Genomic DNA, 139,421 nt, shown 5'->3' with positions numbered 1-139,421 from the left:
TCCGTACTGCTAAAGGTCTGTGTTATTGCTCTTTTGAAATTTAAGGTAATTTCCAATTGAGCCGACATGCAGCATTTACTGTGAATGTGGTCTACGCGACAACAGGAACATTGCCTTTAAATTTCAATGGCGCTATAGAGTGGATCTCAAGTGCACATTACTGGGCAACCCGTCAGAGAGCATCGTTATGGTCCTTCAGATTCATACACATTGTTCAAAGGTAAACGACTCTGACAGATGAAAATGCACATAATTTCCTTACTTAGTCCTATTCAATTATCACCAAAATTATCAAATGATCAATAAATAGCCTAATGCATGTCTGGATACTACTGAATGGATTTATTCCAGACACAGATTTATATTGTAATGACCTGGCTAGATCATAAATGAACAAATGTCCGGACAGAGGATTGTGTTTACGAATTCCCAGTTTATTAACCAAACTCAACACAGGCTACAGTTTGGCCGTAGCCCACCCCAAATAAACCAAGGAAAACAGTATCAAACAACGGTGACCCATCTCTTGTTAAGACCAGACATAAAGAGAGAGAACAATGGCTAAGCATGGTCTTAAACTTGCAGTGCCACCCCCCCCCCCCCCTCCCCTCACCCCCCCACCGCACCACCAACCACAAGGATGCCCCGAATCGGAACACTCCAGGCATTCACGTGGTTGGCAGATAGCAGGTTGACTGACGTGTCGGACCCTGCACCCAGTACACAACCTTCCCTAACCTCTCCAGGATGCTGCAGGGCCCCACCAAGTAGCTGTCCAGCTTGGGGCATCTGCCTTTCCCAGACCAGCTTCCCAGCCACAAAGTGCCTGCCCCAGATGTACATGTTATAGTTCCTCTTCTGCCTCACACCTGCATTCACCAGCTGCTCTCTGTCGAAGATGTGGGCATATCTATCTATACCCAGGGGCCGATCAAACACCATCTCTGCAGGGGTGCGGATTTCTCGCCCCAGCATGAGGAGGGCAGGCATGCAGTAGGTGGAATCTTGGACAGCAGAGCGGCATGCCATGAGGACCTTGGGCAGGTACTTGTCCCAGTCACGCTGGTGTTTGGTAGAGACGATGGAAAGCTGCTGTCCAAGCGTTTTGTTGAATCGCTCCACAAGGCCATCACTTTGAGGATGGAGAGAAGTAGTGCGGGTCTTTGGTTGCGAGTGAGAGAGCTGCCACGGCGCTGCCACCTCTTCCCACGGTGTGGGCACTCCACTGTCCAAGTGAAGGCCTTGTCCCTCAGGGGAGCAGTGACGCTTGAGAAGCCCCGTACAAACCTCCTGTAGTACGAGGCCAGGCCCAGGAAGCTCTTCAGCTGTTGCTGGATGGTGGGGGTGGGCCCGTCTCGGACAGCTCCCACTTTGTCCTCTATGGTGCTGATACCCTCCTCCCCACATAATGGCCACAAGAAGTGAAATGGCACTTCTTGTGGGTAGAGCTTCAGGCCTGCGGCAGCCAGCCTCTCCTGCGCATGCCCCCCCCCCCCCCCCCCCCCCCCCCCGTTTCTGCTGCTCGGGGTCAAGACCAACACAGTTCCTCCCCCTTATCTCCCTCACTGCAGACAGTGTCCTCTCCCATCTGGGCTAGCGGAGGGATGTGTTATGGAGGTAGCTGGGGGAATGTAACACACAGCCGTAGGTGACAAAGGGGCTTGGGAAAAGTCCCACACAGATGTAGGGAGGGGGGGGGGGCAGCCATGAGTCTCTGCTGCTTTAACTGTTGGCGTAAGGGAGTTGTTGGGTTGTGTGAATGTGACATTGGGGGGGGGGGGGGGGGGGGGCATGGTGCCTGCCGGCCTTCCCTGGAAGCTCAGTGTGCCCCCATTTAGGTCTAACTGGCAGTCTAAGAAAGTCCAACCCCAGGATACAAGGGTCCTTTTTTCTCAGAGCTCTTCACTCTCTTTCATACACATGCATTGAGTGATTGTGTAGAGGTGTGTGTGTCGATACGCCATTTCCAATCACAACTTGTGGACTTGGTGTGTTTACGGACATATTCAATCACTCCCTATCCCAGTCTGCTGTCCCCACATGCTTCAAGATGGCCACCATTGTTCCTGTACCCAAGAAGACGAAGATAACTGAACTAAATGACTATCGCCTCATAGCAGTCACTTCTGTGATCATTAACAGCTTTGAGAGACTAGTCATGGTTCATATCACCTCTACTTTACCGGCTACGCTAGACCCACTACAGTTTGCATATCGCCCCAACAGGTCCACAGCCCCCTCCTGTACTCCCTGTTTACCAACGACTGCATGGCCATGCACGCCTCCAACTCAATCATCAAGTTTGCAGACGACACAACAGTAGTGGGCTTGATTACCAACAACAACGAGACAGTCTACAGGGAGGAGGTGAGGGCACTCGGAGTGTGGTGTAGGGAAAATAACCTCTCACTCATCATCAACAAAACACAGGAGATGATCGTGGACTTTAGGAAACAGCAGAGGGAGCACCCCCCTATTCACATCGAAAGGGCAGCAGTGGAGAAGGTGGAAAGTGTTCCTTGGCGTTCACATCACAGACAAACTGAAATGTTCCACCCACACAGACAGTGTTGTGAAGATGCCTCAGGAGGCTGAAGAAATTTGGCTTTTCACCCAAAACCTTGACAAACTCTTACAGATGCACAATCGAGAGCATCCTGTCGGGCTGTATCACAGCCTGGCATGGCAACTGCACCGCCCTCAACCGCAAGGCTCTCCAAAGGGTGGTGCGGTCTGCACAACGCATCACCGGGGGCAAACTACCTGCCCTCCATGACACTAACAGCATCCGATGTCCCAGGAAGGCCAAAAAGATAATCAAGGACAACAACCATCTGAATCACTGCCTGTTCACACCGCTACCATCCAGAAGGTGAGGTCAGTACAGGTGCATCAAAGTTGGGACAGAGAGGCTGAAAAACAGCTTCTATCTCAAGGCCATCAGACTGTTAAACAGCCACCACTAACATTGAGTGGCTGCTGCCAACATACTGACTCAACTCCAGCCACTTTAATATTAGAAAAATTGATGTAAAAAAATGTATCACTAGCCACTTTAACTAAACAATGCCACTTAATATAATGTTTACATACCCTACATTGCTCATCTCATATGTACAGTGGGGCAAAAAAGTATTTAGTCAGCCACCAATTGTGCAAGTTCTCCCACTTAAAAAGATGAGAGAGGCCTGTAATTTGCATCATAGGTACACTTCAACTATGACAGACAAAATGAGAGAACAAATCCAGAAAATCACATTGTAGGATTTTTTATGAATTTATTTGCAAATTATGGTGGAAATAAGTATTTGGACACCTACAAACCAGCAAGATTTCTGGCTCTCACAGACCTGTAACTTCTTCTTTAATAAGAGGCTCCTCTGTCCTCCACTCGTTACCTGTATTCATGGCACCTGTTTGAACTTGTTATCACTATAAAATACACCTGTCCACAACCTCAAACAGTCACACTCCAAACTCCACTATGGTCAAGACCAAAGAGCTGTCAAAGGACACCAGAAACAAAATTGTAGACCTGCACCAGGCTGGGAAGACTGAATCTGCAATAGGTAAGCAGTTTGGTTTGAAGAAATCAACTGTGGGAGCAATTATTAGGAAATTGGAAGACATACAAGACCACTGATAATCTCCCTCGATCTGGAGCTCCACGCAAGATCTCACCCCGTGGGGTCAAAAGGATCATAAGAACAGTGAGCAAAAATCCCAGAACCACCCGGGGGGACCTAGTGAATGACCTGCAGAGAGCTGGGACCAAAATAACAAAGCCTACCATCAGTAACACACTACGCCGCCAGGGACTCAAATCCTGCAGTGCCAGACGTGTGCACCTGCTTAAGCCAGTACATGTCCAGGCCCATCTGAAGTTTGCTAGAGAGCATTTGGATGATCCAGAAGAAGATTGGTAGAATGTCATATGGTCAGATGAAACCAAAATATAACTTTTTGGTAAAAACTCAACTCGTCGTGTTTGGAGGACAAAGAATGCTGGGTTGCATCCAAAGAACACCATACCTACTGTGAAGCATGAGGGTGGAAACATCATGCTTTGGTGCTGTTTTTCTGCAATGCAAAGGGACCAGGACGACTGATCCGTGTAAAGGAAAGAATGAATGGGGCCATGTATTGTGAGATTTTGAGTGAAAACCTCCTTCCATCAGCAAGGGCATTGAAGATGAAACGTGGCTGGGTCTTTCAGCATGACAATGATCCCAAACACACCGCCCGGGCAATGAAGGAGTGGCTTCATAAGAAGCATTTCAAGGTCCTGGAGTGGCCTAACCAGTCTCCAGATCTCAACCCCATAGAAAATCTTTGGAGGGAGTTGCCCAGCAACAGCCCCAAAACATCACTGCTCTAGAGGAGATCTGCATGGAGGAATGGGCCAAAATACCAAAACAGTGTGTGAAACCCTTGTGAAGACTTACAGAAAACGCTTGACCTCTGTCATTGCCAACAAAGGGTATATAACAAAGTATTGAGATAAACTTTTGTTATTGCCCAAATACTTATTTTCCACCATAATTTGCAAGTATATTAATTAAAAATCCTACAATGTGATTTTCTGGATTTTCTTCTTCTAATTTTGTCAGTCATAGTTTAAGTGTACCTATGATGAAAATTACAGGCCTCTCTCATCTTTTTAAGTGGGAGAACTTGCACAATTGGTGGCTGACTAAATACTTTTTTGCCTAACTGTATATACTGTACTCTATACCATCTACTGCATCTTGCCATCTTTATGTAATACATGTTTCACTAGCCACTTTAAACAATGCCACTTGTATATGTTTACATACCCTACATTACTCATCTCATATGTATATACTGTACTCGATACTGTCAGGATTTGGCCAGGGTTGTTCCGGTTTTGGTCACTAGATGCCCCCATTGTGCTTTTTTGACCCTTTTGTTTTCCCTTGTTCCCAGTTATTATTTGCACCTGTGCCTCGTTTCCCTTGATTGTATTTAAACCCTTAGTTTTCCTCAGTTCTTTGCTCTGTGTTTGAATGTTAGCACCCAGCCCCAGTGATGCTGTGAACATTTGTTTGCGCCAGTTGGATGCTCTTGTGGTACTCTGTTTTTATTTATTTATTTATTTATTTATTTATTTATTTATTATCTTTTGAGGCTTTTTTCTGCTGTACCTACCACCTTGTGGATTTACCTTTTTGACTTGGAGGATTACCTTTGTTCTCTTGGAATTACTTTTGACGTTGTGGATTTATATTTTTGCCTGAAGAACTTTCCTTTTACTTTATTAAAACACCGTCTCAAGTACTGCTGTGTCTGCCTCATCTTCTGGGTTCTGCCGACTTCGTGGCTCAGTTTGCTAAGTGAATGTTTCTCACACCGGAGACCCGGGTTCGTAACCGGGTACTGACAGATACCATCTACTGCATCTTGCCTAAGCTGTTCTGTACCATCACTCATTCATATATCTTTATGTACATATTCTTCATCCCTTTACACGTGTGTGTGTGTGTGTGTATAAGGTAGTTGTTATGAAATTGTTAAGTTAGATTACTCGTTGGTTATTACTGCATTGTCGGATCTAGAAGCACAAGCATTTCGCTACACTCGCATTAACATCTCCTAACCATGTGTATGTGACATGATTTGACATTTAATTTTGTCTGGCTTAGCATTCCAAATAAAGTAAAATATCATTGAGTAGGCAGTGCCATTAGTAAGTAAGTAAACTGTGGTAGGACCATAGAGTTAATCAATGTGATTTTCCGTAAATAGACAAGTATTTACCTCTCCGTGGGTGCAGTATCTTACCTATTTTTGCAAACGTTCTATTGAAATTATTTGTGGTAAGGGATCTGGGATCCAGATTACAGATTTAAGAATAAACTAGATATTAAAAACATTAACACTTTAGTTTTTATCCCCTTGATTTCTAACCCCTTGATGTTATTGTTGGATCTCATTTTAATAGCTAGCATTTCAATAGCCATAATAAATAGATATGGAGACAACAGACAACCTCTTCTTTAAAGCTCAATACTTTCAGAGAAGTAACCATTATTTAGTATTTTACATCTTTGGTTGCTGTGCAGGGTAGTAAGTTGGTCGTTGAAGATATCCCTCTAGTGGTGTGGGGACTGTGCTTTGGCAAAGTGGGTGAGGTTATATCCTGCCTGGTTGGCCCTGTCCGGGGGTATCATCGGATGGGGCCACAGTGTCTCTCAACCCCTCCTATCTCAGCCTCCAGTAATTATGCTGCAATAGTTTGTGTCGGCTAGGGTCAGTCCGTTATATCTGGAGTATTTCCCCTGTCTTATCCTGTCCATGTTTCTTCCTAGGTTTTGGCCTTTCCATGGAGTTTTTCCTAGCCACCGTGCTTCTACATCTGCATTGCTTGCTGTTTTACATAGGCTGATGTAAAAAAGTCTTTATAAATATATTTGATTGATGATTTATTCTGCACAGCCACCACCCACACAGGATGATGCACAGTCCTGCCCTCTACTGTCAGAGTCATTATTCCCTTCCCTTTCATGGGTGCCAGCTCACCTGTGACTGTGCGGAGCTACACAGTTGTGGGCTCACACTGAGTCCAACCTGGCACAATATCCGGCCTCACTATGGCTACCGTGGACCCAGTGTCCACCAGGGCAGGGCAGGGCACCCCCTCCACAGTAACAGGCACATGACAAAAGTCCCCAACAGAGGTCCGGCCCACCATAACAACAGGCTGCCTCTGTTTGCACTCGTCTGCTTCTGGGGGAAGTGGAGCCTTGCTCCCCCGTCTGCCGGTGGGCTCCTCCTGGCGATGGTGGTGGATGGGAAAGAGAGCCAGGGGTCTGCACTGCTCATTCTACGTGGACCCCGAGTCGTTTCCCTGAGCTCTGGGGAACATGGGGCAATTCCGTCGCAGATGGCCTGGCTGGCCACACACCCAGCAGACCATGGGAGCAGGGTGTGTGTTGCTTGCCACATGAAGCGACACAGCACGAATGAGTTCAGTCATTTCAGCCACCCATGCAGGCTTTCCGGCTCTGGGCTGCTCTGCGCCACAGCCCGCACAATGGGTGTGTCTCCATGCACCCCCAACGAAACCCCAGCTGAAGCCCCAGCCCACACGAGCTCCCTCTCCAAAGCAATCTCCAAGGCTTTCTGCAATGACTCAGGAAGAGCCAGCTGGGTCTGTATGTGCAGTTTCGTAGGACAGAGCGCCTGTATGAACTGGTCCCGAAAAGCCATCACACGACATAACACAACACTAAACAATACATTAACTGCACTATAATGGTGACAAACGGTGCCCACAAACTGTTAGTCCCATCATTAGTCCTAACACCTTACCACTGCTAAACCTGGCTATCAGCAGAGCCTTGTCTGGTTCATTCAGCCTCATTTACTGCCTTTTAAAAATACATAGCTGATATGGCTAACCGGGTGAAACAAATGTGGTTTCTACTGACAATTGAGATGTACAATTGAGATGTACATGTTCAGGTTAGTTATCATTGTTTTAGTTCACAATGGAGCCCCTAGTTCCACTCTTCATGCCCCTGATAACTCCTTTGTCCCACCTCCCACACATGCGGTGACCTCACCCATTACTACCAGCATGTCCAGAGATACAACCTCTCTCATCATCACCCAGTGCCTGGGCTTACCTCCGCTGTACCCGCACCCCACCATACCCCTGTCTGCGCATTATGCCCTGAATATATTCTACCATGCCCAGAAACCTGCTCCTCTTATTCTCTGTCCCCAATGCTCTAGGCGACCAGTTTTGATAGCCTTTAGCCGCACCCTCATACTACTCCTTCTCTGTTCCGCGGGTGATGTGGAGGTAAACCGAGGCCCTGCATGTCCCCAGGTACCCTCATTTGTTGACTTCTGTGATCGAAAAAGCCTTGGTCTCATGCATGTCAACATCAGAAGCCTCCTCCCTAAGTTTGTTTTACTCACTGCTTTAGCACACACTGCTAACCCTGATGTCCTTGCTGTGTCTGAATCCTGGCTCAGGAAGGCCACCAAAAATTCAGAGATTTCCATACCCAACTATAACATCTTCCGTCAAGATAGAACTGCCAAAGGGGGAGGAGTTGCAGTTTACTGCAGAGATAGCCTGCAAAGTAATGTCATACTTTCCAGGTCCATACCCAAACAGTTCGAACTACTAATTTTGAAAATTACTCTCTCCAGAAATAAGTCTCTCACGGTTGCCGCCTGCTTACCGACCCCCCTCAGCTCCCAGCTGTGCCCTGGACACCATTTGTGAATTGATCGCCCCCCATCTAGCTTCAGAGTTTGTTCTGTTAGGTGACCTAAACTGGGATATGCTTAACACCCCGCCAGTCCTACAATCTAAGCTAGATGCCCTCAATCTCACACAAATCATCAAGGAACCCACCAGGTACAACCCTAACTCTGTAAACAAGGGCACCCTCATAGACGTCATCCTGACCAACTGGCCCTCCAAATACACCTCCGCTGTCTTCAACCAGGATCTCAGCGATCACTGCCTCATTGCCTGTATCCGCTACGGAGCCGCAGTCAAACGACCACCCCTCATCACTGTCAAACGCTCCCTAAAACACTTCTGTGAGCAGGCCTTTCTAATCGACCTGGCCGGGTATCCTGGAAGGACATCGACCTCATCCCGTCAGTTGAGGATGCCTGGTCATTCTTTAAAAGTAACTTCCTCACCATTTTAGAAAAGCATGCTCCGTTCAAAAAATGCAGAACTAAGAACAGATACAGCCCTTGGTTCACCCCAGACCTGACTGCCCTCGACCAGCACAAAAACATCCTGTGGCGGACTGCAATAGCATCGAATAGTCCCCGTGATATGCAACTGTTCAGGGAAGTCCGGAACCAATACACGCAGTCAGTCAGGAAAGCTAAGGCCAGCTTCTTCAGGCAGAAGTTTGCATCCTGTAGCTCCAACTCCAAAAAGTTCTGGGACACCGTGAAGTCCATGGAGAACAAGAGCACCTCCTCCCAGCTGCCCACTGCACTGAGGCTAGGTAACACGGTCACCACTGATAAATCCATGATTATCGAAAACTTCAATAAGCATTTCTCAACGGCTGGCCATGCCTTCCGCCTGGCTACTTCAACCTCGGCCAAGAGCTCCTCCCCCCCCGCAGCTCCTCGCCCAAGCCTCTCCAGGTTCTCCTTTAACCAAATCCAGATAGCAGATGTTCTGAAAGAGCTGCAAAACCTGGACCCGTACAAATCAGCTGGGCTTGACAATCTGGACCCTCTATTTCTGAAACTATCTGCCACCATTGTCGCAACCCCTATTACCAGCCTGTTCAACCTCTCTTTCATATCGTCTGAGATCCCCAAGGATTGGAAAGCTGCCGCAGTCATCCCCCTCTTCAAAGGGGGAGACACCCTGGACCCAAACTGTTACAGACCTATATCCATCCTGCCCTGCCTATCTAAGGTCTTCGAAAGCCAAGTCAACAAACAGGTCACTGACCATCTCGAATCCCACCGCACCTTCTCCGCTGTGCAATCTGGTTTCCGAGCCGGTCATGGGTGCACCTCAGCCACACTCAAGGTACTCAACGATATCATAACCGCCATCGATAAAAGACAGTACTGTGTAGCCGTCTTCATCGACCTTGCCAAGGCTTTCGACTCTGTCAATCACTATATTCTTATCGGCAGACTCAGGAGCCTCGGTTTTTCGGATGACTGCCTTGCCTGGTTCACCAATTACTTTGCAGACAGAGTTCAGTGCGTCAAATCGGAGGGCATGCTGTCTGGTCCTCTGGCATTCTCTATGGGGGTGCCACAGGGTTCAATTCTCGGGCCGACTCTTTTCTCTGTGTATATCAATGATTTTGCTCTTGCTGCGGGAGATTCCCTGATCCACCTCTACGCAGACGACACCATTCTATATACTTTCGGCCCGTCTTTGGACACTGTGCTATCTAACCTCCAAACAAGCTTCAATGCCATACAACACTCCTTCCGTGGCCTCCAACTGCTCTTAAACGCTAGTAAAACCAAATGCATGCTTTTCAACCGGTCGCTGCCTGCACCCGCATGCCCGACTAGCATCACCACCCTGGATGGTTCCGACCTAGAATATGTGGACGTCTATAAGTACCTAGGTGTCTGGCTAGACTGCAAACTCTCCTTCCAGACTCATATCAAACATCTCCAATCCAAAATCAAATCAAGAGTCGGCTTTCTATTCCGCAACAAAGCCTCCTTCACTCACGCCGCCAAGCTTACCCTAGTAAAACTGACTATCCTACCGATCCTCGACTTCGGCGATGTCATCTACAAAATGGCTTCCAACACTCTACTCAGCAAACTGGATGCAGTCTATCACAGTACCATCCGTTTTGTCACTAAAGCACCTTATACCACCCACCACTGCGACTTGTATGCTCTAGTCGGCTGGCCCTCGCTACATATTCGTCGCCAGACCCACTGGCTCCAGGTCATCTACAAGTCCATGCTAGGTAAAGCTCCGCCTTATCTCAGCTCACTGGTCACGATGGCAACACCCATCCGTAGCACGCGCTCCAGCAGGTGTATCTCACTGATCATCCCTAAAGCCAACACCTCATTTGGCCGCCTTTCGTTCCAGTACTCTGCTGCGTGTGACTGGAACGAATTGCAAAAATCGCTGAAGTTGGAGACTTTTATCTCCCTCACCAACTTCAAACATCAGCTATCTGAGCAGCTAACCGATCGCTGCAGCTGTACATAGTCTATTGGTAAATAGCCCACCCTTTTTCACCTACCTCATCCCCATACTGTTTTTATTTATTTACTTTTCTGCTCTTTTGCACACCAATATCTCTACCTGTACATGACCATCTGATCATTCATCACTCCAGTGTTAATCTGCAAAATTGTAATTATTTGCCTACCTCCTCATGCCTTTTGCACACATTGTATATAGACTCCCCCTTTGGTTTCTACTGTGTTATTGACTTGTTAATTGTTTACTCCATGTGTAACTCTTTGTTGTCTGCTCACACTGCTATGCTCTATCTTGGCCAGGTCGCAGTTGCAAATGAGAACGTGTTCTCAACTAGCCTACCTGGTTAAATAAAGGTGAAATAAAAAAATAAAAAATAAAACATGGCATAAGGGGACGACAAGCGGACAAAAGGCAATCTGTAATTTCGATTAAGACATTAATGAGCTAGCGACGATGGACGTACTCAATATAACTATTTGTTCAGCACTTTTGAAATGTATAGTGACAGAATTCAGAACATGGGCCGTTCTTACAGTGCATTCCCTGTACACCAAGTCAGAACCATAGGATAAATAAAGGGGGCATATAAGCAGACAATGAAAGCTCTTACAATATTCAATAATTACATTTCTCTAAAACGGGTTATGCGCACCACAAGTTGGAACAGTAGGGGAAATTATTTGGGTGAGGCACATTGAAGTCCTTTTGGGTCTTTGAGTGTCAAAAAAGATACACATCAAAAAACAGTATTTTACGCATTAAATAAGCTTTTAGTTTGACATGTCAAATAACACAATTCTATTATAGAATGTTGTGTGTGCTGAATTTGGCCATAATCATCCCCTGCCTCCTCCTTCACTTTCGGGTTCCCTCATAGCATTTTCAACCCCCCTTCTCCATGTAACGTTTGCTAGCCACGGTAGTCAGCTAGCTAGCTGGCTAACTTTTATCTAAGTTTTTACTTCTGACACCAATGTAAGGACCTGGCTAGATAATAAATGAACAAATGTCCAGACAGAGGATTGCGTTTACGAATTCCCGGTTTATTACTCAACTCAGGCTACGGTGTTGCCGTAGCCGACCCCAAATAAACCAAGGAAAACAGTATCAAATTACGCTGTGCCTTGGTCTCCTTCAAACAACGCACGTTACAGTCAAACATTTCATACAGTCCGTGTACCAGGTTAACATTGGTTTTTTTCAGTACATTCCTCATCAAAATAATTTACGTGTTCAACCAAAACTCAGACAATAGAAACTTCAGAATTTGTATTTGTGTGCCCTTTAAGGTGCAACCTTTCTAACATGTGAAAAACCCACTAAAACCAAATAAAAAAATGCAACACAATAAATCAAATACGGTATTAACATCACTAACAAATATTCAGAATGTCTTTGATTGTCTCCAACCCCCCTCCAGGTGTCGGCCATCTTCCCCGTTATCCCCTGTATTTATACCTATGTTCTCTGTTTGTCTGTTGCCAGTTCGTCTTGTTTGTCAAGTCAACCAGCTTGTCCGTTCCTGTCCTGACTGAGCCTGCCTGTCGACCTGTACCTTTGCCCCACCTCTGGTTTACTGACCTGTCTATTGCCTGCCCCTGTTGGATTATTAACCATTGTTAAAATTCAATGTTGTCTGCATCTGGGTCTTACCTAGACCCTTACCTTACCTTAATATTACCTTACCTTACCTTAATATGTAATGTGCCAAATCTATAAAATACATCAGCCAATTCCTAAGGGAAAAGACACATTTCGGTGGGAGTTAAAATAGTTCACAATACTAGAGCCTCTTTCTGCCCACAACCTCAATCCATCGCAGTTGTAGCCTTGTTTTATCATGCAATATTTAACACTCATGTTATTGATTATGATCATGGTCATAGCTCTATCACAATTGCCGATCAGTTGCTATTAGAATGCATTAGATGTAGGTAACAGGCCCTTTTGATTAGTCTACAGTTCATAAAACAAACACTTGCCATTCTTGACAAGCATATACAGTATTCAGTTCATATCCATATTATTCATATTTAATTCAGTGATTGAAATTACAACACCATTCTCAGTAGCCTATTCTATCAGACACTATTCATGTTGAATAAATTTGCCTTTCAATTTGAACCAAGCAAGCTGCTAAAACATTCAGTTTACATCAAAAACAAACACTGGCTTCTGTATCTAGCTAAGAAAAGCATGGCAATAGTTGAATTACATTTAGAAACCCAGATTTTAGTCAGTAACATAGACCCAATGCTATTGAAATGACAAGTAATCCCGCAAACAACCCAATTCTAATGGTTTGTAGTCTTAACATCTGGCACACAACGACACAATTACCAGAAATTTGCCTTAAAGTTCGTCCAAGTGTTTCTTTGCAAATATTTCACATGCCCAATGTGGTTTTAGTAGTCAACGAGTTGAATCGACATTCATTGATTTGGAAACAGATCTGGTGAGGTCAATAAAAGCAGATTATATTTTCCCTTGAGACATAATGAAATTCCTTTATTACACCACATTTTCTCCGCAATGACTATTCCTTTGATAGAAACCTTAATTTGTTTTTTTTTACGTTGTTACAAGTTACATCTACGTTACTTGTTAATTCTCCCTAACTCTTACAGCGGGAAAAAAAACATATATGGGCTGTTTTATTTAAATGTATTACCCCGACGGAGGAAATCCAAATGATCCATAAAGGGACCAACCCAGAATACGTGTTTCATTATTACTTCATCAAATCTCCAGTAATCAAATATATTCACATTCAATTTGTATTTTTTCTTATCTTCACAGAATCCATATATAACATTAGAAATCTTAGGTACTCACATCAACCACTTGGTGTGCATTTCCTACGACTCTCCATTGCCACAAAGCAGCTCTGCGAACATACTCCCAGGGGAACCTAAGAACCCGTCCGGTCTTCAAGGACTCTCTAGCCTCTCAGAAAAGCATATAATTACCGCTACCTCCCAAACATATAAAATTAACATCCCGCGCTCAATAACACCCCGGGCTATTCTATGATGGGCAGTGATGGACGGAACCCCAAGATAACGTTATATATCCAAACCTATTAGCCAAATTTAACTCAGTTTATTATACACATTTCAATATCTCAAACTTCAGATTAACACATTTCCACAACTCTCATATCACAATTCACACAGCACTGTTCCCAAAACACATTTAATCAAAGTTGTTTTCTATAATATTTTTTATAACCTGCACAAATATTATCTCAGGGTTAGTTCCTGGAATAACGCAACTCATACATTTACATCTTACAATACTAACCCATGGTTTTGCAATGAATCACGGCAATACCATGTAGGACTCCGAATAATTTCTTACTTTAGGATAATATGATCACAACTTCCTATTTATTATGACAATTCAAATCAGGACCTCTTAAACCTGAAAACGGCAGTACCTTCAGGACTCTGCATCTCTTATTTCTAAAATGGGGTTTGTTTAAAACAATTACAGGTGCACCTTACTGTCTTATACTATATCATTGTAATGCATTCCCCTAATATTTCTTTAGGGCTTTTGAGTCCACACAGATCTTTAGCCCACACAGGACTTTCTCTTTTAGGCCTTAACTAGTCTAGGTATACATCTGGTACACACAGCATTGGATGTCATCCGGCCTACAGGTTCTAGTTATACATCCGGTACACACAGCTTTGGATGTTCACGTTAATAAATGATCTTAACTAGTTCACACAGGTTTGGATGCTAACGGTAAATTATCTTAACTAGTTCACACAAATTCTAGTCTTCATCCGATACACACAGATTTGGATGTCCCTTGGAACTCAATTTTCTCTAAAAAAATATGATAATTGTTTCCAAGAAATGTCAGTCTCACCCTATTTATCGGTCTCTGTTCGAAATGATGTATCCATTCCGCTGACCCTCCCAGCCAGGCGGGGATCCGATCTGCTCCGTCTAGTGGAGTATGGCTTCCACGGCTGCATCTAAAGCAACTCCATGCACGGTTAACCTGGATTTCCCCGGGAACTATGAGCAAAACTAAGATTGTCATTCCCTTATTGTCGCCAAATATTGTCGTAGAATATTTCTGATTCAAAGGAGAGAAACTTTTAGATTTCTTCAAACAATCATACTTTAATAGCGATGAATTGGTCGATACCACACTGAAGTGTGATGTCGAGAGCAAGCAACAGACAGCAAGATGTACATTGTGCCAGGGTTCTGTCTCTAGGTCATGTAAACAAGCAGTATCTTCTAAGTGTCACACCACTTAGTCAGTCAATGGAATGCAGGCTGTAGGTTCTATCACCAAGCCATCATAAATCAATTACTAGCGCCAAGCTCCAGATGCCCTACTCAGTCCCACAGACACAGATGAGACTGTACTGAAAAACCTTATTTGATGCATAAACAGTATTAAAACATAATCTTGTCATTTTTCTACAATAATTGTATTCTGAGAAATTCTACAGATCCATTACAATACTCTTTTGTCCAAGTACTCGGCACACCCCTAACAGGAACATTTCCTTGAAAAGGTGCATTGCGGATAAAGCGTGATCATGGTCTATAGAGAGAGTCTAATGGACCAATGGATTTGTTTCCCTGTGGGTCCTGCTTTTTATTTTACATCCATCAACACTAAACATAACAATTACATTTTAGAAAAAACAATGGCAACACTAGCTATTCTCTCATGGAATTTGAAAGGAATTAATAGTCCTATCAAATGTTCCAGCTGTCTTGATATTCCAGCAAAAAACAAGGATTGGTACAAACTGGCTGCTTTTTCATCAGCCTAAAAAAACTGTGTGTATTCATAATAATACATAAAAAACTCAATCACCATCCTCTTAAGGATCAGACCCTTTTTAGCAATTTCCGCCTAAAATGACATACCCAAATCTAGCTGCCTGTAGCTCAGCTCTGATATGCATATTCTTAATACCATTTTAAAGGAAACACTTTGAAGTTTGTGGAAATGTGAAATTCATGTAGGAGAATAACACATTAGATCTGGTAAAATATAATTTAAAAGAAATCAAATCAAATCAAATCAAATTTATTTATATAGCCCTTCGTACATCAGCTGATATCTCAAAGTGCTGTACAGAAACCCAGCCTAAAACCCCAAACAGCAAGCAATGCAGGTGGAGAAGCACGGTACTAAATCATCTTTGAAATGCAAGAGAAAGGGCATACATTCAGATAGGAGTCCAGGTGTAATTTCGATTTTGGCAAAAGATGTCAGCAGTGGGTGTGCAAAGTTTCAGACTGATCCAGTGAAGAATTACATCACAACACAGTATTTGGAATGAAGTCTGCCAGGAGTTTGCCCAGATGTGCGGAATTGGTCAATTGATACATTATCAAGTACATAACTACAGAGAACATACAAAATGCTATGGTAATACAAAATGTAAGTTTACACACTCCCAGGAATTTCAGACATGATTGATAAAAAGCTCAGTTGTCCTGAGTCTGCACAACTCTGCCAGGACCTAGGATCAAGGGAGACACTCAAATAATCATGGCCTCTAAACCTTCAAGCTGCATACTGGACCCTATTCCAACTGAACTACTGAAAGAGCTGCTTCCTGTGCTTGGCTCTCCTATGTTGAATAAACGGCTCTCTATCCACTGGATGTGTACCAAACTCACTAAAAGTGGCAGTAATAAAGCCTCTCTTGAAAAAGCAAAACCTTGACCCAGAAAATATTTTTTTTAAACTATTGGCTTATATCAAATCTCCCATTCCTCCCAAAAATTGTAGAAAAAGCTATTGTGCAGCAACTCACTGCCTTCCTGAAGACAAACAGTGTATACGAAATGCTTCAGTCTGGTTTTAGACCCCATCATAGCACTGAGACTGCACTTGTGAAGGTAGTAAATTACCTTTTAATGGCGTCAGACCGAGGCTCTGCATCTTTCCTCGTGCTCCTAGACCTTAGTGCTGCTTTTGATACCATCGATCACCACATTCTTTTGGAGAGATAGGAAACCCGAATTGGTCTACACGGACAAGTTCTGGCCTGGTTTAGATCTTATCTGTCGGAAAGATATCAGTTTGTCTCTGTGAATGGTTTGTCCTCTGACAAATCAACTGTAAATTTCAGCTGGAGGCAGGGCTTTCTCCTATAGAGCTCCATTTTAATGGAATGGTCTGCCTACCCATGTGAGAGACGCAGACTCGGTCTCAACCTTTAAAAGCGAAGACCAAGAAGGCAGAATCACTTTCCTTAAATAATTCCATAATAGAAAGAAAATTGCCTTTATTAATGTGTGTGCTCCAAATTCAAATGATCCTAAATTGTTTTATTCTCTGAACTGGATATTGTTAATTCCAACTGGTTATTGGGATATGAACGCATTTCTGGACATGCGGGACAAATCTAATAAGACCAACTACAATCCACAGGCAACCAAGGTTCTCCAACATATACTCTCCAATTGCTACATTTGCATCTGGGATGAATAAATCACAATTAAAGAAGATATCAGTATTGGAAAAGTTATTAATGACGTAAGAGCCTTCTCAACAAACACACATTTCAAACCAGGTAGAGTATACTTTCTACAAAGTCAAGACACAACTAAATCTACTGATAAGACAGAGGAGATTTTGCCATCCACTGAGTTAGACTGAAACACCGTAATGATAAATTAGCAGATATTGCAACTATTGAATTGGAATCAAGTGAATTTGCATTTGTATTTATTAAGGATCCCCTGACAGCAGCTACTCTTCCTGGGGACCAGCAACATTAAGACAGTTATATAGAATACCAAATATTACATTTCACAACACTTTTCACAACACATTGTGTTCCCTCAGGCCACTACTCTACTATCACTTCTACAATACAAAATCTATGTGTACATGTGTGTAGTGCGTGTCTTATCATGTGTATGTATGTCTGTGCCTGTATGTGTCTCTTCACCGTCCATGCTGCTCCATGAGGTGTATTTGTGTCTGAATTCTTCCCATCTGATTCTACTACATTTGTTACCTGATGTGGAATAGAGTTCCCTGTAGCCATGGCTCTATGTAGTACTGTGCGACTCCCAGTGTGCTCTTGACTTTGGGATTGTGAAGACTTTTTGTGGCATGTCTTGTGGGGTATGCATTGGTGTCCGAGCTGTGTGCTAGTAGTTTAAACAGACACCTCAAAGCATTCAGCATGTCAACACTTCTTACAAAAACAAGTAGTGATGAAGTCAATCCCTCACCACTTTGAACCATGAGAGATTTACATGCATATTATTAATAACGTTAGCTCTCTGTGTACATTTAAGTGCCAGCCGTGCTGCCCGGTTCTGAGCTAATTGTAATTTGAGGTCCCTCTTTGTGGCACCTGACCACATGACTGAACAGTAGTCCAGGTGCGACAAAACTAGAGCCTGTAGGACCTGCCTTGTTGATAGTGTTAAAAAGGCAGAGGAGTGCTTTATTATGGACAGCCTTCTCCCCATCTTAGCTACTGTATCAACATGTTTTTACCATGACAGGGTTACTTCAAGCAGTCACCTCAACTTGCTCAATTTCCAAATAACGTATTACAAGATTTAGATTTTGCCCCAAATACAATGGTTTTAGTTTTTGAAAAATTAAGGACTAACTTATTCCTTGCCACCATTCTGAAACTAACTGCAGCTCTTTGTTAAGTGTTGCAGTGATTTCGCTGTAGTAGCTGACGTGTATAGTGTTGAGTCATCCGCATACATAGGCACACCGGCTTTACTCAAGGCCAGTGGCATGTCATTAGTAAAGAATGAAAAAAGGAAAGGACCTCGAAAGCTGCCCTGATGAATTCCTGATTTCTCCTGGATTTTTTTAAAGAGGCTTCCATTAAATAACACCCCCTGTGTTCTGTTAGACAGGTAACTCTTTATCCACAATATAGCAGGTGTAAAACCATAACACATGTTTTTCCAGCAGCAGACTAGGATTGATAATGTCAAAAGTAGCACTGAAGTCTAAGAAAACAGCTCCCACAATTGTCTTATCATCTATTTCTCTCAACCAATCATCAGTCATATGTGTAAGTGCCATGCTTGTTGAATGTCCTTCCCTATAAGCATGCTGAAAGTATGTTGTCAATTTGTTTACAGTAAAATAGCATTGTACATGGTCAAACACACTTTTCCCCAAAAGTTTACTAAGGGCTGATTTGTTGGCTATTTGAGGCAGTAAAGGGGGCTTTACTCTTCTTGAGTAGCGGAATTACTTTTCCTTCCCAACAGGCCTGAGTGCACATACTTTCTAGTAGGCTTAGATTGAAGATATGGCAAATAGGATTGGCAATATCATCTGCTATTATCCTCAGTAAATTTCCATCCAAGTTGTCAGAACCCGGTGGCTTGTCATGGTTGATAGACAAATAATTTTTCACCTCTTCCACCCTCAATTTACAGAATTCAAAATTACAACGCTTGTCTTTCATAATTTGATCCGTTATACTTGAATGTGTAGTGTCAGCGTTTGTTGCTGGCATGTCATGCCTTAGTTTGCTTGCTAATCTTGCTAATGAAAAAAATAATTAAAGTAATTGGCAATAGTGGGTTTTGTGATGAATGAGCCATCTGATTCAATTAATTACTATCAGAACCCAAATTAGTCAACCAAAGATTCTCCCGTTTTTATAAAGAATTGTACATCTCTGATTGTAAATCCACACCAAGCCAGACGAGTCGTTTTTAAAAGAAATACGTACTCCTCCTCTCAACTGAGGAAGCCTGCTTGCTGGGAGCTCAAATCTCTCTCCATAACCTCAAAAAGGGCATTGGATAACATGAATAAAGGCATTTCATCTGGTTGGAAGGGTATTGCTCCTGAGCTTTATTTAAAATTTTCAAACAAATTAGGTCCACTGTTACTTGAAATTATTAACACAGCCATTCACAACGGTTCATTTGGAAGGAATGTAAATGCAACACTAATTTCGCTTTTATAAAAGAAAAAAAGGTAAGGATGCAACCCAGTGTTCTCACGATCGCCCCCCTAGCGTTGATAAACAAACTTGTTTTATTTATTATGTCGTCCCGTACCGAAACGTTTATTTATTTTTATAACCTTTATTTAACTAGGCAAGTCAGTTAAGAACAAATACTTATTTAAAATGATGGCCTACCCCGGCCAAACCCGGACGACGCTGGGCCAATTGTGCGCTGTCCTATGGGACTCCCAATCACGGCCAGATGTGATACAGCCTGGCAACTTACTTTGTCAAGTTGAATCATCCATGCCAAAGCCGGTTTGTTAAACTATTACACCAATATCTCTCAACTCTATGGATCACATCATCTCATTATACACTGACAATATCTTACTTTATCTAGACAAATATATCTCAATCCCTCCCAAATGCTTTGAAAATCTTAGACAAATTTAGCTCCATCTCAAGTTATAAAATAAACCTACTGCTTCTCAATACACTGATGGAGGACTCCATATCTACTTATGGAATCACAATCGTTTCCCATTTTAAATATTTGGGAGTAGATATATTTCCTTCCTTATATACAACCAGAAACTTTAACAGAACGCTGAATTCGATAGACCTCAGTAGACGGACTAACATCCCAGTTGTTTTAATACTAGAACCGATTGGCCTTTCAGCCTATAAGTACCCATCAGAGAATGTTGAGAACGTTGTCGGGCGTCCCATTTACCATACACATCGGATGCAAATCAAACCGCAAGGTGTGCAAACATAAGCACCAAGGCTTGATAAATAAGAATTTGTTCTTAACTGACTTGCCTAGTTAAATAAAGTAAAAATAAATAAAAAATAAAACATTGTGCTTAAACAATTGTAAAGCATGACTTGTATGAAGAAATATTTGTGGAAATATATTATTGTAAAAATAAAACAATAGTTATTTGTTTAGATAGTCAATTATATATTTTGTATAATTCTACAAGGTCCTATTAAACATGTAGGCCTAAAGCCAATTTTCAACACATCCTGGCCAATGACGTATCAACATTCTAACAGTCTAATAAATACATTTCATACATGCTATGGGAAGAACAATACTTTTGTTGTGTTTATAAAGGTCTTAGGTAACATTAGAAAACAAAAAAAATATTATTTCAAATAACATAGCATGTATTAGTTTGTTACTCTATAGCTATAAGTACATTTAAAAAAAAAAAAACTAGTTCAAGAAGTCCATTATAATTTCATTTTGCCAGGTCTAAAGAAACATGTGGAAATAAGAAAAAGTGTTTAAAAGATAACAGAATAGCGAATTTTACATTTATTATGTTGGTCTGCTTAGTAGCCACACAAGCGGTCATGCTCTAAACGCATGGACAGCGCAGATACTCTTGAGAACTATTTGACAAAGGTAAGTGTCATAGAAACTGCAGAATATGCTCTCTCTCATACTATATGGAAATCAAATAGTTACCTGCATGTGACTGAAGGAGGATTTTGATCAAGTGCATTACAAGATGCACCCCTCTCTTCATGTGCAATTTGACAACTGATAATACTGTCAGTCAGACTATTGCCAATTTAATCTTGTCCATAGGCAAACTCTTATGTGTGGAATTAGTTTTGGTATAGCGTAGGTGTAGTTTCGATGAGCCGGCTGCACAGGCTGAATGGCATCTTTTGTTTCCCCTTGCTCATCAACTTCGATAACACGAGTCAAGGATATGTTTTGCATTATTCTAAAGGACTACTGCAACACGTGCCATGTTTTAATTGAAAACAGGTGAAAAGGCTCCACATAATTTTTTTTTGCTCAACTGTCAGAATTTTGAAATCACAATGTAAAATACAAAAATGTAGGAAAAGTCAGGGAAGGAGCAGGACGTTATTTGGGAGGTGATTTAAAAAAAATGTAATGTACGAAATCAAACGTCAGTGGTCTATGATGGTTCTAGTGTTAGTCGGCAGAATATCTATTGTCAAAATAAATATATATTGCCACGGCTGAATTTCTGTAGGTCAATGCTTCTCTTGTCACCCCCTTCTGGCTATTGTGTGGTTTCGGAATGTATATGGCAAGGTAAGCGATCCCGGATAAAATGAACAAACAGAGGTGGTCACTGATATATCCCTTAACTATTCTTTGGTTCCATTATTGCTCACACAATCTCTATTTGTCACAACATTTTGAAACAGTGTATACTGAGCAAAAATCTAAACATAACAATTTACAGTTCATATAAGATAAATCTGTCAATTGAAATTAATTAATTAGGCCCTAATCTATGGATTTCACATGACTGGGCAGGAGCGCAGCCATGGGTGGGCCTGGGAGGGCATAGGCCCACTTGGAAGCCAGGTTCAACCACTGTGTAGCCAGGCCCAGCCAACTAGAATGTTTTTTTTTCCCACAAAAGATTTATTACAGACAGAATAACTGCTCAGCACACCACCCTCCCGCTTCTGATGATGCCGCAGGTGAAGAAGCCGGATGTGGAGGTCCTGGGCTGGTGTGGTTACACGTGGTCTGCGGTTGTGAGGCCGGTTGGACGTACTGCCATATTATCTAAAATGATGTTGGAGTCGGTTTATGATAGAGAAATGAACATTAAATTATCTGGAAACAGGTATGGTGGACGTTCCTGCAGTCAGCATGCCAATTGCACGTGGCATTGTGTTGCGTGACAAAACTGCACATTTTAGAGTGGTCTTTTATTGTCCCCTGCACAAGGTGCGCCTGTGTAGTGATGTTTAATCAGCTTCTTTATGGATTATCTCGACAAAGGATCAAATAGGTCACTAACAGGGATGTAAACAGATCAGTGCACATTAGAGAGAAATAATTTGGACAAAGCATATGGACAATTTCTGTGATATTTTATTTCAGCTCATGAAAAATGGGAACAGCACTTTACATCTTGCAATCCTAATTCTGTTCAGTGTAACTGGGAATCAAAACGTCATGCCCATACTCCAATATTTCACAATAATACCTTGTGACCTTTTTGCATTGGTCCATGGTCCAAATGTGGAATCTGTACCCTTGCCGATATCATGGACAGTAATGCTTTGAGAATATTCTAAGATTTGAAAATACACATTACCAGGCAACTCATTTTTTCCTAATTACAATTTAGTTCAACTATGCTAGCCTATGGAGTCCCTTGGGAAACCCAACTACCGAACCATCTAATAATGGGATTTATGAATAAATTATCTGGGCTGCCGAAAGGACTGATCTCAGTGTAGCCTAGTGGTTAGAGCATTGGACTAGTAACTGAAAGGTTGCAAGTTCAAATCCCCGAGCTGACAAGGTACAAAATCTGTCGTTCTGCCCTTGAACAGGCAGTTAACCCACTGTTCCTAGGCCGTCATTGAAAATAAGAATTTGTTCTTAACTGACTTGCCTAGTAAAATAAAGGTAAAAAAAAAAATCATATAGTGCATATCGGGAAAGTATTCAGACACCTTGACCTTTCCACATTTTGCTTCATACAGCCTTATTCTAAAATGGATTAAAACAAATCTCTCATCAATTCACCCATAATGACAAAGCGCAAACAGGTTTTAAGAAATGTTTGCAAATTTATTACAAACACAAAACAAATATACCTTATTTACATAAGGTATTTAGACCCTTTTATATGAGACTCGAAGTTGAGCTCAGGTGCATCCTGTTTCAATTGATCATCCTTGAGATGTTTCTAGAATTTGATTGGATTCCACCAATGGTAAATTCAATTGATTGGACATGATTTGGAAAGGTATACACACACACCTGTCTATATAAGGTCCCAAAGTTGACAGTGCATGTCAGAGCAAAAACCAAGCCATGAGGTCGAAGGAATTGTCCGTAGAGCTCAGAGACAGGATGTGTCAAGGCAGAGATCTGGGGAAGGGTACCAAAGAAATGTCTGCATCATTGAAATTTCCCAAGAACACAGTGGCCTCCATCATTCTTAATTGGAAGATGTTAAGAACCACTAAGACTATTCCTAAAGCTGGCCGCCCGGGCCAAACTGAGCAATCGGGGGAGAAGGGCCTTGGTCAGGGATGTGACCAAGAACCTGACAGAGCTCAAGAGTTCCTCTGTGGAGTTGATTGTCCTTCTGAAAGGTTCTCCCATCTCTGCAACAGTCCACCAAACAGACCTTTATGGTATAGTGGCCAGATGGAAACCACTCCTCAGTAAAAGGCACATGACAGCTTGCTTGGAGTCTGCCAAAAGGTACCTAAATGACTCTCCGACCATGAGAAACAAGATTCTCTGGTCTGATGAAACCAAGATTGAACTCTTTGGTCTGAATGTCAAGCGTCACGTCTGGAGGAAAGCTGGCACCATCCCTATGGTGATTCATGGTGATGTTTTTCAGTGGCAGGGACTGGGAGACTAGTCAGGATCGAGGGAAAGATGAACGGAGCAAAGTACAGAGATCCTTGATGAAAACCTGCTCCAGAGCGCTCAGGACCTCTGACTAGGGCGAAGGTTCAACTTCCAACAGGACAACGACCCTAACCACACAGCCAAGACAATGTAGGAGTGGCTTGTTATTGAATGTCCTTGAGTGGCCCAGCCAGAGCCCGGACTTGAATCCAATTGAATCTCTCTGGAGAGACCTGAAAATATCTGTGCATCGACGCTCCCCATCCAACCTGACAGAGCTCGAGAGGATCTGCAGAGAAGAATGGGAGAAATTCCCCAAATACAGGTGTGCCAAGCTTGTAGGGTCATACCCAAGAACACTCAAGGCTGTAATCGCTGCCAAAGGTGCTTCAACAAAAGTACGGTAGGGTAGGGTCTGAATATACTTATGTAAATGTCATATCAGTTTCTATTTTTAATACATTTGCAAAAATGTCTAAAAACCTGTTTTTGCTTCGTCATTATGGGGTATTGTGTGTAGATTGATGAGGGGAAACAAAATACTTAATCCATGTCAGAATAAGGCTGGAACGTAACATAATATGGAAAAACTCAAGGGGTCTGAATAATTTCCAAATGCACTGTATAAACAACTTTTGGAAAGCTCATATTCTGAGCGAGCCATTAAAAAAGTATTGTCCACATATCTAAGTGAATTTGAACAAAAAATATGACCTCGGCATCCTGCAATCCGAAACCATCAATTTAGAGATTTTAAGTGTGTTCACAGACTGTATTTAACACAAAGGAAACGTTTTACGATGAAACAGGCCCCAACTCACAACCGTGTCCCCTAAATCAGGTAGACACATTCTTTCATATGATGTGGGAGTGCAGTTAAATGCAACTGGGACAAAGTTACAAAATGTATGTGCGTGATTTTAAATATTCAATGCTTTGCATATACTATATTACTTAACGATGATAGGTCCTTGGATCTCTCAATAAATCAGAGATGATCACTGCTGGCATGTAGCACTACCGCAAAAAAAAAAGATCTTGGCTCCTAAATGGCAATCACCTCTCTCTCCAAATTCCTCAGAAGATACAGTTAATATTAGAAGTTATACCATTAGAATGATCTACAGTGATAATGAATGGTGCTAATTAAGAAACAATTGAGTCCTGGACAAATACACTTGACTCTAAAGAATAACCTCAGCTAAAACCCAACACATCCAAATAAACAATCTATAAAGTCCAAACATACAAACAGTATTACTTATTTTATTTTTTACATACTAAATGTATTGTTACTTGTTGGCTCTGTGTTATAATCATGGCGATTAATACTTTGCATTTGTGTTGCTTTTATTTTTATTTTCTTATTTTTGATTGGCAGCCCACGACTGGATGCAAGTTAACTATTCAATAATATTAATATACAGTGGGGAGAACAAGTATTTGATACACTGCCGATTTTGCAGGTTTTCCTATTTACAAAGCATGTAGAGGTCTGTAATTTTTTATCATAGGTACACTTCAAATGTGAGAGACAGTATCTAAAACAAAAATCCAGAAAATCACATTGTATGATTTTTAAGTAATTCATTTGCATTTTATTGCATGACATAAGTATTTGATCACCTACCAACCAGTAAGAATTCCGGATCTCACAGACCTGTTAGTTTTTCTTTAAGAAGCCCTCCTGTTCTCCTGTTTGAACTTGTGACCTGTATAAAAAGACACCTGTCCACACACTGAATCAAACAGACTCCAACCTCTCCACAATGGCCAAGACCAGAGAGCTGTGTAAGGACATCAGGGCCAAAATTGTAGACCTGCACAAGGCTCCCCACTGTATGTATTGTGCATGTAGCCCCCCCACCCCCCCCAAGAAAGAAAAATGAATAAAGATTTGGTCACACAAAAAAACAAAGCAGAAAATGTAAACATATGGCTTCCCCAAGATGATGAAAACTTGAGCGGTGATGTTCAAACAATGTTCTCTCCATCGGCGTACATTCATGATCAGAACCAAAGTTCCCAGAGTGCCCCATGATCCTTGGGTATTTTTTTTTTTTTTTACCTTTATTTTGATTAGGGAGTCATTGCTGAAACCAAGGTTTCTTTTCCAGATGAGCCTTGTATAGCACAATACACATCAAAATACACAAAACACATTAAACTACTCATTCATATATATCCATTTAAAATACACAACACACGAAAAGCAAAACACAACCAGAAAAAACAGACATTGTTCAGGAAAAAAGGTCCCCTAACAACTCAAAGGAATGTCTGAGCCCAGGTCCGGTAGCCCCTACATCTTTAGGTTAACAATTAGGTAAGGTATGGAATAAGTTTGAGCTTGGTCCTGAAGTCATTGGGAAGGGTGGCAGGTTGCCAGGTTACTTTCCAGAACATGCCCTCCAGCTTTTGGCTTGTGTCAGTCAGACAACAAATGGACGAAAGATGAAGGGAACAGGCCTTTCTTGTTTGGCTGGCCCTCAACGTATCCATGCTGTGAGGACAAAATAACAAAATATTGATGGGTTGCACAAAAAAATCTACCGTTGACCCATCTACACCCCATTTGTATGTTTGTTAGTTCAGGTTGTCTGCTTTTGTGACTACTGGGGGGAGATTCCATTGGAAAACCAGATGGCCTATTGAGTATCCAGAGGAAGAGGAAGCTGTTTATCCTATAGCCCTCCTATATAGGGTTTCTGGCATAGTTATATCAGAGCTCTAGAAGATAAAGAATACAATTGACATTATATCCTGTCAGACCTGGGTTCTAATACTGTTTCAAATATTCTCAATTACTTTCACATTTGAAAAGACAAGTAGTTGAATATTGGAATGTATTTGGAAATACACACGGAAAGCATTTGAAAATACAAGACACTGACTCAAATACAGTCCCATGCTTTTAACCCATTTATTTGCTTTTACAAATAACCATTCAAAAACTCGAATAAAAGTATTTATTTGTTTTCGGGCTGTGTATTTGGAAATACTAAAATATACAGAAAAAAGTATTTTGAATAACAGATACTCAAATACACCTGTATTTGAACCCAGGTCTGTATCCTGTATGAAAGGGGATCTTTGGGTTGGACTAGACATTCTATACTTGTCTTTCCATCTTACTTTTGTTTTCTTTCTTAACTATTCAATCCACATTGCAGAAGTTCAGCTTTAGCTTTAAACTATGCATATGTCGGCTCAATCTGAAATTACTTTAACATTTTTATTGCGGAATCTGTAACTCTTCTGTAAAAAAAAAGAAAAAGTATGTGAACACCCCTTGAAATTAGTGGACACCCTTTCAGCTATTTCAGCCACACCCATTGCTGATAGGTGTATAAAATCAAGCACACAACCATGCAACCTCCATAGATAAACATTGTCAGTTGAATAGCCCGTACTGAAGAGTTAATTGACTTTCAACGTGGTTCCGTCATAGGATGCCACCTTTCCAACAAGTTATTTCCTCACATTTCTGCCCTGCTAAAGCTGCCCCGGTCAACTGTAAGTGCTGTTATTGTGAAGTGGAAACGTCGAGGAGCAACAATGGCTCAGCCGCGAAGTGATAGGCCACACAAGCTCACAGAACGGGACCGCTCTGTGCTGAAACGCGTTGCGCTTAAAAATCATCTGTCCTCGGTTGCAGCACTCATTACCGAGTTCCAAACTGCCTCTGGAAGCAATGTCAGCACAATAACTGTTACTCAGGAGCTTCATGAATGGGTTTTCATGGCCTAGCAGCTGCGCACAAGCCTAAGATCACCATCCACAATGCCAAACGTCAGCTGGAGTGGTGTAAAGCTTGCCACCATTGGACTCTAGAGCGTTTTATGGAGTGATAAATCACGCTTCATCAACTGGCAGTCCGACGGACTAATTTGGGTTTGGTGGATGCCAGGAGAACGCTACCTGCCCAAATGCATAGTGTCAACTGTAAATTTTGGTGGAGTCGGGCTAGGCCCCTAGTTCCAGTGAAGGGAAATCTTAACGCTACAGCATACAATGACATTCTAGCCGATTCTGTGCTTCCAACTTTGTGGCAACAGTTTGGGGAAGGCCCTTTCCTGTTTCAGCATAATGCCCCCGTACAAAAAAGCGAGGTCTATACAGAAATGTTTTTTCAAGATCAATGTGGAATAAAATAACTGGCCTGCACAGAGCCCTGACCACAACCCCATCGAACACCTTTGGGATGAATTGGAATGACGACTGTGAACCAGGCCTAATTGCCCAACATCAGCGCCCAACTAATGCTCTTTTGGCTGAATGAAAGCAAGTCCCAGCAGCAATGATCCAACATCTAGTGGAAAGCCTTCCCAGAAGAGTGGGAGCTGTTACAGCAGCAAAGGGGGGACAAACTCCATATTACTACCCATGATTTTGGAATGAGATGTTCAGGTGTCCACATACTCTTGGCCATGTAGTGTATTTCTTCGCCAGCGCAATCTGTAGGATATTGTCGAGGGTCAAAACCTAATCTGGAAGGCATTATGAGGGCCTTGTTGGATGTTTTGTCGACGACTCATTGATGCAGATATGAAGACTGAAACAAGGTCAACGGAGAGGAATCTGGCCGAACCAATTCCAGCTGTCCCGCTGTCCGTCTGCGAACTATTCCCCTTGTTTCGCAAACTGACAAGCATCTCTTTTGGATGTCCATCTCCTTACTCAATCAGTAAATGATTCTGTCAATTATCAAACAGATACAATAGCTGACAGGAAAGGGAAACTTGTGATTTGAACAGGGATTTCTGTCACAATTCACAAGGATTTACTGTAAATCACTTGACTTTTTACAGACAGAAGAAATATGATACTGGAGGTAACAACAGTAAAAGTCTGAGGGCCCAGTGTTTTTGTACAAATGTGACGGAGTGTTACAGTTTGGAAACAAGATTGACCCCCCTGGCTCTCTAATGGTGCATGTTGGATTGTAAAACCTTGGGATTATTTACACAACAGAAACAGAAGAGCAGACCCAATCCTGTGGCTTTACACGACTGACCAGACTGGATAACACAGAATGTACGAGTCCCTTCCTAAACACTGATCACTAATTGGTTTACCCCTTCAATGAATGGTTAAGGTCAGCGCTAATTGCAAACAGCTGAGTTAACTGTGTCTGTTTTTCTTAATATATATTTTGTATATTGTTTATGTTTGATGTATTTATGCAGGGCTCATCTGTAATAGAGACCCTAGTCTCAGTATGACTTCCCTGTCAAAATAAAGGTATAGGTTGTACATTTTGTTTACTATTTCAATTAAGCTGTTGCCCCAAAACTTTGAACCTACACACTGAAGAAGGCCTACTGCCAAAATATGTGTCTGAGGGCAACTTCTACCTGTAACTGAGAGGTACCTACCCACCAATCAGCATCGTCCTCTCCAAGCACAACCAATACCTCGCCCTCGTTGAAAGTGAGCTCATCATGGTGGTCACCCACACAGCCATAGATGGCTTGGACCCGCATCACTTTTGGCTTGGGCTGGAAAACAAGCAGATAGAGACAACAGCACTAGTGAGTGAAAACACCACACCAGTAAGGAAATACAAACATTACACCATCCCTAAGGGTGACTAAGCCAAACCTGTGCTTAACCAAAAATAAAATATTTGTTGTGAGGGGGAAAACACCCAGTAGAGAAAAATAGGTGTATGCCCCACAGTAATGATTCAGGGAAAATGTCAAAATGTTCAGATTTTTCTGTCATTAGAGTAAGTAAAGATATCAGACTGAGCATCTAATCCTGGTGTGGTGACTAAGACTTAGAGTTGCCAACTACTTGCCGGAGCCTTTGCGTCACAGCAGATAGAGCTATTGCCAACTTAAATATAGTCTGCTATGCCTTGACCTCCACTAAATGGAAATACCAACCAAATCAAACAATTGTTGATGAAAATTAAACTTTGGCGCGGGGGGATTCATGAAAATGAATTGTTGTCCTCCCTAACAAAAATAATGTAAGGAAAAGAGTCAACCTGCCCCCTCTCACCAGTGCTCTCCTGGGCATGGGGTGTGGGGGATCGCCTTGGTGGGAGGAGGCCCCATTGGACTGCAGGCTGATGGAGCGGGGGGCCATGGGGGAGTTTAGAGGAGGGTGTCTGCTGCTGGGCTGAGGCATCTGATAGACAAAGTGGGACTTTTTGCTCTTTCCATCTGCGCGGAATCCTAGGGGGCACAAAGGGGAGAGCGATCAATAAAGACACTCGCCCGTTATGTCTGTGAAATAAATGTGGTTGATTTCTATGTAGAGAGCATACTATGGAGAATGATCATGTGTAGTTTTACAACTACCAACCACTTCAAGAAATAGGTGTTACCCAATGTTGCTCCTGAAAAGGATGTGCTTTCATATGTGTGATACAAAAATAAGTAAAATAGATTCAATCTGTAAAATATAGATAGAATAATTTACCTCTCTCTGGCAGTTCAGATAGGGAGTTGAGGGCAGTCACAGAGTATTTTGGAGACCCTGAGCTGAAATGGACAGGGAAAGACAATGTATACAGTAGTTGGCACAGTGTTATGACAGAATAAATTGATGTATCTGGTGACAGTTCCTGAATGTAGTTTACGATGGCTCAATCAGTAAGGCTGGTCTGAATGGCTTGCTCCATTTAATTTCATACAGCATTACGACCAGGACTTTCCTGAATTGGATCCTTTGTTCCTACCCCCTAGGGGAATTGAACTTATTCCAGAGGCTGCTCCTCTGGAATAAGGTATTCAGAGTGGACTTTTAGTCCAACTCAGGAGGTGTGCACACCATCCACCTCTTCCGAGTATATTACTCACAAATTTTTTCGGTCTCTGGATAATAAAGTAGACGAGATCAGGGCGAGGATCTCCTTCCAGAGACACAAGGGATTGTAACATACTCTGTTTCATGGAAACATGGCTCTCTCGGGATATACTGTCCCAGTCAATATACCTAGCTGGGTTCTCAGTACATCTCACTGACAGGAATAAAGAACTCTCCTCCGGGAAGAAGAAAGTATGTTTCATTTAACTACTCATTGAGTGATTGTGATAACATACAGAAACTCAAGTCCTTTTGATCACCTAGAAAACCTCAATAAAATACCGACCACATTACCTCCGAAGAGAATTATCTTAACACAGTCACAACTGTGTATATTCCCCCTCAATCCGATACCACAACGGCCCTCAAAGATCTACACTGGACTTTTATGCAAACTGGAAACCACATATCCTGAGGCCGCATTTATTGTAGCTGGGGATTTTAAAGGAAATTTGAGGGAAATGCTAGCGAAGATCTACCAACACATTGACTGTAGTACTCGCTCTGGAAAAACATTGGACCACTGCTACACACCTTTTTGAAATGCCTACCAGGCCCTCCCCCGCCCTCCCTTCGGCAAATCTGATCCGACTCCATTTTGCTCCTCCCTTCCTATAGGCAGAAACTCAAAGAGGATGTACATGTGCTAAGGTCTATTCAATGCTGGTCTGACCAATCGGAATCCATGCTTCAAGATTGTTTTGGTCACGAGGAATGGGATATGTTCCGGGTAGCCTGAGAATAACAGACAAATACACGGATACGGTGACATAGTTTATCAGGAAGTGTATAGGAGATGTTGTACCCACTGTGACTATTAAAACCTACCCAAACCAGAAACCGTGGATAAATGTCAGCATTCGCGCAAAACTGAAAGTGCAAACCACTGCATTTAATCATGGCAAGGTGGCTAGGAATATGGCCGAATACAAAAAGTGTAGTTATTCCCGCCGTAATGCAATAAAACAGGCAAAACGTCAGTACAGAGAGACAAAGGGGAGTCGCAATTCAACAGCTCAGACAAGAGACGTATGTGGAGGGCCGACAGACAATTACGGACTACAAAGGGAAAACCAGCCATGTCGCAGACACCGACATCTTGCTTCCAGACAAGCTAAACATCTTCTTCACCGGCTTTGAGAATAACATAGTGCCACCGACGCGACCCGCTACCAAGGACCGTGGGCTCTCCCTCTTCGTGGTCGACATGAGTAAGACATTTAAGCGTATTAACCCTCGCAATGCTGCCGACAGCATCCCGAGCCACATCCTCAGAGCATGCTCAGACCAGCTGGCTGGAGTGTTTACGGACATATTCAATCTCTCCCAGTCTGCTGTCCCCACTTGCTTCAAGATGTCCACCATTGTTCCTGTACCCAAGAAAGCAAAGGTAACTGAACTAAATGACTATTGCCCCATAGCACTCACTTTAATCACATCACCTCAACCTTATCTGACACCAAAGACCCACTTCTGCATACCGCCCCAATAGATCCACAGACGATGTAATCGCCATCGCTCTACACACTGCCATATCCCATCTGGACAAGGGGAATACCTATGTAAGAATTCTGTTCACTGACTATAGCTCAGCACTTAACACAATAGTACACTCCAAGCTCAACATTAAGCTCGGGGGCCTGGGTCTGAACTCCACCCTGTGCAACTGGGTCCTGGACTTCCTGATGGGCCGCCCCCAGGCTGTGAAGGTAGGAAACAACACCTCCATTTCACTGATCCTCAACACAGGGGCCCCACAAGGGTGGGTGCTCAGCCCCCTCCTGTACTCCCTGTTCACCCATGACTGCATGGCCACTCACACCTCCAACTCAATCATCAAGTTTGTTGGCCTGATTACCATCAATGACGAGACAGCCTACAGGGAGTTGGTGAGGGCCCTGGGAGAGTGGTGCCAGGAAAATAACCACTCACTCAAAGTCAACATAACAAAGAAGCTGATCGTGGAGTTCAGGAAACAACAGAGGGAGCACCACACCCCTATCCACATCAACGGGACCGCAGTGGAGAAGATGGAAAACTTCAAGTTCCTTGGCATACACATCACTGACGATTTGAAATGGTCCACCCACACAGACAGTGTGCTAAAGAAGGTGCAACAACGCCTCTTCAACCTCAGGAGGCTGAAGACATTTGTCTTGGCCCCTAAACACTCAAAAATGTTAACAGATTCACAATTGAGAGTATCCTGTCAGGCTGTATCAACGCCTGGGACGGCAACTGCATCGCCCGCAAGCGCAGGGCTCTCCAGAGGGTGGTGCGGTCTGCCCAACGTATCACCGGGGGAAAACTACCTGCAATCCCAGGACATCTACAGCACCCAATGTCACAGGAAGGCCAAAAAGATCATCAAAGACACCAATCACCCGAGCCACGGCCTGTTCACCCCACTATCATCCAGAAGGCGAGGTCAGTACAGGTGCATCAAAGCTGGGACAGAGACTGAAAACAGCTTCTATCTCAAGGCAATCAAACTGTTAAATAACCATTGCTAGCTGGCTTCCACCCAGTTACGCAACCCTGCACCTTTGAGGCTGCAGCCCTATATAGAATTGGAATCACTGGCCACTTTAATAATGTTTACATACTGCTTTACTCATCTCATTTGTACAGTCGTGACCAAAAGTTTTGAGAATGACACAAATATTCATTTTCTCAAAGTCTGCTGCCTCAGTTTGTATGATGGCAATTTGCATATACTCCAGAATGTTATGAAGAGTGATCAGATGAATTGGAATTAATTGCAAAGTCCCTCTTTGCCATGTAAATGAACTGAATTCCCCCAAAACATTTCCACTGCATTTCAGCCCTGCCACAAAAGGACCAGTTGACATCCTGTCAGTGATTCTCTCGTTAACACAGGTATGGGTGTTGACGAGGACAAGGCTGGAAATAACTCAGTCATGCTGATTGAGTTTGAATAATAGACCTGAAGCTTCAAAAGGAGGTTGGTGCTTGGAATCATTATTCGTCCTCTGTCAGCCATGGTTGCCTGCAAGGAAACACATGCCGTCATCATTGCTTTGCACAAAAAGGGCTTCCCAGGCAAGGATATTGCTGCCAGTAAGATTGCACCTAAATCAACCATGGACTGGGGTATCCGGTTGTTTGGGGCATCCGGAAAAAAGCTTGTCCGGAGAAGACAAGGTGAGCGCTACCATCAGACATATGTCATGCCAACAGTAAAGCATCCTGAAACCATTCATGTGTGGGGTTGCTTCTCAGCCAAGGGAGTGGGCTCACTCACAATTTTGCCTAAGAACACAGCCATGAATAAAGAACGGTACCAACACATCCCCCGAGAGCAACTTCTCCCAACCATCCAGGAACAGTTTGGTGACGAACAATGCCTTTTCCAGCATGATGGAGCACCTTGCCAATAAAGCAAAAGTGATAACTAAGTGGCTCGGGGAACAAAACATCGATATTTTGGGTGCATGGCCAGGAAACTCCCCAGACCTTAATCCCATTGAGAACTTGTGGTCAATGCTCAAGAGGCGGGTGGACAAACAAAAACCCACAAATTCTGACAAACTCCAAGCACTGATTATGCAAGAATGGGCTGCCATCATGTGGCCCAGAAGTTAATTGACAGCATGCCAGGGCGTATTGCAGAGGTCTTGAAAAATAAGGGTCAACACTGCAAATATTGACTCTGCATCAACTTCATGTAATTGTAAATTGCCTTTGACACTTATGAAATGCTTGTAATTATACTTCAGTATTCCATAGTAACATCTGACAAAAATATCTAAAGAAACTGAAGCAGCAAACTTTGTGGAAATTAATATTTGTGTCATTCTCAAAACTTTTGGCAATGACTGTACAGTACCAGTCAAAAGTTTGGACACTTAATTTTTTTACTATTTTCTACATTGTTGTCACGACTTCTGCCGAAGTCGAAGCCTCTCCTTGTTCGGCAGTGCTCGGCGGTCGACGTCACCGGTCTTCTAGCCATAATTTATCAATTCTTCATTTTCCATTGGTTTTGTCTTGTCTTCCTACACAGCTGGTTTCAATCCCATTCATTACCTGTTGTGTATTTAACCCTCTGTTTCATGTATTTGTCAGAGATTGTTTGTTTGTTCAGTGTTGTGCTGTTTGTATTGGAGCGCGACGGGTCCTCGTACCCACGTTGTCTTATTGTTATTTAGTGTTGGAGTTAGGTTTCATTTATTGTTATTAAACAACTCCATTTCATTCAGTTTGATTCTCCTGCACCTGACTTCCCTGCCACCTGAACACACAACTCTGACAATTGTAGAATAATAGTAAAGACATCAAAACTATGAAATAAAGAACGGAATCATGTAGTAACCAAAAAAGTGTTAAACATATCAAAATATATTTTATATTTGAGATTCTTCAAAGTAGCCACCCTTTGCCTTGATGACAGCTTTGCACATTATTTATTTAACCTTTATTTAACTAGGCAAGTCAGAAAAAAAATGTTATTTATAATGACGGACTACTCTGTAAATGCTTCACAGAGTTCAAGTAATAGACACATCTCAACATCAACAATTCAGAGGAGACTGTGTAAATCAGGCCTCGTGGTCGAATTGCTGCAAAGAAACCACTACCAAAGGACTCAAATCAGAAGAAGAGACTTGCTTGGGCCAAGAAACACGAGCAATGGACATTAGACCAGTGTAAATCGGTCCTTCTTTCTGATGAGTCCAAATTTTAGATTTATGGTTCAAACAGCCGTGTCTTTGTGAGACGCAGAGTAGACGAAAGGATGATCTACGCATGTGTGGTTCGCATGGTGAAGCATGGAGGTGGTGGTGTGGGATTGCTTTGCTGGTGACAAAGTCAGTGATTTATTTAGAATTCAAGGTACATATAACCAGCATGGCTACCATGGCATTCTGCAGCAATATGGCATCCCACCTGGTTTGCGCTTAGTGGAACTATCATTTGTTTTTCAACAGGACAAGGAACCAACACACCTTCAGGCTGTGTAAGGACTATTTGACCAAGAAGGACAGTAATGGAGTGCTGCATCAGATGATCTGGCCTCCACAATGACCCGACCTTAACCCAATCGAGATGGTTTGGGATGAGTTGGACCGCAGAGTGAAGGAAAAGCAGCCAACAAGTGCTCAACATATGTGGGAACTCCTTCAAGACTGTTGGAAAAGCATTCCAGGTGAAGCTGGTTGAGAGAAGACCAAGAGTGTGCAAAGCTGTCATCAAGGCAAAGGGTGGCTACTTTAAAGAAACTAAGATATAAAATATATTTGGATTTGTTTAACACTTCTTTGGTTACTACATGATTACATATGAGTTATTTCATAGTTGTGATGTCTTCACTATTATTCTACAATGTAGAAAATCATTAAAAAATAAAAAATAAAGAAAAACCCTTGAATGAGTAGGTGTCCAAACTTTTGACTGGTACTGTATATACTTTATTCTATTTTACTGTATTTTAGTCAATGCCACTCTGACATTGCTCAATCTAATATATATACAGTGGGGCAAAAAAGCCACCAATTGTGCAAGTTCTCCCACTTAAAAAGATGAGAGAGGCTTGTAATTTTCATCATAGGTACACTTCAACTATGACAGACAAAATGAGAAAAAAAATCTAGAAAATCACATTGTAGGATTTTTTATGAATTTATTGGCAAATCTCTGTACTTTGCTCCCTTCATCTTTCCCTCGATCCTGACTAGTCTCCTAGTCCCTGCAGCTGAAAATCATCCCCAAAGCATGATGCTGCCATGATCATGCTTCACCGTAGGGATGGTGCCAGTTTTCCTCCAGATGTGACGCTTGGCATTCTGGCCAAAGAGTTCAATCTTGATTTCATCAGACCAGAGAATCTTGTTTCTCATGATCTGAGTCCTTTGGGTGCTTTTTTTGACAAACTCCAAGAGGGCTGTCATGCACCTTTTACTGAGGAGTGGCTTCCATCTCACCACTCTACCATAAAGATCTGATTGGTGGAGTGGTGCAGAGATGGTTGTCCTTCTGGTTCTCCCATCTCCACAGAGGAACTCTTGAGGTCTGTCATCGGGTTCTGGGTCACCTCCCTGGCCAAGGCCCTTCTCGGCCAATTGCTCAGTTCAGCCGGGCAGCCAGCTCTAGGAAGAGTCTTATTCCACTTAAGAATGATGGAGGCCACTGTATTCTTGGGGACCTTTAAGAGTAAAATTCAAGTATCATGTAGTAGCCTAAACTTATCGCTGTTTCATTGAACTAGGTGAATGGAATATGAATGACAGTCATCCAATATGATGTAATAGAAACAAGGCCATTCTCAATGATCCTCCCTCATCTTAAACGGCACTGATTGCCACTGAATTCTATAATTACGCCCCCAAAGGTTCTTCAAACATAGGAGGTCCTGTACCGGCAAGAAATTAAATCTACTTTTACCCCTGGTCTATATCTGCACAAAATATCTAAATGAAGTTGACATACTCACACATACTTCTGAAAGGATGACTCTGGACCACTGTAGCCTGTTGAATTTGATGGTACCCCATAATCTATAGAGAGGATTAACAGATCACATTTAACAGTAAGTCAGAGCCCACCATTCTGTCTCCACGGGTCCCTGCCCCAGAGATTTAAAAAAAGAGGTCAACGGACATAATGCCTAAAATAAATGAAATCTTACAAGACTATTTCCAGTGAGTGCAGGTTTTTTCCCTATTATTAAGTGCTTTTTAGCACCGTACACCCAAAGAGACTTCCTATCATTCAGAATACTGCATACTGTTTACACAAGACGGAAGGTATTTTTTGGTATTTTATTAGGATCCCCATTAGCTGTTGCAAAAGCAGCAGCTCTTCCTGGGGTCCACACAAAACATAATACAGAACATCATTAGACAAGAACAGAACTACATACATTTTTAAGAAGGCACACGTAGCCTACATATAAATGCATACACACAAATTATCTAGGTCAAATAGGGGAGAAGCGTTGTGCACAAGGTGTTGCATTATCTGTTTTTTGAAACCAGGTTTGCTGTTTATTTGAGCAATATGAGATGGAAGTTCCATGCAATAAGGGCTCTATATAATACTGTACATTTTCTTGAATTTGTTCTGGATTTGGGGACTATGAAAAGACCCCTGGCATATGTTTGGCATGTCTGGTGGGATAAGTGTGTGTGTCAGAGCTGTGTGTAAGTTGACTACGCAAATAATTTGGGATTTTCAACAAGAAGAAGTGATGCAGTCCGTCTCTCCTCAACTCTCAGCCAAGAGAGACTGGCATGCATAGTATTAATATTAGCCCTCTGGTTAGAATGAAGAGCAAAAGGTGCTGCTGTGATGTGACGTACCTGTGTGGCTCTGTCGGGAGGAATGGGGGCTGTGGGGCACTTGGGGGGTGGGCTCTGAGTAGGTGCGCTTGTGGCGGATAACCAAAGGCGGAGGGGGGGTCCTCTTCTTGCTGCTACTGCTGCTACTTGTGGTGGGGATGATGACATCACCCCAGCCCACTGGTGGGCTAACCGGGGGAGGAGGAGGTGGGACATTTGGAGCTGGAAAACACAAGTTATAATAACATGGTTTTAGCATTGGCAATCCATAAAAGACAGAGGATGTGATGAAGAGCAGATTGATGCAGAAACCATCTGGAATAGAAGTGAAGTAAACTAATACGTACACTATTTATCCAGCACACAAATTGAGTTTGATGAACAAATCAGCACCAAAAATGATTTATTCGACCCTCCGTTGAATTTTGAAGCCCGGATTTATTTAATTATTGCCCACCCCAGGTCGAGATAAATTTTTTTGTGTTTTATTTTCACAGGGAGTCCCATTGAGACCAATGCCTCTAATTCCCAAGGAAGCCCTTCAGATACACAATTTATACCAGCGTTACTTAAAGTATGGGTTGTCGCGGACCTGTTAATGGTGGGTCGCGACGTAAATGTATAATTCTTTCATTAATTACTGGAACTGATTTGGCCAAGTGCAACTGCGAACTCGGTTCAGTGTGCTCTCTGCTTAGCAGCGGTCCCGGCTCAGCTTGGCAGCTGCGTGAGTGGGAGAGATAGAGGGAGATGCCTGTGTTCTTCGCGGTTTAGCAGATCTTTTTTCTGCAGTTTTCTAGAAGATCAGCGATGTCGTTCATGCCACTGACTTGTTATTCCCACTCGCCCTCACTCACCGCTGTCACGAAATGGACTCATGCTAGCCACAAGTTCTGACTGAACTCAATGGTCATGAAACGCAAATACAGTGATGACTTTTTGTCTCTTTCTTACAAACTTTGAGAAATAATGAGGAGCGCCCAAAATGTGTTTTGTGTGGGGAAGTGCTTAGTAATGAGTCTCACAACTAACAAATTAACTAACATGACGGTAAACCCAGGGAGTTCTTTAAGAACAGGGCAGAATGCTTCAGGAAACAGTGCTTTGACAGTGGAAGAGTAAGTCAACTAGCAAGGCATTGTTGTTATTTTATAACAGGTGATGATAAGTAGAAATACGGGAGTACTATCTCTCATAGGAGTAGATGTGAGTTTCCCTTTCAAACAATCCCCTGACCTTGTAACATTACACAGCTAATAGCTAACGTTAGCCAAAGCAAGCTAACTAGCTACTGATAGTGCAACCCTAAGAAACAGTACAGATGAAGATCAAAAGTGATCAGGCCTACTGTACATTTTACTGTATAAATTATTGTTTAAAACAAGTCTAGGTTGGAACTGTTGCAAGTAATAATTTTTTATTCTGAACTGGAATAACCTGATTGAAGTAAGCTGCTTTTTGACGCAAACACTCACACAGTTCTGGGTTGCTCATCAGCAGCAGGAAGCAGACTCCTGCCTGTCTGAGAAAGCAGTAATGTTCTGATCCAGTTTGGCACCACATACCACATGCAAGTCAGGGTTCTCAAGTACAGAAACAGTGTCAATGCTGAGCATGACCTCAGTGTTGCACTGTGAAAAACAGCCCAGAAAAGACATGCTTGTTGAAAACTTCAACCAGCCACACACTTCTCATTAGGACTGTGCGTTATATGTATGTGTTCTCTGGTCTACATCTGTGTGATGTGATGAATCAGTTTATTCCAATTCAGAATAAAACATGTATTTTAACAGCAACAGTTCCAACCTAGACTTTCTATCAACAATAATTTATACAGTAAGATGTACAGTAGGCCTGATTATTTTATATCTGTACTGTTACTTAGGGTTGCACGATCAAAAAGCCTGTGTGTGTGTTCAGTTGTACATCTGTGTGATGTGATCAATCTGTTTATTCCAGTTCAGAATGAAATTATTTATTGTATTTTAACAGCAACAGTTCCAACCTAGACAGGTACGTAAAAGTGTTTTTAATGGGGAAAAATAAACATGAAAATATGTATTTAATAATTTGTTTTTGTCTATATTTTTTTTAGGCATAAGGGCAATGAAATGTATCGATATTTACGAATAGTTGCATATTTTCCTAAACTTAGGTGCCAGGAAAACACAGAATTTCTCATTTGGGACGCAGGCTGAAACAGTTTAAGAACCCCTGATTTATACAATTTACAATTACGTCATAATAAAACAGGATCTACAAGCCATTCCTCAGCAAAGAAGTCTTTAAATCAACAATTTGAACTGCCCCAGAGGTACCAGAACATCAAGTTGCAGGGAACTCTGTAGATCATTCCATACATGGGGTGCAAAGATACACCTACTAAGGGCATTTCTTTATTTTTTACTATTTTCTACATTGTATAATAATAGTGAAGACAACAAAACTATAAAATAACACATATGGAATCATGTAGTAACCAAAAAACTGGTTTAATATTTATTTTATATTTCAGATTCTTCAAAGTAGCCACCCTTTGCCTTGATGAAAGCTTTGCACACTTGGCATTCTCCCAACCAGCTTCATGAGCTAGTCACCTGGAGTGCATTTCAATTTAAGGTCAGTCAATCCAAAAAATGTCAAGAACAAGTTTCTTCAAAGTAGCCACTCTTTACCTTGCTAACATTTTTGCAAACTTGGCATTCTCTCAACCAGCTTCACCTGGAATGCTTGTCTAACAATCTTGAAGAATTCCCCACATATGCTGAGCACTTGTTGGCTGCTTTTCCTTCACTCTGCAGTCCAACTCATCCCAAACCATCTCAATTGGGTTGAGGTCAGGTGTTTGTGGAGGCCAGGTCATCTGATGCAGCACTCCATCACTGTCCTTCTTGGTCAAATAGCCCTTACACAGCCTGGTGTGTTGGGTCCTTGTCCTGTTGAAAAACAAATGATAGTCCCAATGAGTGCAAACCTGATGGGATGGCATATTGCTGCAGAATGCTATGGTAGCCTTGCTGGTTAAGTGTGCCTTGAATTCTAAATAAATCAGTGTCACCAGCTAAGCACCCCCACACCATCATACCTCCTCTACCAGGCTTCACGGTGCGAACCACACATGCAGAGATCATCCGTTCACCTACTTTGCGTCTTACGAAGACATGGCGGTTGGAACCAAACACCTCCAATTTGGACTCATCAGACCAAAAGGACAGAGTTCCACTGGTCTAATGTCCATTGCTCATGTTTCTTGGCCCTAGCAAGCTCCTTCTTCTTATTGGTGTCCTTTAGTAGTGGTTTCTTTGCAGCAATTCAGCCATGAAGGCCTGATTCAACCGTCTCCTCTGAACAGTTGATGTTGAGATTTGTCTGCTACTTGAACTCATGAAGCATTTATTTGTGCTGCAATTTCAGAGGCTGGTAACTCTAATGAACTTATCCTCTGCAGCAGAGGTAACTCTGGGTCTTCCTTTCCTGTGGTGAGAGAGCCATTTTCATCATAGCGCTTGATGGTATTTGCAACTGCACTTGAAATTTTCCGGATTGACTCACCTTCATGTCTTAAAGTAATAATGGGCTGTCATTTCTCTTTGCTTATTTGAGCTGTTCTTGACATAATATGGGCTTGGTATTTTACCAAATAGGGCGGTCTTCGGTATATCACCCCTACTTGTTACAACACAACTGATTGCCTCAAACGCATTAATAAGGAAAGAAATTCCACAAATGAACTTTTAACAAGGCACACCCGTTACTGGAAATGCATTCCAGGTGACTAGCTCATGAAGCTGGTTGTGAGAATGCCAAGAGTGTGCAAAGCTGTCATCAAGGGTGGCGTCTGAAAATCCTCAAATATAAAATATATTTTGATTTGTTTAACAATGTTATGGTTACTACATGATTCCATGTGTTATTTCATAGTTTTGATGTCTTCAATATTATTCTACAATGTAGAAAATACTAAAAATAAGAAAACCCCTTGAATGAGTAGGTGTCCAAACTTTTGAATGGTACTGTACGTACTCATGTAAACATGTCTGTATTTTTGACCCAGTGGGTGAATAAACTTGGTTTGAGCTTTATTAGTCGTCTGTGAGTTTTACTCTGTTTATTTAGAACCTAACAGTTGGCGCTGCGAGCAGGGTTCACCACTATTTACAGTCGAACTGGAGAGTCCAAATCAGTGGAGCAGGAGCCGGCACAATTCGTTTTTTTTAACAAGGTAGGCACAGTTCCTATACCTGTTACCACTCATTCTGACATCCTGGGCGGGATTTGAATCGTAGGCTGAACAATTATAAAATACGGACCTAGAAAAGCCTGAGTTAATTTAGTAAGCCCACTGTAAATACTACCGGTAGACCTGGGGGTTTAGCCACCTGATGGTTAGACTAGGCACTGCGGGCCTAGGAGGGTAGGCACTGCGGGCACTGCATGCCTAGGAGGGTTTAGCAACCGGAAGGTTAGGGTAGGCACTGCGTGTTCAGGAGGGTTTAGCCCCCTACTAGGTTAGATTTGAGCACTGTGGGCACAGCATATTCAGGAGGGACCAGAGGACATTTCTCCAAAAGTACGATCTTCGTCCCCATGTGCAGTTGCAAACCGTAGTCTGGCTTTTTTATGGCAGATTTGGAGCAGTGGCTTCTTCCTTGCTGAGCGCCAGGTTATGTTGATATAGGACTCATTTTACTATGGATTTTTGATAGTTTTGTACCTGTTTCCTCCAGCATCTTCACAAGGTCCTTTGCTGTTGTTCTGGGATTGATTTGCACTTTTCGCACCAAATTACGTTCATCTCTAGGAGACAGAACGCGTCTCCTTCGTGAGTAGTATGACGGCTGCATGGTCCCATGGTGTTTATACTTGCGTACTATTGTCTGTACAGATTAACGTTTTACCTTCGGGCATTTGGAAATTGCTCCCAAGGATGAACCAGACTTGTGGAGGTCTACAATGTTTTTTTCTGAGGTCTTGCCTGATTTATTTTGATTTTCCCATGATGTCAAGCAAAGAGGCACTGAGTTTGAAGGTAGGCCTTGAAATACATCCACAGGTACACCTCAAATTGTGTCATTTAGCCTATCAGAAGCTTCTAAAGCCATGACATCATTTTCTGGAATTTTCCAAGCTGTTTAAAGGCACAGTCAACTTAGTGTATGTAAACTTCTGACCCATTGGAATTGTGATACAGTGAAGTAATCTGTCTATAAAGAATTATTGGAAAAATTACTTGTGTCATGCGCACAGTAGATCTCCTAACCAACCTGCCAAAACTATAGTTTGTTAACAAGAAATTTGTGGAGAGGTTGAAAACTAGTTTAATGACTCCAACCTAAGTGTATGTAAACTTTTGAATTTCAACTGTATATATGAGAATATCTGTGCTTAAAGATGAAACATTGTCAGTGAGTGGAAATGTGGAGAGTAAAAGGAGCTTCCAGATAAGTAAGGCCTGGCCATGTGTGTGTTTTTACCCTACTTTTTACCACACACACCAGCACACACAACCCACCGGTTATTAATATTTGTTAGTGGTGTTAATTCCGTGTATGATTTATTGTGTGGGGTCTTTTTAATAGAGTTGTAGTAGGTTCTTAATGGCTGAGAAAGGATGCACCTTTAAAGGGCACACAAATGACATTTTCTGAAGTATCTATTGTTTGAATGTTGGTTGCACCCATGTAAATTCTACTGAGAAACCCAATGTAAACCGGGTACGCAGACTGATTGAAATGTTTCAAATGTTTTTAAATGGTTTCTGAAGTACAGGCAAAGAAAAGGGAAAGAAAATACTTAATGGAGTGACCTTTGTTCTGACTTTCTGGTTAGGCCTGATCAACCTCGCTAGAAATTAGAGACACTGGGTGAGATTTAAGTATAATATGAAGAAGTGTATTGCTGTTGTTGGTTTTCATTGTTTTATTATGTCTGTTTCAATACAAACCTCACCAGATTAGGTATGCTGTATGGTCAGGGTTTCTCCCTAAGGGTTAGCCCTTTAACTCCCTGACTCTAACTCTCCGGTGATGTCGCCAATATGATAAGGGAGTAGAAGCCAATTTGTAAAATTGTTTCAACAGTGTGTTGGTATGCTCTTTGACATTAGTCTTGGGAAGATAATAATTTGTCATACGGTAAATAGTTCGGATTTTCTGAATCAGAAATACCTTAAACTGTTGGTTTGGTCTGTCCTGTCTCGAAGTTATGGCGATAGGGACTACCAATGGTATCTATATGCATGGAAGGAATAATCCGACGAGAACAGTGTGAGCTTCACCCCCGCCCTAACCGGCTGAAGTAATGGCGAGTAATGGCGAAAATGGCATTCATCCTGTCCTGCACCACTTCTCCTGAAACCTGAGTCCGCGTGACAGGAATGAGGCATGAAAATGGACCAGACAGAATTGACTGTACAGAATGGTGATTCGTCTGCTTGGGAAAATCTGAAATCGGGACATTATCAAGGGCTATCCACTTTGACAGGCATGAGTTACATATTTGCCTTGGGAGGATAAACTGCAACCCTATCTGAAGAAAAAAAAGATGAGGGCAGGGAAGGAGAGGGGTGGTCAAGTGTACCCGTACATTGATTTAGGGTTGCCCTAAACTGTTTATATGGGGTATCAGGTTGATTTTGGAGGTCTACACACTGGGAAGTTTATTGTAATTTAGATTCAAATGCATTTAGATACAGATCTGTCATTAACATCGCGACAGTAAAACAGGGAGAAACGGGGGCCTTAATGAGAAAAGTTAATCCTGGTTATATAAGTAGTACATACCGACCATATACAGTGCCTTGCGAAAGTATTCGGCCCCCTTGAACTTTGCGACCTTTTGCCACATTTCAGGCTTCAAACATAAAGATATAAAACTGTATTTTTTGGTGAAGAATCAACAACAAGTGGGACACAATCATGAAGTGGAACGACATTTATTGGATATTTCAAACTTTTTTAACAAATCGAAAACTGAAAAATTGGGCGTGCAAAATTATTCAGCCCCCTTAAGTTAATACTTTGTAGCGCCACCTTTTGCTGCGATTACAGCTGTAAGTCGCTTGGGGTATGTCTCTATCAGTTTTGCACATTGAGAGACTGAAATTTTTTCCCATTCTTCCTTGCAAAACAGCTCGAGCTCAGTGAGGTTGGATGGAGAGCATTTGTGAACAGCAGTTTTCAGTTCTTTCCACAGATTCTCGATTGGATTCAGGTCTGGACTTTGACTTGGCCATTCTAACACCTGGATATGTTTATTTTTGAACCATTCCATTGTAGATTTTGCTTTATGTTTTGGATCATTGTCTTGTTGGAAGACAAATCTCCGTCCCAGTCTCAGGTCTTTTGCAGACTCCATCAGGTTTTCTTCCAGAATGGTCCTGTATTTGGCTCCATCCATCTTCCCATCAATTTGAACCATCTTCCCTGTCCCTGCTGAAGAAAAGCAGGCCCAAACCATGATGATGCCACCACCATGTTTGACAGTGGGGATGTGTGTTCAGGGTGATGAGCTGTGTTGCTTTTACACCAAACATAACTTTTTGCATTGTTGCCAAAAAGTTCCATTTTGGTTTCATCTGACCAGAGCACCTTCTTCCACATGTTTGGTGTGTCTCCCAGGTGGCTTGTGGCCAACTTTAAACAACACTTTTTATGGATATCTTTAAGAAATGGCTTTCTTCTTGCCACTCTTCCATAAAGGCCAGATTTGTGCAATATACGACTGATTGTTGTCCTATGGACAGAGTCTCCCACCTCAGCTGTAGATCTCTGCAGTTCATCCAGAGTGATCATGGGCCTCTTGGCTGCATCTCTGATCAGTCTTCTCCTTGTATGAGCTGAAAGTTTAGAGGGACGGCCAGGTCTTGGTAGATTTGCAGTGGTCTGATACTCCTTCCATTTCAATATTATCGCTTGCACAGTGCTCCTTGGGATGTTTAAAGCTTGGGAAATCTTTTTGTATCCAAATCCAGCTTTAAACTTCTTCACAACAGTATCTCGGACCTGCCTGGTGTGTTCCTTGTTCTTCATGATGCTCTCTGCGCTTTTAACGGACCTCTGAGACTATCACAGTGCAGGTGCATTTATACGGAGACTTGATTACACACAGGTGGATTGTATTTATCATCATTAGTCATTTAGGTCAACATTGGATCATTCAGAGATCCTCACTGAACTTCTGGAGAGAGTTTGCTGCACTGAAAGTAAAGGGGCTGAATAATTTTGCACACCCAATTTTTCAGTTTTTGATTTGTTAAAAAGGTTTGAAATATCCAATAAATGTCGTTCCACTTCATGATTGTGTCCCACTTGTTGTTGATTCTTCACAAAAAATACAGTTTTATATCTTTATGTTTGAAGCCTGAAATGTGGCAAAAGGTTGCAAAGTTCAAGGGGGCCGAATACTTTCGCAAGGCACTGTATATATATATATATATATATATATATATATATATATATATATATATATATATATATATATATATGGTATATAGTCCCCTCTTTGTAAATGTACATTCTAACCGTGTCGGTGTGTGCTCAGTTGAGGGTCTTGAATTCGAGTGAATTAGATGATAGCTCGGGCTAACCATGATGGAACATTGATAGTAGGGGTTTCGTTTTACCATGTCATCAAAATCCTAATGTTAAAGCGCATCAATACATATGGCATGCTGGATGATACAGTACAATTAATGAAGTATGAAGCTCATAGTCTGTGTCTTGCTTTGACACCTGAGGAGGATGAAGGACACTGGCATGGAGACTAGCATACCATTGGCATAGAACAGAACGGATGGATGGTTCTTGCCCCCAACCTCATTTGAATCAAGGGTGGTGTGAAATGATTAAACATGTATTTTCACTCTTCCCTGTTCAAGTCAATATGTTTTCTAGGTGTTGTGGAACATGTGCGTGATCACTGTTCGAGATGAGCGATTGTTGGATATTGACTAATTGACTTGAGCATGTTCTAGTGTGTTTATAACTATGGTGGACTAGCAGTAGTGACTAACGTGTTATGGGTTAGATGGAATGATTTATGTGTAAATGTATTTGAAGCCGGGGCTAAGTACATACGGGGCATGTGTGTGAGACTGTTGATAAGGGTGTTAGTTGCAGAGTCTGACAGGACCGACATCAGTGTATTCTGTGGGGTCCCAAAAACCAAGGCGTTAACGTTATTGGGAAAGCGGAATGGAATGTGACTGGGGAGGAGATCTGGGTGGCTCATAAATTAAGGAAAGTGGTATTAGAGTCTCTGGGGAACAATACCACTCCACTGTGTATAGTGATGTCAGGGGATAGCTTGTAGGAGAGGAAGGACTGCTAAATGTGCACAATATAGAGACTACTATGAAGTAAATTGAACGTCACACATACCCAGATCAGAAACCTTCACACATACCCAGATCCAGAAACCGTGGATAGATGTCAGCATTTGCACAAAACTGAAAGCAGAATCCACTGCATTTAACCGTGGCAAGGTGACTGGGAATATTGCCGAATATAGACACTTGTTATTCCCGCCGTAAGGCAAATAAACAGGCAAAACGTCCGTATAGAGACAAAGTGGAGTCGCAATTCAACGGCTCAGACGCGAGACGAAAATGGCAAGGTCAACAGACAATCACGGACTACAAAGGGAAAACCAGCCACATCGCAGACAAAAACATCTTGCTTCAGGACAAGCTAAACACCTTCTTCACCCGCTTTGAGGATAACACAGTGCCCCCAACATGGCCTGCTACCAAGGACTGTGGGCTCTCCTTCTCAGTGGCCGACATGAGTAAGACATTTAAGCATTGTTAACCATTGCAAGGCTGCCGGCCCAGACAGCATCCCCAGTCGCATCCACAGAGCATGGCAGACCAGCTGGCTGGGGTGTTTACGGACATATTCAATCTCTCCCTATCCCAGTCTGCTGTCCCCACTTGCTTCAAGATGTCCACCATTGTTCCTGTACCCAAGAAAGCAAAGGTAACTGAACTAAATGACTATCGCGCCGTAGCACTCACTTCAGTCATCATTAATTGCTTTGAGAGGCTAGTCACCTCATCATATCACCTCTACCTTACCTGACACCCTAGACCCACTTCAATTTGTTTACCACCCCAATAGATCCACAGACGATGCAATTGCCATCGCACTGCACACTGCCCTATCCCATCTGGACAAGAGAAATACCTATGTAAGAATGCAGTTCATTGACTATAGCTCAGCATTCAACACCATAATACCCTCCAAGCTCATCATTAAGCTCGGAGCCCTCAGTCTGAACCCTGTGCTGTACAACTGGGTCCTGGACTTCCTGACGAGCACCCCCGAGGTGGTGAATGTAGGAAACAACACCTCCACTTCACTGATCCTCAACACAGGGGCCCCATAAGGGTGGGTTCTCAGCCCCCTCCTGTACTCCCTGTTCACCCATGACTGCGTGGCCACTCACGCCTCCAACTCAATCATCAAGTTTGCAGACGACACAACAGTAGTAGGCCTGATTTCCAACAATGATGAGAGCCTACAGGGAGAAGGTGTGAGGTGTGGGAGAGTGGTGGCAGGAAAATAACCTCTCACTCAACATCAACAAAACAAAGGAGCTGATCCTGGACATCAGGAAACAGCAGAGGGAGCACACACCCCTGTCCACATTGATGGGACCGCAGTGGAGCAGGTGGAAAGCTAAAGTTCCTCGGCATACACATCACTGACTATCTGAAATGGTCCACCCACACAGACAGTGTGGTGAAGAAGGCACAACAGCGCCTCTTCAACCTCAGAAGGCTGAAGAAATTTGGCTTGTTCCCTAAGACCCTTACAGATGCACCATTGTGAGCATCCTGTCGGGCTGTATCACCGCCTGGTATGGCAACTGCACCGCCCGCAACCACAAGGCTCTCCAGAGGGTGGTGTGGGCAAACCATCTGCCCTCCAGGACACCGACAGCTCCCGATGTCACTGGAAGGCCAAAAAGATCATCAAGGACAACAACACCTGAGCCACTGCCTGTTCACCCCACTATAAGGTGCATCAAAGCTGGTACAGATAGACTGAAAAACAGCTTCTATCTCAAGGCTATCAGACTGTTAACTTCTTTGGGATAGGGGGCAGCATTTTCACTTTTGGATGAATAGCGTGCCCAGAGTGAACGGCCTCCTACTCAGTCCCAGATGCTAATATATGCATAGTATTATTAGTATTGGATAGAAAACACTCCGATGTTTCTAAAACTGTTTGAATTATGTCTGTGATTATAACAGAACTCATATGGCAGGCAAAAACCTGAGAAAAAATCCAAACAGGAAGTGGGAAATCTGAGGTTTGTCGTTTTTGAACACACCCCTATCGAATACGCAATGTTATATTGGTTATGTTGCACTTCCTAAGGCTTCCACTAGATGTCAACCGTCTTTAGAACATTGTTTCCGGCTTCTACTGTGATATGGGACCGTGATGAGAGCTCTTTGAGTCAGTGGTCTGCCTGCCGACGGCCTTGTTCTCAGTCACAAGCTTTCACTTGAGAGGTAGCTATTGTTCCATTGCTTTTCTACAGAAAATGGAATTCTCAGGTTGGAACATCATTGAACTTTTATGATAAAAACATCCTAAAGATTGATTCTATACTTAGTTTGACAAGTTTCTTTGACCTGTAATATAACTTTTTGAGCATTTCGTCCGAATGGACCAGATCTCTCATTTGGATTTGTATACCAAATGCCCTAACAAAAGAAGCTACTGGACATAAATGGACATAAATGATGGACATTATCGAACAAAACAAGCATTTATTGTGGAACTGCGATTCCTGGGAGTGCATTCTGATGAAGATCATCAAAGGTAAGTGAATATTTACAATGCTATTTATGACTAATTGACTACCCAACATGGCGGATATTTCTCTGGCTGATTTGGGCTCTGAGCGCCGTTCTCAGATTATGCTTTTTCCGTAAAGTTTTTTTGAAATCTGACACAGCGGTTGCATTAAGGAGAAGTGTATCTATATTTCCATGTCTAACAATTGTATTTTCATCGACATTTATAATGAGTATTTCTTTGAATTCATGTGGCTCTCTGCTATATCACTGCATGTTTTGTAACTACTGAACGTAACACGCCAATGTAAAATACGATTTTTGGATATAAATATGAACTTTACCGAACAAAACATACATGTATTGTGTAACATGAAGTCCTATGAGGCATCACTAAGCTGCTTCCACCCGGTAACGTAACCCTGCACCTTAGAGGCTGCTGCCCCATATAAATAGGCTTGAAATCACTGCCCACTTTAATAATGTTTACATATTTGTGCTTTACTCATCGCATATGTATCTACTTTATTCTATTCTACTGTATTTAGTCTATGCCACTCCGACATTGCTCATCCTAATATATATATTGTTGTGAATTGTCAGATATTACTGCGCTGCTGGAGCTTGAAACACAATCATTTTGCTACACCCAAAATAACATCTGCTAAACATGTGTATGTGCCAAATACAAATTGATCATGGTGGGAGTAGTAAAGATAGTGTTTTTTATTTTATTTACCTTTAAACTGGGAGTCACATTGAGATTAAAAATCCAATTTTACAGAGAGCCCTGTATACATTACAATAAAATGGAAATAATATAACATACATGTATATAAAACAATAACATTCAGCACACAATAAACCAAAATAAACATATTTAATAAAAGCAATCACATTCAACTATATAGAGGTCCTCAAACAATAATTTTAACTGCCCGAGAGGCACCAGTACATCTAACTGCAGTGATTAGGGGCAAATCAACTGTGGAGACTGAATGGATCTCTAGTGTTATCCATTCCTGAGAACAGGTTTGGTAACTTATGATCTTAACTTAATGAGGGAGTTTCTGTAAGATTGCTTTGTAAATAAATAAAAGAGAATGCAGCTCTCTTCTTACGTAGAGGTCCATCCCACATTTGTATACAGATTACAATGAGTCCTAAAATTGTTGCCTGTGATAAAACGTATTGCGGAATGGTAGACTGCAGCCAAGGGTAGCCAAACAGAGGTTGTGCCGCATGCATGTAAACAATATCAACAAAATCCAATACAGGGAGAAGCGTTGTTTGAACAATCTTTCTCCTATTTTCAATACTGAGGCATGATTTATTTTGATATAAAAAACAATCTTGGATCTTAGCTTCTTAGTCAGATTTTCTATATGCGTTACGAAGGACAACTTGTCATCAATCCAGACACCCAGGTACATATATTGAGAAACCAGCTCAATCTGGGCTCCATTTGTAGTGCAAATATGGAGGTCCTCAGGGTCAACATTTCGTGACCTAGAGAACCACATGAGCTTGGTTTTACTTGTATTGAACACTTGTACTTAAGTCATGCTGAAGTTCACGAATGGCCTGCTGCACTGAGATGGCACAGGAATACAACACTGTGTCATCTGCATAGAGATGAATGTTACAAGTATTAACACAGCTTCTTATGTCATTAATATACAAAGGTGAACAATAATGGACCCAAAATCAAACCCTTGAGGAACACCTTTGTGAATCTCAAGAAATTAAGATTTAACCCCTTCTGTCAAGATGGCCTGAGATCTGTCGCTAAGATAATTCTGAAACCATAAACAGGTTGTATATCCCAGGCCTATTCTTGATAACTTCTTCAGTTAAACAGAATGATCAACTGTGTCGAACACCTTTGACAGGTCAATATACAAGCTCAGCTCTTTTTAGCATCCAAGGCATTGACAAGATCATTTAAAACTACCGTGGTTGCTGTGGTAGTACTATGCCCAGGCCTAAACCCTGGTTTACATTAAAAATACAATTATCAGAAAAAAAGGACCAAAGTTGTACATTAACCAAATTTTCAAGAATCTTAACTAAACGAGGTAGTCTTGAAATGGGGCGTTGTCAAGATAATTTATGGAGTGGCGTCATGAAATTAATAACTTCCTAGTAACAGATGACGTTCACATTCTGACTCTGAAACTCACTTAGATAATACATTTGATGATACAGTGGTAGCAATACAAGGTTATAACATTTAGAGAAAATACAGAAATGCCAGTGGTGGTGTTGCTGTTTATATTCAGAATCACATTCCTGTAAAGCTTACAGAGGATCTCATGTGAAATACTGTTGAAGTAATATGGCTACAGGTTCATCTGCCTCACCTAAAGCCCATTCTTGTGGGAAGCTGCTATAGATCACCACGTGCTAACAGTCAGTATCTGGATAACATGTGAAATGCTTGATAAAGTATGTGATATCAACAGAATGATATTTTCTGGGTGATTTAAATATTGACTGGCTTTCATCAAGCTACCCACTCAAGAAAAATGTTCAAACTAACCAGTGCCTACAACCTGGTTCAGGTTACCAGTCAACCTACCAGGGTAATTACAAATAGCACAGGAATTAAATCATCAACATATACTGATCACATCTTTACTAATGCTGCAGAACTGTGCTTGAAAGCAGTATCCAGATCTACCATTTGTAGTGATCACAATATAGTAGCCATATCTAGGAAAACCAAAGTACCAAAGGCTGGGCCTAATATCGTGTATAAGAGGTCATACAAGAAGTGATTCCTATGTTGTTGGTCTGTGGTGTGTAATATAGAGACCCCAGACACTGCACTGACACATTTATGAAATGACTTATCTCAGTTGCGAAAAAGAATGCATCCATAAAAGAAAAATACTGTAAAAACTGTTAATGCCCCGTGGATTGATGAGGAATTGTGTTAGTATAATTTAATTATGCCAATGTGCTTTCATCAATTGAAAGCCCTTCATCTATTTTATGAGAATTTGTAAGATTTCTTGTTTGCATAAAATAGACGCAGACCAGTCTTTAAATAATAGGTAATAGAATTTATTCTCGGAGCGCGCTACCACTCAAACACATGCATCAGTTTAAATACAGATCATGACGTCATTTCACTGCCTTAACCAAACCCCCTCCTCGACAGGACAAAGTAAGGTGAAAAGTTCATTCTAACTTACTAACACACTCCCAGATAACTTTTGACCCCTCAACATTATCGATCACCACTGAACTGACAGTTTTAATTAACAGAAACCCTAGGAATGCACTCACTGCCTAATCTAAAAACCCCAGAGCTAAGTTTCAGGTTGGGTCACCCATAGGCTAACGACCTTATGTGTTTACACAGTCCACAACCCATTTGTTCCTGCCCAGTTGGAATGGTGTTCTTTAACATTTTATTACTCCTTTCTCCTGTCACACAATTTCTTCTTATGAACTCATATTGTCTATTAAACATAATATAACAGAGTATAAGTTTACTTACAGTTCCATTTAAAATGATTTGTTCAGTCATATTAATCAAATTTCCTAACAATTAAAAAAAAGAAATTGTACACCAATCGTACTACACCGGCTCTGACGCTCGTCAGATGTGGCAGGGTTTGCAAATTATTACAGACTACAAATGGAAAAACAGCCGCGAGCTGCCCAGTGACACGAGCCTACCAGACAAGCTAAATTACTTCTATGCTCACTTCAAGGCAAGCAACAGTGATGCATGCATGAGAGCCTCGACTGTGTCTTCACTGACATTATCAACTGAGTCAGACTGAGTCTGTAATACCCACATATTTCAAGCAGACCACCATAGTCCCTGTGCACAAGAACACCAAGATAATCTGCCTAAATGACTACCGATCCGTAGTACTCACATCTGTAGCCATGAAGTGCTATGAAAGGCTGGTCATGGCTCACATCAACACCATTATCCCAGAAACCCTAGACCCACTCCAATTTGCATAAAGCCCCAACAGAGCCAGATGATGCAATCTCTATTGCACTCCACACTGCCCTTTCCTACCTGGACAAAAATAACACCTATGTGAGGATGCTATTGGTTGACAACAGCTCAGTGTTCAACACCATAGACTAAGCTAAGGACCCTGGGACTAAACATCTCCCTCTGAAATGTGATACTGGACTTCCAGATGGGTCACCCCCAGGTAACAACACATCCGCCACACTGATCCTCCACACAGGGGCCCATCAGGGGTGCATGCTCAGTCCCCTCCTGTACTCCCTGTTCACTCATGACTGCATGACCAGGCATGACTTCAACAACATTATTAAGTTTGCGTCGTGTGGTGCCAGGAAAACAACCTCTCCCTCAGCGCAATCAAGACAAAGGGGATGATTGTGGACTACAGGAAAAGGAGGACCGAGCACGCCCCCATTCTCATCGATGAGGAAGTAGTTGAGCAGGTTGAGAGCTTCAAGTTCCTTGGTGTCCACATCATCAACCATCTATCATGGGCCAAACACACCAAGACAGTCGTGAAGAGGGCACGACCAAAGCCTATTCACTCTCAGGAGACTGAAATGATTTGGCATGGATCCTCAGATCCTCAAAAAGTTATACAGCTGCACCATTGAGAGCATCCTGACTTGTTGCACCACTGCCTGGTATAGCAACTGCTAGGCCTACGACCGCAAGGCACTACAGAGGGTAGTGCGTACTGCCCAGTACACCTCAGGGGCCAAGTTTACTGCCATCCAGGTCCTCTATACCAGGCAGTGTCAGAGGAAGGCCCTAGAAATTGTCCAATACTCCAGCCACCCAATTCATAGACTGTTATCTCTGCTACCGCATAGCAAGTAGAACCAGAACTCAAAGTCTAGGTCCAAAAGGCTTCTTAACAGCTTTTACCCCCAAGCCTTAAGACTCCTGAACAGCTAATCAAATGGCTACCCAGACTATTTGCATTAACCCCCCTCCCCTTCACGCTGCTGTTACTCTGTTTTTATATCTACGCATAGTCACTTTAACTCTACCTACATGTACATACAGTTGAAGTCGGAAGTTTACATACACTTCAGTTGGAGTCATTAAAACTCTTTTTCCACCATTCCACAAATTTCTTGTGAACAATAGTTTTGGAAAGTAGGTTAGGACATCTACTTTGTGATTGACACAAGTAATTTGTCCAACAATTGTTTACAGATTATCTAATTGTATCTCAATTCCAGTGGGTCAGAAGTTTCCATACACTAAGTTCACTGTGCCTTTAAACAGCTTGGAAAATTCCAGAAAATGATGTCATGGCTTTAGAAGCTTCTGATAGCCTAATTGACATAATGTGAGTCAATTGGAGGTGTACCTGTGGATATATGTCAAAGCCTACCTTCAAACTCAGTGCCTCTTTGCATGACACCATGGGAAAATCAAAAGAAATCAGCCAAGACCTCAGAAAACAATTGTAGACCTCCACAAGTCTGGTTCATCTTTGGGAGCAATTTCCAAACACCTGAAGGTACCACGTTCATCTGTACAAACAATATAACACAAATATAAACACCATGGGACCACGCAGCCGTCATACCGCTCAGGAAGGAGATGAGTTCTGTCTCCTAGAGATGAAGGTACTTTGGTGCGAAAAGTGAAAATGAATCCCAGAACAACAGCAAAGGACCTTGTGAAGATGCTGGAGTAAACAGGTACAAATGTATCTACTGTATGTCCACAGCAAAACGAGACCTATATCAACATAACCTGAAAGGCCGCTCAGCAAGGAAGAAGCCACTGCTCCAAAACCGCCATAAAAAAGCCTGACTACGGTTTGCAACTGCAGATGGGGACTAAGATCGTACTTTTTGGAGAAATGTCCTCAGGTCTGATAAAACAAAAATAGAACTGTTTGGCCCTAATGACCATCATTATGTTTAGAGGAAAAAGGGGGAGGCTTGCAAGCCAAAGAACGCCATCCCAACCGTGAAGCACGGGGGTGGCAGCATCATGTTGTGGAGGTGCTTTGCTGCAGGAGGGACTGGTGCACTTAACAAAATAGATGGCATCATGAGGTAGGAAAATTATGTGGATATATTGAAGCAACATCTCAAAACATCAAGTTAAAGCTTGGTCGCAAATGGGTCTTCCAAATGGACAATGACCCCAAGCATACTTCCAAAGTTGTGGCAAAATGGTTTAAGGACAACAAAGTCAAGGTATTGGAGTGGCCATCACAAAGGCTTGACCTCAGTCCTATAGAACATTTGAGGGCAGAACTGAAAAGTGTGTGCGAACAAGGAGACCTACAAACCTGACTCAGTTACACCAGCACTGTCTGGAGGAATGGGCCAAAATTCACCCAACTTATTGTGGGAAGCTTGTGGAAGGCTTCCCGAAATGTTTGGCCCATGTTAAATAATTTAAAGGCAATGCTACCAAACACTAATTGAGTGTATGTAAACTTCTGACCCACTGGGAATGTGATGAAAGAAATAAAAGCTGAAATAAATCACTCTCTACTATTATTCTGACGTTTCACATTCTTTAAAAAAAGTGGTGATCCTATTTGACCTAAGACAGCGAATGTTTAGTAGGATTAAATGTCAGGAATTGTTCATGCAAAAGGAATGGCAAATAAGTCTGGCTGAACAACCAATTGGTAAACGTACTGCAAATTGAGAAATCATGTGACTAAACTGAATAAAATGAAGAAATTACACTATGAAAGAAAAAATAAATGACAAAGACTGATAGTAAAAAGCTTTGGAGCAGCTTCAATGAAATTTTGGGGGAAAAAGCCAACTCAGCTACATCATTCATTGAATCAGATGGCATATTCGTCATAAAACCAACTGACATCGCCAACCACTCATGATTTTTTCATTGTCAAGATTAGTAAACTTAGGCATGACATGCCAGCAACAACCCCTGACACTACACAACCAAGTATATCTGACCAAAGTATGAAAGAAAAGCATTGTAATTTTGAATTCCGTAAAGTGAATGTGGAAGAGGTGAAAAAATAATGTCTATCAACAATGGCAAGCCACCAGGGTCTAAGAAATTGGATGGAAAATTACTGAGGATAATAACGGACGATACTGCCACTCCTATTTGCCATAACTTTCATTTAAGCCTACTAGAATGTGTCTGCCCTCGGGACTGGAGGGAAGCCCTCTTTACTGGCTCAAATAGCCAACTAATCAGCCTGTTACTAACCCTTTGTAAAGTTTTGTAAAAAATTGTGTTTGACCAGATACAATGCTATTTTACAGTAAACAATTTGACGAAACTTTCAGCATGATTATAGGAAAGGACATTCAACAAGCAGATAATCTGATTGTGGGGGCTGTTTTTTCTTTACATCAGTGCAGCATTGGACATTATCGATAGTAGTCGGCTGCTGGAAAAATGCCCTGTTATATTGTGGATAAAGAGTTACCAGTCTAACAGAACACAGAGTGTGTTCTTTAATGGAAGATTCACCAACATAAAAAAAAAGGTAAGCAGGAATTCCCCAGGGTAGCTGTCTAGGCCCCTTACCTTTTTCAATCTTTACTAACGACATGATAAATTTGATTAGGAAAGGCACACACCTGTATGTATAAGGTCCCACAGTTGACAGTGCATATCAGAGCAAAAACCAAGCCATGAGGTTGAAGGAATTGTCCGTAGAGCTCAGAGACAGGATTATGTCAAGGCACAGATCTGCAGCATTCAAGGTCCCCAAGAACACAGTGGCCTCCATCATTCTTAAATGGAAGAAGTTTGGAAACACCAAGACTCTTCCTAGAGCTGGATGCCCGGCCAAACTGAGCAATTGGGGGAGATGGTGGCCAGATGGTCACTCTGACAGAGCTCCAGAGTTCCTCTGTGGAGACGGGATAAGGACAATCATCTCTACAGCACTCCTCCAATCAGGCATTTATGGTAGAATGGCGAGACAAAAGCCACTCCTCCATAAAAAGGCACATGACAGCCCGCTTGGAGTTTGCCAAAAAGCACCTAAAGGACTCTCAGATCATGAGAAACAATATTCTCTGGTCTGATGAAATGAAGATTGCACTCTATGGCCTGAATGCCAAGTATCCCGTCTGGAAGAAACCAGGCACCGCTCATTACGTGCCCAATACCATCACTACAGTGAAGGATGGTGGTGGCAGCTTCATGCTGTGGGGATGTTTCTCAGAGGTAGAGACTGGGAGACTAGTCAGGATCGAGGGAAAGAGGAATGGAGCAAAGTACAGAGAGATCCTTGATGAAAACCTGCTCCAGAGTACTCAGGACCTCAGAATGTGGCGAAGGTTCACCTTCCAACAGGACAATGACCCTAAGCACACAGTCAAGACCACACAAGAGTGGCTTTGTGACAAGTCTCTGAATGTCCTTGAGTGGCCCAACCATAGCCACTCGAACATCTCTGGAAAGACCTGAAAATAGCTGTGCAGCGACGCGACACTCCTCATCAAACCTGACAGAGCTTGAGAGGATCTGCAGAGAAGAATGGGAGAATCTCCCCAAATACTGTCATGCTAAGCTTGTAGCATCATACCCAAGAAGACTCGAGGCTTTAATCACCGCCAAAGGTGCTTGAGTAAAGTACTGAGTAAGGGGTCTGAATACTTATGTAAATGTGAAATGTAATGTTTTTTATTTTGCAAAAATGTCTAAAAACCTATTTTCCCATTGTCATTATGGGGCTGTAATCACTGTGTAGATTGATGAGTAAAAAACATGTTAATACATTTTAGAATATGGCTGTAACATAAAATATGGAAAATGTCAAGGGGTCTGAATACTTTCTGAATAAATCCAATCAAACTTTATCACATGCCCCATGAATACAACAATTGTAGACCTTACCGTGAAATGCTTACTTACAAGCCCAACAGTGCAGTTCAAGAAATGCTAATAAAATATTTACCAAACAAATTAAAGCAAAAAAAAATAATTATAATAATAAAAAAATAATAAAACAAGTAAACTAAATATGAAAATAAATAATCAAAAGTAACACAATACCATAACGAGTCTATATACAGGGGGTACTGGTACCGAGTCAGTGTGCAGGGGTACAGATTAGTTGAGGTAATTTGTACATGTAGGTAGGGGTGAAGTGACTATGCATAGATAATAAACAGCGAGTAGCAGCAGTGTACTAAACAAATGGAGGGGTGGGGGTGTGGGGTCAATGCAATAGTCCGGTGGCCATTCGACTAAATGTTCAGCAGTCTTATGGCTTGGGGGTAGAAGCTGTTAAGGAGCCTTTTAGTCCTAGACATGGCGCTCCGGTACCACTTGCCGTGCGGTAGCAGAGAAAACAGTCTAATGACTTGGGTGACTGGAGTCTCTGACAATTTTCTGGGCTTTTCTCTGACACCGCCTATTATATAGGTCTTGGATGACAGGAAGCTTGGCCCTAGTGATGTACTGGGCCGTACACACTACCCTCTTTAGCATCTTACGGGCAGAGGAAGCGCTCCACTATAGCCCCGTTGATGTAAATGGGGGCCTGTTAGACCCACCTTTTCCTGTAGTCCACGATCAGCTCCTTTGTCTTCCTCACATTGAGCGAGAGGTTGTTGTCCTGGCACCACACTGCCAGTTCTCTAACCTCCTCCCTATAGTCTCATTGTTGTCGATGATCAACTGTTGTGTTGTCAGCATACTTAATAATGGTGTTGGACTTGTGTTTGGCCACACAGTCGTGGGTGAACAGGGGGTACAGGAGGGGACTAAGTACACACCCCTGAGGGGCTACAGTGTTGAGGATCAGCGTGGCAGACAGGCTGTTGCCTACCCTTACTACCTGGTGGCAGACCGCCAGGAAGTCTAGGATGTAGTAGCAGAAGGTGTTTAGTTTAGTGATGAGCTTTGTGGGCACTATGGTGTTGAACGCTGAGCTGTAGTTAATGAACAGCATTTTCATATAGGTGTTCCTTTTGTCCAGGAGGGAAAGGGCAATGTGGAGTCCGATTGAGATTGCGTCATCTGTGCATCTGTTGGGGTCTAATTATGGTCATATTTGCCAAATGGAGGGCAGGGGAGAGCTTTGTATGCATCTCTGTGTGTGGACTAAAGGTGGTCTAGAGTTTTCTTTTTTTAAGTTGCCCATGTGACATGCTGGTAAAAATGTTGTAAAACCTCTTGAGACTCTAGGGGCATTTCATTTTTGGATAAAAAAACGTTCCCGTTTTAAACAAGATATTATATCCTTATATATCCTTAAGAGGTTATATCCTTCCTGTTTGGCCCTGTCCGGGGGTGTCCTCGGATGGGGCCACAGTGTCTCCTGACCCCTCCTGTCTCAGCCTCCAGTATTTATGCTGCAGTAGTTTATGTGTCGGGGGGCTGGGGTCAGTTTGTTATATCTGGAGTACTTCTCCTGTCCTATTCGGTGTCCTGTGTGAATCTAAGTGTGCGTTCTCTAATTCTCTCCTTCTCTCTTTCTTTCTCTCTCTCGGAGGACCTGAGCCCTAGGACCATGCCCCAGGACTACCTGACATGATGACTCCTTGCTGTCCCCAGTCCACCTGGCCATGCTGCTGTTCCAGTTTCAACTGACCTGAGCCCTAGGACCATGCCCCAGGACTACCTGACATGATGACTCCTTGCTGTCCCCAGTCTACCTGGCCATGCTGCTGCTCCAGTTTCAACTTCCACCTGACTGTGCTGCTGCTCTAGTTTCAACTGTTCTGCCTTATTATTATTCGACCATGCTGGTCATTTATGAACATTGAACATCTTGACCATGTTCTGTTATAATCTCCACCCGGCACAGCCAGAAGAGGACTGGCCACCCCACATAGCCTGGTTCCTCTCTAGGTTTCTTCCTAGGTATTGGCCTTTCTAGGGAGTTTTTCCTAGCCACCGTGCTTCTCCACCTGCATTGCTTGCTGTTTGGGGTTTTAGGCTGGGTTTCTGTACAGCACTTTGAGATATCAGCTGATGTACGAAGGGCTATATAAATAAATTTGATTTGATTTGATTTGATATTTTGTCACGAAAAGATGCTCGACTATGCATATAACTGACAGCTTTGGAAATAAAACATTCTTCGTTTCCAAAACTGCAAAGATATGATCTGTGAGTGCCACAGAACTGATGCTACAGGCGAAACCAAGATGAAACTTCAAACAGGAAGTGAGCAAAATTTGAGGGGCTGTTTTCCATTGTCTCTTATATGGCTGTGAATGCGCCAGGAACGAGCCTACACTTTCTGCCGTTTCCCCAAGGTGTCTGCAGCATTGTGACGTATTTTTCAGTTTTTGATTTGTTAAAAAAGTTTGAAATATCCAATAAATGTTGTTCCACTTCATGATTGTGTCCCACTTGTTGTTGATTCTTCACAAAAAAAATACAGTTTTATATCTTTATGTTTGAAGCCTGAAATGTGGCAAAAGGTCGCAAAGTTCAAGGGGGCCGAATACTTTCGCAAGGCACTGTATGTGAAAAACACCTTGAGGATTTATTCTAAACAACGTTTGCCATGTTTCAGTCAATATTATGGAGTTAATTTGGAAAAAGGTTCAGCGTTTTGATGACTGAATTTTCGTTTTTTTTTGGTAGCCAAATGTGATGAACAAAACGGAGCGATTTCTCCTACACAAAGAATCTTTTTGGAAAAACTGAACATTTCCTATCTAACTGAGAGTCTCCTCATTGAAAACATCCGAAGTTCTTCAAAGGTAAATTACTTTATTTGAATGCTTTTCCTGTTTTTGTGAAAATGTTGCCCGCTAAATGCTACGCTAGCTATCAATACTGTTACACAAATGCTTGTTTTGCTATGGTTGAAAAGCATATTTTGAAAATCTGAGATGACAGTGTTGTTAACAAAAGGCTAAGCTTGAGAGCTAGCATATTTATTTCATTTCATTTGCGATTTTCATGAATAGTTAACGTTGCGTTATGGTAATGACCTTGAGGCTGTATTCACGATCCCGGATCCGGGATGGCTAGTATCAATATTTAATATTAGACATCGCGCATCAGCTGTTATTGACAAATAGACACACCCCCACCCCTTGTCTTCCCAGACGTAGCATCTCTGTTCTGCAGGAGCATGGAAAATCCTGCCAACTCAATATTATCCGTGTCGTCATTCAGCCACGACATAAGATATTACAGTTCTTAATGTCCCATTGGTAGGATAATCGTAATCGTAGGTCATCAATTTTATTTTCCAATGATTGCATGTAAGCAAGTATAACACAAGGCAGTGGGAGTTTACTTGCTCGACTACGGATTCTCAGAAGGCAGCCCGGTCTGCGTACTCTTTTCTTCATATATGCTCCAGACATAGTGTGCTACAGTAGAAACTATTTGTATTTTTTATATTTGTATTTATGGATCCCCATTAGCTGCTGCCAAAGCAGCAGCTACTCTTCCTGGGATCCAGCAAAATTAAGGCAATTTATACTATTTTAATTACAATACATTCACAACACACTGTGTGCCGTCAGGACCCTACTCCACCACTACAACATATCTACAGTACTAAATCCATGTGTACAGTGAGGGGGAAAAAGTATTTGATCCCCTGCTGATTTTGTACGTTTGCCCACTGACAAAGACATGATCAGTCTATAATTTTAATGGTAGGTTTATTTGAACAGTGAGAGACAGAATAACAAAGAAATCCAGAAAAACGCATGTAAAAAATGTTATAAATTGATTTGTATTTTAATGAGGGAAATAAGTATTTGACCCCTCTGCAAAACATGACTTAGTACTTAGTGGCAAAACCCTTGTTGGCAATAACAGAGGTCAGATGTTTCTTGTAGTTGGCCATCAGGTTTGCACACATCTCAGGAGGGATTTTGTCCCACTCCTCTTTGCAGATCTTCTCCAAGTCATTAAGGTTTCGAGGCTGACGTTTAGCAACTCGAACCTTCAGCTCCCTCCACAGATTTTCTATGGGATTAAGGTTTGGAGACTGGCTATGTCATGTCTTGTCATATTATGTCTTGTTCCTGTTCTTTCTCTTCACTCTGTCTCCCTCTGCTGGTCGTATTAGGCTACCTTCTCTTTCTCTCCTCCTCCAGCTGTTCCTCATCTCCTCTAACTACCTCGTTCACCCTTTTCCCACCTGTTCCCTTTTTCCCTCTGATTAGGTCTCTATTTCTCTCTCTGTTCCTGCTTCTTTCTTTGTCAGATTCTCGTTTGAGTTTCTCATGCCAGAACCAAACTATCGTCTTGTTTGCTTCACCCTTGTCCCATCCTGTCGGAATCTGCCTGTTCTTCTGATGCTACGTGTGATCAGGTACCTCTGTCCGCTACGACCCGCGCCTACCCAGAGAGACCAGCAGTCTGTCGCCGCAACCCAGCTATTCTCCTCTGCTGCTAAGAAGGGGACTCTTTTGTAAATATCAGAAGGACTTTCTGTTTCATTTGTCGCCCTCTCTGAGGGTTGTCTATTTTGCCATTTTCTACATCTGAAGAGGATCTATGTCTTCCCTGTGTTTTTACATTAAAGGACTCTGTTTTTGTTAAATCGCTTTTGGGTCCTCACTCAAGTGCACAACAGGCTAGGCCACTCCAGGGCCTTAATGTGCTTCTTCTTGAGCCACTCCTTTGAAGAGACCTCTTGTGCCATGTCTTGTGGGGTATGCATGGTTGTCCGAGCTGTGTGCTAGTAGTTTAGACAGACAGCATTCAACATGACAATACCTCTCATAAAAAAACTAGCGATGAAGTCACTCTCTCCTCCACTAACAGCCAGGAGAGATTGGCATGTTAATATTAGCTCTCTGTGTACATTCAGGGGCCATCCGTGCTGCCCTGTTCTGAGCCAATTGCAATTTTCCTAAGTCCTTATTAATGTGTAAAGTGAGCAAGTTGAGATGACTGAACTGTCATGGTCAAAACATATTGATGCAGTAGTAGCTAAAATGGGGAGAAGTCTGTCTATAATAAAGCGATGCTCTGCCTTCTTAACAACACTATCAACAAGGCAGGTCCTACAGGCCCTAGTTATAATTACAAGATTTAGTTGAGGTTTAGGGTCTAGTGAATGTTTTGTTCCAAATACAATGCTTAAGAAATGTTTAGGTTTAACTTTTTCCTTGCCACCCACTCTGAAACCTTGTTGAGTGTTGCAGTCATTTCAGTCACTGTAGTAGCTGACGTGTATAGTGTTGACTCATCAACATACATACACACTCTGGCTTTATTCAAAGTCAGTGGCATGTCGTTAGTGCAAATTGAAAAAGCAAGGGGCCTAAGCAGCTACCCTGGGGAATTGCTGATTCTAACTGGATTATGTTGAAGAGGCTTCCATTAAAGAACACACTGTGTTCTGTTAGACAAGTAACTATTTATACACAATATAGCAGGGGGTGTAAATCCATAACACATACGTTTTTCCAGCAGCAGACTATAATCGATAATGTCAAAAGCTGCACTGAAGTCTAACAAGACAGCCCCCACAATCGTTTTATCATCAATTTCTCTCAGCCAATCAGTCATTTGTGTAAGTGCTGTGCTTGTTGAGTGTCTGTCCCTATAAGCATGCTGAAAATATGTTGTCAATTTGTTTACTGTGAAATAGCATTGTGATAACAAAAAAACCTCCAGAAGTTTACTAACAGGTTGATTAAAGACACATTCTTCAGTAAAAAGGTCCCCTAACAACCATCTGAAATGCCCTAGAGGCACCAATTCTTCCAATTTTAAAGTGTATTGTAGATCATTTCTCACATTAAGGCGCAATAAATTTAAAGGCTGATTTACCTCACAGGCTGACTACACCGCTCACGTCGCGTGCACTGCAAAATACATTTATTGTGCCAATGAGTGCCAAAGCCCGTTCTATTTGTGTCGCATATGGCGCTGCAAGTCCCGCCTCTCCCATCTCCACATTGGATTATAGAAGCAGGTACCCATGTACCATATCCTCATTGGTTGTACCCTCGTGGGCGACTGAAAGACGAACGAGGTCAGTGGCAGTAAAGCACCTAATTTATGAAAGTTGCCAATCACAATATTAAGTCAAGAGAAGAAAAAGCCTGGAAAGAGGAGAGATGACTAGAAACAATTTTGTTGACCGTTTTATGTGTGGATTGTCGGAATAGAGGACCTTATGCATTTCAGGTAAAATAACAACTCAATGTTTATATCCCAGGACAAATTAGCTAGTAACAGCAAGCTAGCTAAAAAGGACAAACTAGTTAGCAAGTGCAAGCTAGCTAGCTAAATTGCCATAAATGTATAATGCTTTTCGACCGGTCCCAAATTAATATAATTGGTTCAGAGCTCGTTTTGATATGTTAACCTGCGTGGTGTGATCACGTTTGGTGTGGGGGGACAAAATACAAAAATGCACGATGGCGCACACGCACAGCCAGTTTGGGTTCCGTGTAAGGCTTGGTAACAGGCTGATTGGTCGGCTATTTTAGCCAGTAGCCTTAAATTGAAGATGTGGCAAATAGGAGTGGCAATATCATCTGCTATTATCCCCAGTAATTTTCCATCCAGATTGTCAAACCCCGGTTGATTGTCATTGTTGATAGACCATTTTTTCACCTATTCCACACTGACTTCACGGAATTCAAAAGTACAATTCAGTCTGATATACAGTGTGTGTTGCTGGCATGTCATCCCTAAGTTTGCTTTTCTTGCCAATGAAAAAGTAATTAAAAGTAGTTAGCAATATCAGTGGGCTTTGTGATGAATGAGCCATCTGATTCAATGATTGAAGGAGCCGAGTTGGCTTTTTCCCCAAAAATTTAATTTAAGGTGACCCAAAGCGTTTTACTATCATTATTTATATAATGTACAGTGGTTCCTCCTTTAAAAGTTGTGAGCTGGCACTGCGGGACTTAGAGGCACCCTAAAACATTTGGTATGAATATCTATGAACCTCAGTTATCATAGTTGTTGTATCAAATTCAAGTCTGAAAGGCATTAATGAAGCCTATGGATAAAGTAGAATATAATAACTTTATTGTGCCAAGGAAGCAAGTCCAAAATACACACGTACTATAGTTATTACCACGCATGAGATTCCCACATTGTAGCCTGTACATTGAGTATATTCACTGATCATGTACCTTGGAAAATAAAGGTGCGGTTCAGGTATGAATCTCTGAGACATTATTTTTCAGTCATATCAAACTCCATTATTTGAATGATGCCGTGTCTGCATGTATGTATTACAATTATACACTTCAACAGTGTTTACACCACTCCTGCTCCTGGGACATCAATGATTACAACCTATGCAATAGACTAGAAGCATGATTGATTTGTAATTCATATATACAGAAAAAAAACAATCCAAATCTAACTCCATTCATCTGCATTAATCTGAGGACAGAGGATAATATTTCAATGAGATACTTAATTTCAACAAGTGGAGAATGTGAAACGCTTTATTGAAAGAAGTTCATTATCCAGGTGTTATAAGTACAGAAATGCATTATAATTTTATAAATACAAGTTCAATCTGTACTTCAATGCACATATGGTGTGCATTATAAAACGAGGAAGAAAGACGAGGTGGGGAGAGAGGTGTAAAAGACAAAGGGAAAGAGGTAAGAACAGCAGCAGACAGCATATGATTCATGAATTACAGTACTACCCTAATATTCACTCAGTTCATCACAATTGCGGTGTCTCCTAAGGAGCCTTGGGCCCCCAGTTGGCCCGAAGGTTATCGTCAGAGCGGGTGAAATGGCGATGACAGGACTGGCTTCCTCTCGCACATCAAAACATACCTGCAGACGAGACAGCATGATTAAGCCTTCTTTTAAAAAATTCTAACATGGTCAGTCATCTTAAATCAGGAGGTGAAATGCAAAACTGACCTTGAATCATTAACTCTGGGACATCTACATCTCTGTCTGTATATTAATGGAAAGAATCTCTTTAATAATACTTCTTGTTGACCCGACCAAGTGACATCTCACCTATGATCATGCTGTGCCCTCTGTGTCAGCCAGTTCAGATGCGGGAGGGGTTCACCAAAACAGCTGATATAACTTAGAGGATTTAGGGAGAAGGGGGAGTGGTATGAAGTGAAGACGAGACTTATTGTGTGTGTGGTCTCACCTGGTGTCCACACTAAGTGGCTACAGAGTACTTTATGCTGAAAAACAGACACATGACTTGGCAGCAACAGATAGTCCAGTGAAAATGGCTGTGTTTATGTGGTGTAAATCTGAAAATTAGCAGCTGACATCTTAAGGTTTTTTTAATGAATGCATGTGAGACAGTCAGAGATAGAGAAAAAGAACACAGAACAGTTTAATTACCTCTGGTTATGGACACTTTTGCCAGCAATAAAGCTTCCACAGCTTGTTCCTCGAACAGTGAACACCTGGCCATATCTACATTTTCGACCCCTTGGTCAGCTCGCTCTCTGAAAGTGAAGAAAACAGATATTTTTTTATAGATGTAAAAACAATAACTCAGATATGACCGTTCAATCTAAAGCAGCAGATGCCATTTTTAGGATACGTCAATACAGCCCAGTGCTGCTTACCTGAGATGCCATCTTCGTTAGGCGTCCGCTTTGACTTCCTTTGTGTCGGAAAAAAGTTGCTTTCAGAACAATTATTTTGGATTGAAAATAAAAAAAGTTTTTGCTCTTGACAAAGAGACACAAATATACCTACATAGCATATAACAATTTGCCTGTGAATTACCACACCTTCATAAAAATGTGCTGCTGTATGCAGAATTCTTGACGCACAACCGAAGATGCTGCCATATCCTACCAGCATGCCCACAAGCGAGCCACTTAGGAGCAGAATGATGATGTGTGGAAGAGGGAAAGGAATGAGATTGGAACAGCAATGTGTTGCAAGTTAGGGAGGAGGGCTAATAGCTGAACAATAGACTATTCAACCTTTACTAAAGAATAGTCTAATGGCCAAGCTAGTTGTGAAAACCCCCACTCCTATCACAGACCAGATTTGCCCTAATGACCAAGGGGTAGCTAGCAACTCAATGTAATGACTTTAAAATAAGTTACCTTAGACGTTATGTTGGCTGACAATTTGTTAGCTACGCTGTCCTTACGAACCACATAGCATATCATTACAGAAGTATGTACCGGTATGTTATCTAGCTATCCTAACACTAGTAGTTATACATCAAACTTGACAGTATATTAACTATAGTCTACCTACCCAATATTTATTGACTTGATTATTCTCATCATTCTTAGTTTAGCTAAATGGTATAGTCATTGTGCTTTCTCAATGGACATTCGGGTGCGTTTGTAAATTCGCTCTGGCTATCTATAGGCTGGACAATAGAACGAGTCAAAGGCTGAAAAACGGCTTCAGAACGTTGGCTAATTTGGAACACTAGCGCGAGTCCATAGAAAATTAATGGAATCGAATGTTCGCAGAGCCTGTTTTGACTGGAGTGATGCTTAGGATTCTATAAAAAATATACCCTTTTTATTTTACGAATACAATATGTTCGTTGGACGAAACTGTAAAAAAACTACTTGTGAGGAAAGTAAACATCCGCACCTTGATGATGTCAACTGTGCTTATGTCTGCGTAATGAAAAAGTAGGGAAAAAATAAAAACGTGGACTATTTCTGGACTAGCGATTGATGACAAACGAGTTCGCTGCCCAGACTTACATAATTACAAAGAGGATATTCTCCTGATTAATATGGTTCCCGTGTAATAGTTTTGCTTCCGTCCCTCTCCTCGCCCCTAATTGGGCTCGAACCAGGGACCCTTTGCACACATAGACAACAGCCACCCTCGAAGCATCGCTCCACAAGAACAGCAGCCCATGCAAAGCAAGGTGAACAACTACTTCCAGGTCTCAGAGCGAGTGACGTCACCGACTGAAACGCTATTAGCGCGCACCCAGCTAACTAGCTAGCCATTTCACACCGGTTACACCCGACCGCAAGCAGCTGGGAAATATGGTCATATTATGAAACTGGGCTCCACGGTAGATGCAATTAACTCGTTTTTATCAGAAAATAACGTTAAAAATTGTGTCCAGCCTACTATCCACATGGATTTCAGAGCACTCTCGTCTGAGTGTACCAGAGCACAGAACAATTACTTTGCGAGCGCTCAACACCCTTTGAATATGGCCGGTGTCAGTAAACGTCGAAAAAAAACATAATTAAATTGTTTCCAGCAGCACATTTACAGTCACCAACGCTCTGGTTAACACGAAAACTCTTACCAGTTCTGCTATGGCGATTAAAATGGTCAGGGTAGGCTAATTTCTGTCTGGAAGTAGCTAGCCAATGTTAGCAATGGCTTGACTGCCATTGTAAGGCCAGAAGGCTCAAATCAACCATACTCCTCGGCCCGAAGATCCAGTGTGCGCTCCGAGAGCGAAACGGTCTGAATTTACAAACCGGCTATGAATGGAAACACCATCATATTAATCAAATTAATTAAGCCAAATTTCTTAAAATCAATCCCATATACTATGTTATTACAAAAAAGGTTTTAAATTCTCTGGTAATGCCAATATGGAATACTATCAAATGCTTCTCAAAGATGCCCTCTGGTGGTCAAACTAGCAATAACTTGCAGTAACAGAAGAAATGGCTGACAATTAAATGACGTGCCACAGAATGCTGCAGTAGCACGCAGGGTGTGCCGTAGTATGACAACTTTTAAAGGAGGATCCACTGTAGTTTATTTTTTTAGTTTAGTCACATGATTTATTAAATTTGCAGTATGTTTGCCAATCAGTTGGGCTGCCAGACTTTATTACCATAACTTTTGCCTCATCCCAATCAAACATACAATTTTTCAAATCCCCTTGGACTGATGAGGAATTAACCGTTTTTACCATCATTATCTTAATGGGTGCGTGCTTATTAGTAACTGGAATAACTAGTTTCATAAATGCGTCAAGTGCAGCATCTGGTTGCTCCTCATTAGAGACCACAGAGACCATATTCTTTACATCATCAACATATACAAACTTCTTGTATGACCTCTTATACACTATATTAGGCCCAGCCTTTGGAACCCCTAACTATAATGACAAAGTAATAAGGCACTTACTTTGATGGGAACGCACACGTTCAAAGTTATCATTAGTAATGAATAGCCAGTCGAAAATTGTGCCAGGGAGGAAACTTTTTGTTTTCTCTTTTGTGGAAGAGAGATGTTATGAAGAGAAGTTTTTCCGGCTCAGTAATGCATCAAACGTAAAATTGTCCACGACAGTGAAATGGGCTACTTCTATGTGAATTAATTACGAGGTGGAACACACCTAAATTCAAATTGTTAGAAATAGTTGAAACATAGCCTATAAATGATTAGCGGGCAGCGTGCCTCGGAGGGCAGCGTGGGTTTAACTGTCCTGTTGGGTAATAATCACATTTTGTAACAGTGAGTGTATTCTGACATCATGCGCATAAAGATATTCATGCTGGGGCGAACATTAGAGCTATTTCAAACACACAGGTGAAAAGGTTAAAGAACGTGAAACCTGAATATAAACCGCACCCACTGAATTATAAAAAAATATGTATTTTGTACATAAATAAGCCGCACATGTCTATAAGCCGCAGGTGCCTACCGGTACATTGAAACAAATTAACTTTACACAGCCTTTAAACGAAACACGGCGTTGTAACAAAAATCGGCTTTAACGAAACACGGCTTGTAACAAAAATAAATAGGCTTTAACGAAACACGGCTAGTAACAAAAATTAAAACAGGAGCCTACCAAGAAAGTCATTGGTCAATATCTTCCTCCTCCTGTGCACTGAAACCACTGAAGTCATCTCCTTCGGTGTCGGAGTTGAATAGCCTCAGAATTGCTTCATCCGATGTTGGATCGTTTTCATTGTCGCTCTCATCACTTTCATCCGGAGGCAAATACCTCGCTGAGCTCATGCTGCCCCTTCAACACGGAGCAGTCCAGCCTTTCGAAACCCGTTGATGATAGTGGATTTTTTGACAATGCTCCACGCTGTCAGGACCCACTGGCAGACTTGATCATAAGATGCTCTTCGCCTGCGGCCCGTTTTAGTGAAGGATTTCTCCCCACTTGTCATCCAAGCCTCCCACTGAACAAGGAGCGCCACCTTAAATGCACGATTTACACTGATGTCGAGTGGCTGCAAATACTTTGGGCCATCTGCTTTTCTTCCCTCTGAAAGTTTTTGTTGTATTTTTGCACTGAGTCAGTTCCTCACGCTGCTGTTTCCAACGTCTTATCATCGACTCATTAAGGCCAAGCTCCCATGCAGCAGCTCTATTTCCTTTTCCAACAGCCAGATCGATCACCTTCAACTTGAAAGCTGCATCATATGCATTTCTCCGTGTCTTTGCCATGATGAGGGTGACAAAATTACTACCGTAATCAGAATGATGGGAAGTTTGAGCGCGCTCAATTTACATCACATTATGTGATGGTTCTCAGTTTTTTGGCGGCATGAATCTTGTGAAAGCGGGAAAAATCCATAAATTAGCCGCGTCATTGTATAAACCGCGAGGTTCAAAGTGTGGGAATAAAGTAGCGGCTTATAGTCCGGAAATTACGGTACTTCCCACAATTTTGTCAAGTTGGCTGGATGTCCTTTAGGTGGTTGACCATTCGTGATACACACAGGAAACTGTTGAGCATGAGAAACCCAGCAGCGTTGCAGTTCTTGACACAAACTGGTGCACCTAGCACCTATTGCCATACCCTGTTTAAAGGCACTTTCACCCTCTGAATGTCTCTCAATTGTCTCAAGGCTTAACCCATCTCCTCCCCTTCATCTACACCGATTGAAGTGGATTTAACAAGTGACATCAATAAGGTATCATAACTTTCGCCTGGATTCACCTTGTCAGTCCTTGTCATGGAAAGAGCAGGTGTCCTTAATGTTTGGTATACTCCATCTATAGCCTACAGAAATGTGATCAGTTATACAGTTCATAAAAAAAGATTCTCTGGTAAAAGGCTGACATTGGTAAGTTGAAACACAAAGTAACAATAGCCTATGAATAAAGGGACTGCATGTCAATCTATTTATTACTAGGCTCTCACCAAGTCACATGCACAATTATGAGTTCTGTTATTTATGTTTTACATTTATTTAACTAGGCAAGACAGTTAAGAACAAATTCTTATTTACAATGACGGCCTACCCCGGCCAAACCTGGACGATGCTTGGCCAATTGTGTGCCACCCTATGGGACTCCCAATCACGGCCGGATGTGATACAGCCTGGATTCAAACCAGGGACTGTAGTGACATCTCTTGCACTGAGATGCAGTGCCTTAGACTGCTGTGCCACCACTGCAGTGCCTATTTCAATCACCATTTATTCATTGAAATCAGTGCTGCCATGTTAGTAATCTTTACATTTGTGGGAGAGCAACAATTCCAGACAAAATAACCAACTTTTTTTTTTTTTTACAAACTCCAAGGTCCTCTGATAATAGTGTTTTCCAAGACATTACAGAGTGCTGGTGCTGCTCGCAGTTAGAGCAAGAAAACAAGAACTGATTTGATAAATTGATGCTTAAAACAAAGCACTGCGCACATATTTCATATGAATGTCCTACATTGAAAAGTTTTGGGAAATGGCAAGTTCACGTTCTCATCCATAAATGCATCTAAAATGCAAGTGCACTGTTCAAAAGCTCACGTCAGCAGTATGGGGGGCCTTTTCATAAGGAGGGACGTCTACTGTGGATCGCTAAAATAATGATTATTATCACAATTTCTCAATATAAATGGCCTATTATGTGGACACACGTTTGGCAGCAAGCACGAGACATCGGTGTAGCTTTTTATCGTCTAAAAACCTCCAGGCTTCCGTCATACTGGTAAATCAGTACAGTCGTCTGGACACTTTTCTCCCTATGCTGATCAGTCACAATCAGTGTTCTTTTCATATCGAGAAAATGCAACTAGTAGCCTATTAACAGTTAGACTTTACATATTGGTGCCAATCACTAGTAGCTTAATACTCCTCCAATCGATGGAAAGATTTGGTGTGATGCTGACAAGTTTGAGGGGATTGGCCAAAACAAGCCGTAATGCCTTGCTGAAGGCAATTCCTACCCAACATATAGGGTTGGAGTCTACTTTTCAATTAAACATCCTAGGCCTAGTTTAATTACTGATAATTTGATTCTAAAGATGTTAGATAATTTTTTAATTGACAAAGATATTTACAGACAGCTTTAAATAGCCAGCTGTGTGTATTTGCTGAACAATATAATGCTTTGCTGAGGTGCTTCAGGGGGATATCATCCCCATGGGTGGAGCCAGCATCGCGTATGACTGCGCCGGGACCTTCGAAGCCAGGGGTGCAAAACTGTTTGCCAATTTGACTGGACTTCCCAGGGTCCGCAAAGCCCATTCTCTATGGGCCGCTGACTCGCACTAGGCCTTCCAATCCCTCTCGGGGAGGGATTTGTCAATAGAGGTGGCCCCTCAGCCATGGAGAGGGGACTAGGCTATTGGAAGGTCGTCTAGGGGTCAGCGGGGTGGAGAATGAGAAGTTGAGTGGCGGAGGCATCTCCAAATCATTGTGCATCTTCGCAAGACACAGATCTTCGCAAGTGCATCTTTGCAAGCCCCATGTAGTCTACTGCAAGAAGACAACTCGGGCCTCTCCACATTTCCCGAACCAGAGCATAGTTAATGCAACTCCTAAAGCATATGAAACACTCCTCCCTTCCTCCGATCAGGGAGTAAGTAAGCTAGAGTCAGTAAGCTAAGCCTCAAAACTTGTCTGTTTAGTAGGATTTTGGGACAGAAAAAGCAGTCCCAGAAGTAAAGCTAATTGTTTTGCAGAATCCATAGCAGATGCAGTTGAAGTCGGAAGTTTACATACACTTAGGTTAATGACCCTTAGGTCATTAAAACTCGTTTTTCAACCACTCCACACATTTCTTGTTAACTATAGTTTTGGCAAATCGGTTAGGACATCTACTTTGTGCATGACAAGTCATTTTTCCAACAATTGATTACAGATACACTGTTCACTGTGCCTTTAAACAGCTTGGAAAATTCCAGAAAATGATGTCATGATTTAGAAGCTTCTGATAGCTAAATTGACATAATTTGAGTCAATTGGAGGTGGATGTATTTCAAGGCCTACCTTCAAACTCTGTGCCTCTTTGCTTGACATCATGGGGAAATTAAAAGAAAATCAGCCAAGACCTCAGAAAACAATTGGAGACCTACACAAGTGTGGTTCATCCTTGGGAGCAATTTCCATACACCTGAAGGTACCACGTTCATCTGTACAAACAATAGTACGCAAGTATAAACACCATGGGACAACGCAGCCGTCCTACCGCTCAGGAAGGAGACACGTTCTGTCTCCTAGAGATGAACGTACTTTGGTGCGAAAAGTGCAAATCAATCCCAGAACAGCAGCAAAGGACCTTGTGAAGATGCTGGAGGAAACAGGTACAAAACTATCTATATCCACAGTAAAAGGAATCCTATATCAAAATAACCTGAAAGGCCATTGAGCAAGGAAGAAGTCACTGCTCCAAAACCTCCATAAAAAAAGCCAGACTACGGTTTGCAACAAAGATCGTACGTTTTGGAGAATGTCCTCAGGTCTGATAAAACAAAAATATAACTGTTTGGCCATAATGACCATTGTTATGTTTGGAGGAAAAAAGGGGAGGCTTGCAAGCCGAAGAACACCATCCCAAACATGAAGCACGGGGGTGGCAGCATCATGTTGTGGGGGTGCTTTGCTGCAGGAGGGACTGGTGCACCTTACAAAATAAATGGCATCATGAGGCAGGAAAATTATGTGGATATATTGAAGCAACATCTCAAGACATCAGTCAGGAAGTTAAAGCTTGGTCGAAAATGGATCTTCCAAATAGCCTCAAGCATACTTCCAAAGTTGTGGCAAAATGGCTTAAGGACAACAAAGTCAAGGTATTGGAGTGGCCATCACAAAGCCCTGACCTCAATCCTTGTGGGAAAAAGCGTACGCGAGCAAGGAGGCCAACAAACCTGACTCAGTTACACCAGCTCTGTCATGAGGAATGGGCCAAAATTCACACAACTTATTGTGCGATGCTTGTGAAAGGCTGCCCGAAGCAGCATGTTACCAAATACTAATTGAGTGTATGTAAACCCACTGTGAATGTGATGAAAGAAATAAAAGCTGAAATAAATAATTCTCTACTATTATTCTGACAATTCACATTCTTAAAGTAAAGTGGTGATCCTAACTGACCGAAGACAGGGAATTTTTACTAGGATGAAATGTCAGGAATTGTGAAAAACTGTGTTTAAAACTATTTGGCTAAGGTGTATGTAAACTTCTGACTTCAACTGTACTTAAAGGTTGATACAACACAGTTCTCACACACCCTAGTAAAGGTTGAGTAAACACGGTTCTCACCCTCCCTGGTAAAATGCACACAGGTAGAATCCACTGGGAAAGCAGTCAGAGTTCATTGAAAGCCATCCCAGCTCTATTAATGCATTTATCTCATCAAAGATACATGCATACATAATGATGAATATGGCATAGATATAATCCGGTTCTAAATCCTAGAAAACTACAGTCTAGGTTGAAGAAGAGAAGACGGCGTGGGACTCACCTTTGACTCTAGAAGGGAGAGACGGGGCAGGTGAGGAGAGTGGAGCGTGCAGGGGGCTGTCAAGGCTGCGCGTGTGAGAGCTGGGACTGGCATACACCTCCCGCTTCTGATTGTGGGCCAGTGCTAGCCTGCGACCCACACTGAAGAGTCCACCTCCTCCTCGGTCCAGGGTGGAGGAGCTGGCGTGGGTCTGGTACAGATTGAAGGGCCGAGAAGAGAGGCCCTTCTTTACTGGACCTGTCTATGTAAGTAACAAACAAAAAACACTCTCGGTCTCGCTCTCTAAAAACTCAGCAGTCATAACAGACAGTAGAAATAAACTGCTACAAATAATCTTTCTGACTAACTAACACCTCAGAATCAGGATCGCAGCAGACACCATACAGTTGTGAAGGACTGGGTTGTATTGATTAGGGCATGCAAGTGAAAACATTTTAAAACATTTAATACCGAGAAAGTGTTAATTTATCAAATAGTTGCTCCCTGTTTTACTCCGTTTTTTTCTCCATTTGATACCAAATGAACACGACCATAATATTGCTGACCTTGTCATCCAGGTCATCATCACTCTCATCCAGATCATCCTGACGCAGCTGCCACTCATATTCCACGTGCATGTTGAACTGGTTACTCTGGGACTGGTTGATCTAGTACACAACACACAACAGGAGAATTGCCACGTGTCAATCATCATATATCATACTATATAGAAACGCAGCCACTGCATACTATATATAAATATATATCACATTGGTGATAGCATGAAGTTGGACTGGAACCTTCACTGCCTCTGCACTAAGAAATTTATAATTTTTTTGTCTATGCTATTGAAATCAATCGATCAATACAAAATAAATCAAGATTCCGTTGGTGTCCACAGACTAAGGAGAAAAAATATATATTGAAAAGGAGGTGCTGCCGGCTATGAATAACGAGTGAATTGGTTTAGTTAATTACTTAAAGCCCCTAGTCCTTGAACAGTGTAGCTGTGAGTCAGCTGTAGTCAGGGTGGACTCACCAGCTCCTCACAGTGCGTGTTTTTTAATCTGCTAGCAATATCCAGCCCAGTCTCACCCACCTCATTCTCTGAAAGAGAAACAACAAAGAGCACAGCTGGGATCATCATCAAGCATTAATGGCTGGCACAACAACCATATGAAGCCTTCATTGTCATGTGGCACAACACAACAATGAAATACATTACAACTCCTTTTTACCTCAAATTGGTCCTTTTGGAAGTTTTTCTTGGTAAGCCATTCTCATGATTTTTGTCAGTTGTTGTTGAGCACCCCTCCTTTCTTTTGTTTGCTGAAGGCCCACCTGACCGCTTACCTATTTATTGGCATTTTGACGGACTATCTGGCCTGATGCCGCTCACAATTTCTGACTAACCATAAAGGAGGATCTACCACTATTGTTGGAATATACTTTAATTAATGAAGAATGACTTAGTTTGCTGAAATCAGAGAAAATACTGCAGAACACTCAGAACCTTCATCCTTTACGGATTAATAAGCACAAAACATCCTCCTACCGGACTCCCTGTTCAATGACTTGGCAAAAGTATTGAGCTCCTAGACATACTATTGACTTAGAAACACATACAGAGGTGTTTACGGATTCACAAAGCCCTAGCTTTTGTGCAAATGAAAACATGTCTTGAATAAATGCTCTTTGGATTTGATGCTGCTCTTCATTGAGAAACCCAAGGCAGAAAAATAAAGAATCTCCATTGACCTCTCGAAATGAAAATCCAACAAAAAGTGGATATAGAGACTTAACACACTCCAATGAGATATCCATATCAAATCACATTTTATTTGTCACATGCAGGTAGACCTTACCATGAAATGCTTAATTACAAGCCCTTAAACAACAATGCAGTTCAAGAAATTGAGTAAATAAAATATTTTCTAAGTAAACTAAAGTAAAATATAAAATAAAAAGTAACACAATAAGATTACATAACAATAACGAGGCTATACACGGGGTCAACGTAAATAGTCCGATGGCAATTTTATTAATTGTTCAGCAGTCTTATGGCTTGGGTGTAGAAGCTGTTAAGGAGCCTTTTGGACAGGGTGATCTGGTACCACTTGCCGTACAGTAGCAGAGAGAACAGTCTATGACTTGGGTGACTGGAATCTGACAATTTTATGGGCCTTCCTCTGACACCGCCTAGTATATAGGTCCTGGATGGCAGGAAGCTTGGGCACAGTGATGTATTGGGTCGTATGAACTACCCTCTGTGGCGCCTTATGGTCGGATGCCAAGCAGTTGCCATACCAGGCGGTGATGCAACCGGTCAGGAGGCTCTTGATGGTGCAGCTGTAGAACCTTTTGAGGATCTGGGGACCCATGCCAAATCTTCACGACGGTCTTGGTGTATTTGGACCATGATAGATTGTTGGTGATGTGGACACAAAGGAACTTTAAAATCTTAACATCGATCGGGCTGTAGTGGAGCGGGTTAATGGGGGCATGATTGACCCTCCTTTTCCTGTAGTCCAAGACCATCTCCTTTGTCTTGCTCACACTGAGGGAGAGGTTGTAGTCCTGGCACCACACTGCCAGGTCTCTGACCTCCTCCCTATAGGCTGTCTTATCGTTGTTGGTGATCAGGACTACCACTTCTTGCATCGTGAGTGTGGAAGATGTGTTGTTGCCGACCCCTACTACCTGGGGGAGGTCCGTCAGAAAGTCCAGGATCCAGTTGCAAAGGGAAGTGTTTAATCCCATGGTCCTTAGCTTAGTGATGAGCTTTGTGGGCACTATGGTGTTGAACGCTGAGCTGTAATAAATGAAAAGCATTCTCACATTGGTGACCCGTTTCGCACGCGGGTGACTACTTTAAAGGAGAGCCGTTTGAACGAAAACTATTTTTCATCAAAATGTTTTTTTTGGGGCAGAAATGCATTCTGGAACATGTGCCTTAATAACAAACGTGTATGCCATCTGTAAATACGAATAAAATTGTTAAATTACGAGCATAGTTGGTTTAGCCACAGAAAAAGTCAGCAACCTTTTCACTACCCATGATTGGCTGAGATGATGAGTGGGCTGGACATGCCGAGAGATGAGTTTGGATTGGTCTGCCATATAGCACACTTCTGTCTATTTGAGTTGGTCAGTTTGTGTCGGTAATCCTGTTTAACGCAGCTTTTTTAAATGTATTGCGTAGTAAAATTGAACAAATAGACTCAACTATGCAAGTATCCATTTCAATAGAATATCACTGCAACAACTGTTTCAGAGCACTCTCGTCTGAGCGTGCCAGAGGGCAGAATAACTGATGAATTTATAAAAACACTCTTCACCGGTTGAATATGGCCTGTGTCAGTAAATGTCGGTAAAAAAGCATAACTAAATTGTTACCAGAGGCACAGTTACGGTCACCAACGCTCTAGATAACATGAAAACAGCTCTGCTAGGGCAAGTAAGATGGTCAGAGTTTGGGTGGGGGTTAAAGCTTAAGCATTGCACACGATCAGTGTGACTTGACACAACGGGCCAAGCAAGCTGTACATACAAAAACGGAAACGACACAGGACGTCTTATTTAATGAAAGTGTTTGCAGTCTGCTGTGAAGCATTCATCCATGTATACTGGTAAGAGTCCAGCTACAGATTCAGATATTATACATTTCTAATTTTGTCAGAAAGTTGTTTTCATTGCTAGCTGGTGTAAAATGGCTGGCTCGCTAGCTAACATTACGTTTATGACCTGTGTGTAGTAATGTTGAGACACAGGGCCTCAAGCTTCATGATGAGCTTGGAGGGTACTATTATGTTGAATGCTGAGAAATGAACAGCATTCTTACATAGGTATTCCTCTTGTCCAGATGGGATAAGGCAGTGTGCAGTGTGATGGTGATTGCATCATCTGTGGACCTATTGGGGCGGTATGCAAACTGAAGTGGGTCTAGGGTGGCAGGTAAGATGGAGGTGATATGATCCTTGACTAGTCTCTCAAAGTACTTCATGATGACAGAAGTGATTGCTACAGGGCGATAGTCATTTAGTTCAGTTATCTTTGCCTTCTCTGGTACAGTAACAGTGGTGGCCATCTTGTACCATGTGGGGACAGCAGACTGGGATAGGGAGTGATTGAATATGTCCGTAAACACACCATCCAGCTGGTCTGCGCATGCTCTGAGGAAGCAGCTAGGGATACTGTCTGGGCCAGCAGCCTTGCAAGGGTTAACACGTTTAAATGTCTTACTCACGTCAGCCACGGAGAAAGAGAGAGGGGAACCGCAGTCCTTGGTAGCGAGCCGCGTCGGTGTCACTGTATTATCCTCAAAGCGGGCAAAGGTTTTTAGTGTGTCTGGGAGCAAGACGTCAGTGTCCATGATGTGGCTGGTTTTCTTTTTGTAGTCCGTAATTGCCTGTAGACCCTGCCACATACGTCTCGTGTCTGGGCAGTTGAATTGCGACTCCATTTTGTCCCTATACCAGCATTTCGCTAGATTGATTGCCTTGCGGGGGGAATAAATATACTGTTTATATTCGGCCATATTCCCCGACCTCTTTCCATGGTTGAATACGGTGGTTCGCACATTCAATATTGCGTAAATGCCGCCGTCTATCAACGGTTTCTGGTTGGGCTAGGTTTAAATAGTCACAGTGGGTACATCCTCTCCAATGCACTTCCTAATAAACTCACTCACGAGTCAGCGTATAAATTGATTGTTATTGTCTGAGGCTTTCCGAAAAAATTTGCGGTCCAAACAATCTTGAAGGGTGGATTCCGATTGGTCAGACAGGCATTGAATGGTTCTAGTCACGGGTACATCCTGTTTGAGTTTCTGCCTATAGGACTGTATGGGCAAGATAGAGTCGTGGTCGGATTTGCCGAAGGGGGGGCGGGGGAGGGCCTTGTATGCATCGCAGAAGTTAGAGTAGCAGAGGTCCAGTGTCCAGTGTTTTCCTCGAGCGGGAGGTACAGTCAATGTGCTGGTAGAATTTAGGAAGCCTTGTTCTCAAAATAGCTTTGTTAAAATTCCCAGCCACAATAAATGCAGCCTCGGGATATATGGTTTCCAGTTTACATAGATTCCAGTGAAGTTCTTCCAGGCTAACATTGAGGTGTCTGCTTGGGGAGTGGGGAGGGGGTATACACGGCTGTGACTATAATCGAAGAAAACATTTTGGGGAGATAATGCGGTCGGCATTTGATTGTAAGGAATTCTAGGTCTTTGGTTTGGATAGGTTTTAATCGTCACAGCGGGAGGTATATACTTCCAGATTAACTCAGTCACCGTGTCAGTGCAAACGTCAATGTTATTCTCAGAGGCAACCCGTAACATATCCCATTCCACGTTATCAAAACAAGCATCAATTCTGATTCGTCAGACCAGCGTTGACCAGCCCTTACCATGGGTTTCTGCCTATAGGAGCAGGATGGAGGCGTGAACTGATTTGCCGAAGGGAGGGCCTTGAAGCCATTCCGGAAGGGAGAGTAGCAATGGTCAAGAGATTTTGATGCACGAGTGGTGCAGGAAATGTGTTGATAACTCTTCGGTAACGTTTTCCTAAGATTTGTTTTATTAAAGTCCCCAGCTACAATAAATGCGGCCTTAGGATATGCTGTATGGTATCGGCTTGAGGGGGAATATCCACAGAGAAAAGGAACTCAAGTCTTTTTGTTCACCGGACTAAGAATACCTCACAATCAAATGCCAACCACATTACATCTTTAGAGAATTCTCTTCGGTCATCGTCAGGATGGGGCCTTCGAAGGGCCTTCCTGTACATAACCGCAATCACGCCATGAGCAGATAATCATGAAACATACCTCCCCCTTTCTTTTTTCCAAAGGATTCTTTATTCCTGTCTGCGCAATATACTGAGAACCCAGCTGGCTGAATGGACGGGGACATTATATCCGGAGAGAGAGACATGATTCCATGAAACAGAGTACAGTCGTGGCCAAAAGTTTTGAGAACGACACAAATATTGATTTTCACAAAGTCTGCTGCCTCAGTTTTTATGATGGCAATTTGCATACACTCTAGAATGTTATGAAGACTGATCAGATGAATTGCAAAGTCCCTTTTTGCCATGCAAATGAACTGAATCCCCCCCCCAAAAATCCCAAATTCCCCTGCCACAAAAGGACCATCTGACATGTCAATGATTCTCTCGTTAACACAGGTGTGAGTGTTGCCAAGGACAATGCTGTAGATCACTCGGTCATGCTGATTGAGTTCGAATAACAGACTGGAAACTTCAAAAGGAGGGTGGTGCTTGGAATCATTGTTCTTCCTCTGTCAAACATGGTTTCCTGCAAGGAAACACGTGCCGTCATCATTGCTTTGCGCAAAAAGGGCTTCACAGGCAAGGATATTGCTGCCAGTAAGATTGCACCTAAATCAACCATTTATCGGATCATCAAGAACTTCAAGGAGAGTGGTTCAACTGTTGTGAAGATGGCTTCAGGGCGCCCAAGAAAGTCCAGCAAGCGCCAGGACCGTCTCCTAAAGTTGATTCAGCTACGGGATCGGGGCACCACCACTACAGCGCTTGCTCAGGAATGGCAGCAGGCAGGTGTGAGTGCATCTGCACACACAGTGAGGCAAATACTTTTTGAGGATGGCCTGGTGTCAAGAAGGGCAGCAAAGAAGCCACTTCTCTCCAGGAAAAACATCAGGGACAGACTGATATTCTTCAAAAGGTACAGGGATTGGACTGCTGAGCACTGGGGTAAAGTCATTTTCTCTGATGAATCCCTTTCCAATTGTTTGGGGCATCCGGAAAAAAGCTTGTCTGGAGAAGACAAGGTGAGCGCTACCATCAGTCCTGTGTCCAACAGTAAAGCATCCTGAAACCATTCATGTTGCTTCTCAGCGAAGGGAGTGAGCTTGCTCACAATTTTTCCTAAGAACACAGCCATGAATAAAGAATGGTACCAACACATCCTCCGAGAGCAACTTCTCCCAACCATCCAGGAAAAGTTTGGTGATGACCAATTTTTTTTTTTACCTTTATTTTACTAGGCAAGTCAGTTAAGAACAAATTCTTATTTTCAATGACGGCCTAGGAACAGTGGGTTAACTGCCTGTTCAGGGGCAGAACGACAGATTTTGTACCTTGTCAGCTCGGGGATTTGAACTTGCAACCTTTCAGTTACTAGTCCAATGCTCTAACCACTAGGCTACCCTGCCACCCCAATGCCTTTTCCAGCATGATGGAGCACCTTTCCATAAGGCAAAAGTGATAACTAAGTGGCTCGGGGAACAAAACATCGATATTTTGGGTCCATGGCCAGGAAACTCCCCAGACCTTAATCCCATTGAGAACTTGTGGTCAATTTTCAAGAGGCGGGTGGACAAACAAAATCCCACAAATTCTGACAAACTAGTTAAATTGACAGCATGCCAGGGCGGATTGCAGACGTCTTGAAAAAGAAGGGTCTACACTGCAAATATTGACTCTTTGCATTAACTTCATGTAATTGTCAATAAAAGCCTTTAACACTTATGAAATGCTTGTAATTATACTTCAGTATTCCATAGTAACATCTGACAAAAATATCTAAAGACACTGAGGCAGCAGACTTTGTGAAAATGTATATTTGTGTCATTCTCAAAACTTTTGGACACGACTATATGTCTCTTGAAGGAGATTCTCACCTTGAGCTTGTCTAGTTTCTTGTCCAGGACCTGAACATTAGCGAGCAATATACTGGTAAGCGTTGGATGGGATGCACGCCTCCTGAATCAGTCTTGGAGCAGTCTCTGGGATAAGTGGAATTGCCTTGGGGGGTACGAACAAAGGGTCCAATTCAAGAAAGTCGTATTTCTTGTAGATTTCTGGGGAGTTACAGCCGCTCTCATCTCCAAAAGTTCTTTCTTGCTGTAAGTAATAGTGCAAAGGACGTTCTGAGCTAATAATGTGAGAAATAACACGCAAAATACTGCAAAGTTGCTTAGGAGCCATGAACAGGGCGACTATGTCTATCAGTGCCATTTTGTTAGGTTTGGCCCTCTCAAGTCTCGTAGATCAATGCACTGCTCTCTTTTAGTTTACAAGGCCATCTTGTGCAAACTTCTGCCATACCTTACTCCATTGTTAAATACAGATATACGAGTCACCAGTCCCGATCACAGGGATGGCGAACGCTGGAGATCCCTTCGATTCCACTGAAGGTAGATCTGCATTCAGTTTTTTTGCACCTTACATGTGGAATGATCTCCAAATGCCTTTAGGGCATTTCAGACAGGGCATTTCATAGATAAGGAATTTCAGACAGTACATTTCAGACACAGCCCAACATTAAAGATCCTTCAAAGTCAACTCTGATTTATCTTGTTTTAACAAATTTCTTCCCAAGATATTAGTGACCATTGACCAGTGTGTCAGAGAGCCTTGTGTCATCACAAAGAGGAACTTTAAAAACTTCAGTGAACATTATCTTTCTTTTATGACCCGGATTGTATTTCATCTATCTCTGAACCAGATTTAGCATTCAGCCTTTTTGCAGATGTTTTCTATGCTATTGTGGATAATTAGGTAGATTGAATGCATGGTACTCTCCGGAATTATCAGAAGTCATTCATAAAAGAGATGATGCTTGGGTCAAAGCCAGGAACACAGGATTAGGTCTGGACTAGCAAGCGTTTAAGGAATTGAGGAATCATTGTGTAAGAAATCAGAAAGGCTAAATCTGATTATGTAACCGCTCTTTCGGATTGTAATGGGAACCCGGCAAAATTCTGGAAAACTGTCAAATCCCTAAAGGGTTCTACTTCCTCCTCTCTGCCACAAGACAAAAAAATGCTATCATTGATGTATTTAATCACCAATTTATTTCAGCTCTCTCTCTCTCTCTTTGAAATAACTTCTAAGTCTATTCACAATGATACCGGGCAGGATTTTGATAGGGGAAACTTGCTGAATGATAAGATACATTTTTCAAAAAGCTTTTCTTTTAGGCTATTTACAGAATAAAAAAGTCCTGGATGCTTTGCTAGCAATAGACAACAAGAAATCCACAGAAATCCAATTGGGTCCATGTTTGCTGAAGTGTGCAGCGCCCATTCATTGTGGGCTCAATAACCTAGATTTATCAGCTCGTGCTGCAACTTCATAAGGGCAGGGAGAGTAGTGATCTTAATTCCAGAACCATTTCAAGGCTTCCTAGTCTAGCTAAGATTCGTGAATCCTTGGTAAATGAACAACTTTTCTCTTTTCTATCTGAGAAATGTATTTTGAATGTAGAACAATCATGGTTTAGGTATTAGGCATAGCACTATTACAGCAATCACTTTAGTTTCTAATAATCTTGTCAATGCTTTAGACACTAAAATTAAATGTGCTGCTTTGTTGGTGAACCTGTCAAAATCTTTTGATTCTGTTTAACATTTGATTAAATAAGTTGTCATTCATTTCAATGAAACATGGTGAAGCCCCAAAATTGCCCTCGCTAGAAGCATGTGTTTCAGACATAAGGAAGTGGATGGCTGCAAACTTTCTACTATTAAACTCGGACAAAACAGAGATGCTTGTTCTAGGTCCCAAGAAACAAAGAGATCTTCTGTTGAATCTGACAATTAATCTTAATGGTTGTACAGTCGTCTCAAATAAAACTGTGAAGGACCTCGGCGTTACTCTGGACCCTGATCTCTCTTTTGAAGAACATATCAAGACCATTTCGAGGACAGCTTTTTTCCATCTACGTAACATTGCAAAAATCAGAAACTTTCTGTCCAAAAATGATGCAGAAAAATTAATCCATGCTTTTGTCACTTCTAGGTTAGACTACTGCAATGCTCTATTTTCCGGCTACCCGGATAAAGCACTAAATAAACTTCAGTTAGTGCTAAATACGGCTGCTAGAATCCTGACTAGAACCAAAAAATTTGATCATATTACTCCAGTGCTAGCCTCTCTACACTGGCTTCCTGTCAAAGCAAGGGCTGATTTCAAGGTTTTACTGCTAACCTACAAAGCATTACATGGGCTTGCTCCTACCTATCTCTCTGATTTGGTCCTGCCGTACATACCTATACGTACGCTACGGTCACAAGACGCAGGCCTCCTAATTGTCCCTAGAATTTCTAAGCAAACAGCTGGAGGCAGGGCTTTCTCCTATAGAGCTCCATTTTTATGGAACGGTCTGCCTACCCATGTCAGAGACGCAAACTCGGTCTCAACCTTTAAGTCTTTACTGAAGACTCATCTCTTCAGTGGGTCATATGATTGAGTGTAGTCTGGCCCAGGAGTGGGAAGGTGAACGGAAAGGCTCTGGAGCAACGAACCGCCCTTGCTGTCTCTGCCTGGCCGGTTCCCCTCTTTCCACTGGGATTCTCTGCCTCTAACCCTATTACAGGGGCTGAGTCACTGGCTTGCTGGGGCTCTCTCATGCCGTCCCTGGAGGGGGTGCGTCACCTGAGTGGGTTGATTCACTGTTGTGGTCATCCTGTCTGGGTTGGCGCCCCCCCCCCCCCTTGGGTTGTGCCGTGGCGGAGATCTTTGTGGGCTATACTCAGCCTTGTCTCAGGATGGTAGGTTGGTGGTTGAAGATATCCCTCTAGTGGTGTGGGGGCTGTGCTTTGGCAAAGTGGGTGGGGTTATATCCTTCCTGTTTGGCCCTGTCCGGGGGTGTCCTCGGATGGGGCCACAGTGTCTCCTGACCCCTCCTGTCTCAGCCTCCAGTATTTATGCTGCAGTAGTTTATGTGTCGGGGGGCTGGGGTCAGTTTGTTATATCTGGAGTACTTCTCCTGTCCTATTTGGTGTCCTGTGTGAATCTAAGTGTGCGTTCTCTAATTCTCTCCTTCTCTCTTTCTTTCTCTCTCTCGGAGGACCTGAGCCCTAGGACCATGCCCCAGGACTACCTGACATGATGACTCCTTGCTGTCCCCAGTCCACCTGGCCATGCTGCTGTTCCAGTTTCAACTGACCTGAGCCCTAGGACCATGCCCCAGGACTACCTGACATGATGACTCCTTGCTGTCCCCAGTCTACCTGGCCATGCTGCTGCTCCAGTTTCAACTTCCACCTGACTGTGCTGCTGCTCTAGTTTCAACTGTTCTGCCTTATTATTATTCGACCATGCTGGTCATTTATGAACATTGAACATCTTGACCATGTTCTGTTATAATCTCCACCCGGCACAGCCAGAAGAGGACTGGCCACCCCACATAGCCTGGTTCCTCTCTAGGTTTCTTCCTAGGTATTGGCCTTTCTAGGGAGTTTTTCCTAGCCACCGTGCTTCTCCACCTGCATTGCTTGCTGTTTGGGGTTTTAGGCTGGGTTTCTGTACAGCACTTTGAGATATCAGCTGATGTACGAAGGGCTATATAAATAAATTTGATTTGATTTGATTTGATTTGATTTGTCCTCATTAGGCCTGATCTCCGACACATGTTCATGGTTTCATGATTATCTTCGTGGCAGAACTCAGGACATCGTGATTGATGAGGTTAAGTCAGAATTTCTTAAAGCACATAAAGGTGTTCCACAGGGTTCGATACTAGAAACGGTTCTTTTCACTATTTATATCAATGTTATTGGTCAATCTGTAAAAATAAATATATCATCCAAATGTGGCTGATACTATTATGTACGCAATTGCCCCATCTGCTGACCTGGCTGTGACAAGACTACAGTCCGATTTTGCAGTTGTGCAGGAAGTCCTTACTGATTTAAAACTCGTACTTAATACGGGCAAAATACATGTTTTGTATTGTTTTCAAGTTCTAGTAAGATTGTCTCAATTGCCTTCTCTTTACTCATCAGATGGTTAAATAATCGAACAAGTTGCTGAATACAAATACCTTGGTATTTATGGTTTAAAAAAAAAACATACGACTGAGCTTGTTAATAAACTAAGATTTAACGTGGGCCTTCTTTTTTTTATAGAAACAGATCTGGTCTCTCTCTAGTCAGCAGGAAGCAGATTGTGCCGTCAACCTTTCTCCCTGTTCTTGATTATGGTGATATTATTTATCAAAGTGCAGCTGCCTCTACTCTTAAACCCTTGGATGCACTTTTTCATAGCTCCCTTCGTTTTATCACAAGAGACAGTTTTATTACTCTTCACTGTATTCTTTACCAAAAGGTTGGTGTCTACAGAGTGACACGGAATCCAAATCGGTCGTGCGCTATCGTGCATAAATTTATTGTGTCCCCCCACACCAAACGTGATCATGACACACAGGTTAAAATATCAAAACAAACTCTAAACCATAAACCATTACACTAATTTGGGGACTCTGAACCCCAAACCATTACACTAATTTGGGGACAGGTCGAAAAACATACATTTATGGCAATTTAGCTAGCTAGCTTGCACTTGCTAGCTAATTTGTCCTATTTAGATAGCTTGCTGTTGCTAGCTAATTTGTCCTGGGATATAAACATTGAGTTGTTGTTTTACCTGAAATGCACAAGGTCCTCTACTCCAACAATTAATCCACACATAAAACGGTCAACCGAATCGCTTCTAGTCATCTCTCCTCCTTCCAGGCCTTTTCTTCTCTGGACTTTATATTGCGATTGGCAACTTTCATAAATTAGGTTTATTACCGCCACCGACCTCGTTCGTCTTTCAGTCACCCACGTGGGTATAACCAATGAGGTGATGGCACGTGGGTACCTGCTTCTATAATCCAATGAGGAGATTGGAGAGGCAGGACTTACAGAGTGAAATCCGACACAAATAGAACTGACTTCTATTTTAGCTCTTGGCAACGCAGACACTCGTGGGCGCGCGCGAGCAGTGTGGGTACAATAATTGAATAATATAGATGTATTTATGTATTTTGCAATGCTCTCGCACGCTCTCGCAGTGTTTATTGTATTTTGATGTGTATTGTGTTAGACAGGGCTCATCTAAAAGAGACCTTAAAATTTTAAATAAAAACCTTTAGGCTTTTTAAAAAGATCAATTAAGAGAAGATTAATTCACAGTAAAAAAATATTTAAAAAAATCACTTAGTCCCATTGACATCAATGCATGACATTGACTACAGTCAAAGTGAATTATGCCTCACACAGAACAGCATGGATGGAACATGGATAGACATTGAACAGAGAAGGCATTTCTGATCTCAGGAGCAGACCACTAGGGTGCAGGCCTGGTCTTTAGCAAGGGACTACTCATAACACTCACTGTTATGGATGTTGGCCTTGGCTCGGAGAAGCAGTTTAAGACACTCTGTTCTGTTGTGCAGACAACAGTAATGCAACGCACTGTTTCCCCTGGCAGTCTGGACATCCAGATTGTTGCTGTAACAAAATCAAAACACAACACGGTTATACTCATACAATACACTGGGATATAAACCTTTGACATGTTAGACTGACTAAGAATAACACAGGAGCCACTGTCTGACAAATCCATGATGAATAACAACTATCTACTCGGCATGTTTGGCTAACATCCTTGACATGGTCCCATAACTTAGAAGACATGCAGTAAAATCTCATCTGGTGTCCTGTGTGAACTTAAGTTTTTCTCTCTCGCTCGCCCTGAGCCAATGCCTACCTGGCTACCTGACCTGATGACTCTTGTTCTGCCTGCGGCTAGGGAACCCTGACCTGTTCACCGGATGTGATACCTGGTCCCAAACCTGCTGTTTTTGACCCACTCACTCCCTCTCCCTCACCCTCTCGACCTCTAAATGCTCAGCTATGCTCAGACCTCTAAATGCCAACTGACATTTACTCCTTGCAACCAATATAATGTTATATACTGTATATGGGGATACAACCAACCCATCTCTGCAGATTTAGCTGCAAAGAGACAATCATTAGATCACTTGTTTTGGTACTGCCCATATGTTGCTCTACTCATCTCATAGGTATATACTGTATTTTATACCATCTTTTGCATCTATCCTATGCTGCTCAGTCATTGCTCATCCATATATTTATGAGTGTATATATTCTTATTCCATTCCTTTACTTAGATTTGTGTGTATTAGGTAGTTGTTGTGGAATTGTTAGATTACATGTTAGATATTGCTGCACTGTTGGAACTAGAAGCACAAGCATTTAGCTACACTCGCAATAACGTCTGCTAACCATGTATGTGACCAATACATTCTTATTTGATTTGAGATGCCGGGAGCTGACGCTGGTCGTAGTTCACGTGGGGTCAAACGACATCAGAAGGGCTAGCTCGGAACATCTGAAAATGTATTTTAAAGAACTGACTTGAGCAATTAAAGACTCAGCCAGTCATTTCAAGTCCAGTACCACCGTTGGGCCACGGGTGTGAAAGATTCAGCAGGCTACTGGCATTACACATTTGGCTAACTGTACTGTAGCTCTGATGGAATCACTTTTATGATGGAAACAGAAGGTACTCTACCAGAGGTACACGCACAAGTTGTTCTGCTTCCACAAGCATATCCAAAGCTGGCATCAGTAATTCTACATTTGTTGTTAGCCCAGCTAGCATGGACATTGACAGTTGTGAATCTGATGCAGCCGAAGCGCTACTGCCCCCTTACACCGGAAAGCACCGAACAACAGACAGGGACATTGGAACATCGAAGAGGCGCTAATATGATGAGAAATACATTGATTTGGGGTTCACTTATATTGGGAGTAGTGCCTTTCCTCAGCCACAGTTATATGTGCAAAAGTACTATCTCACAACTCGATTAAACCTTCACTCTTACGCAGACATTTAGAAACACAACATGACAATTTGAGAAATAAGCCACAGGAGTTTTTTCAGCAAGAATTAAGACGACTTTCAAGTAGCAAGACATGTATAAAAGCAACAGATACCATTAATAAGAAGGGGCTAGAAGCGTCTTATATGGTGAGCTACCGAATTGCTAGGACAGGCAAACCCCATACTATTGTGGAGGACTTAATTCTTCCTGTTACCGCAGATATGGCTGGGACAATGCTTGGGGAAAAGGCTAAAAAAAACAACACAGACAATGCCTTCATCAAACAACACTGTTTCACGATGCATCAGTGACATGGCAGGAGATGTTTTGAAACAATTACTGCTTCGCATACAAGCCAGTGAATTCTATGTGTTACAGCTGGATGAGTCAGACGTACCTATGTGAGAGTGGATTCTCGGCCCTCACAAGCATGAAAACTAAATACAGGCACAGACTGTGTGTGGAAAATGATTTACGACTGAGACTCTCACCAATACAACCCAACATTGCAGAGTAATGAGCATCCTTTCAAGCACATCCTTCTCATTAACCTGTGGTGAGATTCACAATTTTCGATGAACAAATAAGGTTTTATATATAAGATGGTTAAATAAAAGAGCAAAATTATTGATATTATTATTATTATATTATTTGTGCCCTGGTCCTATAAGAGCTCTGTCACTTCCCACAAGCTGGGCTGTGACAAAAACTCACACTCATTCTTATGTTAAATAAATGTATCATATTGTGTGTGTGTGGCAGGCTTACAATGATGGCAAAACATTGTGTTTAGCTCACCCTGCACTATCAGCTCCAATATAAGTAACATGAGCAAGTCTACTTCTGATAAGCTTCCCAGTAAAGCCTTAAAAACAATCAAGCAACCCAGAAAAGTGCAACAGAAATAGCTCATATTAACATATGCAGCCTGATAAACAAGGTCCATGAAGTCAATAACTTACTTGTTATGACATTCATATTCTGACTATTTCTGAAACTCACTTAGATAATACCTTTGATGATATAGTGGTAACAATACATGGTTATAACATCTACCGAAAAGACAGAAATGCCAACGGGGGCGATGTTGCGGTCTATATTCACAACCACATTCCTGTAAAGCATGTGAAATATTGTTGAAGTAATATGACTACAGGTTCATCTGCCTCACCTTAAGCTCATTATTGTGGGAAGCTGCTATAGACCACCAAGTGCTAACAGTCAGTATATGAATAATGTGTGTGAAATGCATGTGTAATCTGCAGAGAATAATATTTTCTGGGTGATTTAAATATTGACTGGCTCTCATCAAGCTGTCCACTCAAGAAACAACTTCAAACAATAACCAGCGGCTGCAACATGGTTCAGGTTGTCAGTCAACCTACCAGGGTAGTTACAAACAGCACAGGAATTAAATCATTAACATGTATTGATCACATCTTTACTAATGCTGCAGAAATCTCCTTTAAAAGCAGCATCCAAATCCATAGGATAGTGATCACAATATAGTAGCCATATCTAGGAAAACCAAAGTTCCAAAGACTGGGTCTAATATAGTGTATAAGAGGACATACAATAAGTTTTGTAGTGATTCACATGTTGATGATGTAAAGAATATTTGCTGGTCTGTGGTGTGTAATGAAGAGCAACCAGATACTGCACTTGACACTTTTATGAAATTGATTATTCCACTTGGCAACAAACGCTGACACTACACATCCAAGTATATCTGACAAAATTATGAAAGACAATAATTATACTTTTGAATTCTGTAAAATCCGTGTGGAATAGGTAAAAAAAAAGATTGTTGTCTATCAACAATGACCAGCCACCGGAGTCTGACAATCTGGATGGAAAATTACTGAGGATAATAGCAGACAATATTGCCACATTTTTAATGTAAGCCTACTAGAAAGTGTACGCCCTCAGGCCTGGAGAAAAGCTAAAGTCATTTGGCTATCCAAGAATAGTAAAGCCACCTTTACTGGCTCAAATAGCCAACCAATTAGCCTGTTACCAACCCTTAGTAAACTTCTGAAAAAATGTGTATTTGACCAGATACACTGCTATTACACAGTAAACAAATTGACAACAGACTTTCAGCACACTTATAGGGAAGGACACTCAACAAGCACAGCACTTACACAAATGACTAATGGTTGGCTGAGAGAAATTGATGATAAAATGATTGTTGGAGCTGTCTTGTTAAACTTCAGTGCAGATTTTTGACATTATCAATTCATAGTCTGCTGCTGGAAAAACATGTGTTATGGCTTTACACCCCCTGCTATAATGTGGATAAAGAGTGGCAGCTATCAAGATACCTGCCCAGCGTTATCCAATGAGTTTGCAGGGCAGGCCCAACAGTTCAGTGGAAACAGCAGAGAGTAAGAGAGAGAGAGAGAGAGAGAGAGAGAGAGAGAGAGAGAGAGAGCAATGACGTGGTGCACATATCAGCACATATGTGACGCAATTCCCGGGGGCCACCTTTGGCTCGTGGGTGCTACTTTCAGAACTACTGTTTACAAAGTACACAAAAGTACCAGAGAATCTCTTTAAAGCCACAACAAACATCATGCAAGAGTTCAGAGCACAGTTAACAGTTCAGAATTAACAAAGGGCAAGGGCCACATTGGATGGGATTGTCCCTTTGAGCTATAGGAATATAGGGACATTACTAACGGCATTCTTCAGTTTCTTTTTTCATGCATTACAGCTTTCTTGACTGTCCCTTGAAATAAAAAATCTCTATTAATGCTGCATAAAATTACTTACCAGTTGTGAACAAGAAAGTCCACAATGTGAAGCGAGGTCCTATCAGCCAGCAGGACAGCCAGGTGGAGTGCAGTTTCCCCTTTCTCCTACAAACATGGGAGAGTTGAGTTATGGTTATGTTAAGAGTCTGGCGCCCTGTCCAGAACCAATCCCTATCCCCTACCCCCTCGACACAGAGGGAAGAATAGGCGTAAGCAATATGGCTAACATTCCACCTAGCCTATCAGAGGACAGGGTGTAGCTATCACCATATATGTAAACCTATCAAATACTTTCAGAACTCCACAGGTGTCTAGGGGTTAGGGGTTGTTTCTGGACAGGGCCTGGGTCTACATGCACAGGGGTATGGAGTAAGGTTTTGTCTAGGGTGATGGTTAGTCATTGTGTAAGTATACTTACAGTATGTACCTACAAAGGCTGGCTAAAGGCTGGATGAGGTCAGTGTTAGGTACTAAGTTTATGAGGTTAGAGTTTGGATTAGTCATTGGGTGTACCTGCACCGGGTTGGCCAGAGGTTGGCTGAGGTCCAGTCTCACGGCATAGAGCTGGAGCAGGCTGAAGATGTCTCGGCTGCACACCGCCTCCTGTAAATTCCTTCTCAAAGTGGAAAAGGAGCTGCTGCTGTGCTGGGCAAACTGACACTCCATGTACTTACACAGGATGAAGTCCTTACGCACCATCCTAATGATACAGAGAGGACGCACTCATTACACGATACAGATGGGTATTGAAATTGGGAAATCAGAGCCATATGAAGAGTAAAAAACAGCCTTTTATACATTTCAATGAGAAGTAAATTGGAGGCTACTATGATCAACATCTAAGACAAACAGTGAATCTGTTTTTATAGTTTATTTAACTAGGCAAGTCAGTTAAGAACAAATTCTTATTTACAATGACTGCCTACCCCGGCCAAACCCTAACCCCGACGACGCTGGGCCAATTGTATGCTAATCACGGCCGGTTGTGATACAGCCTGGAATCAAACAAGGGTCTCTAGTGACGCCTCTGGCACTGAGATGCAGTGCCTTAGACTGCTGTGCCACTCGGGAGCCCCTGTTGAAACTACAATTTCTTAAAAGCACTAAAAGAATGACATTTTCAGTTCATGGGTACATTCACTAATGCAAACATGAACTGAACATCAGTGTGTGAGTCATAATTTTGCCAATAATGTTAAGACTAGCAGGGTCAGGGGGGTGGGGGTAGATTGTGCTTAATGGAAATGGATTGTGCTTATGGCGCATGTCCACATGTAACAAGGTTGTAGTTATGCTTTTCTTACACACAATACCTTACTAATAAGGGGTTCACAGACATGTCAAGCATTTTTGTGTTATCACAACACACTGTTCGATCTTAATTATTTTCTCATAGTTTGAAATAGTAAATATCAAAATACAATTAGAATATATTTTCGGCAGTGAGCTTTTCAACACAGCACAGTATTACATCTCAATGCATGCTCCAAAACGTAATGTATTTATAAAAATGTAATGTATAAAATGTTCCACGAGTTATCTTTTAAAAGGAGATTGGAGGAATAAGATTAGGCTTAACTTTGATATAGCCATCTCTAAATTCCCATAGCAAGCTGAGCAGTTCTCGGGAATCATACAGCTGTAGGTGATTGGCTGCAAGTTTGAGGACTGGGGAGTAATTCCAGCCCTGCTCATCACTCACATGTCACTTTCTGCCGTGGGTTTCAGTGAGGGACTCAGAACATTGGCTTCCACTATCTCATTGAAGCCTGAATTGCCCATGTTCTTTGCCAGCTTAAAAAGAGAAGGGGAGAAAACATAATGAAAAACCATTCACAATAGAGTTGAGAGGAGCTTGACCAACTATTAAAACTGATTTCACGTCAAACAATGAAGCATATAGGACACTGACCCAGTTGGTGACAATCACTGAGTTGTTGTTGAATAGATTTTTAAAAAATCACTAACTTATTTGTCCTCAAATCATGCAACTAATGCCATGTCTGCTGCATATTTAATTGAGTTTAAATCCCTATTGTTACATTCTACCTCATCACAAATTGAGGAGAGTAATGAACACCGTTGGGGAACTATTCTAACCGTTTATTCTGAGAGTACTTTTCATATTCACCATTTACCTATTCTTACCCTCCATGTGGTATTCTTAACATTCATAGTTGTTTTGTCCAACTAAAGATTCAGAGGCACTCACCATTAGCTCGGAGGTACCCAGCTTGTCCAGGGAAAGAGACTTGATCCGGGAGTAGTGCACGCCCATCTCTCTGTGTATCCCAGAGCACTCGATACATGTCAGGATGCCCAGGTTTGTGGAGATCCAGGTTGGGTCTAAAGAGAGACATAGTGGACATAGTTTATAGTATGCCGACAGTATAAGGTTTGTCATTTGCAAAACTATGCCTTGTGGAAGACAGTTGCATGCAAGCACTTGTGAAAAACAATTTTTAGTGTTTCTAAAAGGTTTATTTTTCTGGTCATGGTGCAAAGGCCCATGAAGCAACATTTAGAAACACCAACATTTTCGATCCAAACAGTCAGTTCTTAAGCAGGGTCAACAGAGCTAGGTGCACATTGCACCATGCACATTTACCAACCTTAGTAAACTTGTGTTTGACCAGATACAACGCTATTTTACAGTACACAAATTGACAAAAGAATTCCAGCATGCTTTAACAGGACGAGCAAGTGTGTGTTGCATGAGGACACTCAACAAGCACAGCAGTTAAACAAATGACTGATGATTGGCTGAGAGAAATTGATGATAGAATGATTGTGGGTGATGTCTTGTTAGACTTCAGTGCAGATTTTGACATTATTGATCATAGCCTACTGTTGGAAAAACTTGTGTTATGGATTTACACCCCTTGCTATAATGTGGATGAAGAGTTACTTGTCTAACAGAACACAGAGGGTGTTCTTTAATGGAAGCCTATCAAATATAATCCAGTTAGAATCAGGAAATCCCCAGGGTAACGGTTTAGGCCCATTGCTTTTTTCAAATTATTACTAACGACATGCCACTAACTTTGAGCAAAGCCAGAGTTTCTATGTATGAGGATGACAACACTATACACGTCAGCTACTACAGGGACTGAAATGACCAACACTCAACAAAGAGCTGCAGTTAGTTTCAGAGTGGGTGGCAAGGAATAAGTTAGCCCTAAATATGTCTAAAACTAAAAGCATTGTATTTAGAACAAAACACTCACTAAACCCTAAACCTCAACTAAATCTTGTAATAAATCATTTGGAAATTGAGCAAGTTGAGATGACTAAACTGCTATGGTCAAAACATATTGATGCAGTAGTACCTAAGATGGGGAGAAGTCTGTCTATAATAATAAAGCGATGCTCTGCCTTATAAACAACACTATCAACAAGGCAGGTCCTACAGGCCCAAGTTTTGTTGCACCTTGACTACTGTTCAGTCGTGTAGTTAGATGCCACAAAAAAGGACTTAGGAAAATTGCAATTGGCTCAGAAAAGGGCAGCACGGCTGGCCCTTGGATGTCGACAGAGAGGTAATATTAATAATATGCATGTCAATCTCTCTTGGCTGAAAGTGGAAAGTGAAAGCCCTTGGATGTCGACAGAGAGGTAATATTAATAATATGCATGTCAATCTCTCTTGGCTGAAAGTGGAAAGTGAAAGTCTGATTAAAAAAAAAAACGTTTGGAACAGTGGGGACTGTGAAGCAACACAAACATTAGCACAGACACATGAATACACACACACGATAACATACGCACTATATATACACATAGATTTAGTACTGTAGATATGTGGTAGTGGTGGAGTAGGGGCCTGAGGGCACACAGTGTGTTGTGAAATGTTTTAAAATTGTATAAAATGCCTTAATTTTTCTGCTTTGGCAGCAGCTAATGAGGATCCATAACAAATAGAAATACACTGTGCCCTAACTGCAGGGAACCAAATTGCTCTGACAAATCTAATCTTCCTCTGACAGCACACCAGAGCTGGGGTCAATTGCAATTCAATTCAGGAAGTAAACTTCTGTTTGAGAAATTGTAATTTCAGTTTACGTTCCCAATTGACTGATTTGAAATAGAATTGACCCCTAACCGGCTGCAGCACACTGTAGGCATGGTCTGACCTGGCGCCCCACAGTCACAGCACATGTTGTTGCCGGGCATGCGGCGGATATCCTCGGTAATGGCTCTGGTCAGGTCCTCAACACTGTTGTCTCCACTGGACTTCCGCTCATCCAGAGCCACGTTAAGGGCTTTCTGCTTACTGTTGGTCAGCACTGAGATCCACCTGTATGATAAAAAAGAAGAGGGAAAGTTACAGGTCTATTCCATAGTCTCAGTCGGTATTAGATAGAATGTCATGGCCCGCCTGCCTGTGAGGAAAACAACCTGTGGTTACGTAGGCCCACAGCAAAAAAAACTTTTCCAAACACAATTGTCTTGTCATCTGCTTGTTTTGGTCCATTACAAAACTACATTCAAGAAAAGTACAGGTCTAAAGATGACTTTTCCACACTGCCTACTCCCGAGCATTCACACTACTTAAAAAAACATAATATTGTAGTGCTTCCCTCATGCACCTTTTCATGATGGTGCTAGCAGCAACGTGAGTGAGTACTAGCTAGCTAGCTACCAACTGGAACTAAGATAGCCAGACCAACAACACAAACAAACGGACTACACAGCTACAAGTAGTGAGTGGAGTAACAAACGGACTACACTAAACAAGTTAAATGTCTTACCGGAGATTAAATGTTTTCAACACAGATACAGTAGCAACGTACACGTTGCTAACAGTAAAAAAAATGCTGCTTTCAATAACACTCATGCTGTTTCATGGCTGGAAAAGGTGAACACTATAGAGCAGGGATGGGCAAACAGCATGCCGCTGCACCCCTTTTGAAGGCCCTCAGGTCAATCCCCCCCACCCCCCCCCCCCACCCAAAAAATAAACTCAGTCGGGGTCTCAACTTGGCAACGACCGGGAGACCCATGGGGCGGCGCACAATTGGCCCAGCGTCGTCCGGGTTAGGGGAGGGTTTGTCGGCAGGGATGTCCTTGTCCCATCGCCAACTAGCGACTCCTGTGGCGGGCAAAGCGCAGTGCACGCTGAAACCGTCTCCAGGTGTACTGTGTTTCCTCCGACATATTGTGTAAAGAAGCAGTGAGGCTTGGTTGGGATGTGTTTCGGAGGACGCAGGGCTCTCAACCTTTGCCTCTCCCGAGTTCATACAGCGATGAGACAAGGCTGTAACTATCAATTGGATACCACAAAATTGGGGAGAAAAAAAACGGGGTAAAAATTATAATTATTTTTTAAAGACCAGCGAGCAACTGCGGCCCTTTCCGATGAGTTAAGATTTTTTATGGCCCCCACCCCCAACAAAGTTGCAAGTCCCTGCTATAGAAAGGTTACTCACGCAACACACACTGGCTCGTCATCAGCAAGAAAGTGATATGTGCGATTATCTAGAACACAAGAGAAAATACGTTAAATCAGAAAGTCTGCATCCAAAGAACATGTCACATTTAAATGAAAGGAGCTCTCATCAAATCACATTTTATTGGTCACATACACATATTTAGCAGAAGTTATTGCAGGTGTAGTGAAATGCTTAAGTTCCTAGCTCAAAAAGTACAGTAATATCTAACAATACACAAATCTAAAAGTAAAACAATAGAATTAAGAAATATATAAATATTAGGATGAGCAACGTCGGAGTGGCATTGACTAAAATACAGTAGAATAGAATACGGTATACGCATATGAAATGAGTTAAGCAGTGTCTAAACATTATTAAAGTGACTAGTGTTCCATCATATAAGTGGCCAGTGACTCCATGTCTACGTACAGATGAAGTCGGAAGTTTACAAACACTTAGGTTAGAGTCCTTAAAACTCGTTTTTCAATCACACCACAAATTTCTTGTTAACAAACTATCGTTTTGGCAAGTTGGTTAAGACATCTACTTTGTACATGACACAAGTCATTTTTCCAACAATTGTTTACAGACAGATTACTTCACTTAATCACAATTCCAGTGGGTCAGAAGTTTACATACACCAAGTTAACTGTGCCTTTAAACAGCTTGGAAAATTCAAGAAAATGATGTCATGGCTTTAGAAGCTTCTGATAGGCTAATTGACACCATTTGAGTCAATTGGAGGTGTATCTGTGGATGCATTTCAAGGTCTACCTTCAAACTCAGTGCCTCTTTGCTTGACATCATGGGAAAATCAAAAGAGATCAGCCAAGACCTCAGAAGAAAAAAAATGTAGACCTCCACAAGTCTGGTTCATCATTGGGAGCAATTTCCAAATGCCTGAAGGTACATTCATCTGCACAAACAATAGTACCCAAGTATAAACACCATGGGACCACGGAGCCATCATACCGCTCAGGAAGGACACGCGTTCTGTCTCCTAGAGATGAACGTACTTTGGTGCGAAAAGTGCAAATCAATCCCAGAACAGCAGCAAAGGACATTGTGAAGATGCTGGAGGAAACCAGTACAAACAAATCTATATCCACAATAAAACAAGTCCTATATCAACATAACCTGAAAGGCCTCTCAGCAAGGAAGACGACACTTTTTGGAGAAATGTCCTCTGGTCTGATGAAACTAAAATAGAACTGTTTGACCATAATGACCATCGTTATGTTTGGAGGAAAAAGGGGGAGGCTTACAAGCTGAAGAACACCATCCCAACTGTGAAGCATGGGAGTGGCAGCATCATGTTGTGGGGGTGCTTTGTTGCAGGAGGAACTGGTGCACTTCACAAAATAGATGGCATCATGAGGAAGGAAAATTATATGGATATATTGAAGCAACATCTCAGGACATCAGTCAGGAGGTTAAAGCGTGGTCGCAAATGGGTCTTCCAAATGGACAATGACCACAAGCATACTTCCAAAGTTGTGGCAAAATGGCTTAAGGACAACAAAGTCAAGATATTGGAGTGGCCATCACAAAGCCCTGACCTCAATCTTATAGAACATTTGTGGGCAAAACTGAAAAAGCGTGTGCGAGCAAGAAGGCCTACAAACCTGACTCAGTTACACCAGCTTTGTCAGAGGAATGGGCCAAAATTTACCCAACTTATTGTGGGAAACTTGTGGACGGCTACCCGAAGCATTTGACCCAAGTTAAACAATTTAAAGGCAAAGCTATCAAATACTAATTGAGTGTATGTAAACGTCTGACCCACTGGGAATGTGATGAAAGAAATAAAAGCTGAAATAAATAATTCTCTACTATTATTCTGACATTTCACATTGTTAATATAAAGTGGTGATCCTAACTGACCTAAGACAGGGAATTTTTACTTGGAAGAAATATCAGGAATTGTGAAAAACTGAGTTGAAATGTATTTGACTAAGGTGCATGTAAACCTCTAAGGTGCAGGGTTGAGTAACCAGGTGGTACCCGGCTAGTGATGGCTATTTAACAGTTTGACGGCCTTGAAAAATATGTGTTTTTTCGGTCACTCGGTCCCAGCTTTGATGCACTTGTACTGACGTAGCCTTCTGAATGAAAGCGGGGTGCAGGCGTTGCTCGGGTGGTTGATGTCCTTGATGATATTTTTGTCCTTCCTGTGATATCGGGTGCTGTAGGTGTCCTGGAGGGCAGGCAGTATGCCCCGGTGATGTGTTGTGCAGACCGCACCATCCTCTGGAGATCCCTGTGGTTGGTGCAATTGCCGTACCAGGTGGTAATACAGCCTGTTTGTGAAGGTCATAGGGGACAAGCCAAATTTCTTCAGCCTCCTGAGGTTGAAGAGGCACTGTTGCACCTTCACCACACGATCTGTGTGGGTGGACCATTTAAGATAGTCAAATCAAATTTGATTTGTCACGTGTCGAATTCAACAGGTGTAGACCTTACAGTGAAATGCTTACTTACAAGCCCTTAACCAACAATGCAGTTCAAGAAATAGAGTTAAGAAAATATTTACTATATAAACAAAAGTAAAAAAATATATAATAAAAAGTAACACATAAGATATTACAGTTTTCAGTGATGTGTACACTGGGGAACTTGAAGCTTTCCAAATTCTCCATTGCATGTGGATAGGGGCATACTCCCTCTGCTTTTTCCTGAAGTCCACGCTCCGCTCCTTCGTTTTGTTGACGTAGAGGGAGAGGTTATGTTCCTGGCACCACTCCACCAAGGCTTAAGACAATTAAATACTCTACTAACAAATAAGCTGTTACACTTATTATTCTATGTATCTCCCTTAAGGTCCCTGTGTAATGTGATGTTGTACCCCCTAGCCCAATTGTCCTTTGTATATTATTTATATATACTTGTTCCACATGTACTTCCTGTATTGATTTGTTAATAAAAAAATAAAATTCAAACCACTCCACCAGGGCCCTCATCAGTGATGTGTATGCCAAGGAACTTGAAGCTTTCCACCTTCTCCACTGCGGTCCCGTCGATGTGGATAGGGGCTGTTTCCTGAACTTCACGATCAGCTTCTTTGTTTTGTTGACTGAGTGAGAGGTTATTTTCCTGGCACCACTCTCCCAGGGCCCTCACCTTCTCCCTGTAGGCTGTCTTGTCATTTTTGGTAATCAGGCCTACTATGGTTGTGTTGTCTGCAAACTTGATGATTGAGTTGGAGGCGCGTGACCACTAGGGATGAAACGGTTACCAATTTCACGATTATTCACAGTAAAATTCCTGACGATTAGTATTACCTTTTAAACATTTTCTTACCATTAAAACCCGTGTTTGATTACCACGGTTTGAAAAAGCCATGGTAAATACTGTCCAGCATCAACCAAAGTTAGCAACAGTCTGACGCCGGCGCAGCATGCAATGTGGGTATTGTTTTGTGTGAAAGCCTGGAGGAAGGCAGTGACAGCGCTCGGGAGATTTTTCAGCATTCGTAGAGGACCAAATCTTAAGTGGGGTCGTATTTTGGGTTTTACATTAGTAGAGAGGGAAAGTTAATCGAAGATGGTAACCCTGTCTGCAGGGTTACCAACTGTGCTGGTTGATAAAATACCTGTATTTATGGGAAAGATGTTTGAAAAGGGCATTTTGTTCTTAAATGATATTGTAAATTGTAATGGTAGAGTTATGACCTTCATGGAGTTATCAAAATTGTACAGGAAGGTCTGCTAAATCCAAGAGTACAACCAATTGATTACATTATTGTCCCAAAAATGGAGGAGGCGGGTGGCAGCGGGAGGAGGTAGGGAACTGGTCTGTCTGACCAATATAAAGGATCAAAACTGGCAGAGGAATAAAAATAGCATAAATGGGAAAGTATACCAGTTTCATTTGAAGACCAGGATGTTGACAACTGTACCATACAGATTGCAAATAGTTGGGAAGAGATTTTTGATGTACCGATTCCATGGTACAGGGTGTATGAGTTGATATATAAAACAAGACTTTGTGCTTTTCAGCTAAAATTATTATATAGAATTCTCGCCACCAACAAAATGTTGAATATTTGGGGCATAAAATCATTGAAGCTCTGCAGATTTTGTTGTAAGGATACAGAATCAATAGACCATTTATTTTGGTATTGCCCTCAGGTAGCCTGTTTTTGGTCTCAGGTTCAGGATTGGCTGAAAATGCATAGCATGGATCTAAAATTGACCCTAGAAATAGTACTGTTAGGAGATCGGGAGAGACCGGTTCAGTCAATTACTAATATACTAATACTCTTCGTAAAAGTATTTATTTTCAACACACAATCTGTAGATTCTATTCGATTAGATAAATTGAAACTGTACGTTAAACATCACAGCATAGTTGAAAGATGTGTTGCGTAGAAACACGAAGTGGGTGGCCAGCAGAGATAGATGGGATGGGCTGAGGGAAGGTATGTGGAATTGGAGACAAGTGGGAGTGGAGTTGCTGTGTGAGAGAGAGAATGGATGATCAAAAGATAAAGGGGAAAAAAAGTCAAAATAAAACATAATAAAAGCACATTTGAATGACACTAAGTGGCAGTGTTTTTACATCTAATGCCGGTTTGCCTGAGGCTAATGCCTTGCAGGTGTTTGTACACATGCATATACACACACTCTCATTTAAATAAATACATACACACATGTAATAGTGCCAGACATGCACACAAACATATACAGTTGGCATTGCTGTTATGATTTCAGTTGTCCTTGATGACCTTTGTTTTAAATGTATTATTTTGTTTAAAAAAAATAGCATTGATGTTTGCGGTTTTCTTTGGTCTTTTCCTTGTTGGTTGTTGGTGCATTAGGGGGTTCTTGGGGGTGGGGAATGGAATAAAAAAAAATGTTTTTGTTTTTTCTTCGGGGGGGGGGGCTATGGGAGGGCTCTTGAATGGTTGAGGAAAAGCTATTGGGGAACTGTGGGGGGGGGGATCTTGGTGGGTTCGGGTTTCACAAGATTGTGATCATGAAAAAGGAGATAGACATATTTTTGACATATGACATATTTTATATCACTATCATGCACCTTCACACATAACGATGGCTCTGTTGCAGAAAGACTGATACATGTTTGATCGTGTCTTGATGCTGTATTGTTTGTCCTTCATGTTTTTCCTTGTGTTTTTGTAATAAATCATTAAAGAAAAAAGATATATATTTTTTAAACCCTGTCTGCAGAACAAGCAACAAAAAGAAAACGCTGTGAGAGGGGGCAACACTTCAAATCTCTTGAGTCATCTTCGTGACCAGCACTTTATATCGAATGCAAGGTAAGTTAACTTTTAGCTCAATGCATGATGTGGGGACTTTGCAATGGGGGAATGTCATGGTTTGTCTGTCTAACTTGCTAATAGCTTGTCAATAATGTAAACTGAAGCCTTCAGTGTTACCTACTCTTGTAAAAACACTACACGTTGTTCTGCTGCTGTATGCGTCGTGTGTCTGAAGACTCTATTCACCCATTGCACACGATAACACGTTATGTAGTTTAGTCACCCAACCAACATATTTTGTTCATTTAAAATCCAGAAGTCATCGACTTGGTTGTAAAAGTGTTCCAACAGGAGAAACACTATAGACTCCTATGCAAGACTCCTATGCAAGACTCCTATGCAAGACTCCTATGCAAGACTCCTATGCAAGACTCCTATGCAAGACTCCTATGCAAGACTCCTATGCAAGACTCCTATGCAAGACTCCTATGCAAGACTCCTATGCAAGACTCCTATGCAAGACTCCTATGCAAGACTCCTATGCAAGACTCCTATGCAAGACTCCTATGCAAGACTCCTGTATTTATGTCAATTGTTGGGCTCAATGCAATTACTATCACTGTCTCTTTTGTATTTATGTAAATTGTGTATGGGGTCATTGGATATATTAAAATGCAACGCAGAAGATACACACAGTCTAAGTGAATAATAATTATAATGTAACACTAATAATAGTAATAATAATAATAATACATTTGCTATTCCCTTGTTTACAGAGTGGGAGTGCAGAAGGCAAACCCAGTGATGCTACTGGTCCCTCTACAGTTGTGACACAGACACTTGAGCAAGCATTTAAAAAGGCAGGCTGTTTATGCACCCTCTTAAAAAAATGCTCAGGACCTCACTGCACTCATTTCATATTACATTGCAAAGGACATGATGCCATTTCAAATTGTTGAGAGGCCTAGCTTTCTGAGGCTGATGAAGGTTGCTGTGCCTCACTACAAAGTGAGTGCTGCTAATTTGATTTGTTGTTTGTTTATTTGATTTTCTTACTTAAGGTTGTGTTAATTTAGACCTGCACTAGGGAAACTTTTACCTCTCATGGCCACATGGTTTCATCTTTAATGTTAATGTTATTATATTTTAATGTTTATGCACAAAGTGCATAGTGCTGCTAATTGTATTTGTTGTTTGTTGGATTTCAATATAAAACTTGGTGTGTGTTTCAATACTTTTTGATCGCTTCCAGCACATTTTAACAATACTGATAATACTGATAACCGTGATACTTTTGGTCACTATAATCGTGATATTACATTTTCATACCGTTTCATCTCTAGTGTCCACGCAGACATGGGTGAACAGGGAGTACAGGAGGGGGCTGACTACGAACCCTTGTGGGGCCCCTGTGTTGAGGATCAGTGAAGTGGAGGTGTTGTATCCTATTCTTCACCAGCTAGGGTCGGCCGGTCAGGAAGTTGAGGACCCAGTTGCACAGGGCGGGGTTCAGGACCAGGGCCCCGAGCATCAACACTATGGTGTTGAAGGCTGAGCTATAGTCAATGAACAGCATTCTTACACAGGCATTCCTCTTGTCAAGGTGGAATAGGGCAGTGTGCAGTGCAATGTCACGACTCCACTGTCTCTGTACTGACGTCTTGCCTGTGTGCCTTACGGAGGGAATAACTACACTGTTTGTAATTCAACCATATTCCCAGTCACCAGGCCATGGTTAAATGCGGTGGTTTGCGCTTTCAGTTTAGCGCCAATGCTGCCATCTATCCACGGTTTCTGGTTTGGGTAGGTTTTAATAGTCACAGTGGGAACCACATCCCTTATACACTTCCTGATGAACTCAGTCACTGTGTCCGTGTATACATCAATGTTTTTATCCGAGGCTACCAGGAACATAGCAAAGTCTGCATGACAACGTGTGTGTGTGTGTGTTTTATACGGCATACGCAATAATTATGACCTGAACTCATAATGAAAATAGGCCATGGTTGACAGGCATGATTATTTCAAAGAGCCATGTTTCCAAATTATTTGGAATAAAACATTTTTTTGAATTTTGGTTGTTAGACTAACAGAGGAGAACAAATTTCAGATGCAAATTAGAGTTTTTAAAAAAAAGTTAAATTGTACGTATATTTTCAATCCTGGTTAGGGAGGCTGACTTACGAGAAATGAGGTCAAAGCACTTCTTGTCCTCCAGACTGGGCTTGACTTGGCACGTGAGCAGGTTGAGTTTGGCTGGTGGTTTGTTGGGCTGAGGAAAGGATAGCATGGTTACTCCCAGGGAAGTCCCTCCTGCAGATGACAATAATGTATGCCATTGCACCAACTGATGACCAAGCCATGTTAAAGCTGAAATCTGACTTTACCTTACAGAAAAAGCCCTAATTCGTTTAAAATGTGTACTTAATGCAAGCAAGACTAAATACATGTTCTTGTCACGACTTCCGCCGAAGTTGGCTCCCCTGCCTGTTCGGGCGGTGCTCGGCGGTCATCGTCACCGTCCTACTAGCCGCTACCGATCCCTTTTTCGTTTGTCTGTTGGTTTTGTCTTATTAGTTTCACCTGTGTGTATTTTCGTTTAATTAGCTTCCCTATATGTAGTAGGTTGTCCCGCACTTGTTTTGTGCGGGATTGTTTTTGTTACTCTGTTGGATTGTGGTTTCCATGTGTGTATTCTCGGGACTGTTTGGTCCTGTGTTTGGGCTGATCTATACGCCCTGTATATTGACGCGACCGTTTTAGGAGGAGAATAAATCACGATATACTGAACCCTGCTCTCTGCACCTGATTCCAACCCACCACTCCTAGTATCCCGTGACAGTTCTCTAGTTCTCGCACTGCTCTCTTTCACCAGGGTCTCTTTAGTATGGGTGAACAATTCTGTTTTGCTTTGACAGGAGTGCAAGACACCATTCTCTAATAGAACATGGTAATGATTAAACATGGGGTTTATCGTTATTTTCAGCAATTAAAGTGACCAACAGTGAAAAAATGCTGCTTTCAATGACATTCAAATGCTGTTTCATGGCTGGAAATTGTTTACACTATAAGAGCAGGAAAGGGAAATGGGCGGGCCGCGGCCCACATTTTGAAGGATGAGCAAGTTAAAAAGCTAAGATTTAAAGTGGGCTTCTTTTTAAGAAATAGATCTTGCCTCTCCCTAAATAGCAGGAAGACGAATTGAACAGTCAACATTCTTGCCATTTCTTGATTATGGTGACACCATTTGCCAGATTGCAGCAGCCACTACTCTTAAACCTTTGGATGCCGTCTACCATAGGAGCATTCGTTTTAATCACTGGTGACAGTTTTAATACTCACCACTACATCCTGTATCAAAAGGTTGGCTGGTCTTCATTAAAGGCCCGTAGATCAATTCATTACTCCCTTTTTGTTTACAAAGCCATTCTACCCAAGCTTCCATCTTGGGACTTTTAACTCGAGGTCCCTCTGATCTCAACCAATTAAGGTAAATCCTCTTTTAGTTTTAGCCTCTCAGCCGATTGGGGACAGTCTGAGCACCTATGGAGGGATAGTGCGTTCCTGGTGTAACTCGGGCAGTTGTTGTTGCCATCCTGTACCTGTCCCGCAGGTGTGATGTTTGGATGTACCGATCCTGTACAGGTGTTGTTACACGTGGTCTGCCACTGCGAGGACGATCAGCTGTCCGTCCTGTCTCCCTGTAGAGCTGTCTTAGGCGTCTCACAATATGGACATAGGAATTTATTGCCCTGGCCACATTTGCAGTCCTCATGCCTCCTTCAGGCATGCCTAAGGCACGTTTACGCAGATGAGCAGGGACCCTGGGCATCTTTCTTTTGGTGTTTTTCAAAGTCCGTAGAAAGGCCTCTTTAGTTTCCTAAGTTTTCATAACTGTGACCTTAATTGCCTACAGTCTAAGCTGTTAGTGTCTTAATTGCCGTTCCGCAGGTGCATGTTCATTAACTGTTTATGGTTCATTGAAGCAGCATGGGAAACCGTGTTTAAACCCTTTACAATGAAGATCTGTGAAGCTATTTGGATTTTTACGAATTATATGTGACAGGGGTCCTGAAAAAGGGACGTTTATTTTTTGCTGAGTTTAGCTAGCTGCTAAGAGGACGTCATGTCATTGGAGGAGTGGGTGAGTGACTGACTAACTTTTTCTCCTTGTATCGTTTTACGGTGGCTACACAGCCAGGATGTTGCAACTGCCTGTAAACACATAGTCCAGTTCAAAGAGAATGATGGCAGGCCCTTGTCGCAAACAGCTTGTTTGCATATAGGCCTACTGTACCTCCGATTGGCTATGGCACATCGGTCTGCGTAGACTCTGGTCCTGGACGAGACAGATGTCTTCATTAGGTGTTATTTACTTACTGCAGTGTCAATTGTCCAAATGCACGGCCGCTTTCCCACTCTATATTGCTATAGAATTTTCACAAATGTCTTAGAATGTTTAGGAATGACTTATACTACGAATTTATGAAAACGTGAAAATGACCATATCTAAGTGTTTGCTTGTCAGAAAATGCAACAAAAACAAATTTGTCATATTCTTCCTGGTGGTGTATTTGAACAGATTTGTATAATATTTAATGTTGCTAAAATGCAGTCAGTTGCACTTTAAACATTAAAGTTACACTTTATTTTAGAGTACAGAAATCAGCAGGTATTTACTAAAAGATAACATGGTAATCCACAACACTGAACTCACAGTTCCATGTGCAATAGTTAGGTAGCAGTTCTGCACAGTGCAATTCCTCTTCTGCCACATCTTTCTCAACCTGCATGGAACAATTACCAAGAGTGAACATTTTTCAGCCTACAATTTGACTGAGGTACTGTGATGTAATGGAAGCTCAAATGAAATTCTCACTATACACATAGTGATACTACATCCGTCTAGTATAAATAGGATTTCACTTGTACAGTAGAAAGTAAGTTTGTGAACCCTTTGGAAATGCCTGGATTTCTGCATAAATTGGTTAGAAATTGTGATTTGATCTTCGTCTAAGTCACAACAATAGACGGTGTGTTTTAACTAATAACACTCACATTATTGTATTTTTCTTGTATATATTGAATACATCATTTAAACATTCACAGTGTAGGTTGGAAAAAGTATGTGAACCACTAGGCGAATGACTTCAAAAGTTAATTGGAGTCGGCTAACCTGGAGTCCAGTCAATGAGACGAGATTGGAGATGTTGGTTAGAGCTGCCCTGCCCTATATAAAAACACTCACAAAATTTGAGTTTGCTATTCACAAGAAGCATTGCCTGATGTGAACCATGCATCAAACAAAAGAGATCTCTGAAGACCTAAGACTAAGAATTGTAGACTTACATAAAGCTGGAAAGGGTTACAAAAGTATCTCTAAAAGCCTTGATGTTCATCAGTCCACGGTAAGACAGAAGAAGCCACTGCTGTCCAAAAAAGACATTGCTGCACATCTGAAGTTCGCAAAATGTTCCACAGAGCTACTGGTAAAATATTCTGTGGACAAATGAAACTAAAATTGAGTTGTTTGGGAGGAAGGAACACACAACACTATCTGTGGAGAAAAAAAGGCACTGCACACCAACATCAAAACCTCCCCCAACTGTGAAGTATGATAGAGGGAGCATCATGGTTTGGGGCTGCTTTGCTGCCTCATGGCCTGGACATCTTAGTATCATCAACAGAAAAATGTATTCACAAGTTCATCAAGACATTTTGCAGGAGAATATAAGGCTATCTGTCCTACTATTGAAGCGCAACAGAAGTTGGGTGACGCAGAAGTTGGGTGACGCAGAAGTAAATCAACAACAGAATGGCTTCATCAGAAGAAATTACGCCTTCTGGAGTGGCCCAGTCAGAGTCCTGACCTCGATTGAGATGCTGTGGCATGACCTCAAGAGAGCGGTTCACACCGGACATCCCAAAAATATTGCTATACTGAAACAGTTTTGTAAAGAGGAATGGTCCAAAGTTCCTCCTGACCATTGTGCAGGTCTGTTCTGCCAACTACAGAAAATGTTTGGTTGAGGTTATTGTTGCCAATGGAAGGTCAACCAGTTATAAAATCCAAGGGTTCACATACTTTTTCCACCCAGCACTGTGAATGTTTACACGGTGTGTTCAATAAAGACATGACAATGTATAATTGTTTATGTGTTATTAGTTTAAGCACATTGTGTTTGTCTATTGTAGTGACTTAAAATTTGATCTGATCTTCATCTTATGACACATTTATGCAGAAATCCATGTAAATGCCAAAGGGTTCACATACTTTTTCTTGCCACTGTAGGTATGACAATTCTGCTTGGGATAATGACTTTCACACAGATAAAGTGTTCATACCCGTCACTTCTCTTGTAGAGGTATCCCGCTTTCTCTGTGCCATAATGTTTGTTGCCTTGCAGCTGGTGCATGCTGTAGAATGTCTGCTTGCTCAAGGAGTCCTGGGTTTGACAAAGAGATGGAGGTCATTTACACGATTCCCTACCACGTCGTCCATTAATTTCTATAATGTACAGAGCGTCACCATTTATCCCTTTACAAGCGTTTCGCTACACCTGCAATAACATCTGCTAAACATGTGTATGTGACCAATAAACATTTATTTTATTTTACATATTCCATATTAACATATCATGACTCAAGTTTCAATATCTAGATCCTGTGACTCAAGCAGTGAGGAACACGGAAAGCAGAAATGTGATATCACAAACAAGACAGATTAACGTATGCATGCAAGTACAGTAGTAGCTGAGTGTTCGGTCAGGCAGACAATCTCTTGTCAAATAGCACTAAGATCAGCCATAACATCATAACACATACTAAACAAAACTTTCTAAAAAGGGTGATTCATAAAAAGTACAAATAGCCCTTGAATGTAAAACATTTTGCTTGTTGCACAAGGACTGAATAGAACCACCACAGGTGTACAGTGCATTCGAAGAATTCAAACCTGATGACTTTTTCCACATTTTGTTACGTTACAGCTTTATTCTAAAACTGATAAAATAAAATAAAAAAAACTGGTTTTTAGAAATGTTTGCAAATGTATTTATTTTTAATTTACAAAAAAACTGAAATACCTAAGTATTCAGACCATTTGCTATGAGACTCAAAATTGGGGTCAGGGGCATCCCTGTTTCCATTGATCATCCTTGAGATGTTTCTACAACTTGATTGGAGTCCACCTGTGGTAAATTCAATTGATTGGACATGATTTTGAAAATTTACACACCAGTCTATATAAGGTCCCACAGTTGACGGTGCATGTCAGAGCAAAAACCATGCCATAAGGTCAAAGGAATTGTCCATAGAGGTCCGAGACAGGATTGTGTCAAGGCACAGATCTGGGGAAGGGTACCGAAACAATTCTGCAGCATTGAAGGTCCCTAAAAACACAGTGGCCTCCATCATTCTTAAATTAAAGAAGTTTGGAACCACCAAGAGTTTTCCTAGAGCTGCGCAATCGGGGGAGAATGTGGTCCCCATGACAGACCTCCAGAGTTCCTCTGTGGAGATAGGAGAAACTTCCAGAAGGACAACCATCGCCGCAGCACTCCACCAATCAGGCCTTTATGGTAGAGTGCCCAGACCTAAAGCCACTCCTCAGTAGGCATATGACAGGCACATGACACCCCACAAAGGCACCTAAAGGACTCTCAGACCATTAGAAACAAGATTCTCTGGTCTGATAAAAGCCAGATTGAATTGTTTGGCCTCAATGGAAAGCGTCACGTCTGGAAGAAAACTGGCACAATCACTACTGTGAAGCATGTTGGTAGCAGCATCATGTTGTGGGGATGTTTTTAAGAGGCAGGGACTGGGAGACTAGTCAGGATCGAGGGAAAGATGAACGGAGCAAAGTACAGAGATCCTTGATGAAAACCTGATATCAGAGCGCTCAGGACCTCAGACTGGTTCACCTTTCAACAGGACAATGAACCTAAGCATACAGCCAAGACAACGCAGGAGTGGCTTTGTGGTACAAGTCTCTGAATGTCCTTGAGTGGCCGTGCCAGAGCCCAGACTTGAACATCTCTGGAGAGACCTGAAAATAGCTTTGCAGTGACACTCCACATCCAACCTGACAGAGCTTGAGAGGATCTGCAGAGAAGAATGTGAGAACCTCCCCAAATACAGGTGTGCCAAGCTTGTAGCGTCATACCCAAGAAGACTCGAGTCTGTAATCGCTGCCAAATGTGTAAAGGGTCTGAATATCTATGTAATGTCTTACTTCCGTTTTTATTTTTAATACATTTACAAAAGTTTCTTAACACCTGTTTTTGCTTTGTCATTAAGTGGTATTGTGTGTAGATTAATGAGGGGGGAAAAAACAATCATACATTTTAGAATAAGGCTACTACGTAACAAAATGAGGGAAAAGTCAAGTGGTCTGATTACTTTCAGAATGCACTGCATTTCCAGGTTTTTGGTTATAAATGTATTTTTTATCATATGAAAGTACTGTACATATCAAGTAAATCAAATTCAACGTATTCTCCTTGACTGGATGACTTGCAGGATTGAAATAAAACCACAATGTTAATACTTTATATAATGAATTACAACATCCATATTTAGTGAGATAATACTCACCCCATATGAGCATGGAAGATAAATGCTTTACTCAAGAAGCATTTAAAAATATATATTTTACCCTTAAACAACCTCAAATGTTTTTTTTTTTTTTTTACATAGACAGGCACATTTAGAATTTCAATCAAACCTGTAGGTATGGTGTGTGTGTGCCCTCACCTCTTTGAGCTCAGGCTGCAGTGAGGGCCGGAGCTGGTCTCTCAGAGAGCAGAGTTGTCTCTTCTCCTCGTCCTGTCTGTGTTTGATCTGGACAGAGACAGAGCACATTCAATAATCACCTCCCAACACACACACACCTCCCATACACACACTCCACCCACCCCTCACATCCTTTCCCTCCAAACACATTCCAGGTGGCACAAATTGATTGTGTGAATGGCTGCTTTAATCTCAGCATTGCAGAAATTTTGAGAATAAAAATCTTCCTTTAATACCCAATGGTTGTGAAAATGTATTGCTTAAACATATCCAAACTTTACAGTTCTACAGCAGTGTAGGAGCTAGAGACTAGGGGTAAAACATGTGTAATTCAGCCCAAGGAAATCTGCCAGAGGCATTACAGGTGCTCCGACGAAAAGTCCTCATAGCCCTTCACCGTGCAGGATAGGGTAGTCATAAAGAGAGCACGTTTGGTCGTCTACTGCCTCACTATAATCTACGTGAACAACCATTGTGCAGTGTCTACTCTGATGGATTTGATCTAGTTGGTTGTTGATCAAAGGGCTGTACTGTCTGTGTGAGCTGTAGGGTAGGAAGAGTGTTCAGAATGCAGATGCCCTGCTTCAGTCACATGTGCAAGTTTTCTGCCCATAGGGCAGCTGTGAATGGCTCTCTGAATAGAGCTGTAGCGGTTTGAGGCTAACTGAGCTGATTATCTCTATCCACTCTAAATGTGAGAACAGGGATAACAGCGTGGGCTGTTTATCTCAATAGAATGTTAATGGAAACCAACAGCTGGGAGAGAGGACAGTCGCTGACTACTGATGTGAGGGGGAAAACAATTAACAGTTCAGATTACATTTATTATATGGTTTCTGGAGAGATTCCTTACAATTGTTCAAGTTGGGCTTGTAGCAAAACTGAAATCAATCAGTTGTGTGGGGGATGGTTGCAACAGAAAAGCAAAACTGCAGTTGACTGCAAATGGCTCATTCTGAGACTGCAGTAGGTGGTGTTTGTAGTGAACATCACTTTTGCAAGATGCCATTTGATCGAACAACCAGAATGTGCAGGGCTCATCTGTGAAAGAGACCGTGGTCTCAACATACTCCCTGCTTAAATAAAGGTTAAATAAAATCAGACACATTCTTTGTGGAATGCCACTCACAGTGCCCAGCGCTCCTGTGAGCTCGTCAATATACTGCTTGAGCTTCTCTGTGGCCACCAGGCACTCCTGAAAGAAACTGACAAAAGGAAATATCAGTTTATTGCTGCATTGTGTGTGTATGTGAGAGTATGTGTGAGTGTGTGAGAATGAGTGAGTGAGTGTTTTGATGTGTTGCAGGATGGGCTAGCATGTTTCCCGATTCTGGTCACATATGATGGAGCATGGGAGTCTGTCACAGGGGATATTGTATTTAACATCTAACTGATGTGTTTGGCACACGCAATTGAAGCTCTACTGAAAGATGAAAATGAGTTCTACAATAGGCTGCTTCTCATCTGGTTATCTGTATATGATCATGCCATCATACTGCTACTGCATGACCCTCGGGCAAATCTAAAACCGCAACCATTATGTCAACTCATTTCGCAGCCACTTATCTTGTTCAAAAGCATTTTTTTTTAAATAAATCAGCCTTTACTCAAAATAATGCATCAATACATCTATCAATCCTCTGGAGTCCAAGCCTGAATTTCACCAATAGGTTTTATTATATCATAATCTAGATAAACCATACGTGTTAAGTATTTTATAAAACACTTAGCGCTAGCACAGTAATACCGTATGTGGGACGGACATTATTTACATATTTTAATAAGATATCAAGTCATATGCTTTAAAAACTTATTGGATTTTTCAGGAAAGCAGATCATTAGGCAATAGCTTTTTTTCAATGTACTTACAGTACAGTATACAATCACTCCACTCTCCCCATTATTTTTACCTCCTAAGGTTCTCCTTTTACTCAATAAACCTCAGGGCAATTTCTCCCCCTAACTTTTAATTAGACAGAGACCACATTGCCTTACTTGCACTGGGAGTGATAGTGCTTGATGAGATTCTGAAGCAGGTCGACACCTTTCTTAGTCTTGATTTCGTTCACTTTGATGAGGTACTACAAGAAACAGAGGAGAAGCAAACATTTTTATGGTTGAGTTACTCATCCATTGAATAAGCCAATGTGTCTGTCAAGCAGTCGTTAAGACAGAGAAAATACAGATTCCAATTGAAGACCTTGGAGCTATTCAGAAAGGTTTCATATCTGAAACTCTATGTCATTACAGGATAAGAGGTCAAACCCTGAGGTAACACCCCATTCTCAGTAGGCACAAATGTTGGCCAAAGCTCTAAACCAGAACTGTTAATCAGATATCAAAACTTTGAGACTCCCCCCATATAATTTCAATAAGAACCCCTCTATACAGTAGATCCCGCTCACCTCACACATCTGTAGCTGGAACATCCTGCGCTCCTTCTCCATCTCCTCTGCGATCTCTCCCCCGCTCACCTCTGTGCGCACCATGCCGTACTGCTTGGCTAGCTCCCGCTTCTCCTTTTCGATCTTGGTGCTGAGTGATACAATATAATAGTAGTTCCTCTCAGGTCAGTCAAAGAGATAAACACACTGGTACCGCTCATTACGGTTGGTTGATTCATACAGTTGAGAGAATTGGACAAACTGCTATTCTAAACTCAGCAAAAAAAGAAACGTCCTCTCAGTGTCAACAAACTTAACATGTGTAAATATTTGTATGAACATAACAAGATTCAACAACTGAGACATAAACTGAAAACCTTCCACAGACATGTGACAAACATAAATAGAATAATGTGTCCCTGAACAAAGGGGGGGGAGTCAAAATCAAAAGTAACAAGTCAGTATCTGGTGTAGCCACCAGCTGCATTAAGTTCTGCAGTGCTTAAACCCTTTACAATGAAGATCTGTGAAGTTATTTGGATTTTTATGAAATATCTTTGAAAGACAGGGTCCTGAAAAAGGGACGTTTCTTTTTTTGTGTGATATTGATAAGAGATACTGATTATATTTCACATGAGAAAAAGTATGACTACTATTAATGCAAAAATTAATGCAAAAAATCATATGAATGGTAAATCATTATGTAAGGATCAGGGAGGAGCTTCTTAGTATGACTTGTAAATGGTGCTGGGCTGTCATCTGATTTTTTCAATATGGTATTGTTGTCATATGATGTTTTTGTGGTCATTTACAGCGAAAATCACAAGATTGGATTCAGGCCTTGGGCAAAACAAGACTGTGGGGAGCTTGAACAGGAATGGCTTGAACAGGAATGGCTTGTAATAAAAGCATATAGAGAATCATTCAAATGATGCACTGCTCAACCACTGTTTCCACAGGGGGTGCAGGGGATGTGAATGTGGTGTCAAAGGCAGCTGTACCTCTGACCCCGTTAGTAGGAACAGACACACAGACGAATCAAAACCCACCATGGACAAATTGCCCCACTGAAAACAGCCCCACAGATTACAGTAATTCAAAGCTGGTTGCTATGACACTTAAAACCTTATTTAAATAGGAACAGATCCATTTTGTCTTGTTGGTGGAAAGTGTGAGGATATAACTTGTCTCTTGGACCAAATTTGTGACATGAACAATAACTCTTGCACCACAAATCAAAACAATATCCTCCAGCCCATTGGCCTGGCAATAAACCAGCCTGTTGTTTCTACTTAATTAAAACAGCTATACAGAATTTTTTTAAATACAGCATTATTTCAGTTGACTGTAAGACGTATGAATGCAATGCATTGTTTTGATATTGAGCAAATGCATCATTTGGCACCGGTGTGAAAATGTAAAAGCCAGGTAAAATCATTGTTCCCTCACCAGGACCATTTAGCTGTTGGGCAGATGTACACTCACAATTTATTTTCGTAGTCCCTCCATGCTTTGTCAAACGGCTTTTTCAAATCCTGACGGAGAAGAGAACAGAAATGTTGCATTATTTTAGAGTGGTCATCACAAATAAGCAATACAACAATGATATTTGAGCGAGGCAAGATCAGCTATTTGACATTTTACACATACCCCTTTGACCTCTTTCAGGTCTCCTTTTACTAGAGAGTCCAGGAAGAAGTTGATGTTGTGCAGCATGCTCTTTAACTAATGGGAAGACACACTCAGTTCACGTCCAGTTGTGGTGGGTTACAATACGCACAATGTCAGACTGTCACTGAGGAGCTTTGAAGTAGACACAACAGAAACACATTCTAATTGATTATTCAAGTTTGAGTTTTTTTTATTTTTACACAAAAGAGGTTTACGTCAGAACTTTGAATGAGACAAAGTATCAAAGATATCACAGAGAGCTGAAATAAAAAGCGACGCACATTATCTGCCAAGTTAGTTCTCTTCTCGCTTAATGAGATGTCTGACTTTTTAAAATATTTTTTTTATATATATACACTCTCGAAAGCACTCTCTCTCACCAAGTTTTTTATTGGCGTCAACAGCTCTTTGGAAAATTCAGCAAACTTAGTGAAGGCAGAGGCCACTTCCTTCTCTCCATTGGAGTGGAAATTCACAACCAGTTTCTCCATGGAACTGATGTACAGCTCCAGATGGGAGATATGGTCTATAAGGGGGAAAGGGACGATACGTTTAGCACACATACATAACAGCAGATTACAGTTTTCACTAGATCAGTGTTAATAGGCTCACATGATTCCTACATGGTACTCTAGGTAATGGCTACCATTTGTGCTATAGATCTTGGATAATAGGTGCTATTACAGTGCCTTGCGAAAGTATTCGGCCCCCTTGAACTTTGTGACCTTTTGCCACATTTCAGGCTTCAAACATAAAGATATAAAACTGTATTTTTGTGAAGAATCAACAACAAGTGGGACACAATCATGAAGTGGAACGACATTTATTGGATATTTCAAACTTTTTTAACAAATCAAAAACTGAAAAATTGGGCGTGCAAAATTATTCAGCCCCTTTACTTTCAGTGCAGAAAACTCTCTCCAGAAGTTCAGTGAGGATCTCTGAATGATCCAATGTTGACCTAAATGACTAATGATGATAAATACAATCCACCTGTGTGTAATCAAGTCTCCGTATAAATGCACCTGCACTGTGATAGTCTCAGAGGTCCGTTAAAAGCGCAGAGAGCATCATGAAGAACAAGGAACACACCAGGCAGGTCCGAGATACTGTTGTGAAGAAGTTTAAATCTGGATTTGGATACAAAAAGATTTCCCAAGCTTTAAACATCCCAAGGAGCACTGTGCAAGTGATAATATTGAAATGGAAGGAGTATCAGACCACTGCAAATCTACCAAGACCTGGCCGTCCCACTAAACTTTCAGCTCATACAAGGAGAAGACTGATCAGCGAAGCAGCCAAGAGGCCCATGATCACTCTGGATGAACTGCAGAGATCTACAGCTGAGGTGGGAGACTCTGTCCATAGGACAACAATCAGTCGTATATTGCACAAATCTGGCCTTTATGGAAGAGTGGCAAGCAGAAAGCCATTTCTTAAAGATATCCATAAAAAGTGTTGTTTAAAGTTTGCCACAAGCCACCTGGGAGACACACCAAACATGTGGAAGAAGGTGCTCTGGTCAGATGAAAACAAAATTGAACTTTTGGCAACAATGCAAAACGTTATGTTTGGCGTAAAAGCAACACAGCTCATCACCCTGAACATACCATCCCCACTGTCAAACATGGTGGTGGCAGCATCATGGTTTGGGCCTGCTTTTCTTCAGCAGGGACAGGGAAGATGGTTAAAATTGATGGGAAGATGGATGGAGCCAAATACAGGACCATTCTGGAAGAAAACCTGATGGAGTCTGCAAAAGACCTGAGACTGGGACGGAGATTTGTCTTCCAACAAGACAATGATCCAAAACATAAAGCAAAATCTACAATGGATTGGTTCAAAAATAAACATATCCAGGTGTTAGAATGGCCAAGTCAAAGTCCAGACCTGAATCCAATCGAGAATCTGTGGAAAGAACTGAAAACTGCTGTTCACAAATGCTCTCCATCCAACCTCACTGAGCTCGAGCTGTTTTGCAAGGAGGAATGGGAAAAAATTTCAGTCTCTCAATGTGCAAAACTGATAGAGACATACCCCAAGCGACTTACAGCTGTAATCGCAGCAAAAGGTGGCGCTACAAAGTATTAACTTAAGGGGGCTGAATAATTTTGCACGCCCAATTTTTCAGTTTTTGATTTGTTAAAAAAGTTTGAAATATCCAATAAATGTCGTTCCACTTCATGATTGTGTCCCACTTGTTGTTGATTCTTCACAAAAAAATACAGTTTTATATCTTTATGTTTGAAGCCTGAAATGTGACAAAAGGTCACAAAGTTCAAGGGGGCCGAATACTTTCGCAAGGCACTGTAGATGTGTGCTGCAAATCAGATAGAATAATAGGCACAATTGGCACTTGTTTTACACTGTTCTCCAGTTCAATTAAATGTACCAAACAAAATTATCTGCTGTGGGTTTTCTTCATTATGATTGTGTTTTACCTTGACCTGAAGCATGCTTGGCTTTGGCAGCTTTCTTCATTTTCTGCAAGACTGTTCTGTCACAGTCCAAAGACTGTAAAACATATACAAAACAATTTCAGGGCTTGGCCAGAATTGTATTTTATGTTTCTGAAAACAGTTCTAAATATATGTTTTAGGAGTAGTACATGACCCTAGCATGGCAACAAATGAATTCTTAGTGGATTTAATGGGCTTTCTCTATTCTGATTGGTTCTCAACCAAACTAGGCTAAAACTGACAGTGAAGTTGTCCAATGTGGTGAATTTTCATTTATTTAGTAACTGTATCAAAATATAATTATAAATAGTATTGTAAAAATGAATATCGGTATGTGTATCCATACTTGTACACCTTGAGGGGCGGTTTCCCGGATAGATATTAATATTAGTTTTAGACTTTAAAAAAACACTTTAAAATGGACATTCTCCGTTGAGCTTGCTTATTAGTCCAGGACTTGGCTTTATTCTGTGTCTGGGAAACCGCCCCTATAAGTATAGTGCACGATTTTGGTAATTAAGCCCCTTTTTTACTTACCCATAGTCAGATGAGCTCATGGAGACCATGTTTATGTCTCTGCATGCTTTGAAGGAAGTTGAAGGTAGTTTCGCGAGCCATTGCTAACTACCATTAGCGCAACGATTGGAAATCTACCTGAACAGCTAGCATGCTCATGAAACTACCTTCAACTTCCTTCAAAGCATGCAAGAGACAAAGCCAAAAATGGGCTTACTTGCCAAAATCTTAAAAGAAGATATCGCCCAGCCCTACAAGAATTCCCTGCTCTTTTCCCCTTTTAACCATGCATTTCACCATATATAAACCCAACAATAAACCAGCACAGCTAATCTTAAAACGTTGTTCTTTGATGTGCATGGCTTGATGATTGATCCATAAAAAAGTGGTGGCTTGCGCAGAGGCTTGTGAATAGAAGGCTATGGTCAATGAAATGTGTTTCTACTGTTGCTTTTCTGCTCTACAGAGAAAAATACAACCAATAAAAAAAAGAATAGGCAATTCAACATGTTATAGCCTAATTCAGAAAACCAAACACAAAGACTGTGTAAGACAAAAACATGTACTAAGAATGTGACATTGTATGGTGTGTGTAGTATGTTACTGTTTAAGGTAAAAACAATTCACCCAAAGACATATTTTTGAGTCTGATACATCATGTTGTGGCAGTAGTTATAACACATACAGTAGAAACGCTTAATACCAAAATGATGTGCCATCATGCAAATTTAATGAACATCATATTCATATGGTTGAACAAAATCCGTTAATTTACAAAGCTCTCACTGTTACATAACACTAGCCTAATTATGCTTTCTTAAATGGAGCATATGCTAAAAATCTATGTTCATGTCCGTAATATAGACCCCTCTTCACACTCGTGCACACACAAATACACAGAGAGAGAGAGAAATGTGTGATGTGAAGAGCACTGGGGGTTTGGTGTGCCCTTGCAAAGAATGCCCCCATCACTGCTATTCATCACAAGGCAATTTTGGAGCACATATGCGAGCAAGGCAGGATAAATGGGAGTTGGGAGTTTTTAACGAGGTATGCGAATGAGGCTGGCGGTGTGGAAAGATATTTATAAAGCCTCATTTACACCTGGTGCTAACATAAGTCCTTTGTCCTGATCTTATCGTTGCATCTACACATGGTAGTAAAAAGCGTCTCATCTGTCCACTGTGTCCGCATTGTGACCAGATATCCTGGTCCCTCCCTTTATGCAAATTATTCGACTGCTACTCCTTCAAAATAACATTTAATTATTTATTTTAAGAAACATAAGTCAACGGTGTCACCTGATAATGACTTTTAGAAGGTGGAGTAATGATGATTTAAATGGTTTCACTGTTCAGGTCTGTCTATACTCCGGAGATGGTCAGAAAGATCTGATCAAAATCAGATCACAATGAGTCTTTTAATCGTATATACTTGTCAAACAATGTGGGCACAAGAAGAATGTGGACACAATCAGGAAAAAGGATGCATGTGTGACCAAGGTATAGACAGACGGGGCTTAAAACATTTTTAAAAAGGTAGCCAAGTGGACAATTTGAATCAAATTTTATTAGTCGCATAAACCGAATACAACCTTACAGTGAAATGCTTACTTACGAGCCCCTAACCAATAATGCAGTTAAAAAGCAAATTTACATAAGAATAAGAAATAAAAGTAACAAGTAATTAAAGAGCAGCAGTTAAATAACAATAGCGAGACTGTATACAGCGGGGTACCGGTACAGAGTCAATGTGCGAGGGCACCGGTTCGTTGAGGTAATATGTACATGTAGGTAGAGTTATTAAAGTGACTATGCATAGATGATAACAGAGTAGCAGTGATGTAAAAGGGGGGGGGGAATGCAAATAGTCTGGGGTAGGCATTTGATTAGCTGTTTAGAAGCCGAGACTTGGCGCTCCGGTACCGCTTGCCGTGCGGTAGTAGAAAGAACAGTCTATATGACTAGGGTGGCTGGAGTCCTTGACAATTTTTAGGGCCTTCCTCTGACACCGCCTGGTATAGAGGTCCTGGATGGCAGGATGCTTGGCCCCAGTGATGTACTGGGTCGTTCACACTAACCTCTGTAGTGCCTTGCGGTCGGAGGCCGAGCAGTTGCCATACCAGGCAGTGATGCAACCAGTCAGGGATGCAACCAGGATGCTCTCGATGGTGTAGCTGTAGAACCTTTTGAGGATGTGAGGACCCATGCCAAACCTTTTCAGTCTCCTGAGGGGGAATAGGTTTTGTCGTGCCCTTTTCACAACTGTCTTGGTGTGCTTGGACCATGTTAGTTTGTTGGGGATGTGGAAACCAAGGAACTTGAAGCACTCAACCTGCTCCACTGCAGCCCTGTCGATGAGAAGGGGGGTGTGCTCGGTCCTCTTTTTCCTGTAGTCCACAATCATCTCCTTTGTCTTGATCACGTTGAGGGAGAGGTTGTTGTCCTGGCACCACATGGCCAGGTCTCTGACCTCCTCCCTATAGGCTGTCTCGTCAATGTCGGTGATCAGGCCTACCACTGCTGTGTCATCGGCAAACTTAGTGATCGTGATGGTGTTGGAGTCGTGCCTGGCCGTGCAGTCATGAGTGAACAGGGAGTACAAGAGGGGACTAAGCACACACCCCTGAGGGGCCGATGTGTTACCTCCCCTTACCACCTGGGGGTGGCCCGTCAGGAAGTCCAGGTTCTAGTTGCAGAGGGAGGCGTTTAGTCCAAGGGTCCTTAGCTTATTGATGAGCTTTGAGGGCCCTATGGTGTTCAACGCTGATCTGTAGTCAATGAATAGCATTCTCACATAGGTGTTCCTTTCTTCCAGGTGGGAAAGGGCAGTGTTGAGTGCAATAGAGATTGCATCATCTGTGGATCTGTTGGGGTGGTATGCAAATTGGAGTGGGTCTAGAGTTTCTGGGATAATGGTGTTGATGTGAGCCATGAACAGCCTTTCGAAGTACTTCATGGCCAAAGACGTGAGTGCTACGGGTTGGTAGTCAATTACGCAGGTTACCTTAGAGTGGCTGAACAACGACTATCAACATACAGCTGGCTGGTTATACGCTGTACCGGCAGGATATAACAGCGGCGTCTGATAAGACAAAGGGCGGCGGACTATGTCTAAAGCAATTGCTCGCCTGAGGTAGAGTATCTCATGATAAGCTGTAGACCACACTATCTACCTAGAGAGCTTCTGTATTTTTCACAGCTGTTTACATACCACCACAGTCAGAGGCTGGCACTAAAACAGCAATTAATGAGCTGTATTATGCCATAAGCAAACAAGAAAACCCTCACTCAGAGGTGGCGCTCCCAGTAGCCGGGGACTATAATGCAGGGAAACTTAAATCCGTTTTACCAAACTTCTATCAGCATGTTAGATGTGCAACCAGAGGGGGAAAAAAACCTTGACCACCTTTACTCCGCACACAGAGACGCATACAAAGCTCTCCCTCGCCCTCCATTTGGCAAATCTGACCATAATTCTATCCTCCTGAATCCTGCTTACTGGGGCTGTGCGGTATACCGTTTTTTAATGATATACCAGTTTTGATGCAGGGACCGGTTTGGGTTTTTACTTTACCTTCACTACCAGTATTTGAATGTTTGGTTTGTTAAATGTGATGCACCATGTGTAATGTCAATTTTTATAGTTTACTTCGCTACTTGGAGTCATCTCACTCCGCGCCTCTTTCCACACAGACCTAGCCATGTCACTCAAGGAGCACATTCAATGTTCCTCAACCACGAGACACTTGCGTTCAGTCTGCTTGGTCAATGCAGCACATGCAATAATGTTGATGACAACAATGCTGTTTTCACTTTGCTTCTTAATATAAATCCACTAGCGTTCTATAAATGACACTATTCGTTTGTGTTTCTTACATCAGCAAACAGCTAGTTTGTCTTTTCTTAGCAAGTTGCCCTAAAACTTGAGACACTAATGCTAATAGCTAGCTAGCTAATAAATGTATTGAGTAAGAGCAAACATAGCTAGCTAATACAACCTAAATCAGGATGTTGTTTGTGCAACAGTATCTTCTAAATCTTCTAAAGAGGAATATGCAAAGCAAGAATATGTTAGCTACATGAAGTATCTAAGAGAAAACATGCAATGTAGCCAAAGCTTATAGGGTCCCCTAGGAAACACATATCAACAATTAAGTTCCTACTCGGTCACAATAACACCTCCCTGTCATTTTAATCTGTTGTCATCTCAAACAACATTGTATTCAAAGTGCCCACTGTTATATCACTATATAATTAGAATAGTAATTCTGTTTCCATGATTCCAACAGTTTTGCTCTAATTTGCAAGTCAAATCACAAATGCAACATTTGGTTAAAAATAAATCCTAGATATTTTGCCAATATCGTGCACCCCTACGTGGCAGTGTGGAAATGATCTCGATTTAGCAGTGGTACTGCTTAAGTAAAAATACTTTCAAGTACTAATTAAGTAATTTTTTTGGTATCTGTACTTTACCTTTTTTTTGGATAAGTTTTACTTTACTACATTCCTAAAGAAAACAACTGTACTTTTTACTCCATACGTTTTCTCTGACACCTAAAAATACTTGTTACATTTTGAATGCTTAGAAGGACAGGAAAATGGTCCAATTCATGCACTTATCAAGAGAACATCCCTGGTCATCTACTGCCTCTGATATGGAGGTCTCACTAAATACAAATGCTTTGTTTGTAAATTATGTCGTAGTATGTGCCCCTAGCTATCCGTAAATAAAAAATACGTAAATTTAAATGGTGCCATCTGCTTTGCTTAATAAGGAATTTGAAATAATTGATACTTTTAATACTTATAGTATATATATGTCACGCCCTGGTCAAAGTATTTTGTGTTTATCTTTATGTATTTGGTCAGGCCAGGGTGTGGCATGGAGTTTTTGTATTGTGGTGTGTTTTGTCTTGGGGTTTTGGTGTGTATATATTTGGGATTGTAGCTAGTGGGGTTATCTAGCAAGGTCTATGGCTGTCTGGAGTGATTCTCAATCAGAGGCAGGTGCTTATCGTTGTCTCTGATTGGGAACCATATTTAGGCAGCCATATTCTTTGAGTTTGTCGTGGGTGATTGTCCTATCTGTTCTATGTGTACTCTATGTTAGTTTTACACAAGTATAGGCTGTTTCGGTTTTCGTTTCGTTCTTTGTTTTGTAGTGTTTGTGTTTATTTCGTGTTTCGTTTTGTTCATTAAATATGGATCGCAATCGACACGCTGCAGTTTGGTCCGACTCTCATTCATCACCACTAGAAAGCCATAACAATATATTTAAAACCAAATACTTTGACTTTTACTCAAGTAGTATTTTACTTGGTGTCTCACTTTTACTTGAGTCATTTTCTATTAACATATAATGATCATATAATGATAAAAGTGCTGAAATTTGTTTTGGTTGTAGTTGAATTGAATTGAACAGTATAAAACAAAATCACAATGGAGAAATACTCATTGAAATCACTAAGAATGTATGTGTTGCCACCCTAGGATCACTCACTACTCATGAAGCAAAACGTAGAACTTTCGTTATTAAAAAAAACAAAAAAATACCGTCAAAAACAGTCATACCGTCCATTTTTTTTAAAATACTGTGATATAATATTTTGGCCATATCGCCCAACCCTACTGCTTACAAGCAAAAACTAAAAGCAGGATTCACCAGTGACTAGATCAATAAAAAAGTGGTCAGATGTGACCAGAAGTGGTCAGATGAAGCAGAGGAGTGTTTTGCAAGCACAAACTGGAATATGTTCCAGGATTCCTCCAATGGTATTGAGGAGTACACTACATAAGTCATTGGCTTCCTCAATAAATACATTGACGATGTCATCAACCATAACCCAACCAGAAGCCATGGATTACAGGCAACATTCGCACTGAGCTAAAGGGTAGAGCTGCCGCTTTCAAGGTGCGGGACTCTAACCCGGAAGCTTATAAGAAATCCCGCTATGCCCTCTGACGAACCATAAAACACACAAAATGTCAATACAAGACTAAGATCAAATCGTACTACACCGGCTCTGACGCTCGTCAGGTGTATTTGTATTTATCATGGATCCCCATTAACCAAGGCACCAGCTACTCTTCCTGGGGTCCAGCAAAATTAAAGACAGTTAATACAACTTTTAAAAAATTACAATATATCAAATCAAAGTTTGTCATTCACAGATTTCACAACACACTGTGCGCCCTCAGGCCCCTACTCCAACACTACCACATATCTACAGTACTAAATCCATTTGTATGTATAGTGCGTATGTTATCATGTGTATGCATGTGTCTGTGCCAATGTTTGTGCTGTTCCAAAAAGAAATTTTTTATCAGTTTAAAAAGAAATCTAATTGTACTGCTTGTGTCAGATACTCTATGTGGAATAGAGTTCAATGTAGTCATGGCTCTATGTAATACATACACTACTTTTGAATGGTAGTGTATGTTAATATGGGCTATTTTTAACACTTTTCTGGGGTTCTTGATTGTTTTTAATTCTTTACTGGTAAGCTTATCAGAGGTAGAATTACTCATGTTATTGACATTGGAGCTGGTGAAGTGGTCTTCCTGCTATTGCACACTGCCTCAGTGCTAACAGTGTAACTCTGGTTTATAGGCTCATGATTACTGCTTACAATAGCTGTAGGAAACAGATGTATTCGGGTGCAATGTGGGGTACATACATTTAATTACTTACATTGTGTTTGCCATTGCCCCTAAGATCATGTACATTTGATGCACTATTATGACGACTCAATGTCACAAATGGTAGGGATTAACTGAGCTGGTCTTGGATCATTTACCAGTCAATGTTTCAACGCAGCCTTGAAATGCGTGGACAGAGTCCAGGAGCCAAGATGATTTGGATGGACCCTGTCATTCCTGTAGAGTATCTTCTGTGTCCAGAATGTGGCAGGGCTAGGAAACCATTACAGACTACAAGGGGAAGCACAGCCGAAAGCTGCCCAGTGACACGAGAATACCAGACGAGCTAAACAACTTCTATGCTCGCTTGAAGGCAAATAACACTGAAACATGCATGAGAGCACCAGCTGTTTCGGAAGACTGTGTGATCACGCTCTCCGCAGCCGATGTGAGTAAGACCTTTAAAACAGGTAAAAATTCACAAGGCCGCAGGGCCAGATGGATTACCAGATCGTGTACTTCGAGCATGCGCTGACCAACTGGCAAGTGTATTCACTGACATTACTGTCCAAGTCTGTAATATCAAACATGTTTTAAGCAGACCACCGTGGTGCCTGTGCCCCCTAGAACACCAAGGTAATCTGCCTAAATGACAACCGACCCGTAGCACTCACGTCTGTAGCCATGAAGTGCTTCGAAAGGCTGGTCATGACTCACATCAACACCATTATCCCAGAAACCCTAGACCCACTGCAATTTGCATACCACCCCAACAGATCCACTCTCTATTGCACTCCACACTGCCCTTTCCCACCTGGATGAAAGGAACACTTATGTGAGAATGCTATTCATTGACTACAGCTCAGCGTTCAACACCATATTGCACTCAAAGCTCGTCAATATGCTAAAGACCCTGGGACTAAACACCTCCCTCTGCAACTAGATCCTGGACTTCCTGATGGGCCGCCCCCAGGTGTTAAGGTTAGGTAACAACACATCCGCCATGCTGATCCTCAACACAGGGGTTCCCTCAGGCGTGCGTGCTTAATCCCCTCCTGTACTCCCTGTTCACTCATGACTGCACGGCCCGGCATGACACCAACACCATCACTAAGTTTGCCGATGACACAACAGTGGTAGGCCTGATCACCGACAACGACGAGACTGACATCCTCCCTATAGGCTGAGACTTGTCCGTGTGGTCCAGGACAACAACCTATCCCTCAATGCGACCAAGACTAAGGAGATGATTGTGGACTACAGGAAAAGAAGGATCGAGGACGCCCCATTCTCATCGACGGGGCTGTAGTGGAGCAGGATCCTTTCACTCCAAGATGGTGTAGCAGTCAGACGTCGTGTCGTGTCCCTTGTATATATTCGTTTTTTTAACAGATTTTTTTTCGCATATCTTTTAAAACATTTTTCTAAACCTCAACATCTAAATACTCTCTTGCAACCCACCTCACCCAATGTAGCGTGGATCTGCTTTTTTTTCTAAAGTATTTATATTTACTTCGGATCCGGAACCCCTCAAATGAAGCTAGCCAGCTAACTACCAGCTATCAGTCAGCAAACCATTGCTAGCGGTCATCAGCTAACCTTTAGCTCGGAAAGCTCTCGCCAGTTCGAACAACGCGACTCTAACCAGAGCATAACGGACCTATTATTTTTATCCCGGATTCCCAAGCGAACTTTTTCATCTGGATCTTCACAACTAGCTAACTAGCTAACCGCAACCCCGGATGACTACTCCTGGCTAGCGTTTCCATCCACTTAGCTTGAAGCTAGCCAGAGCTCCTGTGCTACCACCGAAGCATACTCCTGGGCTACAATATCCGGACCCACAACCAGTCTATCGATGTCACCGCATGAAGAGGCATAAACAGACTTAACCCCCATCGTGACATCCCACAAAAGCTAACTTTCTAGCCCTTGCTATCTGCTTGCTTGCTAATTCGGCCTGCTAACTGCTAGCTTGTTTAGCCCCGGCCTACTAACTGTTAGCTTGTTAGCACAGGCCTGCTAACTGTCTGAATCGCCGCGTCCCCAGCCAGCCCATCCACTCACTGGAGCCATATTTACTTTACGATTTTTAATTCGATTATACCTTCCGGTAACCTGCCTCACCCAATGTGATACGGAATCACTATTATTTTTCATTTTTAGAACACATTCAAGAACCTCCAGAAGCCAACCAGCTAACTAGCTACAAGCTATTTAGTCATTGTTAGCCACTGCTAGCGGCTTTTACCTTCAGCACAGCCAGACACCCCAGGAGCCCTACAATCTAAGCTAGATGCCCTCAATCTCACACAAATCATCAAGGAACCCACCAGGTACAACCCTAAATCTGTAAACAAGGGCACCCTCATAGACGTCATCCTGACCAACTGGCCTTCCAAATACACCTCCGCTGTCTTCAACCAGGATCTCAGCGATCACTGCCTCATTGCCTGCATCCGCTACGGATCCGCAGTCAAACGACCACCCCTCATCACTGTCAAACGCTCCCTAAAACACTTCTGTGAGCAGGCCTTTCTAATCGACCTGGCCCGGGTATCCTGGAAGGACATTGACCTCATCCCGTCAGTTGAGGATGCCTGGTCATTCTTTAAAAGTAACTTCCTCACTATTTTAGATAAGCATGCTCCGTTCAAAAAATGCAGAACTAAGAACAGATATAGCCCTTGGTTCACTCCAGACCTGACTGCCCTCGACCAGCACAAAAACATCCTGTGGCGGACTGCAATAGCATCGAATAGTCCCCGCGATATGCAACTGTTCAGGGAAGTCAGGAACCAATACACGCAGTCAGTCAGGAAAGCAAAGGCCAGCTTCTTCAGGCAGAAATTTGCATCCTGTAGCTCTAACTCCAAAAAGTTCTGGCACACTGAAGTCCATGGAGAACAAGAGCACCTCCTCCTAGCTGCCCACTGCACTGAGGCTAGGTAACACGGTCACCACTGATAAATCCATGATTATCGAAAACTTCAACAAGCATTTCTCAACGGCTGGCCATGCCTTCCTCCTGGCTACTCCAACCTCGGCCAACAGTTCCGCCCCCCCCCGCAGCTACTCGCCCAAGCCTCTCCAGGTTCTCCTTTACCCAAATCCAGATAGAAGATGTTCTGAAAGAGCTGCAAAACCTGGACCCGTACAAATCAGCTGGGCTTGACAATCTGGACCCTCTATTTCTGAAACTATCTGCCGCCATTGTCGCAACCCCTATTACCAGCCTGTTCAACCTCTCTTTCATATCGTCTGAGATCCCCAAGGATTGGAAAGCTGCCGCAGTCATCCCCCTCTTCAAAGGGGGAGACACCCTGGACCCAAACTGTTACAGACCTATATCCATCCTGCCCTGTCTATCTAAGGTCTTCGAAAGCCAAGTCAACAAACAGGTCACTGACCATCTCGAATCTCACCGTACCTTCTCCACTGTGCAATCTGGTTTCCGAGCCGGTCACGGGTGCACCTCAGCCACGCTCAAGGTACTAAACGATATCATAACCGCCATCGATAAAAGACAGTACTGTGGAGCCGTCTTCATCGACCTTGCTAAGGCTTTCGACTCTGTCAATCACCATATTCTTATCGTCAGACTCAGTAGCCTCGGTTTTTCTGATGACTGCCTTGCCTGGTTCACCAACTACTTTGCAGACAGAGTTCAGTGTGTCAAATCGGAGGGCATGCTGTCCGGTCCTCTGGCAGTCTCTATGGGGTGCCACAGGGTTCAATTCTGGGGCCGACTCTTTTCTCTGTATATATCAATGATGTTGCTCTTGCTGCGGGCGATTCCCTGATCCACCTCTACGCAGATGACACCATTCTGTATACTTCCAGCCCGTCCTTGGACACTGTGCTATCTAACCTCCAAACGAGCTTCAATGCCATACAACACTCCTTCCGTGGCCTCCAACTGCTCTTAAACGCTAGCAAAACCAAATGCATGCTTTTCAACCGTTCGCTGCCTGCACCTGCACGCCCGACTAGCATCACCACCCTGGATGGTTCCGACCTAGAATATGTGGACATCTATAAGTACCTAGATGTCTGGCTAGACTGTAAACTCTCCTTCCAGACTCATATCAAACATCTCCAATCTAAAGCACGCGCTCCAGAAGGTGTATCTCACTGATCATCCCTAAAGCCAACACCTAATTTGGCCGCCTTTCGTTCCAGTTCTCTGCTGCCTGTGACTGGAACGAATTGCAAAAATGAAGTTGGAGACTGAAGTTGGAGACTTTTATCTCCCTCACCAACTTTAAACATCTGCTATCTGAGCAGCTAACCGATCGCTGCAGCTGTACATAGTCTATCGGTAAATAGCCCATCCAATTTTACCTACCTCTTCCCCATACTGTTTATATTTATTTACTTTTCTGCTCTTTTGCACACCAATATCTCTGCCTGTACATGACCATCTGATCATTTATCACTCCAGTGTTAATCTGCAAAATTGTAATTATTCGCCTACCTCCTCATGCCTTTTGCACACAATGTATATAAACAATTTTTTCTACTGTGTTATTGACTTGTTAATTGTTTGCTCCATGTACAACTCTGTGTTGTCTGTTCACACTGCTATGCTTTATCTTGGCCAGGTCGCAGTTGCAAATGAGAACTTGTTCTCAACTAGCCTACCTGGTTAAATAAAGGTGAAATAAAAAATAATAAAAAAAGGTTGAGAGCTTCAAGTTCCTTGGTGTCCGCATCAACAACAAACTATCATGTTCCAAACACACCAAGACGGTCGTGAAGAGGGTACGACAAAGCCTATTCCCCCTCAGTATACTAAAAAGATTTGGCATGGGTCCTGAGATCCTCAAAAGGTTCTACATCGAGAGCACATCTGGAGCACTGGTTGCATCACTGCCTTGTACTCTGACCGCAAGGCAATACAGAGGGTAGTGTGTATGGCCCAGTACATCACTGGGGCTAAGCTGCCTGCTATCCAGAAGGCTCTAAAAAACCCAGCCACCCCAGTCATAGACTGTTCGCTCTACTACCGCATGGCAAGCGGTACTGGAGTGCCAAGTCTAGGGCAAAAAGGCTTCTCAACAATTTTTACCCCGACGCCATAAGACTCCTAAACAGGTAATCAAATGGCTACCCGAACTATTCGCATTGTGTCCCCCCCCCTAACATCCCTCAAGCCCTCTTTCTATGCTGCTGCTACTCTCTGTTTACCATATATGCATAGTCACATTAACTATACATTCATGTACATACTAGCTCAATTGGGCCGACCAACCAGTGCTCCCGCACATTGGCTAACCGGGCTATCTGCATTGTGTCCCGCCACCCGCCACCCACCACCCCCTCTTTTACGCTACTGCTACTCTCTGTTCATCATATATGCATAGTCACTTTAACCATATCTACATACTACCTCAATCAGCCTGACTAATCGGTGTCTGTATGTAGCCTCACTACTTTTATAGCCTCGCTACAGTACAGTCGTACAGTCCTCTGTCAACCATGGTTACCTGCAAGGAAACACGTGCCGTCATCATTGCTTTGCACAAAAAGGGCTTCACAGGCAATGATATTGCTGCCAGTAAGATTGCACCTAAATCAACCATTTATCGGATCATCAAGAACTTCAAGGAGAGTGGTTCAATTGTTGTGAAGAAGGCTCCAGGGCGCCCAAGAAAGTCCAGCAAACGCCAGGACCGTCTCCTAAAGTTGATTCAGCTGTGGGATCGGGGCACCACCAATACAGAGCTTGCTCAGGAATGGCAGCAGGCAGGTGTGAGTGCATCTGCACACACAGTGAGACAGACTTTTGGAGGATGGTCTGGTGTCAAGAAGTGCAGCAAAGAAGCCACTTCTCTCCAGGAAAAACATCAGGGACAGACTGATATTCTGCAAAAGGTAGAGGGATTGGACTGCTGAGGACTGGGGTAAAGTCATTTTCTCTGATGAATCCCCTTTCTGAATGTTTGGGGCATCTGGAAAAAAGCTTGTCTGGAGAAGACAAGGTGAGTGCTACCATCAGTCCTGTATCATGCCAACAGTAAAGCATCCTGAGACCATTCATGTGTGGGGTTGCTTCTCAGCCAAGGGAGTGGGCTCACTCACAATTTTGCCTAAGAACACAGCCATGAATAAAGAATGGTACCAACACGTCCTCCGAGAGCAACTCCTCCCAACCATCCAGGAACAGTTTGGTGACAAACAATGCCTTTTCCAGCATGATGGAGCACCTTGCCACAAGGCAAAAGTGACAACTAAGTGACTCGAGGAACAAAACATCAATATTTTGGGTCCATGGCCAGGAAACTCCCCAGACCTTAATCCCATTGAGAACTTGTGGTCAAACCTCAAGAGGCGGGTGGACAAACAAAAACCCACAAATTCTGACTAACTCCAAGCATTGATTATGCAAGAATGGGCTGCCATCAGTCAGGATGTGGCCCAGAAGTTACTTGACAGCATGCCTGGGCAGATTGCAGAGGTCTTGAAAAAGAAGGGTCAACACTGCAAATATTGACTCTTTGCATCAACTTCATGTAAATTTTCAATAAAAGCCTTTGACACTTATGAAATGCTTGTAATTATACTTCAGTATTCCATAGTAACATCTGACAAAAATATCTAAAGACACTGAAGCAGCAAACTTTGTGGAAATGAATGTGTCATTCTCAAAACTTTTGGCCACAACTGTATATAGCCTGTCATTTTACTGTTGTTTAATTTCTTTACTTACCCATTGCAGCTCACAGACTACTGCACCTGTACATAGCCCACCTATAATTTAGCCCAAACAACTACCTCTTTCCCAACTGTATTTAATTTTTATTTATTTATTTATTTTGCTCCTTTGCACCCCATTATTTTTTTTATTTCTACTTTGCACATTCTTCCATTGCAAAACTACCATTCCAGTATTTTACTTGCTATATTGTATTTACTTTGCCATCATGGCCTTTTTTGCCTTTACCTCCCTTCTCACCTCATTTGCTCACATTGTATATAGACTTGTTTATACTGCATTATTGACTGTATGTTTGTTTTTACTCCATGTGTAACTCTGTGTCGTTTTATCTGTCGAACTGCTTTGCTTTATCTTGGCCAGGTCGCAATTGTAAATGAGAACTTGTTCTCAACTTGCCTACCTGGTTAAATAAAGGTAAAATAAATAAATAAAATAAAATTGTTCACCGAATACCTTCTTTGCACTATTGGTTAGAGACTGTAAGAAAGCATTTCACTGTAAGGTCTACTACACCTGTTGGGGCACATGACAAATAAACTTTGATTTGATTAAAGCTTTGAAATTGTTGCATGTTGGGTTTATTTTTGTTCAATGTATAAACAACAAATTTTCATTATTTGATTTATTGTAAAATAACTTTTGCATAGCATGTTTGTCATGTTGGTATTCAATTTTTTACTAACTTCTGTGATAACTTAAAACATCAAGACAAATACACTGTATATACAAAAGTATGTGGACACCCCTTCAAATTAGTGGATTCGGCTACTTCAGCCACACTGTGTATAAATTCGAGCACACAGTCATGCAATCTCCATTGACACACATTGGCAGTAGAATGGCCTTACTGAATAGTTTAGTGACTTTTAAAGTAGCACCATCATAGGATGACACCTTTCCAACAAGCCAGTTCATCAAATTTCTGTCATGCTAGAGCTACCCCAGTCAACTGTAAGTGCTGGTCTTGTAAAGTGGAAATGTCTAGGAGCATTAATGGCTCAGCCATGAAGTGATAGGCCACACAAGCCCACAGGTCGGGACTGCCGAGTGTTGAGCGCGTAGCAATCATCTGTCCTCGGTTGCGACACTCACTACAGAGTTCCAAACTGCCTTTGAAAGAAACGGAGGCACAAGAACTGTTCGCCAGGAGCTTCATGTAATGGGTTTCCATGGCCGAGCAGCCACACACAAGCCTAAGATCACTATGCGCAATGCCAAGCATTGGCTAGAGTGATGTAAAGCTCACCGCCATTGGACTCTTAAGCAATGGAAATGCGTTCTCTGGAGTGATGAGTCACGCTTCACCATCTGGCAGTCCAGTGAACATAAGTCGGTGCTTGCATCCGTAGCAGTTTGTATGAATTTGACTGGTTACATACAATGCATGGTGTCATATCTTTAGTATCCTTAACGTGATGACATGCTATTTTATCAAATCGATTACCTAATATTTAATTGATTCCACAATTGAATTAAATCATGCAACAATTAACTCATTATTAACCTGGGGCACCACAGAGAAGTTTATTTAAGCAGTTCCGTCTTCTGAATGAACTCTTAGAAAGACTGTCATGTTGAGTGGGTTTCATTTGGTGATCTCGTGGACAGGAAATTACGTAAGTCTGAAACGAGAATGCCAACAACAGCCGAAGCATCTAATTCTAAGAGAACATCACTGGGAACAGCCTGGGCTCAAACCCCTAATCTCTCTTTTGACGAACATATCAAGACTGTTTCAAGGACAGTTTTTTTTCATCTATGTAACATTGCAAAAATCAGAAACTTTCTGTACAAAAATGACGCAGAAAAATTAGTCCATGCTTTTGTTATTTCTAGGTTAGACTACTGCAAGGCTTTACTTTCCGGCTACCCAGATAAAGCACTAAATAAACTTCAGTTAGTGCTAAATACGGCTAAAAGAATCCTGACTAGAACCCAAAAATTTGATCATATTACTCCAGTGCCAGCCTCCCTACACTGGCTTCCTGTTAAGGCAAGGGCTGACTTCAAGGTTTTACTGCTAACCTACAAAGCATTACATGGGCTTGCTCCTACCCATCTCTCTGATTTGAGTCACTGATGTGATCTTCCTGTCTGGGTTGGCGCCCCCCCTTGGGTTGTGCCGTGGCGGAGATCTTTGTAGGCTATACACGGCCTTGTCTCAGGATGGTAAGTTGGTGGTTGAAGATATCCCTCTTGTGGTGTGGGGGCTGTGCTTTGGCAAAGTGGGTGGGGTTATATCCTTCCTGTTTGGCCCTGTCCGGGGGTATCATCAGATGGGGCCACAGTGTCTCCTGACCCCTCCTGTCTCAGCCTCCAGTACTTATGCTGCAGTAGTTTGTGTGTCGGGGGGCTAGGGTCCGTTTGTTATATCTGGAGTACTTCTCCTGTCCTATCCGGTGTCCTGTGTGAATTTAAGTATGCTCTCTCTAATTCTCTCTCTCTTTCTCTCTTTCTTTCTCTCTCTCAGAGGACCTGAGCCCTAGGACCATGCCTCAGAACTACCTGGCATGATGACTCCTTGCTGTCCCCAGTCCACCTGGCCATGCTGCTGCTCCAGTTTCAACTGTTCTGCCTGTGATTATTATTATTTGACCATGCTGGTCATTTATGAACATCTTGGCCATGTTCTGTTATAATCTCCACTCGGCACAGCCAGAAGAGGACTGGCCACCCCTCATAGCCTGGTTCCTCTCTAGGTTTCTTCCTAGGTTTTGTCCTTTCTAGGGAGTTTTTCCTAGCCACCATTTCCTTCTACACCTACATTGCTTGCTGTTTGGGGTTTTGGCTGGGTTTCTGTACAGCACTTTGAGATATCAGCTGATACGAAGGGCTATATAAACAAATTAACCACCATCGAGCTGGAGGCCAAAGAGCATGTCCTGTTTAGTTTTAATACTGTAACTGACTTAGGCTAATACTTCAATATATAGGCGTATGTATCAATCAATCATTCCATCACACAGCATACGAGACATTCATGCTTTGAAATGCAATCAAGCATTTTAGTTTTAAAATGAAATAATAAAGGGAGCTTTGAATAATTAGCCTACACAATAAATAAACCGCAATTCACAAATGCATGCAACTGTTTTCAGTCTGCTGTAATAAAGGCTTTCTATATCTCTTTTTCCGTTAGAACAGGCTCTCTGTGTTCGTGTATATATTATGACTACATTTTGTGAAGTTTCCTTTTCGGCTGTTCAGGCACACAACATATTTTTTGGAGGTAACACCCCTTTGTCAGTGATTGGTCAACAGTAGGGATTCTTCAATAAAGTCTGTTGTCATTCAACGAGAGACGACTAGTTTTCAAGCAACTTTTTTAATTGAGAAATACTGCATCAAACATCTTAGTTAGATATAAAGTTGCACGACTAAGATCTCTTTGGCAAAAACGGTAATTAATGATACAGTTCTTGAGTCATCTTAGATTAATTCTGACTATTTTGAGGAAGTGTATACTGGCTACGGCATCTCAAAATGGACAAAAGGTACTATTGACACTTTTTTCAAATTTTTCAAGCGAAGGTCTTAAGGGAGGACAATTTTTATAACCATAATGCAACACACTTTGAAAAGGGGTGGATCCTGTTTGTGACATCGGTGACCATCATTGGTCACTCCTTTTCAAAGTGTGTTGCACTATGGTTATAAAAATTGTCCAAGCATGGCCTTTACAAAAGTTGTGTGATCAAAGGTCAAGCAGTTTTCTATTAAGTCAAGGTGCTTCTCACCAACTGCACCCATCACCTATATTGTGGGAGGCACCATTTGTCAACCAAATCATTAGGGTGTTTTGTTTGACCCATTCGAACGTGGCCAAAAAGGTGACTGAAACAGGAACCAACTTTGGAACCACCGATACTCTTCCTAGACCTGGCCGCACGGGCCAAACTGAGTAGCTGTTCTAAAGCTACAGCAGATCCAAATGAAAGTGATATTTCTAACCAATTCATTGTAGACTTGTTATGTTTTCAGTTTGTGCTTGTGATATGGGGGTATAGAAAAGTTTATTTCAACATTTATACACATCCGCTTTTATAAAAAAATAGCAGATATGTTGAAACTGCCATATTGAACTGAGCCTTGATGTTGGAAAACCACTACAGTGTCCGACTAACGGCTGTCGCAAATGCACCTCCCCCGACTTCACTCCTCGACTTGTTGGCTTCGTTAGGCTTACCACTCAAACAAACTATTGTTAAAAACATGACCTCTGGGCCCTCCCGAGTGGCACAACAGTCTAAGGCACAAGGAATAATCTAATAAGGTGTCACTAGGGACCCAGGTTCAATCCCAGGCTGTTACACAGCCGGTTGTGATCGGGAGAACCATAAGGTGGTGCAAAATTGGACCAGCGCCGTCCAGGTTAGGGGAGAGTTTGGCTGACTCTTTGTGGCGGGCCGGACGCGTGCAAGCGGACTTTTGTCCGTCGGTGTTTCCACCACCGACACATTGGTGTCGGGTGGCTTCCGGGTTAAGTGAACAGTGTGGCTTGGCAGGGTCATGTTTCAGAGGACACGTGGCTCTCAACCTTCGCCTCTCTCGAGTCCATGTGGGAGTTGCAGCGATGGAACAAGACTAACTACCAATTGGATATCACGAAATTGGGGAGAAAAAGGGGTAAAAGTAAAAAATTAAAAAAAAAAAACATTACCCCTGAGGTATCTGTGATGTCAAAAACAGCTGTCCAGCATTTATGATCAATGACTAAGCATGGATAGATATACAGTAGACCTACACTAAATAATGGTTTTAAGATTATGGATTAAGCATCTTAATCTTTAAAAGAACTGCCTGATTTTGTAAAAAAAATATATAAAAAAATAAACAGCTATATGGGCCTTGATATACTCCTATTACGATAAGTAGCTTGAATCAAAATCATAAAAACTGCAGTAACGTAAATTATGACTATTATAAAAAAAAGAATTTATTGAATCGATATCTAGGATAGATAAATAGAGTTGATAAAGTTGTGTTGTCATTTTTCTATGCCATGGGCATATTTGCATAAATGGTTCATTTGACCACTTTCCTAACGAATCGACTGTCTATTTACTGTTGAGTATAGTGGTAAAATTACGTTCTCAGTCCAACAATTAAACCATTGGCAATGGATTCAAAGGCAACATAAATAGGATGTTTTGCCTGCACCCCATAATATAATAGTGGTTATTATTATGATTATTGATATAGAATACATTTGAATGTTTTTCCTCGCGTTCCATACAATGAGCACGAGCGCCACAAGGAATAATCTGATAAACAAAGGACATCACCACAATGTAGATGCTTTTACGCATATTGGTGAAATCTAATGCAACATTGAGCCTTTCCGTGACAAAATAACCATGCTTATGTATTGTGGAATTAAATTCATCCATGAACAAACGAGAAAAAGATGCGGCCGACACAAAGAAAGCCGTCAGTCAGGCGCTTTGTCTACAACCCCAGTCCATAGATTGAGCCATAACGTTAGTTGGTTGATGCCTGACTTGTATAGCACACCTTTGTGCTGGGCACGTTACCTTGGCAAACCTCCCAAAACTCGTTTCTGTATCGAAGTGACGTGAAAAGAGTGTTTCTCAAATGATTACAGCTTATGATAGCCATAATGTACAGAAGCAATTAACTTACCTCCTCGATGTGGTCTACTGCGTTTCTACAACTTGACATTTTGGTGGTGAAGGACGAGGTTGTTGGAGAGCTATAGTCCTCCAAGGTCTCGGCGATAAACCCGTCGACAGAGATAAACTCCGGCATTCTGATCTTAAAATGCACGGATTTTAATTTAAAAAAAATGTAAATGAATTCACGAAGTGATAGACTAAACATGCGCCGTTTAATAGGCTAAGTAAGTCATGTTAATGTTTATCCTTTCGACAACCCATCTAAAATCCATACTACATTCGAAAGGAGGGAGGAACCGAGGCTACCCTCCCGTGCGCGTTCATCATCGTCAGACTCGCGCATGGATGCGCGCATGCCCGAACACGCACCTTCAATAATAGCATTTTTTGGTGGAGAAAAATTCACCACAAATTACATTGTAATGACCTTGGCCTATATCATAAACACTTTCCCACAATTTCCTTTTTTTCAGGCTCATTTTGTAGTCTAATCTTTGCCTTTCATTAGGTATTACTCAATTAATTTACTTATCATCACATGGTATCAAAGCAATTATATGTTTAAAGGTGAATGTCACCCTTGGGGACCACTGGGTTTGTTTTAATCATGTCCGAGGGATTTCTAGGTCAGTGAGATGTGCTTCACACATAATTGATCATGAAGAGGGCTTCGCTCACTGAACAATAGGCCTTCACCCCATGACAACTTCCGGTGTATTTGGGGGGAGATCTGAACGTGCTTCGTGCTGTGGCCTGTCCCTCCCTCAAGGCAGGCATTTTTGAAAGGGAAGCGGACTCACAACAACCCAAAATAATTTGGGCAAAACTGAAAGAACTGACCAGACCGCAATGGCTTCAAATGATTCCTCTCATCAACGGCGGTTTGTATTCATGGATGCCAAGGGATGCCAGACTTTCCAAAAAATATACACTACTCAAAAAAATAAAGGGAACACTAAAATAACACATCCTAGATCTGAATGAATGAAATATTCTTATTAAATAGTATTTTCTTTACATAGTTGAATGTGCTGACAACAAAATCACACAAAAATTGATCAATGGAAATC

General features: G+C 42.0%; 1 protein-coding gene across 3 annotated transcripts; it reads right to left on the bottom strand.

Moving 5' to 3' along the window:
• Positions 1 to 25,903: 25,903 nt before the first annotated feature.
• Positions 25,904 to 138,674, bottom strand: unm_sa1614 (un-named sa1614). 3 transcript variants are annotated; one of them, XM_031824690.1, is made up of 28 exons: positions 138,359 to 138,674; positions 118,817 to 118,889; positions 116,756 to 116,901; positions 116,355 to 116,429; positions 116,190 to 116,239; positions 114,726 to 114,855; positions 114,316 to 114,401; positions 113,450 to 113,525; positions 112,282 to 112,368; positions 109,870 to 109,970; positions 108,242 to 108,311; positions 105,709 to 105,796; positions 98,298 to 98,346; positions 97,002 to 97,165; positions 95,081 to 95,214; positions 94,571 to 94,662; positions 93,382 to 93,568; positions 92,888 to 92,973; positions 88,597 to 88,712; positions 76,497 to 76,564; positions 76,024 to 76,125; positions 75,479 to 75,719; positions 38,188 to 38,388; positions 37,320 to 37,383; positions 30,479 to 30,540; positions 30,056 to 30,231; positions 29,425 to 29,547; positions 25,904 to 26,549 (listed from the first exon to the last, which is right to left on the bottom strand). In XM_031824690.1, the coding sequence occupies exons 1-28, from the start codon at positions 138,554 to 138,556 to the stop codon at positions 26,475 to 26,477; spliced, it is 3,120 nt and encodes a 1,039-aa protein (XP_031680550.1). In that variant the 5' UTR covers positions 138,557 to 138,674; the 3' UTR covers positions 25,904 to 26,474. The 3 variants fall into 3 exon arrangements, 2 of the variants coding, with proteins under 2 accessions (XP_031680550.1, XP_031680551.1); XM_031824691.1 differs by having other exon boundaries at positions 37,326 to 37,383; XR_004209977.1 differs by lacking the exons at positions 25,904 to 26,549; positions 29,425 to 29,547; positions 30,056 to 30,231; ... (1 more) ...; positions 37,320 to 37,383; positions 38,188 to 38,388 and adding exons at positions 66,879 to 66,928; positions 67,202 to 67,308; positions 67,432 to 67,469.
• Between the last annotated feature and the right edge of the window lie 747 nt (positions 138,675 to 139,421).

The sequence above is a fragment of the Oncorhynchus kisutch genome, linkage group LG5 (genome assembly GCF_002021735.2).
Source record: "Oncorhynchus kisutch isolate 150728-3 linkage group LG5, Okis_V2, whole genome shotgun sequence".
Lineage (NCBI taxonomy): Eukaryota > Metazoa > Chordata > Actinopteri > Salmoniformes > Salmonidae > Oncorhynchus > Oncorhynchus kisutch.
The sequence above is the reverse complement of the archived record's forward strand: the minus strand, read 5'-3'. Positions and strand labels throughout refer to the sequence as shown.

What these genes read in the sequence shown, in the direction of transcription:
- unm_sa1614 (XM_031824690.1), bottom strand. Translation starts at nt 138,556, where the DNA reads ATGTTTAGTCTATCACTTCGTGAATTCATTTACATTTTTTTTAAATTA. An exon ending in CAAGCATGCTTCAGGTCAAG is followed by an intron (nt 116,902 to 118,816) that starts GTAAAACACAAT and finishes TCCCCCTTATAG; the next exon opens with ACCATATCTCCCATCTGGAG. An exon ending in ATGATGACCTGGATGACAAG is followed by an intron (nt 75,720 to 76,023) that starts GTCAGCAATATT and finishes TTACTTACATAG; the next exon opens with ACAGGTCCAGTAAAGAAGGG.